The sequence below is a fragment of the Scyliorhinus torazame genome, chromosome 4 (assembly GCF_047496885.1).
Source record: "Scyliorhinus torazame isolate Kashiwa2021f chromosome 4, sScyTor2.1, whole genome shotgun sequence".
NCBI lineage: Eukaryota > Metazoa > Chordata > Chondrichthyes > Carcharhiniformes > Scyliorhinidae > Scyliorhinus > Scyliorhinus torazame.
The window spans coordinates 118,587,649-118,731,827 of NC_092710.1; the positions used below are offsets into that span (position 1 = coordinate 118,587,649).

General features: G+C 47.5%; 1 protein-coding gene across 2 annotated transcripts; it reads left to right on the top strand.

Annotated features, from left to right (window-relative positions):
- The first annotated feature begins 8,571 nt into the window (after positions 1–8,571).
- Positions 8,572–75,908, top strand: slc17a5 (solute carrier family 17 member 5). 2 transcript variants are annotated; one of them, XM_072498552.1, is made up of 11 exons: positions 8,572–8,724; positions 32,210–32,419; positions 37,330–37,563; positions 39,966–40,053; positions 40,786–40,872; positions 43,497–43,615; positions 47,396–47,554; positions 62,721–62,853; positions 69,043–69,190; positions 74,160–74,250; positions 74,847–75,908. In XM_072498552.1, the coding sequence occupies exons 1-11, from the start codon at positions 8,668–8,670 to the stop codon at positions 74,964–74,966; spliced, it is 1,446 nt and encodes a 481-aa protein (XP_072354653.1). In that variant the 5' UTR covers positions 8,572–8,667; the 3' UTR covers positions 74,967–75,908. The 2 variants fall into 2 exon arrangements, with proteins under 2 accessions (XP_072354653.1, XP_072354654.1); XM_072498553.1 differs by having other exon boundaries at positions 8,614–8,725; positions 32,223–32,419.
- Positions 75,909–144,179: the final 68,271 nt, after the last annotated feature.

The following is a 144,179-nucleotide window of genomic DNA, read 5'->3' on the forward strand; positions in this document are numbered from 1 at the left end:
CTCAGCGACAAGGCTACAATTTCAATCACATTACTTCCAGTCCATGTTATCGTCAGTCTAATGGAAAAGCAGAAAAAGGAGTAGGGATAATAAAGAATATTGCCGCAAAGCGATTGATGATGGTCAAGATATATCATTGGTGCTGTTAGCGTACAGAGCAACTGCACTGTCAACTGGACTATTATCTGCTCAGATGTTAATGGGTAGACGACTACGCACCACATTACTTGAGATCACCATTCCTGAAATAGACGGGAGAGAGATACGTGAACTTATCACAGCAGCGAAAAAGAAGGAAAAAGAGGACTATGATAAACGAACCAAACCTCTGTTGTTGTTGAACTTCGAGAAGGTGACTTTGTACGAATTCATAATCCAGGAGGATGGCAACACGTTGCAAAAGTTCTGAAACAAGTAGCACCAAGGTCATACTTAGTCAAAACTGAACAGGGATCGCTATTCAGGAGAACAGATGAGCATTGCTACGTATACAGCATAAAGTTCAACCTTAGCTTCAACATGTTATAGCACCTGATAACATTTTCAAGGACGTTGCCTTTCCAAATCCTTACTTAGCACAGACACAGCAAGAAGATGTGGCAGAGCAATCGAATACCTTGAACATTCCGTTAAGAAGATCTACGAGAATAAGAAGACCGCCTGAGAGACCTAATTTGTGATGACTTTATGATGAAATATTTGCTCATCTAAGTGATGTAACAGTTATTTACGAATTAATGTACAGCATTATAGCGAGTTTATGATAATTAATGGTTAGTAGTGAAGGTCACACGTTCGATGTAATGGTTAAAGAAAATATCACAACCAATGGTGTAATAATTTTCTTTAACAAAGAAAGGGTTAATGAAGTGTTGAGATTAGCCACTAGGGGAGCTACAGTTACAACTATATAAGGCAGCGATGCTAAGCCTTATGGGAGAGTATGTGCCGGAGTTAGCTAGTGAGAGTCAGAAGTACAGATAGTGTAAGTGAGTACAGATCATAGTTTAAACTATTAGTGAGATTAGCTCTAGATGAGTGTAGTTTCGATGTTATTAATCAACTTTTAGGAGGACGCGACAAATCCAAGTTAATAAATTTATAGCTTTGTTTAAGTTAAAGCTATTTTGTGGTCTTTGTGAACACTGCGCCAACCATCCTGAAATAAGCAACATAAAGAACACCACATCACCAAGAGACGAATAGTAGGATTAGGGTGGATGGCTTCATGTTGCCCAGTACTGACACGGTGGGCCGAATGGGCTCCTTCCATGCTTTAAATTTCTGTGATTCTATGGAATGAAATACACTCAAGTTCTTTCTCTGAAGGTGCAGTTTGCAACTAAGGTGCAATCAATTAAATTTAAACTGGGCAGGTTCGATAGTGGATGGGATATTCACTCCCCTAGATTGCTGACTAGGTCGTGAAGATGCAATTTTAAAATCTAAATCCTTTAAAATTAAGCTTGGGGTCAGGCTACATTTCTAAAAGTAGGAACCTTTGTTGGCAAAAGTAGGAGGAGAATTGGTAAAGGACAAAATTAAAGATGGAGGAACATTGTGCAAAAAAAGAGAGGGGTGTGACAAATAGTGTGTAGAAGGTAGAGGTACAAGGACAGGAGAGCATAGAAGAAAAGGGATAGAGTGATAAGGTTGTGGGATTTAGGAAGAAGATGAGGGGAAATAGGGATTAAAAAGGAGTGAAGGGTGAAGGCCATTTTCAGAAAGAGGTGGTGCCCATAAAATGTATTCTGATTCCCGGTTGTCAGTCCTCTGGGAAACCAGGAATATCTGGAGTGCTGCTTCATCAGAGGCCAAGGCTTTACAGTTAAAGAAAGGTGAACCCATTAATAGTATATTTCCTGTTGTTATTTTCCTAACATTGATCAGTTGCTCTTGAGATCAATTTGGGAATGGCATTACAGCCCCACTGTAGTTATCCAACAGTATATGTGGCACAGTAAGAAGTCTTACAACACCAGGTTAAAGTCCAACAAATTTGTTTCAAATCACTAGCTTTCAGAGCGCAGCTCCTTCATCAGGTCAATGGAGGTGCGCTCCGAAAGCTAGTGATTCGAAACAAACCTGTTGGACTTTAAGCTGGTGTTCTAAGACTTCTTATTGTGCCCACCCCAGTCCAACGTCGGCATCTCCACATCATGATTACCATCGAGACAGCATATATGGCAGCATCATGTAGATGTACTTTACATTAGTGACAGGAAAAGCAGATCTGGAAGGATTCCTGAAGGATGTCTTGCTGACATCCCAGCAACATTGAACCAAATATTTTTTTAAAGTATTTTTTATTGGCATTTTCTAATTTTTACAGTGTAACAGCGTAACATAGAGCGCACCTCATATTTACACAGTATGACATTTCTTATTTACAAATTTTACATACATTCCTTCTGTCTGCCCTCCCCCATCCCTGCTCCCCCCCACCCTACCCCCTCCATCCCTGTTGAAAGTCTGGCTCCTTACCACCCTTTGCCTGGGTGTTGTATTGTTGTATTGCCCCCTTTTTTTGAGGTTCTTGTTGTTGTCTTTGTGGGTTTGCTGGATGGGGCTATCTGCCCCCTCCCCTCCTCCCTTTTTACCCATGTCACTCCCTGGGGTTGTCACCTTGCCTTCCCTCCCCTCCCCTCCCCTCCCTGTTCCTCTCCATTATGTGTGTTCTTGTCTGCTCTCCTCAGTCCCCCCTCCCCCTTTCTTCCTGGTTACTATTGGTTTTGAACAGGTCTTTAAACAGGCTGATGAATAGCCCCCACGCTTTGTGGAAGCCCTCGTCCGACCCTCGGATGGTGAACTTGATCTTCTCCAGGTGGAGAAATATCGACAGGTCTGCCAGCCAGTCTGCAGCTGATCGGCAGCCGAGCAGGATTCTCCGGTGTGCAATTAGGGAAGCAAAAGCAAGGGCGTCGGCCCTCTTCCCCATTTGAAGATCTGGCTGGTCCAAAACCCTGAAGACTGCCACTCTCGGGTGTGGCTCCACCCTCACCACCACAACCTAGGACATCGGTGTTCGGGGCCTTCTCGGGCTACAAACTCAAACTGGGCAAGAGCGAGGCATTCACATTGAACCCGAGCGGGGAAGGGACAGAGCTGGGGGTCTACCATTCAAACTAGCCCAAGGCAAATTCCGCTACCTGGGGATCCAGATAGCCCAAAACTGGACACGGATCTATAAGTGGAATCTGACCAGACTGGCGGAGGAAGTTAAAAAGGACCTACAGAGATAGGATGCAGTCCTGCTTTCCCTGGCGGGGAGGGTGCAGACGCTCAAGATGAACATGCTGCCGAGGATGCTCTTCCTGTTCAGACCCATACCGATATTCATCCCCAAGGCCTTTTTTCAAGGGATAGACAAAATGATCATGACGTTTGTGTGGGTTAAAAGAACCTAAAGATCCCCAAATCTCCACTGTAAAGGAGGAAAATCTGAACCTACGGAACCTACAAGACTACCACTGGGCAGCCACAGCCAAGAGGGTGGTGGGATGGATATGAGAACTAAACATGGAATGGGTGAAGCTGGAGGAGTCCTCCTGCAATGGAATGACCCTTGCAGCCCTTGCCATGGCAGCGGTCCCATTCCCTCCCCGGAAAAATACACATCCTGCCCAGTGGTGGTTGTTATGTTCTGTGTTGTGGCCGTGATAAAAATGCACACAGTTCTTTGACTAGTAAGATAGTTTATTAACAAAAATGAACACGTGGAAAAATAACTAACAAACTACAATACAAATGGTAACGAATAATTGAATTCTCCTGGAGCTACTTCTAATGCGACTGACCTCTAGTACGACTTACTAACTCCCGGTTCTGTGCAGTCACATGGTGGATCTCTGTCCCCATCTGCTGGTCGGAGGTCGTATATCTAACTACATGCATTACTCTGCATATAATAATAATAATCCTTATTGTCACAAGTAGGCTCATATTAATACTGCAATGAAGGTACTGTGAAAAGCCCCTAGTAGTCACATTCTGGCGCCTGTTCGGGTACTCAGAGGGAGAATTCAGAATGTCCAAATTACCTAACAGCACATCTTTCGGGACTTGGGGGAGGAAACCGGAGCATCCATAGGAAACCCACGCAGACACGGGGAGAACATGCAGACTCCAGTGGTAGCCACACTAAGGACATGGAACTAAATGAGGCAGCACTGTGGTTTAACCGGGATGTCCTCCATGGCCCCCATCTGCAGTAAGCACAAATTCCCACCAGCCATGCTGACGCCACCTGTAAAAAATGGAGACAGAACGGAGGGACGCTGGCAGTTAATGATATTTACATAAGGGACAGACTCACGACCCTGGACAAACTAACGGAAGAACTGGAGCTACCAACAGGGCAGGAACTCCAGCACCTTCATATCAAACACTTTCTCCGCAAGGAGACGACGAGGTACTGCCTTCAGTTGTTCCCCCGCCTTGGATTTTGGCCTGAGCGACGTGTGCGCTCTGCTGATCTCCAGGGGATTGGCGAAGCTCTCTCCCAACTAAGTGCCCAGCATTTGGGCGATGTAGCCAGTCAGGTCCTTCAACTCCATCCCCTCAGGCAGGCCCACAAATCGAATGTTCTGCATCAGGATCTGATCTCTTGGTCCTCGACTTTCCCTTTTAAGCTCCCTTAGGCCACCACCAACCTTTGAACCTCTGACTCCAGGGCGATGATCCTGTCACTCTGGTCTGTCGATGTTTTCTTCAATTCATGGATTGTTGTTTCTTGCGCTTCCACCTTCTTACCAAATCCATCAATCTCTTTTTGCATGGAGACCATCGCCTCTGTCACCACCACATTGACCGCCACCTGGATTTCGACCTTTATCGCCTCTTTCATTGCGGTCAGTTCCTTCATAAGGAATGCCTTCCATCTGTCTCCAGGTGGCTGGGGGGGGAGGGGAGGTGGGGGAGGCTGATGCTCGGGTCGCCGCCCTCCCTCTCTCTGGGGTGGTTGGGGCCCCCTCATATCATGGGTGCACCGGCTTGTCCGCTTGTTGCTTGTGACCTTTTTCACTACTTCTGCTGTCCCTGCGACCCTTCGAGCTCCCGTTCGCTGGCATTCTGGTTCTGTTCCTTTCTTTTCTCGGTTAAGGTTGAGTTGCTTTCGAATTTTGGGGCAAAATTGGGCTAAAAGTGCTTATTTGGTTATGGTCTGGAGGAGAGCCACCTGATGTGCATCGACTCAGCCCATTGAACCAAATATGATCAGCGATGCCCACATCCCGTAAATGAATAAAAAAGAGTCCCTACCAACTCTGTAATATTGCCTGTCTCGGCCCTGCCTCAGCTCACTTACTGTTGAAACCCTCATTCGTACTTTTAATACTTATGGTCTCAACTATTCTAATGGTCTTCTATTCGGCCACCCACCTTCCACCCTCTGTACATTTTTTCAAAATAAATAAATTTAGAGTACCCAATTATTTTTTCCAATAAAGAGGCAATTTAAAGTGGCCAATCCACCTACCCTGAACATCTTTGTGGGTTGTGGGGGTGAGACCCATGCAGACACTGGAAAATGTGCAAACTCCACATGGACAAGTGACCTAGGGCCGGGTTCGAACCTCGGCGCCATGAGGCAGTAGTGCTAACCACCTTGCCGCCCTCACCCTCTGTACACTTGAGCTCATTCAAACTTCCTCCATATTCTGACTTCCACCAAGTCTTCTACATCAATCACCCTTCCCCTCGCTGAACTGCCTTGGCACATGGTCCACCAAAAATCTCAAAATTCAAATTTCTGCATGATGCTTTCCCTCCTTATTGTTTCCTGTAACCCTGCCAGCCTGAGAATTCTACATTCCTCCAACTCTTGCATTTTGTGCATCCCTGACTTCCTTTACCACAGTTTTGGCAGCTGTGCTTTTGGCTGTCTCGGGCCTGAACACTGGAATTTCCCCCAATAAACCTTAAACCTAAACGTATGCATGTATTGGAGGCGGTATCGCACATGTTTGCGAGCTTAACACCTGGGCCGAGAGGGTTGTCCTGTGACAAGAGGCTGAGTAAATTGCGCCTAAATTTTCTGGAGTTTAGATGAACGATCTCAGTCAAACATAGGAGGCTGTGAGGGCCTTGACAGTGTAGACAGATAGTTTCCCCCGATTCGGAAATCCAGAACATGGGGGCACAGCCTCAGGATAAAGGGGCTGATCATTTGGACTGAGATGAGGAGAAGTTTCTTCAAAGGGTTGCAGATCTTAGGAAATCTCTACCCCAAAGGGTTTTGGATGCTTTATTATTGAATGTACTTACGGCTCAGATTGACAGGCTTTTGCTCTCTCAGGGAATAAAGTGATTTGGGGAACAGGCAGAAAAGAGGAATTTAGGCTAAAGGTCAGCCAATGATTGTGTTAAATATTGCACCATGTCTACTCCTGCTCCTATTTCTGATGAACGGGCATTGTGCGACAATCACCAGGCAGGAATGTCCCTTCTAGTCGGGGAACACTTCAGCAGTCAAGGGCATTCAGCCACTGATATTCATGTAAGCGTTCTCTAAGGCGGCCTTCAGGACGTGCGACAAAGGAGAATTGCCGAGCAGAAACTGATAGCCAAGTTCCACACGCATGAGTACAGCCTCAATCGGGACCTCGGATTCATGTCGCATTACATTCACCCCCCCACCATCTGGCCTGGGCTTGCAAAATCCTACCAACTGTCCTGGTTTGAGACAATTCACACATCTTTAACCTGTGATTATCCCTCTCTCCAGTCGCACCGTCTGGACCTGTAAAGACTTAATTATCTGCAAAGACTCGCATTCAAAGAATCATCTTGCATAATTGACTTTGTCTATATATGTGTTTGTGGGACACACCTCTTCACTCGCTTAATAAAGGAGGTGCGCTCCGAAAGCTAGTGATTCAAAACAAACCTGTTGGACTTTAACCTGGTGTTGTACGACTTCTTACAGTGCCCACCCCAGTCCAATGTAGGCAGCTCCACATCATGCCTATTTCTGATGTTCTTAACTTAAACCTCTGATTCTCCATCCAGCTTTCTCTCCTCCTTTAAGATCCTCCTTGAAACGATTGCGATTGATGCAGGTAGGGCAGTAGATGTTGTCTATATGATTGATGCAGGTAGGGCAGTAGATGTTGTCGAGATGGACTTCAGTAAGGCCTTTGACAAGGTCCCTCATGGTAGACTAGTACAAAAGGTGAAGTCACACGGGATCAGGGGTGAACTGGCAAGGTGGATACAGAACTGGCTAGGCCATAGAAGGCAGAGGGTAGCAATGGAGGGATGCTTTTCTAATTGGAGGGCTGTGACCAGTGGTGTTCCACAGGGATCAGTGCCGGGACCTTTGCTCTTTGTAGTATATATAAATGATTTGGAGGAAAATGTAACTGGTCTGATTAGTAAGTTTGCAGACGACACAAAGGTTGGTGGAATTGCGGATAGCGATGAGGACTGTCTGAGGATACAGAAGGATTTAGATTGTCTGGAGACTTGGGCGGAGAGATGGCAGATGGAGTTTAATCCGGACAAATGTGAGGTAATGCATTTTGGAAGGTCTAATGCAGGTAGGGAATATACAGTGAATGGTAGAACCCTCAAGAGTATTGAAAGTCAAAGAGATCTAGGAGTACAGGTCCACAGGTCAATGAAAGGGGCAACACAGGTGGAGAAGGTGGTCAAGATGGCATACGGCATGCTTGCCTTCATTGGCCGGGGCATTGAGTATAAGAATTGGCAAGTCATGTTGCAGCTGTATAGAACCTTAGTTAGGCCACACTTGGAGTATAGTGTTCAATTCTGGTCGCCACACTACCAGAAGGATGTGGAGGCTTTAGAGAGGGTGCAGAAGAGATTTACCAGAATGTTGCCTGGTATGGAGGGCATAAGCTATGAGGAGCGATTGAATAAACTCGGTTTGTTCTCACTGGAACGAAGGAGGTTGAGGGGAGACCTGATAGAGGTCTACAAAATTATGAGGGGCATAGACAGATTGGATAGTCAGAGGCTTTTCCCCAGGGTAGAGGGGTCAATTACTAGGGGGCATAGGTTTAAGGTGAGAGGGGCAAGGTTTAGAGTAGATGTACGAGGCAAGTTTTTTACGCAGAGGGTAGTGGGTACCTGGAACTCGCTACCGGAGGAGGTAGTGGAAGCAGGGACGATAGGGACATTTAAGGGGCATCTTGACAAATATATGAATAGGATGGGAATAGAAGGATACGGACCCAGGAAGTGTAGAAGATTGTAGTTTTAGTCGGGCAGTATGGTCCGCGCGGGCCTGGAGGCCGAAGGGCCTGTTCCTGTGCTGTACATTTCTTTGTTCTTTGAAACTTACTTCTTTGCCCAAGTTTTCAAATGAATGAATACCCTCCCTCCTGGGAACATTTTACTGCGTCAAAGGTGCAATATAATTAAGGGAAGTTCACAGGTAAACAGTGATAATGGAAAATAATTGCCGTTTCTACTATCTGTACACAGTCAGCACAATTTCAGCCACTGCCCAGCGGCTCACTCAGGCTGTCTCGCGCAAGCTGCTCCGGGGCGGGGCGCGCGACTGACCGCTTCACGTCTCCGGCGCGTGCGCGCTACGTGGCGTCGGCGGCCGGGTGCCATGGAGACGGAAGCAGGATGTGCGCGTGACGGGGGAGGTACAGCCGGACCGAGCCCGAGTCCAGCTGAGTCGGCGAGGGCTGCAAGATGGAGGGATCGGGCGACGAGGATATCCAGCCGCTGCTGAGCAGGGAGCGGAAGACAGGTGCGTGAGTCCGGCTCACCCCACCCCAGGGGCTATTTGAAACTCCTCGGTGCAGGGACGAAGCTGAGGACGCCAAGAGTCTGTAATTTTATCACCCCTGAGGCGGGGTTGTCGCCTACCCCCTTCCCCACCCCACCCTGGAGGGCACGACATGCCCTCATCTTCCTAAATCAGGGTTTTCAAAGGTGCGGGTCCTGACCCTTGGGGTGGTCCTGGGTGGCATACCCAGGGAGGGTCGCGGAACGATTGTCGCAGCATTTCTGCGGTGGTCCTGCTCGCGGGACGAGTGCCAACAGCGGCTTACCGACATTGTTATTGTGAATGGTGGCAGTTGCCACCTTTCAAATGGGAGGGAAATGAGGCCGTGAAGAGTCTTCTGGCCAGAAGGAACAGCAGTGACCTGGCCAAGTGCCCTGCAGGTACACTTGATGTCAAGTGCTCTGTATGTACTTTTAGCACCAAATCACGGAGGAGAGCTTCCATTTTCTAGCTGCTGGCAAGCCAGTCAAGAGGAGTATGAAGATAATAATTGTCTTATAGGTGAGAGACGGCCAGAGACACAAATGGGCAGTGTACCTACAGAACATGTTCTTACAACTGAATCTACTGGAGAGAGCTGCTAAGGAGAGTCCAGGGCAGGACAGAGCAGTGCTAGTGTTAGCTCTGTACAGAGCTCCAAGGCATCCGGTGAACAGCCGATATGGGATAAACTCAGCTCGGGAACAAATCAGTATAACAATGGTTTTGTCAATTATGCCAATGCAAATAAGGATGCAAAGCCCGTGTGTGTTATATGCAGGGACGTACTGGCAAATGAGAGGAGAAGTTTCAGATGTTGAAAGAGAATTGGTGGGGGAAAAAATCCTTTTGAGATTGAGACCCCAGTCAGTTATTAATTTACAGCTGACTCCAAATGAAAACATGACACTGCTATACCTGACCTGTGATACCACATTAAAAACATGCCAAAAACCCACGAGGCTATCCGCATCCTGGAGCAGCATCTCCCAGGAGTATCCAGTGCTGAGTAAAGTAAGCATTTTGTTCTTGGTGCCCTTAATGGTGACTTACAAGGTTGGATTTTCCATTTTCAAAAGATGGAGACGGCACAAAGGAACTGGCTGAAGTCTGCACCTGATATGTACATTGCCCTCTTCTCCTGTGAACCTGATTGGAGTGAGATTGTGAAGACCAAGAAGGCTCCCCTTTCATACTTCTGGTTGGCAAATGAGGGCCCTGGGAAATAAAGTTTGAAAAACATGCTCTAAATCGTAATCTGATGACAAATATCTTTCTCTACCCTTAAACAGTGCAGCAGTTTTCTCATTGCGGTGTCGCCAGAGAGAAATAAAAAGGTGAATTGGCCACTTAGACCACCTTGCGCCTGCTGGCTCTTTCAAAAGAGCAATCTAATCAGCCCCACTCCCCTGCTCTGTCCCCATGATTATTCATCCTTCATGCATTTATTTGGTGCCCTTTTGAAAGTTTGTGTTGATTCTACTTGCGTTTCCCTTTCAGGCATTCCAAATCATAAGAAGTCTGCGTGGGGGAAAAATAACCCTTGAAGCAGAATGACATTGTTACGGTGCATAAGGAGGCCTTTTGGCCCACCATATCTTCACCAGTTCTCTGAATGGGCAATTCACCTAGTGCCATTCTCCTGCACTCTCCCATAACTCTATCCATCCTCCTTCAAGTAAAAGTCAAATTTCCTTTTGCATGCTTCGAATGTACCTGTCTCCACCACATTCTTAGGCAGAGCATTCCAGACCTTAACCACTCATGTGTGAAAACATTTTTTCTCACAGAGCTTTTGCCTGTTTTGCTCATTAAAATATTTTTTTTAGAGTACCCAATTATTTCCCCAATTAAGGGGCAATTTAGCGTGGCCAATCCACCTAACCTGTACATCTTTGGGTGTGGGGGTGAAATCCACACACATGGGGAGAATGTGCAAACGCCACACAGACAGTAACCCGTGGTCGCGATCGAACCCAGGACCTCCACGCTGTAGACAGCAGTGCTAACCACTGAGCCGCTCCTTTTGTTTTGCTAATTACTTTAAATCACTGCCCTCTTCTTGATCTTTCACTTCCTAATTTGAATAGGATTTTCTGGCAGCATAGGCAAATTAACACTGTAGGAAATTTGGATAGAAGTTCAAAGTGCAGAAGCTGAAGTAATTTTCAGCATAATCTTTCCAGAAGTGTGATCCAGGAAATTCCGGTCATAATAACATAGGGGTGAATTTTACGCCACCCCGCCTCACACAGCCTATTTGGAAGTGAGGGGGCTTTTAAAATAAAATGGGTGGCCTGCCCAGTCTTCCTGCCCACCTCCCCAGCTGGGGTTTGTGGAGTCTGCCAGGCCAGCCCGCCCAAAATCCCCAGGCCTACCTAAAGTCCAGTATCCATGACCTTTCTCCAGTGACTGCATGTAGTTCCAGCAGTGGCCACAGCTCAATCCAGACGCAGCTGAAACCAGAGCCTGCCACCAATCAAATTAGCCAGCAGCTCTCTGGGGCAGGGTTTCTTTCCAGATGGGGACAGAAGTCCCACTTTAAATCAGTTAAAGCTGTCCGTAACGTATTATCGGGTTGGCTGGAGCTCTTCAGTCGAGGGACTGTGGAGCGGGTGATCAACCATTCTGTAAGAGTTTCAGGCTAGAGAAGATCTTTGGTGCAACTTGTCCACCTGTCAACACACTGTATTCCCTTTCTAATAATTCAGTCCCTTCCGTTGACAAGTACGCTAAATTGAATATTCTGTGATAACCCGTCTAATTCCTTCTTGAGACATAAGACACCCTTTGTGTGTAAGTCTATACAAGACAGAAAATCTTAATTGTATCTAACTGTCGAAAGCTTTTGCAATTTGAAACACTTGTATCCTTTTTCCATCTTTTTTCATGAGAGAACAGACCCAGGATGGCCAGTCATTCCTCATATTATTCAGTTAAGTTACAGGATATGACGTGGTTCTTCTCTGGACACATTCTGATAACTGAATATCCTTTCTGATATAGGCAGAGTAAAACAGGCTAATCCAGATGTGGACCCAGCCTCTGGATCTGTATGTTATACTCCTTGGTACAATTCTGCACCTGGTTCACATGCAACCTGCAGCAGTGCCTTAAGGTTACCAGGGTTTAGCCCAGTGAAGGGGACAGAAGGAGAATGATTGTAATGGAAAGCATGGTGCCCTGTTGTGCCAATCCACATCTACCTTTCTCCCACCAAGAGACCTGGGAATGGGGAGGTAAAAGGCTTTATTCTCTGTCGGCGGGATCCTCCATTCACCAGCAGCGCACTTGCACCCATGGAGTTCCCGGCAGCGTGGGGGTGCCCACAATGGGAAACCCCATTGGCCGGCTGCCATGACGGAGGATCCCATGCCACACCAGAAAACGGGTGCGGCGGGATGGAGAATCCTGTCCAATGTACAGAAGTGTAAAGATTTATTCTGACTCTATAAATGCAGGCAATTAGGACTAGCTTAGTGGTTAAAAACTGGGCGGCATGGACAAGTTGGGCCGAAGGGCCTGTTTCCATGTTGTAAACATCTGAATCTTAAGTGGGAACAGTTTCTGCTCTATTCAGACCACTTGTGCTTTTGGATCCTGCTATCAGATCTCCTGTCAGCCTTCTATTCTCCAAGGAAAACAGTCCTAATTTCTCCAATCTATCTGCATTACTGAAGTTCCTCATCCATGGAACCACTCTCATGAATCTTTACTGAAAATTTTTTAATGACTTCAAACCTTCCCAGACAGGATGCAACTGGACTGTCCCTGGTTCTTTTGTAATTTTCCTTAAAATGTTATGTTTATTGACCTTCCTGCCAGTGGAAACAGTTTCTCCCTATCTGCATGATCGTAATTTTCATGATTTTGAAATTTCCGTTAAATCTCCTCTTAACCTTCGCTCAGAGCAGGTGCAATCCAGCTTCTCCAGCCTTTCTGCATAAACCAGGGCTGAGAAATTTGTGCCGTGTGGTGGAACTCCTGACTTTTGAATCATGAAATTCCAACCTTTAAAATTTTTATTTTGTGCTCCACCCCCGCCACCCAAAATCTCTCCTGCCTGTATTTCGCTGTTATTTACATTTGCAGCATTGAGCTGCATTCACTAAGATGGTGACGCTGGTAATGGTTACCAGGTGATGGTATTGGCGGGGCTGGCATCGCTAGCAAACGGCCCACCCATCACTTGGAATACGAGTACAGTACAGCATCAAGGAACTGCACAATAATGACTGCACCGTTCCTTCCCTTGGAGTTGCTTTGAGTGTTGGTGCTAAGCACGGAGTGAGGCTTGTGGCAATCATTACATTTCCAGTTGCCATAGAGTCACTGTCCCTTTCCCGTTGCAGCCACATGGCTCAGCCTTTATATGAACAACTCACTGGAGTTGTAACTTGGAGATGCCTATAACCACCCCAATTGGTAAGAGTTCCAAACAATATTGCAGGGAACAAAGATTTCTGCTACTGTTTACATCTGGGCTGAAATTCACTTCTGTCGGCTCTTGAGCAGTTCGAGGTTCGATCAGAGAAGACTTCCATGCAGGTGTGAGGACAGAGGTTGGAGATTGAGAGACTGATGTTGAAACTTATTTTAAAACAAAGTGTCTTTTGTGGATCACATGATGTGAGCGTGAGAGCAGCAGAGTTTTTGTGAGCTCTTTTAATCCTTTATTTTATCCAAATGCTCATTCCATAATTATCCTTTTTATTTGAGATAAATGTCTTGCGCAATGTGCCTGGGATGATCCAGTTAGGAGTTTGGTGGTGAAGAGCTGAGTTGTATCAGAGAGACTGCTTGTTTGGTTGGGGTTGGCTGGGATGGGGCCCAGCCTGCAGTGGCGGTTTTGCTGCTGGGCGGACCTCGGCGGTGCTGTGTGCATTGGGATAATGAGCGCCATTAGGAATTAAGTTCTGGATGATAATCTCGGCTCAGTGGTACAGGTTTTTGGTGCTCACTTTGATAATTGCGAAGAATCCTAGAGAGAAGGTTCGACGGAGCACAATGTGCCTGGTCTTTGAAGCCTGGAATCAGGTGGCACTATTAGTCTTGTGCTGTCCTGTCCATGATGCTCATTGTGAGGGTTGGAGGTGGCTTGCCATATCTAGTCAACCCCCTCCCCTTGCCGGCAGGGCCTGGGTTTCTCTGCGTTGGAGCGATGACATGGCAGAGGTGAAGACGCTTTGTTCAGTGGGACTCTTTGAAGAGATCCAGAGGGTTGTTCGATGATCCTGTTATGGCCTGAGCCTTTCCAAGTGACATCTACAGTGTTGTTATCCTGCAGTTCATCAATAATCCTGGACTTTATTCCCTTGTGATTATGCTGTTTTTGTCTTTTTCTCCTGACAGGTGTACTATGTTTAAGGATTCAATTAGATTTATTTATTGTCACGTGCACCGAAGTACAGATCATTAAGTACATGGGCAGAAAAGAGAATAAAATAAAATACATAATAGGGCAACACATGATATACAATGTAACTACATAAGCACAGGCATCGGATGAAGCATACAGGGTGTAGTGTTAAATGAGGTCAGTCCATAAGAGGGTCATTTAGGAGTCTGGTAACAGCGGGGAAGAAGCTGTTTTTGAGTCTGTTTGTGCGTGTTCTCAGACTTCTGTATCTCCTGCCCGATGGAAGAAGTTGGAAGAGTGAGGAAACCGGGTGGGAGAGGTCTTTTATTATGTAGCCCGCTTTCCCCAGGCAGCGGGAGGTGTAAATGGAGTCAATGGATGGGAGGCAGATTTGTGTGATGGACTGGGCGGTGTTCACAACTCTGAAGTTTCTTAACATCCTGGGCCGAGCAGTTGCCATACCAGGCTGTGATGCAGCCAGATAGGATGCTTTCTATGGTACATCTGTAAAAGTTGGTAAGGGTGGAGGGCGAGGGTCATTTGTTATCTTCTTTTAGCAAAAACCATATTGATTTGGAAAAGTGATATGTGGTTTGTGCACAGTCTCATACTTTTTTATGTGCTGGAATCCTTGCATCCATGAGAAGGGAGTACATTTTAGATGCCCCTTATCTTGTTTATACAGAAGATGAGTGGAGCCACAGCGTGGTGATGGCTGGATGGGTGGGGTGGTGGTCGGTGGTAGGGTTAAATTAGTCCTCACTTAGTTAGAGCTAATTGTATTGGGTTTTCCTTTTCTATTTTGCTTTTATAGAACATAGAACAATACAGCGCAGTACAGGCCCTTCGGCCCACGATGTTGCACCGAAACAAAAGCCATCTAACCTACACTATGCCATTATCATCCATATGTTTATCCAATAAACTTTTAAATGCCCTCAATGTTGGCGAGTTCACTACTGTAGCAGGTAGGGCATTCCACGGCCTCACTACTCTTTGCGTAAAGAACCTACCTCTGACCTCTGTCCTATATCTATTACCCCTCAGTTTAAAGTTATGTCCCCTCGTGCCAGCCATATCCATCCGCGGGAGAAGGCTCTCACTGTCCACCCTATCCAACCCCCTGATCATTTTGTATGCCTCTATTAAGTCTCCTCTTAACCTTCTTCTCTCCAATGAAAACAACCTCAAGTCCATCAGCCTTTCCTCATAAGATTTTCCCTCCATACCAGGCAACATCCTGGTAAATCTCCTCTGCACCCGCTCCAAAGCCTCCACGTCCTTCCTATAATGCGGTGACCAGAACTGTACGCAATACTCCAAATGCGGCCGTACCAGAGTTCTGTACAGCTGCAACATGACCTCCCGACTCCGGAACTCAATCCCTCTACCAATAAAGGCCAACACTCCATAGGCCTTCTTCACAACCCTATCAACCTGGGTGGCAACTTTCAGGGATCTATGTACATGGACACCTAGATCCCTCTGCTCATCCACACTTTCAAGAACTTTACCATTAGCCAAATATTCCGCATTCCTGTTATTCCTTCCAAAGTGAATCACCTCACACTTCTCTACATTAAACTCCATTTGCCACCTCTCGGCCCAGCTCTGCAGCTTATCTATGTCCCTCTGTAACCTGCTACATCCTTCCACACTATCGACAACACCACCGACTTTAGTATCGTCTGCAAATTTACTCACCCACCCTTCTGCGCCTTCCTCTAGGTCATTGATAAAAATGACAAACAGCAACGGCCCCAGAACAGATCCTTGTGGTACTCCACTTGTGACTGTACTCCATTCTGAACATTTCCCATCAACCACCACCCTCTGTCTTCTTTCAGCTAACCAATTTCTGATCCACATCTCTAAATCACCCTCAATCCCCAGCCTCCGTATTTTTTGCAATAGCCTACCGTGGGGAACCTTATCAAACATTTCTTGTTGCTTTGAATTTTGAAAATCCGCACGTGTCTCCTTCGACCTCCACCCCAGCAACACCCGCCTTTGATCAGTCAACAAGGTGAAGGCGAGGACATCTGCAACGCCCCAGTGTGCAGCTCTGGCAGGTCCTACACCCCAAATATGGCATGGCCTTAGTTCAGTTTGTAGAGTAGCCGACATGGTGCGAAATAAGGAGACCCAGAACCCCACGAGTTTAGGACACGACCAGAACATGATCTGGATCAAACTAAGCCAAACACAGGACGGCATGGAGTTGACCCTGCGAAGAGACTCGCTCCACACCTCGTTATCCAGAATAAAACCCATTTCACCTTCGCCTTGTTCAACGGAACCGACTCCAATGATAAGAGCTAGCTGTAAGTACCCAAAATTCTCTCTCTCTTTTCCCCCCAACCCCCAACCAGACCTTGCTAAAGGTGAAATCCTCTTCAACAGGGAGCTCAATGGTGTCAAAGGAAAATAAGGAAAAGGTTTCTGCAAAAAATCGCAAATCTGGAAATATCTAAACAGGTTGGTCCTAGGGAGTTGAAATTTTTCCATCAGCTCCTCAAAGCTGGCAAACCTTCCCTCAACAGGTCCCCAAACCTCTCCAAACCCTTCCTCTCCCAAGACCTAAACGTTGACTCTCAGCAGGGGCTGGTTTAGCACGGTAGGCTATACAGCTGGCTTGTAATGCAGAACAAGGCCAGCAGCGTGGTTCAATTCCCGTACCGGCCTCCCCGAACAGGTGCCGGAATATGGCGACTAGGGGCTTTTCACAGTAACTTCATTGAAGCCTTCTTGTGACAAGTGATTATTATTATTATTATTATTATTATTATTAAGCCCGCTGACACACAAATGATTACCACAGATAGGAGCCAACAGTGACATGGAGCTAAGTTTAAAATGCTGTCTGAACTGCTCCCAGATTCTCAGGGTGGTCAACACTACTGGATTCGAATAAAATCTTGCAGGAGAGAATGGAAGTGAGGCAGTTACTCAAGCACCCAAACTAGGGCCCTTACCAAGAACTCGCCTCAATTTGACCCCATATGGACCTCGAATCACTAAACTACCCCAGCACTTTCTCAATATTGGCAGCTCAATAATAAAATAACAAATTGGGTAAAGCTAAACCACTAGACTGTCTATCTGGAGGAACACCCTATAGATCCTTGGGGTCTTGTCCACCCAAATAAAAGAGGACACTAATTTGTTAACGCTGACAAAGAAGGATTTGGGGAGAAAAGTAGGGAAACATTGAAAAAGAAATAAAAATCTCCGGAGCACATTCATTTTAATAGTCTGAACCCTGCCCGCCCATGACAGTGGGAGGTTATCCCACTTCTGCAAGTCAGATTTAACCACATTAACCAGGCTAGTGTAATTTAATTAATGGAGTGAGGCCCGATCGTGGGCCACCCGAACAACCCACATAATGAAAGCTAGATCTGACGAGGCGAAAATTCAACATTCCCCAGATTGACTCCCCTCGCTGGGGCGTTAACCGAAAACTATTCGCTCTTGTCCAGATTCAACTTACACCCAGAGAAGGAGCCAAAACTCCTAAGTAGCTTCATTATCTCATCCATAGTGGAAATGAGTCCATAAAATAAAGAAGCAGATCATCTGCGTACAAGGACACCCTATGCTCCCTCCCTCTCCGATTTTATTCCTTTCTACCTATTGGAAGATCTTAACGCTGTGGCCAGTGGTTCAGTTACTAAAGCAAATTGAAGTGGAGACAATGGACATCCCTGCCTCTTGCCCCTATTCCACGGAAAGTAACCTGAGCTCAAGGCATTTGTGTAAACACTAGCAGTGGGGGCCCTATACAGTAAATGAATCCAGGATATGAACTTTTGCCCAAAACCAAACCTCCCAACAATCTCAGAGATATCCCCACTCCACCCAATCAAATTCATCCATGGAAGCAATCACCACCAGTTTGAGCCAGCGTATATTTTGTTTTTAGAAAATATTTTATTGAATCATTTCTAATTTTCACAGTTTTAACACTTTAACATTTCTTAAACAACCGAGCGGGCCGGCACAGGCAAAAAACATAAAAGTAACATCCCCTACCACCCCTGCCCTATTTCCTAATTGCCTGTATACAAAGCTCCCTGTCCTTGTCTTATACTACCATGCCTCCCATTTTCCCGCCCCCGCTTCCCCCCCACCCCCTTGCTGCTGACGTTAAAATTTCCGATGAACGGCTGCCACCTCCGGCTGAGCGCCTGAATTGAGCGTCTCAAGGCGAACTTAATCTTTTCCAGCCTGCGAAACCCTGCCACGTCACTGACCCACACTCCTGACTTTGGAGACTCCGAGTCCCTTCATCCCAGCAAAATCCATCTCCGGGCCACCAGGGAGGAGAAGGCCAGAACATCGGCCTCACTCCCCACCCCCCTGGATCTTCTGATACCCCAAATATTGCCAATTCTGGACTCGGAGTCACCCTCCCTTCCACGACCTCTGACATAACATCCACAAACCCCTGCCAGAATCCCCATAACTTCGGACACGCCCAGTACATGATTCGCCGGGCTTCCCCCAAAGCGTCCGCACCTATCCTCCACTTCCTCAAAAAACCTACTCATCTGGGCCACAGTCACATGAGCCCTATGATACACATTGAACTGGATCAGACAAGGATGAATTGACTCTCCTCAAGGCCTTTTTCCATAGTCTGGCATCCAACTCCCTTCCCAACTTCATTAACTACTTGTGACAATAAGCGATTATTATTATTAACTCTTCCTCCCACTTCCTCTTCACCTCCCTGAGTGGGACCTCTTCCCACTCCATCAATTCCCTGTATATCTCCAAGACCCTCCTCAACCCCCGTTTTTGCCATTACCTTATCCTGTAGTCCCCTCAGGAAGGCGAGGAAAGCTTGGAACCTGCCTCCGGACAAAATCAAGTACCTGTAAGTACCGAAACTTGTTCCCACCCAACAACTCAAATTCCTCTTCTAGTGCCTCCAGGCTCGGGAAACCCTCCTCAAGGAAGAGATCCCCTGTAGGTCCATCCACTGTGGGGTGTAGTCCGACGCCACGATTGCTGACACCTTGATTGCTGAGTATTCAGTGCCCTCCACCCACGCTAAGAGCGTTTTGTCAAGTACGAAAAAGTCTATCCTGGAATACACCTTGTGTACATGGGAGTAGAATGAATACTCCTTGCTCCTTGGCCTCCCGAATCTCCACAGATCCACCCCTTCCATGCGCTCCATAAACACCCGCAGTTCTTATTGCTGATAATTTTCCCAACCTGGAACTCGACTGGTCTAGTCTCGTATCCGGAACCGTATTAAAATCCCCCCCATCATCAGCCGGTGCGCATCTTCCCCAGCATCCTCCTGACAAAAGCGACATCATCCCAGTTTGGGGCGTATATATTCACCAACACCACAGCCATTCCCTCCAGCTTCCCACTGACCATAACAAATCTACCTCCCGGGTTGCCTCTATCTTTCCCACCTCGAATGCCAACTTTTTATTAACCAGAATTGCCATCCCCTTGTTTTAAAGTACAATCCTGAATGAAACACCTGCCCGACACATCCCTTCTTCAGTGTAACTTGGTCTCCTAGCTTTACGTGCATCTCTTGCAACATGGCCACGTCCGCTTTCAGCTGCCTCAAGTGTGTGAACACACGGGCTCTTTTGACCGGCCCATTCAGTACACGAACATTCCACGTGACCAGCCTGGTCGGGGGGGGGGGGGGGGGGGGGGGGGGGGCACCCTAGCCTCCTCCCTTGTCAATCAGCCACGACCTTTCTGAGGCCAGCCCTTGGCCCATGCCCCGCACCTCACCTGGCCTGCCCCCGGCAGCTGCCGTCATCCACTCTCCTCCTCCAACACCCTAAAAGTCCCCCCTCGTCAGCAGTTTACCCCCCCCATCCCATGTTAATCTTCAGCTCACCCCCCACTTTGCTTCTGTGAACTAGCCCTCCCAGCTAGCCTGGCAGCTCCTGCCACTGGTGTCACGCATCCTACCACCTGCTGGTTCCCTCCCTCCCACTCTTCGTATAAGTTCCTAGAACAATGGCAAAAAGCACAAAAAACAAACAATCCCTCCCCAGATCCAAGCACAGAGGCCCACCCCTTAACAAAATGTTATCTATTCTAACACCTTCAAACAGAGCCCGATGGAACAGACCGAGGAAAATAAAAGAGAAAAAGGAATAATACATGCAGAATCTCAAACAACTTTTCGAACATTGCAAATTAAGTTACAAAATTAAAAGACTAAGGTTTTTACAATGTTAAACTCAGTCACTTCTAACTCAGTTCTCCACAATCAAGGTTCAAGGTCCTTGTTTTCCCATCAGGTTATTGTCCTTCATAAAGTCCGCCACGTCCTCCGGCGAGTCAAAGTACAGCTCCCGACCCTCAAAGGTCACCCATAGACGGGCCGGGTAAAGCAGACCAAACTTCATTTGCTTCTCGTACAGGGCTGCCTTGTCTTTATTAAAACACGCCCTCCCCTTTGTGAGTTCTGCTCCCAAGTCCTGGTACACCCGGATCTCAGCATCTTCCCACATTCACCGATTCGTCTGCCTGGCCCACCTCATGATGCGTTTCTTGTCTAGGAACCGATGCAGTCGTACCACCACGTCCCTGGGGCTTGTGCATAAGTGCCCTGTGGGCCTGGTCCACCTTCCAACAGCTTGGGGAGCGCACCCTCCCCTATCAGCTTTTCCAGTATCTTCCCCACATACACACTGGCATCCGATCCTGCCTTCCCCTCTGGCAGACAAATGATCCGGATATTCTGACTCCAAGAACGGTTCTCCAGGTCCTCCACTTTCTCCAGCAGTCGTTTCTGTTGGTCCTGTAACATCCTGATCTCCGCTGCGATCGCGGTGGACTCCCTCTCTCGTTCCGCCGCCAGGTCCTCCAGTTTCTCAATCGCCTGTCCCTGGGTTGTCAATCTCTCCTTCACACGGTCGACCACCGCCCTGATCGAGCCCACTGCCCGGGCCAGGTCTTCTGCACACTCCTTGCGATGTTGAGTGAACTTCTCAGTCAAGAAGTTCACCAACTGGTCCGTCGACCATTGAGCTGGCTAGGTCAAACCCTGCTTCCCTGCCATTGCCTCCCTTGAACTCTGGTCCTCACTTCTAACCTTTTCATTTCTCTTTTTTTGATTTTTCCCTGGACGCAGCTTTATAAACTCGGGGTTACCTCCTTCTCTTCTCGCTTTTAAACCTTTATTTTTGAAAAATTCCTGTGGAAATCCAGCTTAAAAGCCACAAAAAGACCACCAAAAGCGGGAGCATAATGTGCAACCTTTCACTCCATGGCCGCCACCAGAAGTCCGAGCCAGCGTATATTGGCCAACAATTGCCGACCTCGATGAAGACTGTATTGTCTTCCGAGATCACCTCTGGGAGGCAGGGCTTCAACTGCAATGACAGCACTTTGCAAGTAATTTTGTGTCTGGATTCAAAAGTGAAATGGGTCGAACAACCCACAATCCGTAATGCCCTTGTCCGTCTTCAGGATCAAGGAAATAGAGGCCTGCGCAAGTGTAATGGGCAACAAACCCTGGGACAATGAGCCATTGAACATATCTAATATTAGGGATTAACTGTCCTGCAAACTTCTTATAAAACTCAGTGGGGAAGCCATCAGGGAGCTTTACCCGTATGCATTAACCCAATGCATTTCATAATTTCCTCGGGGCTCAAAGGGGATTCCAACTCTTGGATTTGATTTATTGTCATGTGTACCAAGGTACAGTGATAAATATTGTCCTGCGTACAGTCCAGACAGATCGTTCCATACATGAAAAATCATAGGACATACTATGTAAATGCAGGCACGGATGAAGCATACGGAGTGTCGCACTTCTCAATAGAGAAGATGTGTGAAGAGATCAGTGCAGCCCACATGAGCGTCATTCAGGAGTCTGGTAACAGCAAGGAAGAAGCCTCTTCCTGCCTCTCCACCCATGGGAAAAATAGCCCATCCAAAAATTCTATCCTGGCCGAATTCTCCTCCAGGGGCTCCAATCTATAGAGATCTCGATAGAATGTTTCAAAAGCCGCGTTGATCTTGGGTGGGGTGGAAACCAAACTGCCACCTAAGTCACTTATCTGCACAATCTCCTGGGATGCAGCCTGCCTCCTCAGCTGATGAGCTAAAGGGTGGCAGGCCTTCTCCCCATGCTAATAAAATGTCCCCCTCGAGCATCTCAGCTGGCTCGCTGCCTTACCTGTTGATAGTAATTCAAATTATGTTTGTAGCTTTTTCTTACTCCGGGGTAGGGGCAAGCAAGCACTGATGGCCTACCTCAAGGATGGGGTCCACCAGCCTCTGTCGCTCCTCCCTCGCGATCCTCTCCATGTGTGCTTTGTAGGAAATGATCTCCCCCTGATGACCACCTTAAGGGCTAGCCACAACACGGAAGGTGAGATAGACTCTCTTTTATTAAATTTTATATATTCCCCTTTAACTCATCTCACTTTCTCCAAATCAAAGGTGTAGCAATGGGTACCCTCATGGGCCCTAGATACACTTGCCTTTTTATGGGGTATGTGGAACATTCCTTGTTCCAGGCCCCTCCCACAACTCCTTTACCGATACATTGATGACTATTTTGGTGCCGTGTCATGCTCTCGTCCGGACCTGGAAAAATTCATCAACTTCGCTTCTAGTTTCCACCCCTCCATCACTTTCACCTGGTCCATCTCAGACACTACCCTTCCCTTCCTTGATCATTCTGTCTCCATTTCCGGCAATAGACTATCCACTAATATCCACTTCAAGCCCACTGACTACCACAGCTATCTGGACTACAGCTCTACACCCTGTAAGGACTCCATCCCTTTCTCTCAACTCCTTCGCCTCCGTCGCATTTGTTCCGATGATGTCACTTTCCGAAATGGTGCTTCGAAAATATGTTCCTTCTTCCTCAACCGTGATTTCCCATCTACAGTTGTGGACAGGGCCTTCAACAGTGTGCTGTCCATTTCCCGCGCCACTACTCTCGCCCGCTCCATTCCCTCCCAGAACAAGGATAGAGTCCCCCTCGTTCTCACATTTCATCCCACCAGCCTCCATATGCAAAGCATAATCCTCCGCCATTTTCGCCAACTCCAGCGTGATGCCGCCACCAAACACATCTTTGCTTCATTGCCTCTGTCAGCATTCCGCAGAGACCGTTCCCTCCGAGACAATCTAGTCCACTCCACCATACCCAACACCTCTCCCATCACCCATGCTCACAGAAGGTGTAACACCTGCCACTTTACCTCTTCCATGCTTAACATCCCAGGCCGAAAGCACTCATTCCAGGTTGAGCAGCGTTTCACTTGCATCTCTTCCAATTTGGTCTACTGCATTCGCTGCTCCCAATGTGGTGGTCTCTATATCGGAGAGACCAAATGCAGACTGGGTGATCGTTTTGCTGAGCATCTTCGGTCAGTGTGCATTCAGGACCCTGACCTTCCTGTTGCTTGCCATTTTAACAAAAGACCCTGCTCCCATGCCCACATGTCTGTTCTTGGCCTGCTGCAATGTTCCAGTGAAGCTCAACGCAAACTGGAGGAACAACATCTCATCTTCCGGTTCGGCATGCTACGGTCTTCCGGCCTGAACATCGAATTTAACAACTTCAGATGATCAGCTCTACCCCACTTCGGCCCATTTGTTTTCATCCCATTTCATTTTAACTGTCTTTAACCATTTCTTTCTTTCTTAATATATATTTAATTTCTCCCCCCCCCCCCCCCCCCCCACACTTTCCTTCACCTTTCTCCTCTTTGCTTTCCCCACATCTACAGTTCATCCTTTGATGTTAGTTTCCCTGCTGTTTGACCTTTTACATCTTTTGTTCTCTCTGGGGACTGCCATTAGCACTCTTTCACCTTAGTTTCTGTGACCATTAGCACCCGGTTTCCCTGGGTTTCTGTGGCTATGACTCATCTTTCATTCTCACGGCACAGTATAAATATTTCCCACTTTCTCTGTCTGTTAGCTTTGACAAAGAGTCATCGGACTCGAAACGTTAGCTCTTTTCTCTCCCTACAGATGCTGCCAGGCCTGCTGAGATTTTCCAGCATTTTCTCTTTCGTAATATATTCCCCAATAGCAGGGGGCATGTGTTCACAAAATCTTTTGTCTGCCAACAATGCTGTATTTAATCTTCTTGGCGGGCGTTGGGAGGGGCTTGACTCTCACGCCAAATCCACAAAATGTGGGGCATGGTCTGAAATCATAAACTCTGAATACCCCACCCTCTTCACCCAAGGGAGGAGCGATTTACCCACCACAAAAAAGTCAATACATGAGTAAACCTGATGGAAATGGGAGAAAAATGCAAAAAACGCACCCCCCCCCCCCCACCCGGCCCTCCTGCATAAAAGCCAACAATTCCTTTGGCACACCTGATGATCCTCGGATCTATAACACAGTTTGTCATCTCCCCCATCAGGAATGTAGGCTAGCAACCTGTTAATAAAGCCCGTATCATCGTAATTTGGTGCAGAGACGTTAACCAGGACCACTGAGGTGCCCGCCAAGGACCCACTAACAATCACATGTCTACCATTAGGATCTGCCAAGATCTTAGCGGCTGAAAATTTAACCCTTTTATTGACCAAAATTGCTGCCCTAGCCTTCCCATTATAGCCTGAACGAACCCCTTCTGCAACCTTGCTTGGTCCCTGACCCACAAATGAATTTGCTGCAGAAACACCACATCGGCGTTCAAACTTTTTCGGTAAGCAAATACTCTCGACCTTTTCACTGGGCCATTCAACCCCCTTAGATTCCAGGTGAATAACCAAATTGGGACCCGCCCCTCCCCCAATCGCTAGTGATATCCAACAGCTACATAGAGAGTAAAGGCACCCGCCCAGCCCACCAGTAAGACAAAACAATGAAAAGTCTGTAGAAACCATCAGCAAATTATCCCTGCCCCCACCCCCATTCCTCCACCTCCCCACCCCCAAAAAGTACCACACACAAATGTACACACAAAAAAACAAGAAGACGAACAAAAATCACTGAGCCCTACTTCTAACCCTAACCCCAAACAGAACGAATGCACGAAGCTCATTATCGAAAACCAAACTAATATAATGAGCTTCACATACTCCTACTTCAGCAGGGCGTAGAGTGAAGAAAATACTAACAGAAAGAAGACACCAAGTATAAAAAAAACCTTAAAACATTGCACTCCAACAGGGAGCTATATATTTCCCATAACAGTAATAGCACGTAGAACAAGCCCTCCATGTAACATTAAGCCCCCTCACCAAAATCCAACTTCCGAAACACTCACTCCACACAAGAACAAAGAGATGCGAACATGTCCAAGGAACCCAAGGAACTTTCCATATCTATATTCCCACCCCCAACATCCAAAAACCTCTCCGAAACTCAATCAACTTGCACCCAGCCCATGCGTTTTTACAAAAGAACCCACTGCTTCCGGCATGTCAAGAAATAGTCTTTTGCATCAAAATTCACTGAACCGCGCTGGGTACATCACCCCAAATTGAACTTGACTCTTTTATGCAGGGTGGCTTTAGCCTTGTTAAACGCTGCCCACTTCCTTCCCAGCTCCGCACCAACATCTTGATAGAGCCTGATGTTGTGGCCTTCCCATATATAGTCACAATAGCCCATGTTCCTTTTCCTGGAAGCTGTGGAACCTCACAATAGTTGCTCATTTGATTTCTTGGGATGGGGCTTCTGTCGGAGAGTCTGGAGGCACAATGCAGCTCAGGAGGGGACATAAATCCACTCTCCCCCAAACCTCTTCGAAACGTATTCTGTGGGGGTTGGGCCTTCCATTCCCTCTGGCAACCCCACAACTTGAATATTCTGCCTGCTGGAACAATTCTCCAAATCATCTACTTTGGCCTTCACACTGGCCATCGGAGACATCTCCGCTTCCAGAGACGCAACTGGGCACTTTGCCTTGAGAGAGAGTTACCTCCATGCCCTATATCGCAAAGCCATGTGCTTTTACCGTCTCGTTGCTCTTCTCCAACACCAACCCAATGGGAGCCAGGGCATCTTCCATCGACTTACGGAGATTTTCCAATACAACCCGCCATTGCTTCTTGAATTCCCCCACCAAGATGCTGGTAAGCATCGCAGCCGTTAGTCGATTGGCCGGAGTCCCAAAGCTGCCTGCACCACTTTCTCCACCGAAGAGCCGTGAAAAGCCTCCAATTCAGTCATAGATTATCATAGAATTTACAGTGCAGAAGGAGGCCATTCGGTCCATCGAGTCTGCACCGGCTCTTGGAAAGAGCACGCTACCCAAGGTCAACACCTCCACCCTATCCCCATAACCCAGTAACCCCACCCAACACTAAGGGCAATTTTGGACACTAAGCACAATTTATCATAGCCAATCCACCTAACCTGCACATCTTTGGACTGTGGGAGGAAACCGGAGCACCCGGAGGAAACCCCCCCACACACACGGGGAGGATGTGCAGACTCCGCACAGACAGTGACCCAAGCCGGAATCGAACCTGGGACCCTGGAGCTGTGAAGCAATTGTGCTATCCACAATACACCGTGCTGCCCAGTCAATGAACCTCCACCTTCAAGTTTCTTTGTCCTGGTCCTTCTGGGCATTTTTCTTACGCGGGAGCCTTATACCATCATTCAGGTGGGATTTTAAGAAAAAAATACCCCCAGAAACTGGACGAAAAGGGCTCAAAGTACTGTACCCCAGCGGGAGCCACCTCATGGACATCTTCCCCTAATAAAGACACCGTGACTGGATGTTGTCCATATATCCCTGTTCAATTTGTTAAACTGAGAGTCTGTATGCTCTGTCTCTGCATTGTCCGACGGAGCTCTTCGGTTTTGGGGTAGGCTTGATGGGGGAGCTAAACACCTGCCTCTGGGTGGTCTTCTAAGGTCTCCTGAATATCTCCTTGTTGTGCAACTTTAATGGGGAGGCAGCACTGGTCTGACCCCTAATATCCTCCTTGCAAGGGCATAAGAGTGTTAGGGACTCAAGAGTCAGAGCGGAGATTTAAAAAGAGTGGGAGCGGAGAGTCCGAGTGTGAGATTTACAAAGAATGGGAACTGAGACTGCGCTGAGATTTAAAAAAAGAGCCAGAACTTGGAGTCAGAGCGGAAGATTTAAAAAGAGGGAGAGCTGAGACTAAGCAGAGATTTAAAAAGAGGGGGAGTTGAGAATGCTGAGATTTAAATCGAGCGGGAGCTGAGCGACAGCGCTGAGATTTAAAAGAGCAGGAGCCGAGAGTCAGAGGTGTAAAATTAGCGGGAACGGAGAGTCATCTCAGATTTAATAAGAGCAGGAGCTGAGTCAATTCTAAATTGCTTTCAGATTAAAGGTATGAAGAGAAATATTTTACAGATTAGAAAGACTAAAAACTAGCTGGAAATACATTTTTTTTAATGTAAAACTATTTAAATGAAATGGATGCAGGGTCAGGCGATGTGTTGAACCTGCATGATGTGGGAACTGGTGGACCCCTTGGTGGTCCCTCGTTAACACTTCTGTAGCAAGTGTTGGTTGCTTGAGGAACTTCGACTCAGAGTGGATGGGCTGCAGTCTGAGCTTTGGGCGCTGTGACATATCAGGGAGGGGGGAGAGTTACCTGGATGTGGTGTTTCAGGAGGCTGTCACATCCCTGAGATCGACTGCCTTGAATTCTGCCAGTGGTCAGAGAGAGGAGGGTGTGACTGAGTGAGGTTGGTCGAGGGATGCAGGAGGTGGGGTTGCAGGGGACTCGGCCTTTGTCCTTGTCCAACAGGTTTGAGATCCTTGCTCCCTGCGTGGATGAGAGCGGGTACTGTGGGGGGGGGGATGACAACAGCAGCGTGGTACATAGAGCCATTCAAGTGGGGTGGGGGGTGGCGTTTGGAGAGAAAAGAAATGTAGTCGTAATCGGCGATTGCATAGTTAGGGCACAGACACTGTTCTCTGTGACCAGGATTGAGAGTCCCGAAGGTTGCCTATCTGGTGCTCTGGTTCAGAATATCTCATCTGGGCTGCAAAGGAAGAAGAGAGAGGGTACAGGTCCAGTTGTCCTGGTCCACGTAGGTACCAATGACATAGGTAGAACAATGATAGGGGTTCTACTGAAGGAATAAGAGCAGCTGGAGGCTACATTAAAAAGCACAATCAAAAAGGAAATAATTAACCTATAAATTAACCCAAAATATATATATATACACACTAGAAATGCCCATGATTCGGTTATACTACCTGCAAAGATGGCTTGATTGAATGGTGGATCCGATTCCTGAGACCATTTGGTCCATCGTCACGAAGATAGGTCTCGATGGCAACCTCTTCCTTCCTTCTTGGTCAGTTCTTCGGATGGTCAAGAACACCTCCCACGTTGGGTCTTCGCCGATGTGGCCCAGATGTCTATTTTTATCCCCCCTTACCTCTCACCCTTTTGCCACTTCCTCTGGTGTCCCACCAATGAGGTCTCGGGTGGGTGTCCCAGCACCCAATGGTCTGGTTGATGATCTGTTGACAGGACGCCTCCGCTCGCCCCAGCTGTCCGTCTCCGGTAATGTGGTCTGCACATACCCCCTTACAAAATAAGGTAACAGTGGGAACTCCGGGAGCCCAGGAATCTGCCTCAATCTGGGCTGTGGACAATGGACCGGTGCATATCCATAGGGTGCGATGATCTGTTGATGGGTGATTGACAGGGCAGATCCACACGTGCCCAGGCAGCCTGTCTTGAGTTCGGATATTTGAACTTGGCCAAGTCCGAATTCCCAGCAAGCCATTTTCTGGGGCTGACTAGTTTAATTTAAAGGGTCCAATTCTTTAATTTCAGATATCCACTTTTAATTGGGCTCAAAACTAGGCCCCATAGATTACCACAGGGTATAAGGAGGAGTTCGGAATTTTTGGCCAAAGGTTGACTTTTACACAAGATCAATAATTACTCTATATTTGGTAGTTTTGTAACATTCTATGTTCTATTGTTGTGTCCGAAAAATCGTTCTTGGCTTTGAATTTGGCTTGCAAACCCTGCTCTGAAACTAGCAAGCATCTCCATGGTCATAAGGATTTGTATGGTAGAACTGCAGCACTTATTAAAATATTCATTCAAATATTTAAAACATCAGATTCTCATTGTGTGTCAGTGGCAAGATTAGCTTCACTGTCAAGAGTTGCGGAAGATAAAACATAGGATTCTGCAGCCATAACAGGATGTTCTACTTTTATGCAGCCTCCGCACACCAGACCTTTGCCAGGATTTGCTGATTCCAGTTCTTAAGTGCTGTTATTGAGATGGGTTTTGCGTTCGCTGCCCCCCCCCCCCCGGGGAGGAGGTGCGAAGGTGTTGGCTGCATTTATGAGAGAGAAGGGAGGGGCGGACCTGTGGGATGGGGTATTCGTTCTTTTTGTCAGTACACTGTGTATTCTAGGATTGACTATTTTGTCATGGGGGAGGCGTTGTTGGCCGGGGTGAGGAAGGCAGAGTGTCTGATAATTGTTATCTCGGATCATGCTCCACATTGGGTGGATGTGGTCCTGGAGAAGGGGCCAGCACAGAGGCCTGCGTGGGGGTTGGACCCAAATATTTGTACCAAAATGGGAAAGGTGGTTGAGGACTACGTACGGTTTCATAGGAACAGGGAGATTTCGACGTTGGTGATGTGGGAAGCGTTGAAGGCAGTAATGAGGGCCAAGGTCATTAAGGCTCAGGTGGACAGTCAAGAGAGGAGTGGCAGCGGTTAGGAGAGGAATTTTTGGCGGTGGGTGGTAGGTATGCAGAGGATCCGACCCCAGATCATCTGGTGAGGAGGAAGGAGTTGCAGATGAGGTTTGATCTTCTGTGCACGAGAAAGGTGGTTCCGCAGTTGAGGCAGGCGAGGGAGACCGTGTACAAGTATGGGGAGATGGTCAGTCACCAGTCAGGCCAGCTCTGCCGTCGGGCAGCCATGCGAGAGATTGTTTGGGTCCGGGACGGGACAGGGGAGTTGATGGTAAGACTGGAGAAAATGAACAAGGCATTTGAAGTGTTCACTAAGAATTTGTATAAGACAGATCCTCTGGAGGATGAGTCAGATATGAGGGAGTTTTTGGGGAGGTTGGAGTGTTCCGAAGGAGGTGATAGCAGGGTTTGAGGAGCCAGTGGGGGGTGGAAGAAGTGCGGAAAGCGATAGGGAAGATGCAGGCGGGTACGGCATCGGGGCAGGATGGTTTTCCAATTAGAGTTTATAAAAGGTTTCCGGATAAGCTGGCGCCACTTGGTGGAGATGTTTGAGGACGCGGTGGCTAAGGGGACTCTGCCAGAGACAATGGGACAGGCATCTATTCGATTATTGCTTCAAAAGGACAAGGACCTGGTGGAATGTGGGTCATATAGGCCTATATCTCTGTTGAAGGTGGAGCCATGATTTTGACAAAGGTGCTGGTGCTCAGGTTGGAAGAGTGCCTCCCGAAGGTGATTGGAGAGGATGAGACATGGTTCATAAAGGGCAGACAGTTGTCAAATGTGCGGTGTCTGTTAATGTGGTGCTTTCTCGGGCAGAGGGGTTGGAATTGGAGGTGGTGGTGGTGCTGGATGCAGAGTTATTTGTTTGCGGTGTTGGAGAGTTTTGGGATTGGGCCCAGGTTTGTGACATGAATAAAACTATTGTATAAGATGCCGTGTATGCGCGCAAATGAGATGAATTTGGGGTACTTTCCAAATTCCGTTGCATAGGGGAACTCGGTCCATGTCCCCCATTCTTTTTGTGCTGGCTATAGAACCCTTGGCCTGAGGTGCTCAGATAAATGGAGGGGGGGAGGGGGGGTCAGGGCGGCGTGGAGCATCGGGTGTCCCTGTATGCGGATGACCAGGGGGTGGGGGGCGGGAAAGATGTGAGAGCCCACCGACAAGGTTAGTCACCTGGAACATGCATGGCCTGGGGTGACCACTAAAGAGGGTGCGGGTTCGAATTAATAGCGTTGGGTTCCATGTGGAGAGGGTTGCAGTGGATCTGGGTAGACAATATGTGATGATAGTAGGGGTATTAGAGGTGAAGCAGGTGGTTCTCGTGAACGTGTATGCCCCGAATTGGGACAATGTATCGTTTATGAAACGGTTGCTGGCTATGGCACCGAATTTGGACACTCACCAATTACCAATACTGGAGGAGGATGTGTGGAGTGAGGCACTGTGGAGGGTGAATGTTGTGTGCGGGACTGAGCCTTATTCAGTTTAAGGTTGTGTTTTGAGTGTGCCTCACTAAGGCGAGGATGAGCCTTTTTTTTGAGGGGGTGGAGGATCGGTGCAAGCCCTGCACGAAAGGACCCGCACACCACACACACACAGTCTGGTCCTGTACTAAGCTGGTTGGTTTCTGAAGGTCCTTATTTGACACCATATAGACTAACCTAAATATTGAGCTAGGACCCTGCCTTCTGGCAGCTGTTCTGGGTGTTTTGGATGTGCCGGAGTTGCGGCCGGGTACGGGGGCTAATGTCCTGGTTCGCCTCGGTGGTGCGGAGGTGGATTCTGTTTGGTTGGAGGTTGGCAACACCGCCGAGTCCTTCGGCATGGCTAGGGGGTTTGATGGAGTTCTTGCACCTTGAGAAGGTCACATATAGTGTAAGGGGGTCAATTGAAAGGTTTTATCAGAGATGGCGGCTGTTTATATTGTATTCCGGAGAATTAGTCCCTCAACTGTTGGGGGGGGGGGGGGGGGGGTTGAGAAGACATAGAACGTACAGTGCAGTTGTTCTTATCTTTATCTTTTTCTGTTTTCTTTTTGTTTTTGGTAGGTTTTGGGGGGATTTGTACAGGGTTGCTGTTTTGTTCAAGGTATTTGTTTGTATGTTTTGTAATTTTGTAGAACTTGTTAAAAAATTAATGAAAACGCTTATGGGTTTTTTACTTGTCTGTTTATTATCCTTCAGGAAGATGGGCTGAGATCAATGGAGGCAGTGTGGCCTTAACATGGGTACTGAAGGGGCTAGAAAATAATAATAAAAAAGTAGAATTTGAAAGACTAATGGGTGAAGTATAAAAGATGGAAAGTCCATGATTCATTTGTACAAAACCATGGTTGGTTTTATCGTAAGATGCCCCCATTTAAAATCACTGCCTACGTTTCTAGCATGTTTGTTGCATTTGAGATGGTATTTCATGTAAAGTGTACATATATTATTCAAACAACTGTTCTCCGTATTCCCTCCAGTATCGGCATGCTGCTCTTCTCGATACAACCTGGCTATTTTGGCCTTTTGGGGATTTTTTGTTGTGTATGCACTACGTGTCAACCTCAGCGTGGCAATGGTCGCGATGCTTGATGATAATGTAACTTCTCCCAAGAATGGGAGTGTTGAGGCATGTCCACCGCATTCCAATTCTACTCAACGCAATCATGTGAAAAAGGTAAGATAACATTTAGTATCTCTAGCTTGTACATCCAAAGGAAATGTAATCTTTACTGAATCTTTTAGCACAGAAATTGTAAACAATGTGTGTTTAGATAATCTATTTTCATACACCTAATGTTCCACGATTCATATCATATAATGTTATACAATGGGCTGCAACGCTTCTCAAACCTGTTTCCACAATGTAGGTGCCAAAGCCCATAGAACTAACTTGGTATTATTGGAAACACCTGCATTCTTTTTGAGTTGCTGGTGCATTGTTGGACAGGACAGGATGCAGAACATTAGCATGACTGCATGTGTACAGTTCTTTCCACTTTGAAGGAAATATACCCGTGTGAGTGCTGGGCTGGGCAGTTATTAATCATTTCCACTGTTGGTGCTTTGTATCTGGACATATAAGTGTAAAGTCAGTAGTACAGGAGAACTAGTGCTTCATAAGTCAGCACTCGTGATTCAGATGGTGACAGCGACACCGAAACATAAATACAGTTTAGCAAAGCTGAATTAACAGACAGGCCCATAAGGTCCATGCCCTGGTCAAAAAGACAGCAGGCCACAATCTTAAGAGCTGCCAGCTGGTTGCAATGCTGAACAGTGACTGGAATTTGTGAGTTTGATTAATGGTTATGCAGCTTTGGCTGTTTGGCACGAACACCCTGATGATCATCATTCTTGCACTGTATGGCTCTAGAGGTACGGAGATGCGATTGGAGAAGCCACTGATCGGAGTTGGAAAACTCGGAAATTGCTGTTGGAAGTTGATACCAGGGTTGGAATATACAGTGTAAGGGCTTCTATAATCTATTGCTGTTCTTCTTAAAGTTGGATATTGAATCTTCAGGTATTATATTGCATGGACGAGAGGCATTTTTGCAAGGCAAGGTCCAAAAAAATTGTGAAAAGCGTAGTGCACAAGAAAATCCTGCAAGGGAAAGACAAATCAGCAGGACACATTTTAAAAGCTTGTACTTGAATGCACACAGTATTCGGAATAAGGTAAATGTGCAGATGGCACAAAAAGAGACTATTGGGTATGATTTGGTGGGGATCACTGAAACATAGATGCAGGAGGATTGGGACTGGGAGTTGAATGTCCACGGTTACATAGTATTCAGAAAGGATAGACAGGATGGAACAGGAGGTGGAGTTGCTTTATTGGTTAAAAATGGTGCCAAGGTATTAAGAAATTATATTGGCACTAAGGGCCAAAATGTTGAATCGATCTTGGTAAATAAAAAAACAAGGGAAAAATTCCTTGCTAAGAGTAATTTACAGGCTCCCCGAGCAATACTTCCAAAGTGGGCATAGTATAAACCAAGGAATAATGAGGGCTTCAAGACAAAATGGTAATCATGGGTAATTTTAACATGTATATTGACTGGATTAATCAAATTGGCAAGGGTAGCCTCGAGGGAGATTTTATAGTGTATGAGGGATTGTTTCTTAGAGTGATATGTTGTGGACCCAACCAGAGAGCAGGATATTTTAGATTTAGAATTATGAAACAGAGGGGTTGATAAATAGTCTTGTCGTAAGGACTCTTAGAAGGAATGATCACAGCATGCTAGAATTTCAAATTCAGATTGAGCGAGAGAAGACAGTGTGCCATACTAGAGTTTCAGCATTGGGCAGAGGCAATTATACAGGAAAGAGTTGGCCCAAGTAGACTGGGCACAAATAATTGAGGGTAGAACAGTTGAGGAAAAATGGCAGATGTTCAAGGAGATATTAAATACCACTCAATTAAAGTACATTCCTGAGAGGAGGAAGAATTGTAAAAGAGAGAAAAACATTCCATGGCCAAAACAGGTAGTCAAAGAGGACATAAGGCAAAAACTAGAGCATACCACACTGCAAAAGTGAGTGGTAAGCTTGAGGGTTAGGAGAAGTTTAAAGTTAAACTTTAAGGGCTGCACAGTGATTAGCACAATTGCTTCACAGCTCCAAGGTCCCAGGTTCGATTCCCTGCATGGGTCACTGTCTGTGCGGAGTCTGCACATTCTCCCTGTGTCTGCATGGGTTTCCTCCGGGTGCTCCGGTTTCCTCCCACAGTCCAAAGATGTGCAGGTTAGATGGATTGGCCATGATAAATTGCCCTCAAAAAGGTTATGTGGGGTTACTGGGTTACAGGGATAGGGTGGAGGTGTGGGCTTAAGTAGGGTGCTCTTTCCAAGAGCGTTGCGGACTCGATGGGCCGAAGGCCTCCTTCTGCCCTGTAAATTCTATGATTCTACTAAAAATAAAATCAAAAGAGCTAAAATAAACTTTAGCAGAAAACAAACCCTGACACCAAAAGCATCTATAAGTATATAAAGAGGACGAGAATAGCCCTTTAGAGGACAATACTGGTGAGGCAATAATGGGGAACACAGATGGCAGAGGTACTGAACCAATATTTTACCTGTCTTCACGGTGGAGGTACCTCTGCACCTTATAAAAAAAATATCCAAAAACTGCAGTCAATGCAAAGGAACTTGGTGCAATAACCATAACTAGGGAGAAGGCATTGAATAAACTATTGGGGTTAGAGGCAGCGCAGTCTCTGGGACCTGATGACCTGCACACAAGGGTATTAAGGGAGGTGGCAGCAGAGATAGTGGATGCATTGGTTATGATTCCTTGGATTCTGGAAAGGTCCCAGTGGATTGGATATGACACCCCTATTCAAAAAAGGATAGAGGCAAAAAGTAGGAAACTAATCGGTTAGCTTGACCTCTGTGGTGGGGAAGTTGCTGGAATCAATCATTAAGGAGAAGGTGACTGAACATTTGGAAAGACAAAGCGCAATCCACCATTGTCAGCATGGTTTTATGAAGGGTAAGTCATGCTTGACAAATTTGCTTGAGTTCTTTGAGGATGTAACCATAATGGAGAACCTGTTGGTATGGTATCTCTAGACTTCCAGAAGGCGTTTGACAAGGTGCTCCATAAAAGACTGATCCAGAAAGTGAGATCGCAGAGGATTGGGTTAGACCACTAGATTTGATTGAGGATTGGCTGACTGACAGGAAGCAGAGGGTTGGAATAAATGGGTCTTCTCTGGCTGGCGAACTGTAACTAGTGGGGTGCCACAGGGGCTAGAATGTGAGGTCTCCGATATAGGTTGAGAGGTGGTAACTGAGATGAGGAGGAATGACTCACAGAGGGTGGTGAATTTGTGGAACTTGCTGCTGCATAGTGCAGTGGAGTCTGAATCATTAAATGGTTTCAAGAAGGCGATAGATAGACTTCTGATAAAACAGGTTAACGGGATAGGGGGAACGGGCAGGGAGGTGTCTTTTGAGATCAGGAAGAGATCAGCTATGATCTGATTGAATGGCAGAGCAGGCCGAAGGGCAGAACTGCTCCTAATTCCTATGTTCCTATGGTGTATATGGCAATCCACTACTGCAAAAAAACGGAAATTGCAGTTCAAAACTCAAGTGGCGACTGCTGCTCCAGCTCAGCACATCAGCAAACTTTCAAAGCAGACATATTTCCAATTTTAGTTCTTAATTATTTTTATTTAACCTTTGTAGATAACAGACCCACAACAATGTAGTTGACTCTCAACTGGCTTTTGAAACGCCTAGCAGGTCATTCAACTTTCACCACCACCTCCTCAAAGGCAATTGGCGAAGGTCAACAAATACTGGGCTTGCCAGTGACGTCCACACCCCATGAGAATTAAAAAACTTAATATTTAGTTCATTCACCTTGAGAGAGTGAGAGGGTGAGGAGTGGCATTTTGAGGAAATTCAAAAGATTCCATAGGAATTTTGAGACGAATAGTGTCTTAGTTAGTCTATCAATAGGAGCACTAAAAGGATCCAATCTTAAATTATTTTGGCACTGACACCCCTACAGGGTGTTTTCTTGCTATTTAAATTCCTATTTCGGAGCATGTAATAAGATTTATGTCATGCTGGCAGTATGGCTTTGCTTGCTGCAGCTCGATTAGGAAGTATAATGTACTCTAATGTTAATTTGAATAATGTAAAGATTTCAATAAGGGTGTCAGTGTCAAAATTACTTTGATTGCAATAATGATACAAGTTAGAACGGCACTCTTATTGTTTTCTGTTGGGAGAAATCAAAGGCACAGTATTCCAAGTCTGGAATTTCCCAGTCAGAGTAGATTGAAAAAGCATCTTTCAAGATGAATTTTATATCATCTTGTCAAATCTCAATAGTAATCATGCTACCTTGAGGCTATTATAATGGTTTGAAGCATTTCACATTAATCATGTGTGCAATACTTCTAATACAAGACAAAGCAAGCATCCTGAGGAACCCATTTTAAAGCTTATAGTGCTCTATTCCAGTGCATTGACTTCCTTCAGTTACTATGGCAATATGGTTTAGAGACTCTGTACGTTACTGGCTTCAGTCCCACTAGAAACAGCAAATCAAAAATAGCTTTCAAAGCGTGTCTCTCCCCCGTGACCTTGACCACCAAGAAGAACAAAACCAGCAATGTTACAGGAAGACACAGTTCCTCAAGTTGCACAGTATCCCGAAAGGGGAGCTTAATGCTTTTGCTTTATTATCGCTGAGTCCTGTAATTCCCTAGATAACCACATGGTGGCACCATCAGCACAAGGACTGCAGTGATTCAAGAAGGCTCACCTACTCAAGGCAATTGGGTTTGATAATATATGTGCCCTTGCCAGTGCAACCCTCATCCTGAGAACAAAACGTTGCTCAGAAACAGAACACGTTTCATGCAAAATGAATGGTTGAAATTTTCTTCTGAATGATGTGCTACTGTATTAATAAAATTTTGAACTTCATTTGTGGAGATTCAAATATTTTGCAAATTCTACATTTATCCTGAGGTCAATTATTTTATCTGTGCATTAAACATGAACAAGCTCAGTTTTGAGAGGATAATTTTACAAATTTTTATCAATTTGTCTCCAGGGCAAGGTATATGACTGGGATTCGGATTCACAGGGATGGATACTTAGTGCTTTCTTCTTTGGTTACATCGTTACTCAGATTCCTGGTGGATATCTGGCAGGCCGATATGGAGGGAAGCTGTTACTTGGCTTTGGTATATTGGGCACTTCATGTTTAACACTGTTGACTCCACTTGCGGCATCATTGAGTGCCTACTGTGTAATTGTACTGAGGGTCACCGAAGGTCTGGGAGAGGTATGTTCTAACATTTTTGTTTCATATGCTTAAGCATTTCACATAATTGAAACATTCAAATGTGTGCAGCATTTGTTAAGTATAAATAACTGCTCATTGATTTTTGATTGATTTGGCTCCTGTGATTCTTAGAAATTATAGCATCTTTATTGGGAAGGAAGATACTAAGTCAAATTGGCATTAATTATAATTGTTTTTAAATGTGGTGAGTTGTTTTGAATAGTTACTAAATTGAGACCAGTTCACTTCTGAAATTCTAGCTCCTATTGCACCTACTGTCAATAATGAACCATTGTGGTGCAGATTAAATATGACACAGGTGAAACGGTCATATTGACCTGTGGAGCAGGAGCCAAAGTTCATATATGTAGCATCACAAAGGAAAATGTATCCGTCTGAATGATAATTATTTGAATACTGATTGCTATATTCATGATCTTTATTAGTGTCACAAATAGGCTTACATTAACACTGCAATGAAGTTACTGTAAAAATCCCCTAGTCGCCTGTTCGGGTGCATGGGAGGGAGAATGTCACCTAACAAGCACGTCTTTCGGGACTTGTGGAAGGAAACCGGAGCGCCCGGAGGAAACCCACGCAGACACTGGGAGAACGTGCAGACTTCGCACAACGTGCAGAATGTGACCCAAGCCGGGAATCAAACCCAGGTCTCTGGCACTGTGAAGCAACATGACCTTTGGGTTTACCTGATTGCTGTCTCACTACTTACCACCTCCAAAAGCAAAATACTGCGGATGCTGAAAATCTGAAATAAATGCTGAAAGAACTCAGCAGGTCAGGCAGCACCTGTGGTTAGCGAAAGAGAATTAACATGTCAGGTTGATTACTTTTGACAGTTGTGTAGGTTTTTTAAGCAGTAAACATTTTTTATTCATTTGCTGTTTAGTTATTTTTTCATACAAGCGGAGCACTATAAAAATTGACAAATATATTAGAGCTTTGAACAGTCATAATTTCAAAACAATTTCTCTAATATTAATGTTTTGGGGTATTCTAAACCTTGGCTACGATAAATGTTGCCAGAATGTGTAATTCATTTCCAGATTAGAGCAGTATTTTGGAGTCACTTCCTTCGGCCTTCCTAAGAAATCATCATTGATCAGCATATATGTGTAAATATGTATTGTTTTTTTAAAATGTTTTTGATTTCTGAAATTAAAACATAAAATGCTACAAACATACAGCAGATCTAGCTCCACCTGTGGACAGAGAAACTGAGTTGAGGTTTTCATGATCTTTCATTATGGCAACATAAGTAGCAAAACATTCCAAATATGTTTCACAGGACCGTAAACAAAGAAAATTTGACACCAAGCCAAAGAAAGAGACCGGTGACAGAGCTTGTTCAAAGAGGTAGATCTTGAGGAGGGTGTAGGAGAGAGATTTAGAGAGGACATTAGAGATTTAGGGATCAGACAGCTGAAGGTACCACTACTAATGGCAGAGTGGCAGATGCAAGGCCAGAGTTGAAGCAAATCGGAGTTGAACATAGAACATACAGTGCAGAAGGAGGCCATTCGGCCCATCGAGTCTGCACTGACCCACTTAAGCCCTCACTTCCATCCTATCCCCGTAACCCAATAACCTCTCCTAACCTTTTTGGTCACTAAGGGCAATTTATCATGGCCAATCCCACCTAATCTGCACATCTTTGGACTGTGGGAGGAAACCGGAGCACCCAGGGGAAACCCACGCAGACACGGGGAGAACATGCAGACTTTGCACCGATAGTGGCCCAGCAGGGAATCGATCCTGTGATCCTGGCGCTGTAAAGCCACAGTGCTATTTAATTGTGCTGCCCAATTTCTCTAATATTAGAGTTATATTATAATATTATAGTTCTTGGGCTGTAGACGGTTACAGTGATAGGTGGGGCAGACTCCACACTGACAGTGGCCCAGCAGGGTATTGAACCTGGGACCCTGGCCCTGTGAAGCCATACTGCTATCCACTTGTGCTACCGTGCTGCCCAATTTCTCTAATATTAGGGTTACATTATAATATTATAGTTCTTGGACTATAGACGGTTATAGTGATAGGGTTGGGCAGGAGAGAGCATTGGTATAGTTGAACCTGGAGGTAACAAATGCATCACTACGCAGATAGGCCAAGGCAGGACTGAAAATGAGCAATATTATGGACAAGGAAGTGTGCTGTCTTGGTGATGGGGATGAAATGGGCTCAGTAGTTCAACTTGGTCCAATAGAATGGCAAAGTTCTGAACAGTCGAGCAAAGTCTGGATTGGCCAAGGATATGGATGGAATTAGTGGCAAGCAAGTAGCGTTTAAATCAATGGACTTATTCTGCCCAATTTGGCTGCCAGTGGTTGTTAATTTAAAAGGTTGAACTTTTCCTTGTGTCTACTGTGATTATGTAATAGGGTGTGACTTTCCCTGCCATGCATGCAATGTGGGCTCAATGGGCTCCACCTCTAGAACGGAGCACACTCGTCAGTTTATCATACGCAGGTGAGCTAATTCTATTTAAATGATTTTGCGGTACACTGTTCTGAACGTGCAGAAGGTAACACTGAGGGAGCAGAATTTACAATAGTAATAATGAAATAATTGACCAAAAATTGTGCATGTATCGATTGCATTTTCAGCTCATGTACCTGGTTTATTACTTTTATCTTTAAACCAATATCTTTATAATGTAGACATTTAGTGTTTAAACACTAAAACAATCGCAAAGTACAAAATCATTGTTCATATTGTTTTGTAAGGGCTTGTATTTGAAAAGGGATCCTGATGATGAAACCCTCTTAGTTGTTTCAGATGTTCCTATTTAGTTTCTGCCCAGGCAGCTCTGAGGTCAAGCAGCATTCATTACTTGAATCACAGCATTAGATTCACTCCCACATGTTGCATGTGTTTCTAAATGAAAATGTAATTATCTATTTCTGGTGTGGCCTCTTTGTGCTGGTATTTGTTCTCGGTGTATGATAGTATTCACAAAGAGTTTAAAATATTTTGTAGTGTCATTATTTGCGGTATAATTTAATCTGTAGCTGATTAGAAGGAAATGTTTTGTCCGGTTTATATAAAGTGAAGATAAGACCTGTAGGATTGATGTTCACTTGCATTGTATAAACCCTGATAGGCTGTACAAACTATTGAAATTGAATGCTAATTTGAATGTGCCATCCTGAATACTTATCGTGGAGTGTTCTCTAAATCTGGAATTTCATTACTTTCTAGGTGCTCAATTCGGAACAGTTGTTTCTCTCCCATTGTCTGGAATCATTTGCTATTTCTTGGATTGGTCTTATGTATTCTACATATTTGGTAAGATTTTACAATGGTTTAATTACAAACCATCTATCATCTCATTCTCACACTAATAATTTTATTTCCTTCCTTCCTTTATTCTTTCTTTCCTTTCCCCACAGCACTTAATCCAAGTAGCTACTGATGCTTGCTATTCAATTGCTTAGGAATGTACATTATTAAAGCAGAAAGGAACATTCCCTCGAGCATTTTATTTTCCTTTTACATCTGTCCAAAATCATCATAGGGGAAGTAAATTATGTTCAGTTATCAGTAAACAGGCCACTCGGATTAAATATTCTCAATCTAAATACAGTACATCCGCCAGTTCCCCTTTATCCACAGCATGTGTTACTTCTTGAAAGAACCCCAATAAATTTGTTGAACATTATTTCCCTTTCACAAAAAAGTGTTTTTTTTTTTTTTAAATACCCAATTATTTTTTTTTCCAATTAATTTTCTAATTTAGCGTGGCCAATCCACCTAACCTGCACATCTTTGGGTTGTGGGGGTGAAACCCACACCGACATGGGGAGAATGTGCAAACTCACCCGGACAGTGACCTAAGGCCGGGATTCGAACCCGGGCCCTCAGTGCTACAGTCCCAGTGCTAACCACTGCACCGCATGCTGCCCCACACAAAACCATGTTGACTCTGCCTGATTGCTGTAAATATTTCTAGGTGCCTTGCTATAATATCTTTAACAATAGCTTCTAACATTTTCCCTCTGGCAATGTTGAACCTGGAGTTTCCTGCTTTCTGTTCTCCTTTTTGAACAAAGGAGTTATATTCATTATTTTTTGATCTAATGTGACCTTTCTGAATCTGGAGAATTTTGGAAAATTAAAATCAATGCATCAACTATTTAACTAGCCGCCACTTCCTTTTTTAGAACATATTTTATTTCAAATGTATATGAAAAATTACAACATATAAACAATTCAGGAAACAAACTTCCGAACACAACTATACAGTTTGTACAGATTTTCCCCCTTTTTCTCCCCCCGCCCCCCCCCCCCCCCCCCTCCCTACACACACATACACACACACACCCGCGATAAAAAAACTTCTCAAACACGGTCCCGAACATCCCCCACCTTGCCTCGAAACCCTGCGCTGAACCCGTTAACTCTTATTTGATCTTCAGCCGAAGAAAGTCATATAAAGCACCCAGCCAGGCTGCCACCCTCGGTGGTTTTGCTGACCGCCACTCCAATAACAATTCATCGCTGGGCAATCAGAGCGGCAAAGGCCACGACATCGGCCTTCCTTTCTTCCATCAGCTCTGGCTTCTCAGATATCCCAAATATCGCACCAAAGGGTCCAGCTCAGCCTCCTCCCCCACTATCCTTGCTAGCACCGCAAACACTCCTGCCCAGAATCTCTCCTTTTCTCGGCCCCTGAACATAATGCATGATTTGCTGGTCCCCGCCCACACTTCTCACACTCGTCTGTCACTCCCTGAAAGAACCCATTTATTCTTGCCTGCGCCATATGCACCCTCTGTACGACCTTCAACTGTATCACGCTCATCCTTGCGCACGAGGAGGTCGCGTTTACTCTTTGTGACCCTCACTCCATACTCCCCAGTTTATCTCCCCTACCAGCTTCCCTTCCCACTTCTCCTTAATCTTCACCATCCGCTCAACTCCCTGTTCTCTAAGCCTCCTGTATGTGTCTTCGATCCTACCCGCCCTTCCACATCCGGAAGCAACAGTCGCGTGTACCTCGGCAACCTGAGGAACTCTTTCCAAACCTTCCTTGTGAAGTCTCTTACCTGGAGGTACCTAAACTCACTTCCTCTCGGGAGCTCTATCCTCTCCTTCATCTATACTGGCAAACCCTTCTTCCAGGTGCAAATCCCTCGCCTTAACCAGCCCCACTTTTCTCCACTTTAGTAATCCAAAGTGTAAGGACAGAATTATACCCTGCAAACCCACCAGCTTTATATTTATATTTCCATTATAAATTTAAGCAAACTGAAGTTTATTTAAAAAAATTCACTTTTTAAATGAAACTTTCAGATAGCGAAAGTAATGATTGATTGGATTAAGGTTGAAGCTAAAATAAAGCAAACGTTTTTTTAAATGTTTATTTTTAGTTGAAATATATCCTTAGAATGGAGAAAGTTGACATTCACTGATATTGAATTCGCTTTTCAGGATCAGAGAGGGTGATAAGGCGTAGTAATAAACTTAGAACGTTGTTTAAAAACCTAGTTACACCTCATTTAACAAGGTGCCATTGCCCCCCCCCCCCCCCCCCCCCCCAAAAGATTTTCACAGTAAAGCGAACAGTATAAGAGTTGAAATTCTCATCTACTCTCAAGATTTTCTATTGATTGCGGTCTGGGGATGTCTCAACAGTTACCCTCTGAAGAAACGTAGAAGAACTGACTCTAGATTTCCACATTATTCTGAATTTTTATGGACCCCTGGACAGCTTCAGTGGAATAATGACAACAAATGCAAATAATTTCCCTGCCAATACTACTATAAAATCTAGGCCATTAGAAATTTCTGTTAGAAATGTGAATATGGTGGAAAAAATGACGTGTGTGTGTGTAACATATTAACAAATTGTTTTGGTCTATAAGTCTCCTACTGTTATACATTTTAATGGCTTGTTTTTTGTTCATCAGGTGTATTTGGTGTGGCCTGGTGCCTATTATGGTTCTTGTTGGCGAGTAACACACCAGAAACCCACCCAACTATATCTAATGCTGAACGAGCATATATAATTTCTTCACTTCATGGCCAGGTAGGACATTTCCTGCCATTTGGCATAATTGACACAAGCTGAGCATATGGTTCAAAACTTTACCTTAAATCATAGAATTTACAGTACAGAAGGAGGCCATTCGGCCCATCGAGTATACACCAGCCCTTGAAAGAGAACCCTACTTAAGCCCATGCCTCCATTCTGTCCCCGTAACCCAGTACCCCATCTAACTTAAAGGGCAATTTAGCGTAGCCAATCCACCTAATCAGTACATCTTTGTACTGTGGGAGGAAACCCACGCAGACAGTCACTCGAGGCTGGAATTGAACCCTGGTCCCCGGAGCTGTGAGACAGCAGTGCTAATCACTGTGCCATCGTGCCGCCCTAAAGCTATCAAATCATTTAATTCTTTGTCAGCAGCTTAGAGCTTTGTGCACCTATCCCGAAATAGGAAAATTATTCAGTTCTATTTTAAAAATGTATAAAGACAGTACAGTCCAAACTTTCAACTATATAGAACACAGCAGCAGGAGTAGACAACCTGGTCCTTGATGCCTATTGCACCATTCAGTTAGATCATAGGTAACCTTTACATGAACTCTGTTGACCTGCCTTTGTTCTATATCCCTTGATACCTTTACTGAACAAAAATCTATTGTTTTCCGTCTTAAGTTTCAATTGATGCAATTTTCAGAGAGTTTTGCGAGGGAAATTGCCACTATCTTTTGTAAAATGTATTTCCTGACAATCGCATCTCGATAGTCTAGCTCCAATTTTAATATTATGTCCTATTGTTTTGGATTCTCCCACCAGAAGAAACAGTTTCTGTATCTACCCTATCAAATCATTTAATATCTCCGTTTGCAGCGTCTAAAGCCTATCATAGTGCTGCAGGTGTAATTTTAGCAAGGTTCTGTACAACTGAAACATTACTTCCTTATCTCTGAATTCCAGTATCCTTCAGCATTCCATTATTCTGTTTGATTACATATTCTATGTTTGTAATTTATCGATACATATGCAAACGTGCATGCGCGCACACGCACACACACAATTATTAATCATTCCTAGTTTCCCTTGAACTGCTTTCTAGAACTGCTGCCTGATAAATGAAGTCCCATAGTGTATTAGGGAGTTCCAGGATTTTGACCCAGCAACAATGATGGGTATATGCTCTTTAGTTGCCTGTGGCATGGAGAGGAGGTTGATGGTGGTGATGCTGCCATGCACCTGTTACCCTTCTCAGGTGATGGAACGTCACAGGTTTAGGATGTCTTAGCAAGGATTTGTTGGTGGGTTGCTTAAGAGCAACATTGGTAGTGTGCTTTGCTGCCTCAGGATGTCGTTTAAGATGGTAAATGGGCCATTTTGTCCTGGATGTTGAGCTGAATTGAGTGTTGTGCTCCTGTGCTCATCAAGTGGAAAGTACTCCCATCACACTCTTCACTTGTAGATCCTGAAGAGGCTTTTGGGAATTAGGAGATGAGTCATTTGTTGTAGATTTCTGACTTACTCTAGTAGTCACAGCATTTACATGGCACATCCAGTTATGTTTCTGGTCAATGGCAACTCCAGGATGTTGATAGGAAAATTTGACAATAGTAACAATAATAACTTATATTCATAATAAAACATCACAAGGCATGTAAAACAAAACGTGCACTACTGCCTCACGGCGCCGGGTCACTGTCCGCGTGGAGTTTGCACATTCTCCCCGTGTCTGCATTGGTCTCACCCCAAAAGATGTTCAGGGTAGGTGAATTGGCCAGGCTAAATTGCCCCTTATTTGGGGCAAAAAAAGAATTGGGTACTCTAAATTAAAAAAAACGATCACAGAGCCCCATAAGTAGATGTTAGGTCAGATGACCAAAACCTTATTCAAAGAGGTGGGACTGGAGGAGATTACTAGGTAAAGTTTTGACCACACTGCTAAAGATCGTTAGGATGATGATTCTGCCCTGAGAAGCTCCTATAGTGATGTCCTGGGACTCTGTTTATTGGAAAAGGTGCTGCATAAAAGACTGATCCAGAAAGTGAGATCGCAGGGAATGGGGGGTAGAGTACTAGATTAGATTGAGGATTGATTGACTGACAGAAAGCTGAGGGTTGGGATAAATGGGTCCTTTTCTCGCTGGCGAACTGTAACTAGCGAGGTGCTGCTTAATTGTTTACAATCTATAGAAATGATCTACAAGCAGGGACAGTGTAACATAGCAAAATTTGCAGATCATACTAATATAGGTCGGAAAGCAGGCAGTGAAGAGGAGATCAAAATTGTATAGATGGATATAGATAGGCCAGGAGATTGGGCCAAAATTTGGCAGATGGAGTTTAATGTGGATAAGTGTGAGGTTATCCATTTTGGCCAAAAAAAATAGAAAAGCAAATTATTATCTAAATGGAAAGCAGATTAAAAATGCGTCTGGGCAGAGGGATCTGGGTGTCTTTGTTCATGAATCACAAAGTCGGTGTGCAGGTACAGCATGTAATTAAAAAGGCAAATGGAATGTTTGCGTTTATTGCAAAAGGGCTGGATATAAAAGTAGAGAAGTGTTGCTGCAATTGTAAAGGGTGTTGGTGAGACCACATCTGGAGTATTGTGTCCAATTGTGGTCTCTTTATTTGAGGAACGATATGGTGGCATTGGAGATAGTTCATCAGATGGATTCTGGGGATGAAAGAATTAATCAATGAGGCGAAATTGAGCAGTTTGGGCTTATACTCGCTGGAATTTAGAAGAATGAGAGGATCTGATTGAGATGTATAAAATACTAAAAGGGATTGTTCAAGTAAATGCAGGCCAAATGTTCCCCCTTGTGGGGAAACCTAGACAGGGAGGTCACAGATATAGGTTGAGAGGCGGTAGATTTAGAACTGAAATGAAGAGGAACTACTTCTCGCAGAGTGTGGATCATGCTGCCCATTGTGCGATGGAATCGGAGTCATTAAATGGTTTCAGGAAGGTGATAGATATATTTCGGATTTTTTTTAAAAATGGGTTCAAGGGATATGGGGAGGTGGATTTGAGACCAGGAAGAGATTAGCCATGATCTGATTGAATAGCGGAGCAGGCTCTCTGGGCTGAATTGCCTACGTCTACTAATTCCTATGACTCCATAATCTTGCTTTGTGTTTGGCTTAATGTCAGTGGTTGCTGTGGAATTCGGCTCTTTTGTTTGTAACAGTGTCTGGATGACTGGTCTTAAACTTGGCATCAGTGAGCAGATTATTGGTGAATGAGTGCTGCCTGATAGCACTGTCGATAATTCCTTCCATTATTGGAATAGGCTGATATGGTGGTGATTGGCCAAGTTGGACTGGATTGGCTTTTTGTTTTCAGGACACACCTGGACAATTTTTCAAGATACTTGATATATATTTCCGATGAAGCTGCCTCTACATTATGGCTGATGGTGTGTTCCTTCCTTTGAAAGCATTTGCCAGATATTGATCCCAAAACTAAAAGACACAGGCCAAAGAATATTTTGTCATTAATTAGTAATTAGACAATCTTGCTAAGACTGAACTTAGTCTCATGTTCCTTTCATGAAGTGGGGGAAATTGTTTCTATTCAGCTGTTCTCTCCGAGCTGTTTTTTATTCCTGTGTTGAAACACAAAGCAATATTTTTTTTAAATAATAACCAGCATTGTATAAATCTAGCACAAAGGATCAGGAAATAGTCAAGAATAACATTCAGTTCTAGATCGTTGTAGCACTTCTAGTTGCAATGTTACCGTGTGCATGTAAATAGCATTTAGGTGATTTACTCCTTCAATTTTAATACCTCTTTCAATTTTGTTTTGTTTTACTTCTGTAGCATTCTGTTAAGAATTATGTGCCCTGGAGATCTCTATGGAAATCTTTGCCGCTCTGGGCTATAATCGTTCCTCATTTTTGCTACAATTGGACATTTTATACGTTATTAACACTCCTGCCAACATACATGCAAGAAGTTCTACAATTTGACATTAAAGAGGTAAATCTGAACAGATTATTACGGCTTAAATGCAGTGTGCCTAGTTTTTTTTGCTAAATTTGGTGCAAACAATGAAAGCATGTCCTATCCCTGGCTAAGTTATGCTGTACTTTGAAAAATCTTGCAACATGTATCAAATATTGGTTTTGTTAAATGATTTTTACACCATGCTGTCACTAAAATCCATCAGTACTCATTTCACTGCCAGTAATTAACCTCACGTTTGACTAAATCATTCCAATGCCAATTTAGCCTAAAATCATAAGCTTTCAGTATTTGCAGTTCTCCATCGTAGGTTTTCAGGTTTTGCGCCAGATGAGTTCTTTGGTGTGTACAATCACTTGTAAGTGGACCTCATGTACCCGAAGGTCACTTTTACTGCCCAGTATCCAGTTGACAGAGAAGAGAAGAGAGAGGCCAGTGAATCCTGTACCTTTGCAGTTCACGGTCTTCACCTGCAGTGAATGGGCAGGAAGGCAGGGGCTGTCATGTCAGAATGGGATCTCTTTTAAAAAAAATTTTTTTTTTATTAAAGGTTTTCATAAAATATCAGTAACAAAATGAAAAAGAAACCCAACAGGGTTAAGTACAAAACACAGTCCCGAAAAACAACCCTCCATACCCCGCCCCCCTCCCCTGTACATAAATAATAAATTAACATTTACACCCCGACTTAATACAACAAGTATATACACCCCCTCAGACCCTCCAGTGGAAATGACAAACAAAAAAAGATATAAAGTGACCCCCCCCGCCCGAGTTGCTGCTGCCATTGACCAGTGTCTACCGCTCTGCCAGGAAGTCTAAGAACGGTTGCCACCGCCTAAAGAACCCTTGTACCGACCCTCTCAAGGCGAATTTCTCACACTCCAACTTAATAAACCCCGTCATATCATTGATCCAGGATTCCACGCCTGGGGGCCTCGCATCCTTCCACTGAAGAAGAATCCTTCGCCGGGCTACCAGGGACGCAAAGGCCAGAATACCAGCCTCTTTCTCCTCCTGCACCACCGGCTCCTCTGCCACCCCAAATATTGCGAGCCCCCAGCCCGGTTTGGCCCTGGATCCTACCACCCTCGACACCGTCCTCGCTACGCCCTTCCAAAATTCCTCCAGCGCTGGGCAAGCCCAGAACATATGGGTGTGGTTTGCTGGGCTCCCTGAGCATCTAACACACCTGTCCTCACCCCCAAAAAACCAACTCATCCTTGTCCCGGTCATGTGTGCCCTGTGCAGCACCTTAAACTGTATGAGGCTGAGCCTCGCGCACGATGAGGAAGAGTTCACCCTCCCCATGGCATCTGCCCACGTTCCTTCCTCAATTTCCTCTCCCAACTCCTCCTCCCACTTACCTTTTACCTCCACCACTGAGGCCTCCTCTTCCTGCATCACCTGGTAAATTTCCGAGATCTTCCCCACTCCCACCCACCCCCCGAGAGCACCCTGTCCTGTACTGTGTGTGGTCGTAGCCGCGGGAATTCCACCACCTGCCGTCTGGCAAACGCCCTTACCTGCAAGTACCTGAAGGTGTTCCCCGGGGGGGAGCCCGTACTTCTCCTCCAGCTCACCCAGGCTCGCGAACTTCCCGTCCACAAACAGGTCCCCCAACTTTCGTATACCTGCCCTGTGCCACCCCGCAAACCCTCCACCTGTTCTTCCCGGGGCGAACCGGTGGTTCCCCTGTAATGTAGTCCCTGCTGAGGCCCCCCCCCCCCCCCCCCTGCTGCCCCGAAATTGTGACAGCCACCACCACCACTGGGCTCGTGGTATACCTCCTTGGAGGGAGCGGCAGCGGCGCCGCTGCCAGCGCCCCCAGACCCGTACCCACACAAGACGCCGTCTCGAGCCTCTTCCATGCAGCCCCCTCCCCCTCCATCACCCACTTGCGCACCATCGTCGCATTGACGGCCCAGTAGTATCCACAGAGGTTGGGCAGCGCCAGTCGCCCCCCCTATCTCTACTCCGCTCCAGAAACACCCTTCTCACCCTCGGAGTCCCTCGCGCCCACACAAACCCCATTACACTCCTGTTAACCCGCCTAAAAAAAGCCTTTGGGATAAACACGGGAGGCACTGGAACAGGAACAAAAACCTTGGGAGCACCGTCATTTTGATTGACTGCACCCTACCCGCCAGGGACAGCAGCAATGCGTCCCACCTCTTGAACTCCTCCTCCAACTGCTCCACCAGCCTTGTAAAATTAAGCCTATGCAGGGCCCCCCCCCCAGCTCCTGGCCACCTGGACTCCCAAATACCTAAAGCTCCTCTCTGCCTTTTTTAGTGGGAGCTCGCCAATCCCCCTCTCCTGGTCACCTGGATGAACTACAAACAGCTCGCTCTTCCCCATGTTGAGCTTGTACCCCGAAAAGTCCCCAAATTCCCTAATAATCCTCATTACCACAGGCATTCCTCCCACCGGGTCCGCCACATACAGCAGCAGGTCGTCCGCATAAAGTGACACCCTATGCTCCTCCACACCCCGCACCAACCCCCTCCAGTTCCTCGATTCTCTTAGTGCCATAGCCAGGTTCAATCGCCAGTGCAAAGAGCAGGGGGGACAGTGGACACCCCTGTCTCGTCCCTTGGTGCAACCGAAAGTACTCTGACCTCCTCCTGTTTGTGGCCACACTCGCCATCGGGAACTCCTACAACAGCCTAACCCACCAGCCAAACCCCTCCCCAAACCCGAACCTCTTCAGCACCTCCCACAGGTACCCCCACTCTACCCTATCGAAGGCTTTCTCAGCGTCCATCGCCACCACTATCTCCGCCTCCCCCTCCCTCGCCGGCATCATGATAACGTTCAAAAGCCTCTGCACATTCGCGTTCAACTGCCTCCCCTTCACAAACCCTGTCTGGTCTTCATGAATGATCTGCGGCAGACAATCCTCAATCCTCATGGCTAAGACCTTTGCCAGCACCTTGGCATCTACATTTAGCAAGGAGATCGGTCTGTAAGACCCACACTGCAGGGGATCCTTGTCTCGCTTCAGGATCAAGGAGGTCAGTGCCCGGGACATCGTCGGGGGCAACCCCCCCCCCCCCTTGCCTCATTGAAGGTCCTAACTAACAACGGGCCCAACAAGTCCATATATTTTTTATAAAATTCAACCGGGAAACCGTCCGGCCCCGGTGCCTTCCCCGCCTGCATGCTTCCTATCCCTTTGATCAGCTCCTCCAGCCCAATCGGGGCCCCCAACCCCGCCGCCAGTCCCTGTAGCACCATTGATCACACACGAGGCGAGACGTAAAGAACTTCAATCGAGGCTTTATTGACCAGACTTGTTCAGAATCGTTCCCCCAGCACCTCAGTCACAGAATGCAGCTGCGGGGATTAAACCCAGGTTCTTATACCCCGCCTATCTTAGTGGAGCCCAGTAGGCGGCGGATCCAATCGGGATCCAGCATCTGTCCTCCAATAGCTCCTCTGCATTCATGGTGTACCGTATTACCCCTAATACATACCACCACAATCCCTCTTCCACCTTTGGAAACCTGAATTGGTCTAGGAAGCGGCCCATCCCTCCCTCCTCCCGTGGGGGCTCAGATTGGTACAATTCCTCGTAGAAGTCCCTGAAGACCCCATTGATGCCAACTCCACTCTGCACCACACTCCCTCCCCTGTCCTTAACTCCCCCGATCTCCCTCGCTGCGTCCCGCTTCCGAAGCTGATGCGCCAGCATCCGGCATGCCTTTTCCCCATACTCGTAAATCGCCCCCTGGGCCTTCCTCCACTGCACCTCCGCCTTCCTGGTGGGCAACAGGTCGAATTCGGCCTGGAGGTTACGCCTCTTCCTCAACCATCCTTCCTCGGGCTCCTCCGCATACCTCCTGTCTACCCTCACCATCTCCCCCACCAGCCTCTCCCTCTCCCCCCGCTCCCTCCGCTCCTTGTGGGCCCTAATGGAGATCAGCTCTCCCCTGACCACCGCCTTCAGTGCCTCCCGTACCGTCCCCACTCGGACCTCCCCGTTGTCGTTGGTCTCCAAGTACCTCTCTATACTTCCTCGGACCTGCTCGTTCACCTCCTCGTCCGCCAACAGCCCCACCTCCAAGCGCCACAGCGGGCGCTGGTCCCTCTCCTCCCCCATCTCCAAGTCCACCCAATGCGGGGTGTGGTCCGAAATGGCTAATGCCGAATACTCAGTATCTTCTTCTCTCGCTATCAGCGCCCTACTCAAGATGAAAAAGTCGATTCTGGAATAAGCCTTATGGACATATGAGAAGAATGAAAATTCCCTAGCCCCCGGCCTTGCAAATCTCCAAGGGTCCACCCCTCCCATCTGGTCCATAAACCCCCTCAGCACTCTAGCAGCCGTCGGCTTCCTACCCGTCCTAGACCTGGAGCGATCCAGTGCCGGATCCAGCACCGTGTTAAAATCTCCCCCCCCCCCCCCCCCCCCATTATCAGGCCCCCCACTTCCCAAGTCTGGGATCCGACCCAACATACGCCGCATAAAACCTGCATCGTCCCAGTTCGGGGCATACACATTGACCAGTACCACCCTCTCTCCCTGCAACTTACCACTTACCATTATGTACCTACCGCCTTTATCTGCCATAATGCTCGACGCCTCAAACCACACTTTCTTTCCCACCAAGATTACAGCCCCTCGATTTTTGGCATCCAGTCCCGAGTGAAACACCTGACCTACCCACCCTTTCCTCAATCTTACCTGGTCTGCCACCTTCAGGTGTGTCTCCTGAAGCATAACCACATCCACCTTGAGCCCCTTCAGGTGCGCGAACACGCGGACCCGCTTAACCGGCCCATTCAGTCCCCTTACATTCCAGGTTATCAGCCTGATCAGGGGGCTACTCTTCCCCCTCCCCCGCCGACTAGCCATGACCCCCTCCTCGGCCAGCCACGTGTCCGCACCCCACACCCGGCCCGTTCCCACAGCCGCATACCCCCGTCTCGAACCCCCCCCCCCCACTCGCTCCAGCTCCTCCTTGACCATAGCAGCCAGCAACTCGATCCCCACCCCCCCGGCTAGGACCCATCCTAGCTGATTCCTCCCCCCCCCCCCCCCATTGCACTTCTGCAACTCAGCTGACTCCTGCTGACCCCGGCCACTCCCGCCTCTCCATCGACTCCTCCCATTGTGTGGCACACCCTCCTCTCCCGTCCCCATCCATAAGCTCTCCCCCTCCCCCTTCTGTTCTAAGCGTGGGAAACAACCCTCGCTGCCCCACCCCCTCCAGTCTTAAGCGTGGGAAGAAGCCCGCGTTTTCCATTCACCAGGCCACGCCGCCACTGACGTAGCTCCTTTACAGGCCCGGTCCCCTCATCCCTGACTCCGGCCTCCCCCTCCCCTGCGGGGCCCCATCTCACCTCCAAGAGCCCCCCCAACCAACCCAACCAAGACAGTGCCCAACCCGCCCGAGCCACCCTCACTGACCCAAAAGAGAAAAAACACAAAGAAAAGAAACCCGGAGCAATACAAAGGCCCCCCACTCGAAGCAAAAATAAACATTGCATATCCACCGCAGTCCCCAATCGCCCGTCCCGACCCTCAATCTGTGTCCAACTTCTCGGCCTGAACAAAGGCCCATGCCTCCTCCGGAGACTCAAAATAATGGCGCCGGTCCTTGTAGGTAACCCACAGTCGCGCCGGCTGCAGCATGCCAAACTTCACCCCTTCCTGTGCAGCACCGCCTTCGCTCGATTGTACCCGGCCCTCCTCTTCGCCACCTCCGCACTCCAGTCCTGATGTATCCGAACCTCCGCGTTCTCCCACCTGCTGCTCCTCTCCTTCTTGGCCCACCTGAGCACACACTCCCGATCAGTGAACCGATGGAACCTCACCAGCACCGCCCGCGGAGGCTCGTTGGCCTTGGGCCTCCTTGCCAGCACTCTATGGGCCTCTTCCAGCTCCAGGTGCCTCTGCAAGGACCCCGCTCCCATCAGCGAGTTCAACATGGTGACCACATAGGCCCCCACGTCCGGCCCCTCCAGCCCCTCCGGGAAGCCCAGAATCCGCAGATTCTTCCGCCTCGACCAATTCTCCATCTCCTCAAACCGCTCCTGCCATTTCTTGTGGAGCGTCTCGTGTGCCTCCACCTTTACTGCCAGGCCTAAGATCGCGTCCTCATTGTCAGAGATCTTTTGTCGAGCCTTGCGGATCGCCACTCCCTGGGCCGTCTGTGTCTCCAGCAGCTTATCAATAGACGCCGTCATCGGCTCTAGCAGGTCCGTTTTAATCTCTCTGAAGCAGCGCTGGATGCCCTCCTGCTGCTCCTCCGCCCACTGCCTCCACGCTGCCTGGTCTCCGCCCGCCGCCATTTTGTCCTCCTTCCCTCGCACCTTCTTCGGGTCCACCACCACCTTTTTTGTCGCCCCGCTCCTAGTTGAAGCCATATACTGACTGGGAACTGCTGTAGACTCCTTTCCACACTGGGAAACGTCGAAAAAGTGCCTTTGGGGGCCCTGAAAAAAGCCCAAAAGTCCGTTTTTGCAGGAGCCGCCGAATGTGCGACTTAGCTCCGCATAGCCGCAACCGGAAGTCCCAGAATGGGATCTCTGAGCCACACCAGTCTTGTTTAATAGAGTTGACACTAAGATGTAAATTATTGTCTCGTGGACGGAATGCTGCCAAATAATTTTTTTTTTTTATAAAGTATTTTTATTCCAAATTTTAAACATTTTTACAATTTACAAAAGTAACAAAACCCACCCAATACATTAAAACCCCCACTCATCCACCCATAACTCTCCCCTCCCTCCCCCCATCCCTATCTCAGCAATCAATGGCAACCAACTGTCCAAAATGCAAAATGAACAGACCCCAACTATTGTAGAACCCATCACTCTCTCTCCTTAGAGCAAATGACTCTTTATCCAGGGCTTAACTCCAGCAGATCCCCCCTGCACTCCCAGGCACAGGGTGGAACATAGAACGTAGAAAATACAGCACAGAACAGGCCCTTCGGCCCATGATGTTGTGCCGAAGCTGGCATCCACCCCAATCAGACCCACCTGTGAGCAATCAGCGAGGCGTAGGCTAAAACATCAACCCCTGGCCCGTCTGTAACTCCGGTCAGTCCAGCACCCGAATAGCTCCACTTCAACATGCAGAACCCCTGAAATGGTGCTGAAAACCCCTCCAAAACCTTTCTAACTTCGGACAGAACAAAAACATATGTACATGGTTCGCAGGGCCCCTTCCACATTGCTCGCAGACATCCTCCACCCCCTCGAAAAGCCAGCTCATCCTTGACTTTGTCAAGTGCTCCCCGAACACCACCTTCAGCTGTATCAGCGCGCACAAAGTTGAGGCATTCACCCTCCAGAGCACATCGCACCACAATCCCTCCTCCAGCGTCGCCACAGCACTTCCTCCCAATTAGCCTTAAAATCCACCACAGGCAACTTATCCTCCTCCAAAATGCTCCCGTAAATCGTTGAGAAGATCCCCCCCACCGCTGGCATCAACCCCTTCAACAACGAAGAGGCAGGTGCTATTGGGTAGGTCGGGATGACCAACCTCTCAAAGTCCCGCGCCTGAATGTACCGGAAACCACGCCTCCGCACCAATCCAAACTTCTCATTCAGCTCCTCCAAGCTCGCAAACCACTCTCCGCGCAACAGATCCTTCATTTCCCTAATCCTCTTTTCCTCCCATCCCCGGAACCTTGCAATCACCCCACCCCCACCTCCTCCGTCTCCTTCACCCTGACTCAAACCCGTGATTTCCCTAATTGTCCAAAAAGTCCTCCCTTTTCCCCAAATTCAGCATATATCCAGAGAACGTCTCAAATCTTTGAAACAAGCCCATTATGTCCCCCACCGAGGAGCCCGGCTCCAAAATATCCTCAGCGCAATGGTCAAGGGCTTTATAGCCAATGCAAACAGAAGGGGGGACATGGAGCACCCCTACCTTGTTCCCCGGTGCAATGCAAAATGCCCTGAATTCATATCTTTCCTGCGCATGCTCGCCATCAGTTCCTTAAGCAACTGCACCTCTGCCACAAACTTTGGCCCAATCCCAAATTTCTCCAACAATTCCATCAAATACCTCCATTCCACCAAACCAAACGCCTTCTCTGCATCTAATGCCACCACCACCTCCAACTACCTTCCCTCTGCCAGAGAAAGCACCACATTCAGCAGCCACCTCATATTTGATGACAACTGCTTGGCCTTAAGCGAACCCGACTGATCCTCCCCAATCACCCTCGGAAGGCACCCCTCTAGCCTTAACGGCAATATCCTGGCGTCCACATTCAGCAGAGATATGGGCCTGTACGACCCACACTTTACCGGGTCCTTATCCTTCTTAGGCAGCAATGAAATGGAAGCCAGTCCCATCGTTTTCAGCAAGACCTCCTTGACCATCGCGTCTAGGGGATTTTCACAGTAACTTCATTGCAGTGTTAATGAAAGCCTACTTGTGGCAATAAAGATTATTTTTTTATTTAGAACATTTCCACCAACAACGGTACCAGCTTCTCCTTAAATCTTTTGTAAAATTCAACCGGAAACTCATCCGGTCCCGCCGCCTTCCCCGGTCTGCATCTTCCTGATAGCCACCTTCACTTCCTCCTGCCCCGCCTTCTCCACTTCACCCAACCTCGGGCACTCTAACCTGCCCAGGAGCTCCCTCATCTCCTGCTCATCCTCTGGTGACTCCAACTTATATAAGTCGCTATAAAACTCCTCAAATATCTTGTTAATCTGCTCCGGAGCCACCACCAACTCCCCCGTCCTATCCCAAACCCGAACTATCTTCCTCGCTGCAGCCTGCCTGCGAGCTGACCTGCCAACATACGACCCGATTCCTCCCCATACTCCTAAACAGCACCCCCTTGTCCTTCTCAACTGACAAACTGCCTTCCCCATGGATAGCAGGTTGAACCTTCTCCTTGGCCAGGAGCCCCGGATCCAGGTCCCCTGTATACCTCCCATCCACTTCCAAAATCTCTATCAACCGTTGGCGTTCCACCCTCTTTTCCCTATCCACCTTAGCCTTAAACAAAGTCACCTCCCCCCTCACCACTGCCTTCAGAGCCTCTCAAACCACCGATGGCAAAACCTCACCCGTGCAATTGAACCCCACAATCACATTCCCTATCTTGACACAGAAGCTCCCATTCACCAACAACCCTACATCCTCCTCCACCCTGGCATCTGGACTGCCCCCTTCAGTACCACATCCATCCAGTGCGAGTGTGATCCGAGATCACAAATGCTGAGTACTGTACTCTCTTAACTCCAACAGCAACTCCACTACTAAAAAATCAGTCCTTGAGAACACCTTGTGCACCGGGAAAACCTCCCCCTCCCAAAATCAACTCATGGGTTTCCAGATTCGAATGGCAGCCAACATTCTCTTCGCGAACCCTTGCTCATCCCAATTGGGGGCATATATGCTTACCAATTCCACGTACCTTCCCTCCAGCGCACATGTTACGATCATGTACTGCACCCCCCCCCCCCCCCCCCCCAGTTCACCACTACTTCTCATCTGGAACCTCACCTGCTTCCCTACCAAAATCCCCCACTCCCCACCAAGCTCCACTATCGCACCCCGAATGAAACATCTGACTCGTCAAACCCTTCCTAAGCCTCATCTGTCTTTCACCCTCAGATGGGTTTCTTGCAGCATCACATCAGCTTCAAACCCCTCCGATGCGCAAGAACTCTCACACTCTTCACCAGTCCTCCTAACCCCCTCACGTTCCATGTCACCATTCTGACATTCAGCCGGTCCCGCCCCATCATTTTGTTACTGTCGACCCATTCCCTCCCAGAATGCCCCCATCCACTTCCTCTTGCAAACACCTCACCCAGTATCGATCCCCTCCCCCCACCACACTCCTGATCACTAACTAAACTTCGTTTGCTAGCGCAGTGACCCCTGCCAGAGCCCACCGCCTCCCCACCCCATCCTCAATAACCCGGCCCCTCATGCCCAACAACTCTCATCTCCCAAACCAAGAGAAAAAGAACGCACCCATAAGGAGAAACAAGAACAATTGTAAACCCCCCCCCTTTAAGAGACACAAGCAATACCCCAATCCAAGGAAAATAACTAAGAAAGACATTCCCAACAAAGTCCAAATCCCAATTCTCATCACAGTCCCAGTCCTTCAGTCTTAACGATCACCTCCGCCATCTCAAAGTAAAAGTCCTTTGAATTGTGAGTCACTCTCAGTTTCGCTGGGGAGACCATTCTGAACCTCACTCCACTGCCATACAAACCCGCCTTCACCCATCCAAAGGCGTCCTCGCCAACTGCTGTCAGATTTTGGTATATGCATATACCAATGCCTTCCCACTTCACATCCCGCCTCTGCTTCGCCCAGCTCAAAACCTTCTCCTTCACGTGGTAGCTGTGGAAGCAGACTATGACTGCCCTTGGTGGCTCATTTGTTTTAAGCTTCAACTGGAGCCACTGATGCGGCCTGTCCAGCTCATAGAGGGAAGGCTCTTCCCCCTCTCCCATCAACTCGGAGAAAATCTTCGCAAATTACTCTGGTCTCACGCCCTCCACCCCCTTGGGCCGACCCATGATCCTCAAATTTTGTCTCCCTCAACCTGTTACACCCCCTTCATTTTCTCCCCTTCTCCCGCACCTCGACCAACGTCTTTGTCAATGCCACCTTTATTGGGCCAAGTGCCTCCTGCGCCCACTCTTCAAGCGAAGACGTCATCTCCCTCCGAAGCACCTTTAAACATTTGGCAAACAGCATTTCAAATATGGCTGACCTGCACAACACACGCCATATTGGCTTCACTTTAATGCAATAGGGGAGCCTACTTGGTCCTCACAATCTCATCAGATTCACTGGAGGTGAGGGCAATGAGCATGTCAGGTGCAGATTTCAGCCAGTTCCTTTGGGCCATCTTCATCTTTGTGAAAACGGAAAATCCAACCTTGTTGCACCATGATGTGCAATAGCAACAAAATGCTTGTTTTACTCAATACTGGATACTCCTGAGCGATGCTACTCCAGAATGCTGACAGCCTCATGGGCTGAAATGCTGTGACCAATCATTCGCACCCACCCGGGGGTCGCGACCCACACTTTGAAAAACCCTGGTCTAATCACAGCTTTATGTAGTTGTAGTACAACTTCTACTCTTGTAGTCTGACCTTTTGGATATATATATCTCAGCTTTGCATTAGTCATTTTTAAATTTGTCTGTGTCTGTCCATGGCATTTTAATCTATGCATAATAATCCGTCTACGTGGACCCTTAAGTATCTTTGGATCGCCACTGTTTTTAGCTTTTCATGTTTAAAAATCCGTTCTAGGTTCTGCCAATGAACTACAACGGAGCATGGATAAACTAGCAGAATGGGGTACAAGTAGAAGGTTGAATCTATCCTTAATTAAGAGTATTGTAAGGTGATATATTTTGGCAGAAGGATTAGGAGGAGGCAATGTGTTCTTTGTGGCCCAATTCTAAAGAATATGCAGGGCATATTGAGAGATTGGTTAGCCAAGCATGTTAGCCTCTAGCTGCTGTTGAGTAAAGAGTCAAGTGATCTCCTTTTCCCAAACACCTTTATTTTTCTTAGAACACACTGAGCACCACACGCTATCTCACATCACATGCCTCAAAGCTTCTTTACATATCAGTGCCAACTATTGGATCAATGAAACATCTAATTGGAATGTTTCTTAACCCATTCCTTAACAGTCTCCCCTTCCTTGGAGAAAAAAATAATTTGGTGAAAACAAAATTTCAAGTAACTCAAAAAACACCCGCAATTTCCCCTCCTCTTTTATTTGAAAGGAAAACAAAAACAGTCACAGAAACAGGCGCCCTTCATTAACAATATCCAAAAGTTTCTGTGAACTAACCCTTTTCGTTAAACAGTCGGACAATTGATTGATACTGTCGACCCATTTAATTTTTGCTATCTCCTCTCTGTCTATCCTTAGCCTTTTCTCATTGACACTTTTTGTAGAGTGCACATTTTCCCACAGGGTTTATTGTCAATGTGACACTCCGAGTGCTTTTGACCACTCTCCTTATTTTCTTTGTTTCCCACACAAGAGGACAACATTTACCGTTGTTCCCCAAAAGAAAAATTATAAAACCTCCTCCGGTTGAAACCCCATCACATAAATTTGCATAGGACGCATCACTATAAACTATGAGTTTCAAGTGCCTAAGATCACCTAAAACCGGGAACCTCAAAATACAATCCTGCATTTTTAGTTTGACCAACGCTTTATTTGCCCTCATTATTCTTACACTTTAGGATCATTCATTTATGTACTCAACTCTAAGACATCAAAACTAACGTCCGGTCTAGTCTGTCTACCTAACCAATTCAGTTGCTCAATTAAACTTCGCAGTTGCTCTTTTTCCATCTTTGAAACCACTTTTTGTAAAACCCGACTACGACTAATTGCTATTGGGCTGATGCTCTCCAAATAAGATTGCTGACGTAAAGTTGCCCCTAACTTAGTCTGTCCGATTTCCAGTCCAATATATTTAAGTACACCGGAAGCCTGACTTCCAACCCTGAATTCTTTCCTCAACCCAGAGATTACAATAGCTTTGAAATCACTAGTCCCACCCCACAAAAAATCATCGACATGCATCATAAAGATGTCAGAAAGATTTCCCTTATGGTGCCAGTAAAACATTGCTGGATCTGCTTTCAACTGGCAACAGCCTAACTTAACAAAACTGACCTTACCGAAAAATACCAGACGCTAGATGCATCATTTAATCCATATACACATTTGTTCAACTTCCAGAGTACCCCTTCTGTGCTGGCTGCCTCTTTAGGAGGACGGAGAAAAATGTCTCTGACGCTGATGTCCCTGCAAAAAGGCAGCTTTTATATCTGTAGATTTGCATTCCCATGCCTTTGTGGCTAATAGAGCCAAGAAGATCTTTAAAATAACCTTTCCTGCCTTGGGTGAATCTACCCTTAAATCCTGATCTTCTAAGTTTTCTTCAAATCCCCTTGCCACAAGCCCCATCCGGAAGAACCTTTTCCGTGCAAATCCATCTGTGGGATAGAGCTCTTTGTCCCCTATCCGGTACTTCCATGTATACCCCAAATTTACTCCAACTATGCAGTTCTTGCTGTTTGGCATCTTTGATAACTTTTTCATCTAATTTATTGTAGGCCACCAAAATCTCTCGTGCATGTGGGCTTTTACTCCTAGTAGCATTCATAGTCTTACCCATGTTCCGAGACCTTGACAAACTACGTCCCCTATCCCGCCTGGTATCTCGTTCTGTTCTGCTACTGCTTGATCTTTCCCTTCTGCTATGGGATGTACTTTCAATAGTTCTTGACCTTTTCCTGTGAACCTGTTCACTATCCGATGTACTATCTGAACTGGCACTGCATTTCTGTGCCCTCCATTTTTGAACTTTGTGTTCCCAATCCATTGTCTTATCGCCCTCCCCTGTATGCTGTACATTCAACCAGTGTTTATACTTTCTAGTGGTCTTCCCTGCTCTACTAATAACAGTTGCAATCTTCCATTGACTAGACCCTTCAGGCAAGTACGTCACTTTTGTCCCAACTTTTGGCAGTTGCCCTTTCGGACAAATGGCCTGTTCTAATTCATCAGAAGTATTGTGTTCCTCTACAGAAACCCTGTCTATATCAGTTAACTGGTCCTCATAGTTCAGACCCTGGTTCCTCATCATGTCTGTCTGCTCTGTCTAAACTTTAAAATATGTAATTTGTACCCATTATCCTTGATGAATGTACCCTAACAGTCTGATTGCCATGTTGCAAAATAATTGTTTTGCCATCTATGCCTATGATCTTCCCTGGGCCTTTCCATTCATTAAAATTGTCTCTCTTGTGTCTCCTTGCTGAAAAACGGTATTTGATGGCTGTACATTATGCCTTAAAGCTCTGCGAATTCTTTCAGAGACTTCTGCTTCCAAAAAAGCTTTTCTACTGCTATGTAATGCATTTAAATGCTCAGCAAAGGCAGAGCTATTTGTAGTCCCTTCCCAAGCTGGAGGCTGGTTATCCAAAATGGACGGAATTTTAGGATTTCTACCAAACACTAATTGATGGGGACTATAGCCCCCAATCAATTGCAACAAATTCTTTGCTTGTGCCGCCCATGCTAAGGCTGAATTTAACTTGCAATTTGGTCTATCTGCCAAAATTTTCTGGAGCAAGTCATCTATTACTGCATGATTTCTTTCACTCACACCATTACTAAATGGGCTTTCCGCAGCCGTATTCATAACTGGTATTCACGTTTTCACACATATCCCTAAACTCATCATTAGCAAATTCTCCCCCGTTGTCTGTAAGGAATTTTACCGGTGGGCCCATTCCTGTCCCTAACCATTTTCCCACAATTTGATCCAGGATTACTCTCTTCTTTACTTCGTACAATGGTTGATTGACTAAATCTGGTTACAAAATGCGAAATAAATATATTGTTAGCTTTTTCCCAGATCTTAAGGTCCATGGCCACAATGTCGTTAAAATCCCTGGCTAAAGGTAGGATTACTATCGGTCGTGATGGTGTCCTTCTGTACTTCCTACAAACCTCACAGCGATCACTAACCTGTTCTCTCAGCTTAGTATAGTCTTCATCCCTTACCCCTGCATCCTTTAATAAATTTTTCAGCCTCCGAGGAGACAGATTTGCAAATTGCCTATGCAGTTTTAGTACAACACACTTTTTATCAGCTAAAGTCCCATTTCCAGCTGCCAATAACACATCCTTAACAACTGCACCTGAAATATTATTTGCCAGTAATGGAACACAATAGTGTCCCGACTGTAAATTGTAAGTCCATTGTCTTTCCAAAAACTGTTGCCTTATCCTGTTCCATATCCAGTTTCATGTATGCTTTCTTCATCGACGGTCTGCTCAGAAGCAAAGATATCTCACTTGATTCAACATCCGTGGCTCAATGACAAATTTTGATTCTTGCTCTTGAAGTGCCTTGGATATTATTTACATCAACAATTTATGTAGCACCTTCATCTCGTTATGGTTAAGTAGTGCAATTTGAGTTATGATTGTAAATTTTTACTTGATAGAAATTTGACCTTTGCTTGGAAGATTGTTTGTGGGGAAAGTCCATCAATGGGCAAATTCTGCAATATCTGTGGATAAAGAATATTTTTTGTTAGATTCTCGTACTCGTGTTCAATGTGCTGCAGAATTTTGTACTACTATGTAGCTAATTGCTGTGTTTTATGTAGAATGGCTTTTTATCTGCCCTACCATATCTCTTCTGTTGGATGGTGATGATCAGTGCTGGGTTGATTGCTGATTGCCTGATTAAAAAATATAATTTTACTACATCTGCTGTTCGTAAAATGTGCACCATAATAGGTAAGGTGATTTGAATTTTTACTTTTTATGGCTGAAAATAATTCTAAGAAAGATATTTTTAAAAGCCGATCTGGAAGTTTCTTACAGTGCAAATCTAACAATTGTTGGAACTTCTAAAAACCTAGATGGCATTAAGCAAAAAAGTTTAACATTTGATTTATTATACCGCTGGAAGTTTTTGATTAAAAAGGACTTCACTGACCTTGTAGACAGTAGAAATGAAGTTGAGAGGTAGATGGGTTTGTAGAAAGATTGTAGAAAATTAGTTTAAAATAGGACAGAACAGGCAATGCTTCAAAATTTGTACACTATATAAATAGGAGGCAGTGTAAATGAACAAGAGAGCGCATTTTGATGGATCTTTGACATGATTAGCCACTAGGTGGAGGTGCAATTCAATGTTTAGCTTTAATTCTGGAAGGAAGGAATCAAATAAAGAAGCTTTTGCTAAATTGAACAGTAATCCACAAAGTGCTCTCGGGGTTATTGTGTGTAAATTAAATCATTGACTAGAGTTAGGCTGTGGTTTTCTTTTTAGACAAAATAAACAGTGAATAAGCATTAGCAGAGTTTGAGTATAAATCGAAAAAGCCTATATCGTTGCTGCACAAGTCACTGTTGAAGCCCTATCTTATCAGGTTTGTGGCCAGAATTGACTAGGAATAGGAAGGGAAGTCAGCTGAAACTTCAGAGTTTATACAGCTGTGGAATAAACTACAAAGGAAGACTTTTGAAATGGACAATATAAATTAGTTTGCAGCAATTGAGTTTATTTTGGGGACAGAGGAATCAAGAGATGTTCATAGGTGGGAATGATGCATTGAAAATACATGGTCACCGGGTGCGGCGATGACCAGCTAAGTCGCACGTTTCGGCACCTCCCGTTTTAATGGACTTTTGGGCTCTTATCTGGAGCCCCAACGGCAATTTTCGAAGGCTAAACCCACTGTGAGGCGACATAGAAGGGAGTCCCCCCGGATGTGAATGGACAGAAGAGATAATAGTGGCTAGATTGCGGAGGATCCTCTGGAGCAGCGGCAAAGAAGGGAAGTGAGAAGCAAGATGGCGGTGGAGGGAGGCCAGTTGGTATGGGGCCTGGAACAGCAGGAGTTCCTCTGGCGATGTGTGGAGGAGCTCAAGAAGGAGCTGCTGGCGCCGATGCTGCAGGCGATTGAGGGGTTAAAGGAGACGCAGAAGACCCAAGAGATGGAGCTCCATGGAGTGAAGGCAAAAGCTGCCGAAAATGAGGACGAGATACAGGGCTTGGTGGTGAAGACTGAGATGCAGCGAGGCACTGCACAAGAGGTGTATGGAGAGACTGGAAGCCCTGGAAAATAGCTCGAGGAGGAAGAACTTAAGAATCTTGGGTCTTCCCGAAGGGGCAGAGGGAGCCGACATTGGGGCGTATGTGAGCACGATGCTTCATACCTTAATGGGAGCTGAGGCCCAGACGGGCCCCCTGGAAGTGGAGGGAGCGTATCGAGTCCTCGTGAGAAGACCAAAGGCAGGTGAAATACCTCGAGCAATAGTGGTGAGGTTCCACCGCTACAAGGACAGGGAGATGGTCCTGAGATGGGCGAAAAAGACACGGAGCAGCAGGTGGGAGAACGCGGTGATCCGCGTGTATCAGGATTGGAGTGCCGAGGTGGCGAGAAGGAGGGCGAGTTTCAATCGGGCCAAGGCGGTGCTCCACAAGAGGAAAGTGAAGTTCGGAATGTTGCAGCCGGCAAGACTGTGGGTTACATACCAGGGTAAACACCACTACTTCGAGACGGCAGAAGAGGCGTGGACATTTATTGAAGAGGAGAAGTTGGACTAGATTGGAGAAAGAGTGTTTGAAATGAAGTAGTGAGGTGATGGTAAGGGACTGTGAATCAGATGGGGGAAAATTTTCTTTCCCCTCGAAGGGGGGGTCACGAAGAAATGTGGGCGCCGGTGGGGAAGGGGAGGGGGAAGGAGCGAGGGAGCTGCGCCATCAGGGGCGGGGCCGAGAGGGAAGCGCGGGCTTTGTTCCCGCGCTATGGAAATTGTGGCGGGAAAAGGGGGCGCAGGAATGAAGGGGCCTCACCTAAGGATAAACGGGGGAAGCCGAGGTCAGCCAGAGTTTGCTGACTTCCGGAAGCAATATGGGGGGAGCAACTAAGCTAGGGATCTAGCGGGGGGGGGGGGGGGGGGGGTGCGGTTAACTGGGTTGCTGCTGCTAAGGGGAAGGGGGAGCTGTTACGGGATGGGATGGTCGGGACGGGAGGGCGCCGTTGGGGGGATAAGCGGGTGCGTGGGAACCGGGTGAGGAGATGGTCTAAAAAAGGGGATGGGTAGTCGACAGGGGGGGGGGGGGGGGGGGGTAAAGAGCCCCCCCAACCCGGTTGATCACGTGGAACGTGAGAGGGTTGAATGGGCCGGTTAAGAGGGCAAGGGTACTTGCGCACCTAAAGAAGCTAAAGGCAGACGTGGCCATGCTTCAGGAGACGCACCTGAAACTGGCAGATCAGGTCAGATTAAGAAAAGGATGGGTGGGACAGGTATTCCACTCGGGCTTGGATGCGAAAAATAGAGGGGTGGCAATACTGGTGGGGAAACGGGTATTGTTTGAGGCGAAGACCATAGTGGCGGACAGTGGGGGTAGATACGTGATGGTGAGTGTCAGATTGCAAGGTGAGGCGGTGGTGCTGGTGAATGTATATGCCCCGAACTGGGATGACGTGAACTTTATGAAGCGTATGTTGGGGCGCATCCCGGACCTGGAGATGGGAAAGTTGGTAATAGGGGGGGGACTTCAACACGGTGCTGGAGGGAAAGGGGGACACTACCCCCGACGATGTCGGAGGCGACGATATCGCTGATCCTGAAAAGAGACAAAGACCCGCTGCAGTGCGGGTCATACAGGCGTATTTCCCTCTTGAACGTAGATGCAAAGCTTTTGGCCAAGGTGATGGCGACGAGGATAGAGGACTGTGTCCCTGGGGTGGTGCATGATGATCAAACGGGGTTTGTTACAGGGAGGCAATTGAATGCTAATATACGGAGGCTGCTGGGGGTGATGATGATGCCTCCACCGGAGGGGGAGGCGGAGATAGTGGTGGCGATGGATGCAGAGAAAGCATTTGATAGTGGAGTGGGACTACCTGTGGGAAGTACTGAGGAGATTTGGATTTGGAGAGGGGTTCATTCGATGGGTTCAGTTCCTGTACAGGGCCCCGGTGGTAAGTGTGATTACAAATAGGCAACGATCTGACCACTTCCGACTATATAGGGGTACAAGACAGGGATGTCCCCTGTCCCCGTTACTGTTTGCGTTGGCAATTGAGCCACTGGCCATAGCGCTGAGGGGCTCTAGGAAGTGGAGGGGGGTACTTGGAGGAGGAGAAGAGCATCGGGTGTCATTATACGCGGATGATTTGTTGTTGTATGTCGCGGACCCAGTGGAGGGGATGCCTGAGATAATGCAGACACTCGGAGTTTGGAGAATTTTCAGGATATAAATTGAATATGGGGAAGAGAACTGTTTGTGATGCACCCCGGGGAACAGGGCATGGGAATAGACGATTTACCGTTGAGGAGGGTAACAAGGGATTTCCGGTATTTAGGGATCCAGGTGGCCAGGAACGGGGGAACCTTGCATAAGCTTAACTTGGCACGACTGGTAGAGCAGATGGAAGAGGACTTTAGGAGGTGGGACATGGCGCCCCTGTCATTGGCGGGCAGGGTGCAGGCGGTTAAAATGGTGGTCCTTCCGAGGTTTCTTTTTGTGTTCCAGTGCCTCCCTGTACTGATTACAAAGGCCTTTTTTAAGAAGGTGGACAAGAGTATTATGAGCTTTGTGTGGGCTGGAAAGACCCCAAGAGTAAAGAGGGGGTTCCTGCAGCGCAGTAGGGACAGAGGGGGACTGGCAATGCCGAGTCTAAGTGATTATTATTTGGCCGCCAACGTGTCAATGATATGTAAGTGGATGAGGGAAGGGGAAGGAGCGGCGTGGAAGAGACTGGAGATGGTGTCAGTGGAGACGACATAAGGGAGTGACGGGTGCCTCAGTGTGGTCCCCGATAAGGAACAATCATAGGTTCGTCCCGGGAAGGATAGATGGGGGATTTAAATCTTGGCAGCGAGCAGGAATTGCGAAATTGAAGGACTTGTTCTTAGACGGGACGTTCGCGAGTCTGGGAGCACTGACAGAAAAATATGGGTTGCCATCTGGGAATGCATTTCGCTATATGCAAGTGAGGGCATTTGTGAGGCAACCGGTGAGGGAATTTCCGCAGCTCCCGGCGCAAGAGATCCAGGACAGAGTGATTTCGGGGGCATGGGTGGGTGATGGTAGGGTGTCAGATATATATAGGGAAATGAGAGATGAGGGGGAGACGATGGTAGAGGACCTGAAGGGCAAATGGGAGGAGGAGCTGGGGGAAGAGATTGAGGAGGGGCTGTGGGCAGATTCCCTAAGTAGGGTAAACATTTCGTCCTCGTGTGCCAGGCTCAGCCTGATACAATTCAAGGTTCTACACGGCGCATATGACTGGAGCAAGGCTGAGTAGATTTTTTGGAGTGGAGGATAGGTGCGGGAGACGTGCGGGAAGCCCGGCGAACCACACCCACATGTTTTGGTCCTGTCCGGTATTGCATGGGTTCTGGGTGGGTGTGGCAAAAGTGATTTCAAAGGTGGTGGGGGTCCAGGTCGAACCAGGCTGGGGGTTGGCTATATTTGGGGTTGCAGATGAGCCGGGTGTGCAGGAGGCGAGAGAGGCTGATGTTTTTGCCTTTGCGTCCCTAGTAGCCCGGCGAAGGATTCTACTTATGTGGAAAGAAGCTAAGCCCCCGGGTGTGGAGGCCTGGATCAATGACATGGCAGGGTTCATAAAATTGGAGCGGATAAAGTACGCACTAAGAGGTTCGGCTCAAGGGTTCACCAGGCGGTGGCAACCGTTCCTCGACTATCTCGTAGAGCGATAAGGGAAAATAGGAAAGGTAGCAGCAGCAACCTGGGGGGGGGGCTCATTTGGGTCCTCAGGGGTTTTATGTGTGTGTTTATATATTAGTTATTTATATTAGATGTTACGAAGTTACTATTTTAGTTACTATTTCTGTTGTTTCTTATTTTGTTGTTGGCAGTTGCCGTTAGTTAGCATATTATTTATTTAAAAAACGATCAATGTATATATTATTACAAAGTTGTAAAATGGGAAATTTTTGTTTGATCGAGAAACTTTAATAAAATATATTTTTAAAAAAAAAGAAAATACATGGTCATTTAGGTCTTGTGGCATTTACAGTTTGTACTTCTGTGCATGATTAATTTCACATATGGTTGCAAATAAATGTGTAAGATATGAGGTAATGTGTTAAATTATAGGATGGGTTTCATAATCTTGTCTTATATTCCCTTGAATTTAGAAGGTGAAGGGGTGATCTATACAGCGATTCCCAAATGTTTTTGTTTGATGGACCATTTTTCGAATCGATTGGTAATAAGACCAAAAGATATAGGAACAGAGTACGGTAGCACAGTGGTTAGCACTGTTGCTTCACAGCTCTAAGAGTCGGAGGTTCGAAGTCTGCACGTTCTCCCCATGTCTGCGTGGGTTTCCTCCGGGTGCTCCGGTTTCCTCCCACAGGTTCCGAAAGATGTGCTGTTAGGTAATTTTGACATTCTGAATTCTCCCTCTGTGTACCCAAACAGGTGCTGGACTGAAAAATGTCCACCTAAGAAGTCTTTTGGGACTTGGAGGAAACTGGGGCACCCGGAGGAAACACAGGGAGAACATGCAGACTTTGCACAGACTGACCCAAGCCGGGAATCGAACCCGGGTATCTGGCACCGTGAAGCCACAGTGCTAACCACTATGCTACCATGTACGTTATATGCCTTAAGGCAAAGAACAGAATGATCTTGTCACTCAACATCTGTTTTAAAGGACCATGTTGAAAATTGGAATCTGCTAGATACTGATATTAATCAACAATTGTATAATTTAGCTTTGTGCCTCCACTGATTGCCTTCAAGCTCACCTCCAGATATATATAGAGCTATAAACTAATATTAAAGGCACCCTACCATGCCCCATTGGTTAATTCCTGAATACAAAAGTAACCTAGAATCTCAAGTGAGTCTGCCAACAGCCCTAGCATGTGCAAAAAGCGTGTTGCGATTCCTTGTTTTCAATAATTACAGTAACAGTCTTTGATTTCATTTAGGTATGATTGGACCTGCAATTTTCCTTGTTGCTGCTGGATATGTAGGCTGTAACTACAAAGTGGCTGTGCTATTTCTAACAATATCTTCTGCGTTGGGTGGCTTCAGCGTATGTGGATTCAATATTAATCATTTGGACATTGCCCCATCGTAAGTGAATTAATCAAAATTATTGCCCGTGGTTTCTTAATTCTGCTGCTGGAAAGTAAAATCATCTTCCATGTGTTTTCCTTTAAATACTCCTTTACAATGAAGAAATATGTGGAAAATAAATTCATAAATTGCTTCCTCTCTCCATTAAGGGTTGATGAGAATAACCCGAGTGACAGCCTCCACCTTATTTCTTTTACTGTTGATCATTCCTTAGCAGATCTTCCTTAACTGCAATGATCAATATTGCAATGAATTTCATACAGCAATTGGCATGTTTTCAATCATATTATAATATTTATTCTGCTTCATTTAATACAGAAGGAATGTCAGATTTGTCGGTATTTACATTAAATCAGATTAATTTTAAATTACCTCTGAAAACAGGAAGTTCAAATTTGTTGAGTAACAAAATAAGGTTGCTGCTCCTACAGTTGAAACTACCTCCTCTTAATTTCTTGTTATGGGATTAGTACTATTTTGGTGGTGAGGGCAGGGATTTGTCCACTCTTTATAGGTCATGGTACTTTACCTTGTATAGACTGAGAGATCATTAGGCTGGCTTTTGATTATTGGGCAAGAAGGTTCATAACCTGCACACAAGGATCTGAGAATCTGACTGGTGATCACCCTAATATAGAAGATGCACCTTTTACAATACAAAACATAGACTCCAGGTTTACATTAATGCCCTTGATATTCACAAAATGTCTCAAATGTGCAAGTTTTTCTTCCAATACAGCACCTGGATATCTACCATGTATTTCGACTACTAGCAACTGAAACGTTTCACCTCAGTTTTCAGTATAAGTGCTAACTTTACAGTTCTGAAATTTCTAGGGTGATTGATGGACAACACAGCTGCCTCTGATATCTGCCTTACCGTTATGTATCAGATAGGAAATGTGGCATTGTTACAAGAATAATTCACAAACATTGATGCTGTCCATCGCAGGTAGACACGGGCTAATCCAACTTCAAATTCACGGCCATTGCAGAGATAATTTCCCAATCTCTTGGTTTGAGGCCAACCAAAAATAGATCACATAGTAACATTTCAACATAGTTGTCTTAAAATTCAACTTGATGACCTTTCCATTTTCAAGCCTCTTTACGCATTCTCCCTGTTTCCTTGTTACAGTGTCAGCCGTGGCTCAATTGGTAGTGGTTCCTGGGATGAGAAGGTTGTCTTATGAGGAGAAGTTGAGCAAAACGTTGAACCTAAATTCGCTGGTATTTAGGAGAATGAGAGATGATCTTACTGAAACAAATAGGACTCTGAGGGGGGGGCTTGACAAAGTTGATGTGAGAGGATGTGTCTCCTTGTTGGGAAACCTCGAACTAGGGGACACAGTTTTTTTTTTTTTTAAAAGGTCTTCCATTTAAGATGAAGATGAGGAGGAATTTCTTCTTGGAATGTAGTTAGTCTGTGAAATTCTCTATCCCAGAGAATAACGTAGGCTCGGTCATTGGATATATCCAAGACTGAGTTAGACAGACTTTTGATCCACAAGAGTTGAGTGTTATGGGGGCAGGCAAGAAATGGAACTAAGGCCAAAATCAGATCACCAATGATTTTATTGAATGACCGAGCAGGCTCCAGGGCCGAAGCGGTTTACTCCTGGTAGTTCTTGTGTCCTTTTCATACCCATTTATGGATTTCAGCTGGATTTAAGGCACTGTGGCTTTCTACCAGGATAGCAAAAACAGATTTAATGAGCTTTACTTCGAACTGTGAATAATGTTAATTGATTAAGATAAGATCACAAGAGATTTGATGGAGCTTTTTAAAATTATGAAAGATTTAGATCTTTCTGGCTGAAGGATCAATAACCAGAATACTCAGATTTAAAATAATTGGCAAAAAAAGACTTGATGAGGAAAATCATTTTCATGCGGACAGGGATTAAGATTGGGAATGTGTTGCCTGATAGGGTGGCGGAAAGAGAATCGATATTAGCCTTCAAAAAGGAATTGGATTAAAAACATGAAGGGAAAGAAAATGCAGGCATGTGGGAATTAGGGCTAACTGAATTACTGTTCAAAATTGCCTGTGCACACTCAATAGGCTGAATGGCCGCCTTTCTATCATTCTATTCTATAATTCCATGATTTTCTCTAGTCACTGAGCAAAGAGAAAGATGAGGGGAAAATTATTTAGATGATTGTTGGAGCATGGAATGCTTTGCCAGAGGAAGTGATTGTATTTTAATCATTTATTGTTTTTTGAGTTTATCTTATCTTGCTATGCGATGATAAAATAATCTTCACCTATCTGTTCACTGTTCAACATGGTTTAAATTGGAAACTGACTGAAGTGTGAGATTTACACAATGTCCGCTCCTCCCATATGAGGCAGGTTGCAATTTTTTTTAAAAATGTATTCCTTTCTTAGGATTACAAAGCTGACGTGCAGAGTAGACAGGACAACCCCTTAATCCATCTCCTTGCTTGCTCCAAAAAAACAATTCAAATTGACTCCAATTCATCGTTCCCACAAGAGAGATATATACAAGATCCAAGCTGTCAAGAAAAGGCATTGCACCTGACCTTGGGCTTGATCTAAGCCAAATGGCCAAGAAGAGATCTGACACATTACAATTATTAATTGACACTGTATCATCCAATCTGCAGACTGCAGCAGGTTAAGCTAGTTACGACCAGCCCCAGGTGGGGTTCCCTAAAGGTTATTGATCTGGGTGAGATCCCTTGACTGTCTGGCTGGGATACCCTCTAGGTGTCGCAGACCTGGGTGAGGAGGGATGACTGGCTCCATGTTCAACTCAGTTGCAGCTCTTTTATTATGATGGAGAAACCCTGGAATTATACAAGGAAATATTGAACTTTGAGTTGTATATTTTTAAAACTGGACATTTAAAACAATAGACACCAAAGGTGGGTGAGATGTACAACTCTCCACTGGCACTGGGTTTCTCTAAGGAATAATGGAACTCCTCCCTGTGCTTCCAGAGAAGGGGTTAGCAACAAAGGTTTAATCTTACAAGGTTCCCTTTCCCTTGGATACATTTTTCAGACCCATAGTTATGTTTAAAAAGAAGCCAGTTCATCCAGATTTTCTTTGAGTTAAGATAAAGTAAGTTTATTATTGAAAGGAGTAACACGACAAGGGAGTACTCAATGAATGGCAGGACAGTAGGAAGCTCAGATGAACAGAGGGGATCTTGGGGTGCTTGTCCACAGATCCCTGATGCAGCAGGACAGGTTAATAGGGTAGTTAAGGCATATGGACACTTGCCTTTATCAGTCATTGCATAGATTATAAGAGCAGGGAGGTTATGTTGGAGCTGTACAAGACTTTAATTAGACCACAGCTGGAGAACGGTGTTCAATTGTGGTCACCGCACTATAGGAAAGATGTGTTTACAAGAGAAAGGATGCAGATGCGATTCACCAGGATGTTGCCTGGGATGGAGCATTTTAGCTATACAGGGGCTGGATAAGCTCTGGTTGTTTTCTTTAGAGCAGAGAAGGCATCTGATTGAGGTATATAAGATTATGAGAGGAATGGACAGGGTGGATGGAAAGCAGCTTGTTCCCCTTAGTTGAAGGGTCAATTACAAGGAGGCATACTTTTGAGGTGAAAGGCAGAAGTTTTTTTCACCCAGAGTGGTCGGTATCTGGAATGCACTAGTTAGGAGTGTAGTTACAGCAGGAAATCTGACTATCTTTAAAAAGTACTTGGATGAGCACTTGAAACGTTATAATATTCAAGGCTAGGTGACCGGTTTAGCTGGGCAGCTGGTTCATGATGCAGAGTGAGGCCAACAGCACGGGTTTAATTCTTTTACTGGCTGAGGATATTCGTGAAGGCTCACCTTCTCAACCTTGTCCTTCGCCTGAGGTGTGGTGATCCTCCGGTTAAATCACCACCAGTCAGCTCTCCCCCCTCAAAGGAGAAAGAAGTCCATGGTCATCTGGGGCTATGATGACTTTACTATGGACGTCGAGCTAGGAAGTGGGATTAGTGTAGATTGAGTAGTTTTTTGTCGGTGCAGGCTTGATGGGCTGAAGAGCCTCTTTAATGTATATTTCTACTAAAACATAAGGATAAATGGTAAAACACATGCATCTGCAGTCATAAGGATTAGGTATAAAAATTCCAGTCCAATAGTAAGTAAATATTTTAATTAATTTATATGGAACAGTCCTTGAGTTGAGAGAAGTAGATGATGCATTGAAGCCGTTAAAATTGTTTTATCAGTATAGTTGGCTTCTGCTGGAGAACAGTTGCATCGGTCAGATGTCCTTGGTTTGATTGAGATTTCCGTTATTTTCCAGCTGAGATCCCTCTGCTGGCTTGTTGACTTTCACAGAGCAAGAGCTTTAGATGTTCCTGCAAAAACGGACTATATTTGCAAGGTCCCTGCTCGGTTACTGACTTTTCATTGTGGCAAACACTCAGCTGCTTTTCTCACAGCACACACAGACCGGAATAACAGCACAGGCTGGTAGCAAGCAGGCTTTTAACTCGCAGATATGTATATTCTAAGAGGACTGGAATGTACGGGCCTGTCAAGACCACTATACCTAGGGTCTTGGAGATGAAAGGGCCATTATGTCCCTTTGTCCTTACCAGAGATGGTAATCAGTCTTAGGATGGTTTTACAAGTACCTTGTCTGGAAGCACAGGGAGGGGTTCCATTGTTCCTGAGAGAAACCCCCTGCAGTAATACCTGTCAGTGGCTAGTTGTACATTCTCAGCCATCTTTAGTGTCTATGTCCATTAAAAAAAAAAAAATACGGCTCAGGTATTTTTTTAAAAACAATATAAATTTCAGGGTTTCTTCTCCATCGTCATAGGCTGCAGAACCGTACTGGAGTCTGTAACCCTCATTCAGCAATTACACTATTGGACAATGTTCTGAGGGTCGAGGCAGAAATCTTTCACTTTCTGTAGTTACATGTAAGTTTATTACATAAGTTAAATTGGATGCTTAATCATTACCAGGTATGCAGGAATTTTACTTGGAATCACAAATACATTCGCTACTATCCCTGGAATGGTAGGGCCAATTGTTGCCAAAGCCTTGACATTCAATGTAAGTATAAGTCTCTATATATCCTTACCAAGTGAAAAACTTTGTATGTTAACTTTCTCATCTTTGGCCTACATCTGCTTGTTTGGAAACCGTGTTTGGCTGTTCCTGGGCCAATAAAATATTATATCCTGACCTGTACATCATAGTGGTAGGCAAATATACTTATTATTTCGGATAACAATTGGGTAGTTTTGAAATTTGATACTAGTTATTGAAAAGGTCTTGAAAATATCCCCAAAATAATTAACCAGTTTGAAATATCAACTGTGATGCACAAAATCACACTTGTGCATCAAGTGGAACTGTGTCCTGAATAAAACATGATTTATCATAAAGAAATATGTTTCTAACTTGTCTCTGCAAGACTATCCACTGAAAGATTTCCTCTGTGCATAATTTACAATGAAATCATAAACAGTTCAAAGTATTAATTAATAGATATATTTAACATATGAGAGAAATTATGCTCTCTTCTCTGATACTAGCATTGCTAATGACTGGTTGGTTTGGCTGTACATTTTACATTAATATACAGTCTGTGTATGTTTCTCTAAATCAGAATTCGTTCATTTTTATTTTTCCTCTTTACTCCACAGCATACAATTGCACAATGGCGAACTGTATTCTACATTGCTGCTGCTATTGATGTATTTGGTGCTGTGTTTTTCACCATTTTTGGGAAAGGTGCAGTCCAGTCCTGGGCAATTAATCACTGACCATTTCTCATGTGATCTTTTGTACTTTTTAACTTCGATTATGTGACCTGAAAGTGCCTCCATTGTTTTGTAGCCATATGACCTGTACCTGTACTCATCGTTTCAAATTGCTGTTGTTTCACTTGCTGAGTTTTCCTTTTATTACTACTAACAATAGTTACCAGATAATCTAATTCTATCCCTTTATCCTGTTTAATCCAAGGATTCTGTGACTATTCAAAAAGAAGTTACCAAAGCATTTTCAGCCCATGGTTGTGTGTAAATTTTAAATGCTGTAACCGAATAACATCCACAACATTCAAACATGTCGCTAAATTAGTTTAATGAAAGATCATTTGTGATAAATCATCTAGTTAGCCAATATCATTCGATACCAATTTTTATTCTTGGTGTAAAATGTGATGTCCTGGTGTCAAGAATCATTGCGAATAAACAGTGCCTTTAATCTGCAGAATTTCTCAATCTCCGACCAGCATCTTGAATCCCACAATTGTATATAACGAAGTGCAATTTAATGTGTGTATGTATAAACAAATAATGGGTCCAGCAGTATGCCGGCATGATGGATATGGATCATTAAACTGAAGAGAAAGACAACATCAAGCTAAAAGTAATGATTTGTACAAACGTATTGTAAAGTGGAAATCCAGTAGACTGGGAGAATTATATAAAAAAAGCAATGAATATTCGGAAAGTAGAAGTGCAAGGAAGGAGAATGACCATAAACAATGGCCGAAAGCATACTTGTTAAATTTATACTTTGTATATGTCTTCACAATAGAATAAGATGATAAAATAGCAAGGGTACAAGGGAATCTTAAAAATAAATTATTGTGGAAAATTGTTGTATAAACTTTAAATGAATAAACTGAACAGCATCCATGATTTTCAAACTTCCTGTAAATTTGTTTAATAAAGAAATTAAAGGCTATCGGCAGTAAATGATCCATCAACTCATTTATTTTTAGGTATCCACTTTTATTTGTGCATAATAATCTTTATTATTATGACAAGTAGGTTTACATTAACACTACAATGAAGTTACTGTGAAATGCCCATAGTTGCCACATTCAGGCGCCTGTTTGGGTACACTGAGGGAGAATTCAGAATGTCCAAATTACCTAACAGCACATCTTTCGGGACTTGTGGGAGGAAACAGGAGCACCTGGAGGAAGCCCACGCAGACACAGGGAGAATGTGCAGACACCACACAGACAGTGACCCAAGCCGGGAATTGAACCTGGGACCCTTGCACTGTGAAGCAACAGTGTATGGAATATGGTGTCAACATTATCTTTATTTCTAAAATTGTCCAGGTGCGGGACAGGGCAGAGAAGTTGGTGGTAGCTTTAGATCAGATTAACAAGGTTTTTAAGAAATTCTGAGAGGTTGTACAGGTCACAGCCACCGGGAGATGCAGGCATTTCACTCTAGATGGGCTGGGGTATCTGAGGACAGGGCTACATTAGAAGGAGCGATAGTGAAGCAGGAGATAAAAGATACGATTGGGAGGATGCAGTCGGGGAAGGTAGCAGGGCCAGATGGGTTTCCAGTGGAATATTATTAAAAAATTCAAGGATAGGCTGGCACCCCTGATGGTGGGGATGTTTGAGGAAGTGATAAAGAAGGGGGTGTTACCACAAACTGGGACAAGCAAACTTTTGTTGCTTATGGGTCGTATAGGCCCATATCACTTTTAAACTGGATGCAAAAGTATTGGCAAAGGTACTGGTAGGCTAGAGGAGTGCCTCCCGAAGGTGATAGGTGAAGATCAGACGGGGTTCGTGAGAGGGAGGCAGCTCTTTTCAAACGTTAGAAGGGTATTGAACGTGGTTATGGCACCGGCAGAGGGGTGGTGGTTGTGACATTGGATGCTGAGAAAGCGTTTGACCGGGTAGAAGGGGGGTACTTGATGGCAGTTCTGGAGTGGTTTGGGATTGGGCCAAGATTTGTGGACTGGGTAAAGCTACGATACAAGGAGCCGAGGGCGAGTGTCCGCACAAATAACATCAGCTCGAGATACATTTCTCTCCACTGTGGTATTAGGCAGGGATGTCCTATGTTCCCCCTGCAGTTTGCACTCGCGATTAAGCCTTTGGCCATCATATTAAGAAGTTCGGGGGTATGGAAAGGAATAGTGTTGGGGGGGGGGGGGGGGAATAGAGCATAGGGTGTCCTTGTATGCCAATGACTTGTTATATGTGTCGGAACCGAGTGTGTCCCTGGGGGGAATGTTGGAGCTACTTTGGGTCTTTCCCGGGGTACAAATTAAATCTAGACAAGAGTGAGTATTTTGTGGTGTCTCGGCCGGGGGTGGGGGCAGGGGTTGGGGGGCTGCCATTCCGTAAGGCAGGGACTCGCTTTAGATACCTGGGGGTACAGGTTGCTGGGGAGTGAGTGGGGGGGGGGGGGGCGCTCCATAGGTACAACATTTCTAGTTTGGTGGGGAGAGTGAAAGCTGATCTGGCAAGGTGGGATGGTCTCCCTCTGTCACTAGCAGGTCGGGTACAGACGGTTAACCTGAATGTGTTGCCGCGATTTCTGTTCATTTTCCAATGCTGATTTTCCTGCCAAAGGCATTTTTTAGAAAGATTGAAGGAATGATTACCTGGTTCATATGGGAGGGAAGGTGGCCAGAATTAGAAAGGTGCTGTTACAGAGGGGAAGGCAGGCAGGGGGTTTGGGTCTTCCAAACCTGATGCATTACTGGGCGGCGCATGTGGAGAAGCTGCGGAGCTGGGTCAGAGAGGTTGATTCCCAGTGGGTCAGAATGGAGGAGAGTTTGTGCAGGGGGTCGGGATTGAAGGCGCAAGCAACAGCGCCGCTCCCGATGGCCCCGGGGAAATACTCAGGGGGTCTGGTAATAATCGCTTCATTGAGAATTTGGAGACAGTTTTGCCAACACTTTGGGTTGGGGGTGATGCGACCATCAATTCACTCGAGACATGAGTAGAAATAAACTGTGGCTTAAATCAACTAGGACAGTGCCTGCCTGCGACTGATCTAACACTGAGAACCGTCTACAGGTCGACTGCTCTTTATACCTCCCTTCAAGGGGAGGAGCCATGGGCGGAGCCCATACAGGCCCCAACACGTTCCCTTATGGATAATGCCATACAATGGCCCTTAGGTGGAGCCCACAAGGGCAACAGCATAGCATAGATACAAATACAATGGTGGATTATTGATATAATATATTCACCACGGGGCAGGGTCAAGGGAAATGCCGATTCGGGGGAACCATAGATTGGAGCCAGGGAAGTGGGACTGAATTTTTTGGAAATGGGAGGAGAAGGGGATTAAGACACTGTTGCTCTTTTATCTTTATTAATAAGAACCACAAGACGCGAGTATGTTCCGTGTATTGGACAAATGACCACACAACCAGTATATTAGTTCAATTATTGTTTATTATTAAACACAGGCTATGCTTAATAATCTACACGCTGCTACACATTAAACTATACCTAACAGCTTAAATGACCTTTACTTAACTTTCAAGTGACTGGCTCTGTTCAGGTTAGATAAGGCCTTTATCTGAATCCCCAAGTGTGGAGGCTGGAAGTTGTCAGGTATGTCCAGGCTGTGGCTCGTCCTTCAGGTAGCGATCGCGGGCCCTTAAACTTGGCTGGTCGATGTGCTGCAGTTGGTGGGGCAGAGGCCGGTTCCAAAAGAGAAAGAATGTTGGTCGCGTAGTTCCTCTTATCCTCCGATCCTTCGCTCTCTTTTGGGCAGTCCCAACTCAAGATCTAATGGATTGATAGGGTTTTGATCACCCTAATCGATTCTGACCAATTAGGGGCGGATACCTCGATAGCTGGGCGGGTCCTAGTTATTTTCCAAGTCATGTATGTACTCCCAATAAGGTGAACAGGCGACCCCGAATCTGTTCCTACTGCTATGTTTCAATCTGAGTCCCATTGTCCTGGGGAAATCGGTGATTGACCTTTAGCAGGTGCAGGTTTCTGTGTATGTCTGGTTTCCTCTGCACAATGCACAGGGGCTGTGTATCCTCTGTGTCCCAACCTGACCACAGTTCCCATTATCCTTTGCGGGTGGCCATTTTAGATGGCCACAACACTAAAAGATTTGTTTCTTGGGGGTCAGTTTGCAAGATTGAAGAACCTGGGAGCGAAGTATGGACTGGAGCAGGGGGAAATATTTAGATACATGCAGGTTTGAGATTTTACCAGGAAAGAGATACAGAGCTTCCTGGTGGAGCCAGCCTTCACATTGCTGAAGGAGGTGCTGACGACAAGGGGACTGGAGAAGGGGCTATTTCGGAAGAGGAGAAGGCACCACTGGAAGGGATCAAAGCAAAGTGGGAGGAAGAGTTGGGATAGGGTATGGAGGAGGGGTTCTGGTGTGAGATGCTCTGGAGAGTGAACAATTCCACCTCATGCACAAGGTTGGGCCTGATATAGCTGAAGGTGGTATGTAGAGCACACCTCACAAGGGCGAGGATGAGCCAACTCTGAGAGGGTAGGAGATGTCATGATATTCAGCTGAACATGACAGCACATACATACACACATAATGATGGACAGATCAATGGACCAATCAACACACAAAACACAACAGCCAATCACGGACAAGAGCATACACAGTACAAAGCAGGGAACACAACACTTCCTGAGCACTCGAGCAGGAGAGAGCTCAGGGCACAGACCTCATTGCCAGCCACTCAGAGGTTCACCATGTGCTGAATACCAGAGTTTACTATGTTTATGGTTCAATGAAATAAAACTGCGTTGTACCATATGCAACCGTGTTGGTTCGTCTGTGTATCAGAGTACCCAACACTTCATGATACCAGGAGTGAATTAACACCTACCCACAAATCTGCCATCTTGCGCCATGGACACCGTCAACACACCGCAGCCGCTGCAGGTCGCTTGGAACCTCAGCGTAAATTGGAAGCTATTCAAGCAGTGCTTCCAGCTCTTTCTGGAAGCCAACGAAAGAGGGAGCGCTTCGGACACCAGAAAGATCGCCATCCTCCTCCCCACTGCAGGGCAGCACGCCATCCATATCTACAACTTCCTGGTGTTCGCGGAAGGCGAGGACAAATCCAAATACGAGACGGTCCTTCTCAAGCTCGACCAACACGTCAACGTCGAGGTCAACAAGAGCTTCGAGAGATATGTCTTCCAGCAGCGCATGCAAGGTAAGGTTGAGCTCTTTCAGTCATTCCTTACCCATCTCCGCATCCTCGCACAGTCCTGCGGTTACGACACCACCTCAGACTCCATGATTCGGGACCAGATCGTTTTTGGGGTCACCTCGGGCACCCTACGCCAGCAGCTTTTAAAAATAAAAGGCCTCACCCTAACCTCCGCAATCGAAGCCTGTGTCCTGCATGAAAACGCGACTAGCCGCTATGCACAATTTCAGGCGACCGAAACAGCGCGGCGGGGGTCCTACGTGGCCGGATCGGCGAGCCAGGTGCCCTACGAGGCCGAACTGGTCCAGGCGATCGAGTTCCTCCCGGCCCGCGGCCCGGATGACGTCGGCCATGAGCGAGGCCTCCCGCGCTTGTGCGCGCCAAAACCTACGGCAACACTGAGGGACGGGATGCGCAGGCGCACCCAACGCAAGACCGAACTGCGCATGCGCAGTGGCGCAATGAACGTCACGATGTGCGGCAACTGTGGAGCTGCACATTTAAAGCGGCAATGTCCTGCAAGAACCCGCCAATGCCTACGCTGTGGCAAGGTGGGCCACTACGCTGCTTACTGTCGACAGCTCAACCTGTCAATCTGCCACAACTCCGACAACCTCGCAGGGACGTGCGGACCATTCAGCCTCCCCATTACGAACCTTGCCCAGACGACATCCAGACCGGTGACACAGATGACCGAGACGCCTTCCATGTTGTGGTCATTGATGGGAACCGAGTTAACACGATCAATCCAGGTGATGAATGGTGTGCCACCCTGACGGTCAACCGATCGCCGATAACTTTCCGCCTGGACACTGGCGCCTCCGCCAACCTTATAGCATGGTCAGCCTTCTACGCCATGAAGGTCAGGCCACCAATTCGGCCGTCCCGGTGCAGGATGGTCGACTACAACGGGAACGTTATCCCGGCTATGGGGTCCTGCCTGCTCCAGGTGACACACAACACACACACGGCCACACTCTTATTCGAGATAGTCGGCTCATCGAAGGACTCCCTGCTGGGCGCACAGGCATGCAAGGCTCTCCACCTCGTGCAACGAGTTCACTCTCTCTCCAGACGGAACGTCTGACTTCCCGGATGCAGAGTTTAATGCACAGCTCCAATCGCTCCTCATCCACAACCAGGAGGCATTCGAGGGCATGGGAACACTGCCATACACCTACCAAATTCGCCTCAAACCAGACGCCATCCCGGTCATTCACGCACCTCGCAGGGTCCCAGCGCCACTCAAAGACCACCTCAAGCAGCAGCTGCAGGATCTCCAGGACCAAGGGGTCCTCTCCAGGGTTACGGAGCCCACGCCGTGGGTCAGCTCCATGGTGTGTGTCAAGAAGCCCTCCGGCGAACTCCAGATCTGTATTGACCCAAAAGACCTCAAAACAATATTATGAGGGAACATTATCCCATACCCAAACGGGAAGAGATCACGAGTGAAATGGCCCAGGCGAAAATATTTACAAAACTGGATGCCTCTAAGGGCTTTTGGCAGATCCAACTGGATCCGTCCAGCCGAAAGCTGTGCACTTTCAACATCCCTTTCGGCAGGCTCTGCTACAACCGAATGCCATTTGGCATCATCTCGGCATCCAAGATCTTTCATAGATCTTTGGGCAGCACGGTAGCATTGTGGATAGCACAATTGCTTCACAGCTCCAGGGTCCCAGGTTCGATTCTGGCTTGGGTCACTGTCTGTGCGGAGTCTGCACATCCTCCCCGTGTGTGCGTGGGTTTCCTCCGGGTGCTCCGGTTTCCTCCCACAGTCCAAAGATGTGCGGGTTAGATGGATTGGCCATGATAAATTGCCCTTAGTGTCCAAAATTGCCCTTAGTGTTGTGTGGGGTTACTGGGTTGTGGGGATAGGGTGGCGGTGTTGACCTTGGGTAGGGTGCTCTTTCCAAGAGCCGGTGCAGACTCGATGGGCTGATGGCCTCCTTCTGCACTGTAAATACTATGATGATCTATGATAGTTTCATGGAGCAGATGATGGAAGGCATCGAAGGGGTGCGCGCCTACGTGGACAACGTCATCACCTGGTCCACCACACCACAGGAGCACATCTATCATCTCCAACGCGTCTTTGCACGCATACGTGAAAACGGCCTGCGCCTCAACCGAGCCAAGTGTTCTTTTGGCCAAACCGAGCTGAAGTTCCTGGGGGACCACATTTCCCGGTCAGGGGTCCGTCCGGATACAGACAAGGTGAGCGCCATCACAGCCATGCCGCAGCCGGCAGACAAGAAAGCAGTACTACGCTTCCTAGGCATGGTCAACTTCCTGGGGAAGTTCATTCCCAACCTTGCCTCCCACACGACAGCTCTGTGTCACCTCGTCAAAAAGTCCACGGAGTTCCAGTGGCAGCACACACACCAGCAGGAATGGGAGGAGCTCAAACTCAAGCTCACCACTGCACCAGTACTGGCGTTTTTTGACACGTCTCGTGCCACTAAAATCTCGACTGATGCCAGCCAGTCCGGCATTGGGGCAGTGTTCCTGCAATGGGATGACACTGCGTCATGGGTCCCGGTCGCCTATGCCTCGCAGGCCATAACCCCCACAGAGCAGCGCTATGCCCAGATGGAAAAGGAGTGCCTGGGCTTGCTAACCGATTTAGACAAGTTCCATGATTATGTGTATGGTCTTCCCCGGTTCACTGTTGAAACTGACCACCGCCCCCTGGTCAGCATCATAAACAAGGACCTGAACGAGATGACCCCTCGCCTCCAGGGCATCCTACTTAAACACAGGAGGTATGACTTCCAACTGGTCTACACCCCAGGGAAGGACCTTATCATTGCGGACGCCCTATCGAGAGCAGTGAGCACGCCGCCAGATTCGGAGGGGTTCGTATGGCGGGTTGAGACGCAGGTGGCCTTCACATCGGCAAATCTGCCAGCTGACGACTCCAGTCTGGCCCGTATTCGCAGAGAGACTGCGGCCGACCCCCTTCTACAACGTGTGATGCGCCACATGACAGGAGGGTGGCTCAAAGGGCAGTTCCCGCAGTTCTACAATGTCCGAGACGACTTGGCCGTCATTGATGGTGTCCTTTTGAAGCTGGACCGGATTGTGATTCCGCACAGCATGCACAAGCTGGTCCTCGACCAACTACACGAAGGCCATCTGGGGGTCGAGAAGTGCAGACGGAGGGCCCGAGAGGCGGTGTACTGGCCGGGCATCAGTGACGATATTGCCAATATGGTGCTCAACCGCCCCACCTGCCAAAGGTTTCAGCCGGCGTAACCTCCTGAAACGCTTCTGCCCCATGAGCTGGTGACGTCCCCATGGGCGAAGGTGGGTGTGGACTTCTTTCACGCGGTCGGCAGGGACTATGTCATCGTCGTTGACTACTTCTCCAACTACCCAGAGGTCATACGCCTGCACGATTTGACGTCGTCCGATGTCATAAGGGCTTGCAAAGATACCTTCGCTCGCCACAGCATTCCGATGACGGTCATGTCGGACAATGGGCCCTGTTTCGCCAGCCAGGAATGGTCATCGTTTGCTGCCTCGTATGGCTTCACACACGTGACGTCTAGCCCTCTGCACCCCCAGTCCAACGGAAAGGCGGAGAAGGGCGTTCACATTGTCAAGCGGCTCCTCTGTAAGGCTGCTGCTGCCGGATCGGATTTCTGTCGCGTCCTGCTGGCCTATCGCTCGGCCCCAGTAGCCACTGGTATCTCACCAGCCCAGCTGTTGATGGGTCGTGCCCTCAGGACTACTGTGCCTTCCATTCTGGCGCCCACAATCGACCATGCTCCGGAACTGCACAGGATGCAACTGCAGCGCGGTCGCCAGAAGAGGGCATATGACACACGGGCAACTGATCTTCCCGCCCTGGCCCCTGGAGACGAAGTCCGCATCCACCTACCAGAAGGTGGCTGGTCAGCACCTGCCGAAGTTCTCCGACGCATGGCTCCCCGCTCGTTCCTGGTTCGCATGCCTGATGGATCCGTTCGTAGGCGCAATCGCCGGGCTCTTCGCCTGCTTCCACGCTCGTTACGAGACCTTACACCGACACCGTGCCCTCCTGTTGTTCCTGATTTCAACTTCGTGGAGCTTCCTGCCACCATGCCCCTTCCGTCGTCGCCCGTGGCCAGGCCCGTTCCTCAGCCGGTGGTTCCAGACCCACCCTTGAGGTGGTCAACCCGAATCCGTCGCCCACCTGAGAGACTTGACTTATGAGACTGTTTATACATTGAACTCATGCAACCACTTTGTTAATATGTTTATGTTCTTATCGTTACAGGAATTTGTTTTATCGTTCAACATTTCCCCGTTCTTTGTTTATGGTACAACCTCGTTGTTACGTCACACCCGACATCGCCCCTTATATATAGTTAAGCCCCATGTACATATTACACACACACACATTTAGCTACACTCAGTACACAAATCTATTTATAAACACGTAGGCACATAATCCTGTAAAAAAGGAGGGATGTCATGATATTCAGATGAACATCACAGCACATACATACACACATAATGATGGCCAGATCAATGGGCCAATCAACGCACAAAACACGACAGCCAATCACGGACAAGAGCATACACAGTACAAAGCAGGGAACACTGAGCACTCGAGCAGGAGAGAGCTCAGGGCACAGACCTCATTGCCAGCCACTCAGAGGTTCACCATGTGCTGAATACCAGAGTTTACTATGTTTATAGTTCAATGAAATAAAACTGCGTTGTACCATACGCAACCGTGTTGGTTCGTCTGTGTGTCAGAGTACCCAACACTTCAGGAGAGATGTGTGTGAATGTTGCGGGGGGGAGGCACAAACCACGTTCATACAGGAATAGTGCCAGCGGACTGGAGGATAGCAAATGTGGTCCCTTTGTTCAAGAAGGGGAGTAGAGACAACCCCGGCAACTATAGACCGGTGAGCCTCACGTCTGTTGTGGGTAAAGTCTTGGAGGGGATTATAAGAGACAAGATTTATAATCATCTAGATAGGAATAATATGATTAGGGATAGTCAGCATGGCTTTGTGAAGGGTAGGTCATGCCTCACAAACCTTATTGAGTTCTTTGAGAAGGTGACTGAACAGGTAGATGAGAGTAGAGCAGTTGATGTGGTGTATATGGATTTCAGTAAAGCGTTTGATAAGGTTCCCCACGGTAGGCTATTGCAGAAAATACGGAGGGTGGGGATTGAGGGTGATTTAGAGATGTGGATCAGAAATTGGCTAGCTGAAAGAAGACAGAGGGTGGTGGTTGATGGGAAATGTTCAGAATGGAGTACAGTCACAAGTGGAGTACCACAAGGATCTGTTCTGGGGCCGTTGCTGTTTGTCATTTTTATCAATGACCTAGAGGAAGGCGCAGAAGGGTGGGTGAGTAAATTTGCAGACGATACTAAAGTCGGTGGTGTTGTCGACAGTGCAGAAGGATGTAGCAGGTTACAGAGGGACCTAGATAAGCTGCAGAGCTGGGCTGAGAGGTGGCAAATGGAGTTTAATGTAGAGAAGTGTGAGGTGATTCACTTTGGAAGGAATAACAGGAATGCGGTTCTTGGAAGTGTGGATGAGCAGAGGGATCTAGGTGTCCATGTACATAGATCTCTGAAAGTTGCCACCCAGGTTGATAGGGTTGTGAAGAAGGCCTATGGAGTGTTGGCCTTTATTGGTAGAGGGATTGAGTTCCGGAGTCAGGAGGTCATGTTGCAGCTGTACAAAACTCTGGTACGGCCGCATTTGGAGTATTGCGTACAGTTCTGGTCACCGCATTATAGGAAGGACGTGGAAGCTTTGGAGCGGGTGCAGAGGAGATTTACCAGGATGTTGCCTGGTATGGAGGGAAAATCTTATGAGGAAAGGCTGATGGACTTGAGGTTGTTTTCGTTAGAGAGAAGAAGGTTAAGAGGAGACTTAATAGAGGCATACAAAATGATCAGGGGGTTAGATAGGGTGGACAGTGAGAGCCTTCTCCCGTGGATGAAAATGGCTAGCACGAGGGGACATAGCCTTAAACTGAGGGGTAATAGATATAGGACAGAGGTCAGAGGTAGGTTCTTTACGCAAAGAGTGGTGAGGCCGTGGAATGCCCTACCTGCAACAGTAGTGAACTCGCCAACATTGAGGGCATTTAAAAGTTTATTGGATAAGCATATGGATGATAATGGCATAGTGTAGGTTAGATGGCTTTTGTTTCTTGACTTCCCATGTCGGTGCAACATCGTGGGCCGAAGGGCCTGTACTGCGCTGTATCGTTCTATGTTATATGTTCTATATGTTTTGGTCCTGTCCAAAGCTGGAGGATTACTGGAAGGAGGTTTTTAAGGTAATCTCTAAAGTGGTGCACGTGAAACCGGGCCCTCGGGAAGCCATATTCGGGGTGTCAGTTGGAAACTGGTGCAGAGGCAGATGTTGTAGCCGTCGCCTCGTTGATCGCCCGAAGGCGGATCCTGATGGGATGGAGATCAACCTCTCCACTCTGTGCCCTGGCGTGGCGGGGGGACCTGTTCGAATTCTTGATTCTTGAGAAGGTTAAGTTTGAACTGAGGGGAATGATGGAGGGGTTTTAAAATTCACGGGCGTTATTCATTATGCACTTTCAAGAATTGGATAGCATCGAATATTAGTGGGCAGAGGGGGGGGGGGGGGGGGTGTTGGGAGAGTTGGGGGATGGGGGACTGTATGTGTTAATGGTAACTATGGGTGATTCCTGATTCCTTTTTGTTATTTGTTTATGTTAACATGCGGGCAGTTGTTTGGGGTTTGGTGGGAGAATGGGATTGTTGTTGTTGATATGGGGATTGACATTATATTTGTTACTGCTTATTGTTTATTGTTGGTGGGTGCAAATTTGGGAGAAAATGTAAAAGGAGGAGAATAAAAATATATACATTTTAAATTCTCTTATTTATATCTAGAATATATATGTATATTATTTTTATAGTATACACACCAGTTAAAAATTATAATGCAGAATGGCACTTAAGATTGATAAATCTCCAGAAACTGATGGCTTCCACCTTTGGAATACTGACTAAATCATATGTAATTTCCCCTCCTGATTTCTAGTATGTGCCTTTGGGTGGGAAATGTTGCTGCGTTATTTGAGAAGGAGGAAGAATCAAAAAAACTACAGATACTGTAATGCCGGATCTGAGGAACTTACTGGAATCTATATTTAGGACAGAGTAACTGGACAAGTATGAGCTGTTCAGAGAGATCATGATCCCTGACTAATCGAGCGAAATATTTTAAGGAGGCCATTAACATGATGGATAGAAAAATGTCTATAGATGCTGTCTTTGGATGTTGCATGTATGGAATATCAAGACCTTTTGAAAAGATTCTGCACAAGAGATGAGTAGCCAAATTAAAAGTACACCACTGAAGGTAAATTTTTAACATGGTTTGCGAGGTGGATGAAAGTAGAAATGAAGGGTTAATTCTACGATTAATGGGATGTTCCACAGGGGTCTACACTGGGGCCTCACCCTTTCACCATATGCATCAAGGAATACAGACTTGTATGTGTATTCAAATTTACGGATGACAAAGTAAGGAGGCACAATACGTTGTGTAGATGGATCAGGAAGTTACATAATGACAGAAATCAGATGAATGGGTAAAACGGTGGCAGATGGAATTCAGGGCAAGGTCAACCACTTTGGAGCAAAGAATGTCAAATCGGAATATTCTCATTTTTGGCCCTCGTCACCTGATTTACAGATGTAATTTTTTTTTAAAAAGGGAAGCAAATTTGTACTGAACCAATCTCACCTCCGATGTGGGATGCCTGCAGGGTATAAAAACCAGGTAGAAGACTCGGTAAAAAAAAGTCACACCTGAGTCGGCAGTACCTCGTGATGAGGGGAAAATAAACATGGTGGAGCCCTCCAGGTCATCGTGTCTTCCCTGGACCCAACAGAGAAATTGAAGCAATTCCTTGTGGGAGAGTTCCATGAGCAAAGGCAGTTGATAACGGAAGATCTTTCTAGGGCAATCGAGGAAGCAGTGCTCCCCCCCCCCCCCTTTGGTTAACCTTGGAGAGGGTAGAGCAGCGGATGGAAGCACATGGCACGTAGATCCGTGAGATGGAAGAGGCAGTCTTGGATCATAATGACCGGATTGCCTCTTTGGAGGTTGAGGTTTTGTTGATGGCAGAGACTCAAAATGGTTCAAGAAGCAAAGTTGAAGACCAGGAGAACAGGTTCAGGCGCCAAAATCTGGATTGTCGGGAGGACATTGAAAGGCACGCATGCTGCAGAATTTGTGGTGACTATGCTGGGGAAGCTGGTGGGGAAGGGGAGTCCTTTGCTAACCCTCCCGAAGTGGACCGGTCACTACGACAGAAACCAAAATTTCTCGATGAAGAGCAGATCTTTAAATGGGCGAAGGCCATGAAGGAAAGTTATTGGGAAGGCACTGTATTCGAGTTTGCCACTGACGAGCTGGGTTCAACAAGGCGAAGGCGGCGCTTTGCAAAAACGAGGTGGGATTCTGGATGGTGTACCCAGCTCGACTGTGCATCACATTTACTTTAATGCGCCGGTGGAGGCGAATGACCTTGGGAGGAGGAGCCGACTTGGAGAGAGTTTATTGTGGTTATGAGATTTTGTTTTTTGTTTTTCAAATTTTGCAGTCATGTTCCTGTCACTGTTTGTGTTTTAGCTATTTGGGGTTCCGTGTTCTTCGTGCACATGATAGTGTGGAGTAGTTGGGTCAATGAAGGATGCGGACTCTATTTATTTGCCTAATATATTTTTGTTTTGGTTTGGTTGAGAGACTGGGATAAGTGGGTGCCTTTCTCTTTCTGACTTGCTGCACGGGGGCCGCTTGACGAGCGGTTATGCTCGTTAACGGAAACAAAGTGGGGGTGGGGGCTACGGCTAGATGTTTGGGGTGGGAGTGATTTCTGTTTTGTTTATTGGGTGATGTAATGGGTTTAGGTTGATTGTTTTTTTGTGCTGGGGGGCGGGTGCCTATTTGAGCTGAGAGGGATGGTTTGCTGATGTTTGGATAGGTTGGGGGGGGAAGGGCTGTTGGGCAGACAGCAGGAGGGGCAGGTGGTTAGAAGGGGGAGGTAGATAAAATGCTGGCGGTGAGGATCCCCAGAATGCCCCAGGTTCAGGAGGCGATTGATGGCATGCATTGTGTCGCCCCGCAAATACCACGGCATTGGGGAGTACCCTCTAACAGGAAGGGGTTCCACTCCCTGAATGTTCAGATCTTGTGTGACCAACACCTCCGAATCATGCACATATGTTCCCTCTACCCTGAGTGCATGCATGACAGATTTATCCTGGTGCACTTGGAGATCCCTGGTGTCTTCGAGGACCACACCAGGATGACGCTTTGGCTGATGGAGGACAAGGGACACTGGCTGAGGTCGTGGCTGATAACGCTGGTGCGGAAGCCTGAGACCGAGACCGAGCCCCAATATAATGAGGTCCGCATTGCCACCCCTGAGCGGTGCACCAGTCTGCTGAAAATGTGGTTCCAATGGCTTGACTGCTCTGGGGGTGCCCTGCAGTACACCCCCAGAGGGTCTCCTGCTTTGTGGTGGTCTGCTGTGCCATCCACAATCTGGCACAGCAGCAGGGTGACATGCTGAAGGAGGAGGGACAGGAGAAGTCTTTGCCTGAGGAAGAGCCGGAGGATGGAGTATAGGAGGCGGCAAGGGTCCAACATACCAGGAGGCACAGCGAGGCCCTCATTGTCTCCAGATTCTCCTAGGACGAGTCTTTGTCTATCAGCCCAATCCCCATCCTATATCTCTCACCTCATTTCCGTCGCTCCTCCATCCCCTCATTTTCCTCCCTCCCCCCATTCCCTCCCCCTCAATCCCCCTCCTTCAGTCCCCCCTCCTTCCCCCATTCCTCTCCCTCCCCCAATCTCCCAGCCTCTTCCCATTTCCAAGTCTTTCGCCCCCCCCATTCCCCTTCCTCCCAATCAAACTCCCCCAACACCCAGCAAGTCAATTGGTGGGGGGGTGGAGAGGAGGGTTTTCTGGGGAATTTGAGGGATGGCAGGCGGAACGGATGCCAGGAGAGAGGTCACTGGTCTTCTTCCAACATTGGAGGATGGTCCTCCCAGGCGGTATTGCTGACCTTGCTGCTGGTCCTCCGACCCCTTCTGTGTAACAGGGGTGACCCGCCTCTCATCCACAATGTGACATTATATATAATGTCCAGCACATTAAAGGTTAATGACTTCTGGGAGAGTATAGAGAAGGCGAGAGAAGGCTAGAGAGAATAGGAGCAGAGTGGAGAACAATTTAAGATAGTATGCATGAGACAGGTGTTAGTATAGATTGTAGTCTAGTTATAATATTGCTTCTTTTAGGAATAGTGATCGAACTATATAATAAGTAATGTAATAAATTTTAGCTTTGTTTATTTGACTTAGCTTTTTGTGGTCTTTGTGTACACTATGAATCCATCCTGAGTATTAGCAACACAAAGAACTCTGCACACAGTATCGAGAAGCCTTGTGAGATCTCCATCGCCAAAGCAAGGAGCAGGTCTGCCCGCTGCCATGCGTGTGTGCTGACTGGGAGTGAGCTGTGAGGGAGTGTTTAAAAGCAGCTCCCCCTTGTTAGCAGTGAGCAGCTGAGGCTTGAGTGGCGCGAATCAGATGGTGAGAGAGCCAGTAATGTCGAGAATCTCGTCGGGGCTCATTTCTGGCAGTAAGTGCCTTTGAATAAAGGCCGTCGCAAAACTCTCTGCCAAACACGCCCAAAACTGGATTTTTAATTTGGTCCGCTGAATCATGTCCATTACATTGCAATGAGATCTAAGATGGAGAGCAGGAAAAGCTTTTTGTTACACAGAGGGAGGCTGTAGGATGCAGCATTCGACAAAGATGGAATTGGAGATCATGCCAAAATTTAGATGGGACAAGGAGAGAAGAATTGAAACCATTGCTGCCCTGGAAGGTAAAACACTGTTCCCTCCCCAGGAGCAAACTGGTCCAGGAAAATAAGCTTCTCGCCACATCTCTAAGATATCCTCCTCATGCCCAAACTGCAACGTTTGCAAGTTGGAAGCAATACCCGACCCACTATCACAAACTTATATGGCACCCTTAACATAGTAAAACATCCCAAGGTGCTTCACAGAAATATTATCGAATACAATTTGATGTTGAGCTACATAAGATATTCGGGCAGATGATCAAAGGTTTGGTCAAAGAGGTGGGTTTTAAGGAGCATCTTAAAGGAGGAAAGAGAGGAAATTCCAGATGCCAGGACCTGGCAGCTGAAGGCTTAGCCACCACAAGTGGAGCGATTAAAATTGTTCAAGAAGCCAGAATTAGAGGAATCATAGGCATATCAATAAAAAAAAGGAAGGCTGTAATGGGAATTGAATCATTAAGGATAAGCAGGATAATACCTGAGAGGCAGCAGAAATATTAATTATTTTACTTTGGTACTTACCAAGGCATAGAACAGGTAGACATGATATTGAACGATAAAATTAATAATCAGATAAATGCATTTTTTTAAAAAGAGCAAATATATCAAATAAGCTAAACAAGCTCAATAAGGATAAAGCCCCTCACAGATGGATTGCATCCACAGATTTTAAGCAGATAGCAGAGGCATTACTATACATATTTAATAGTTTGTTAGAAAGAGGTGTAGCGCCAGAGGACATGGTAGAAAGCTAATGAAATTCCTATATTTAAGAAGGGGGACAGAACATGTCAAGGGCATTATAGACCAGTCAATTTAACACTGGCTGTATGAAAATTAATGGAATCCTTACCAGCGAGAATAGAAGAACATCGAGAAATGAGAAATATAATAATGAATAGTCAGTGAGGATTACAAAAGGGAAAATCTTGCTCGACCATTGTGCATTTTTTTTGAGGAGGTAGCAGAGAGAGCAATGGTAATGTAGTAGATGTAAATCATCTGGATTTTCAAAAAGCCTTCAATAAGGTGCCCCCAAAGGAATACGGGCAGAAAATATAGAGGGCTGGATTCTCCGCCCCACTGCCCCACATTTCTGCCCCGACCCGCTGGCTGGATTCTCCGTTACCTCGGTCAATGGGATTTCCCATTGTGGGGCAGCCCCATGCCATCGGGAAACCCCTGGGCACTGGCAAAACAGAGAACCCCGCCGGTGGAGAATCCCGCCCAGAGTCTGGGCACAAATGGCAGAATGGCTTGCTTAACTGAAAGTAGAGCCTGGGAATAAAGGGTAGAGTGTCGGAGGGTGGAAAGTGGTGTTCCACAAGGACCACTGTTGTTCATGATTTCCATTAAAGATTTGGACTGTATGGGCAGCATGGATAGCACTGCTGCCTCGTGGTGCCGAGGACCCAGGTTCAATCTTGTCCCAGGGTCACTGTCCGTGTAAAATTTGCACATTTTCCCCGTGTCTGCATGGGTTTCACCCCCACAACCCAAAAAGATGTGCAATGTAGGTGGATTGGCCATGCTAAATTGCCCCATAATTGGGAAAAAAAGAATTGAGTACTCTAAATTTAAAAAAAAACAAAATAGAAGGTTTGGGCTTTGGAATCAAAAACACAGTATATTTGCAGATAACACTAAATTTGGGGTCGGGTGCGTGATGGGTGGGGGAATAGCTAATACTAAGGAGGACTGCAACAAATTAGAGGAGGAAATTAATAAACTAGCCGAGAATGGGCACAACATTGGCAAAGTTCAGCGCAGATCAATGTGAAGTAGTGCATTTTGGTAGGAAGACTAAGGAGGCCACTTATTTCTTGGATGATACAAGTCTAGGTGTGTAGAGGTGCAAAGAAATCTTGAAGTACATCAATCACTAAAAGTTGTGCCACAGGTTATCAAGGTCATAATAAACATACCAAACACAGGTTTTATTTCTGTGCAGTAGAATCGAAAGGTAGAGAGGTTATGCTAAACTGGGGCATAATAGTAGGGGGCAGAAAGGAGGCAGTGGACGCTGGTGATGCTGGAGCAGATGTTGGGCAGAGTTTCTTTATATCTTATACCTCTTTGTCCCTTCTGATTTCACCCTCACTTCATTCCCTCTGCATGATCAGCTGCTTTCACTACTCACTTGTCTCTCTCCCACACCCCAGGCCAAACTTGTCATATTTTTCATTTAAGAAACTGAGAATGCAGATTTTACTCAGCTCGTGGAGGAGGAGGAGCCCTGTATCCTTGAAGATCCACCACTCCTTCAATTGACTGTCACAGACACCAGCTCAGATACAAATACCATACAGGCTTTAGAGGGTAGATTTGATGCGTGATTTGCAGGTAGTGGCTCACAGATTCACAGGAGCTAGAGCAGAGGAAATAAGATCCGTTGGTATCAGCATCCCAAGGGCAAGGATGCAAGGCTCGGACTCCAATACAGAACTGAAAAGTCTGGGCTGCTGCAGAGGGTTCATGGGTATACACTAGATGCTTGGCACATTGGGCAGCCAGAAAGGGAGCATGCATCACATACGGAAGAATCAACGTCCAGGATGTCTCAAGGCTTTTTCAGAATTTGAAGACCTTTCTGTCTAGCGCAGACCAAGTGGTCAAATCCATGAACATCGTGATGGAGCATCTTATGACAATACCCCCATGACCTTTTCTCAGTAACCTAGGCCCTTGAGGTCTATATCGGATTCCTGTGTAGCAGAACTATTATGCATCCTCGCCCTCCAGTGGGTATACCTGTAGTAGTTTTTTTTAAATAAATTATTTTTTTCCAATTAAGGGGCAATTTAGCATGGCCAATCCGCCTATCCTGCACATGTTTGGGTTGTGGGGGCAAAACCCAGGCAAACATGGGGAGAATGTGCAAACTCCATCCTGTAGTAGTTTTATTACTGGGCTGGTAATCTACAGTCTTACACTAATAATCTGCGGATGTGAGATGAAACAGCAATATGGCAGTTTTTGAATTGTAATTCAGTAAATTAAATGTGGAAATAAAAGCTAGTATGAGTATTGGTGACTGTGAAGCCATTGGATTGTTGTAAAAAGCCAACTTCTATGTAGTACTACACTCCGTATGCTTCACCCGATGTCTGCGTCTATGTATTTACATTGTGTAATTACCATATGTCCCATGTTTATTTTCCATGTATGGAACAATCTGTCTGCATGCAGAACACTTTCCATTGCACCTCGGTACATGTGACAATAGGGTCTAGGTAAGGTGCTCTTTCAAACAGTTAGTGCAGATTCAATGGGCCGAAAGGCCTCCTTCTGAACTTTAGGGATTCTATTGGTAGAAGTGACCGCAGTCCTTTATGAGACAATGCTCCATCTTCTTTTTTTTTAAATATGTTTTTATTAAGAATTTTTCAACAATATTTTCCACCATACAAACAACCCCCCCCCCCCCCCCCCCCCCCCCCCCCAAGGTTGCTGCTGCTGCTGTTCGACCATCATCTAATGCTCCGCGAGATGGTCTAGGAACGGTTGCCACCGCCTGTAGAAGCCCTGCGCAGACCCTCTCAAGGCAAACTTTATCCTCTCCAACTTGATAAATCCTGCCATATCGTTTATCCAGGCCTCCACGCTGGGGGGCTTCGCCTCCTTCCGCATTAGCAAGATCCTTCGCCGGGCTACTCGGGACGCAAAGGCCAGTATGCCGGCCTCTTTCGCCTCCTGCACTCCCGGCTCGTCCACTACTCCAAATAGTGCTAGCCCCCAGCTTGGCTTGACCCGGACTTTCACCACCTTAGATATAGTTCCCGCAACTCCCCTCCAGAACCCCTCCAGTGCCGGGCATGACCAAAACATATGGACATGGTTCGCTGGACTTCCTGAGCACCTCCCACATCTGTCCTCCATCCCAAAGAACCTACTCAGCCTCGCCTTCGTCATATGCGCTCTGTGAACCACCTTAAATTGTATCAGGCTAATCCTGGCACACGAGGAAGAGGAATTAACCCTACTTAGGGCCTCAGCCCATAGCCCCTCCTCAATCTCCTCCCCCAACTCCTCCTCCCATTTACCCTTCAGCTCCTCTACCAAAGCCTCCCCCTCTTCTTTCATCTCCTGGTATATCGCCGACACCTTGCCCTCTCCGGCCCATACGCCTGAAATCACCCTATCTTGAATCCCCTGTGCCGGGAGTAGCGGAAATTCCCTCACCTGCCGCCTCACAAACGCCCTCACTTGCATGTACCTGAAAGCGTTTCCCGGGGGTGCCCAAACTTCTCCTCCAGCGCCCCTAAGCTCGCAAACTTCCCGTCAATGAACAGGTTCCCCCATTCTTCTAATCCCTGCCCGATGCCAGCTCTGAAACCCCCCGTCCATCCTTCCTGGGACAAACCGATGGTTGTCTCTAATCGGGGACCATACTGAGGCTCCCGTCGCACCCCTGTGCCGTCTCCACTGCCCCCAGACCTTTAGCGTTGCCGCCACCCCCAGGCTCGTTCCTTTGCAGGACACCATCTCCAACCCCTTCCACGCTGCCTCCTCTCCCTCCATCACCCACTTACGGATCATTGCCACGTTGGCTGCCCAATAGTAACCACCCAAATTTGGCAACGCCAACCCTCCTCTATCTCTGCTACGCTCCAGGAACCCCCTCCTTACCCTCGGGGTCTTGCTCGCCCACACAAATCCCATAATGCTCCTGCTTACCCTTTTAAAGAAGGCCTAAGTAATCACAATTGGGAGGCATTGGAATACAAAAAGAAACCTCGGGAGGACCTCCATTTTAACCAACTGTACCCTACCCGCCAGCGAGAGTGGCAGCATGTCCCACCTTTTAAAATCCTCCTCCATCTGTTCCACCAGCCGCGTCAAATTAAGTTTGTGCAGTGCCCCCCAGCTCCTAGCTACCTGAATCCCCAAGTATTGAAAGCTCCTTTCCGCCCTCCTCAACGGTAGGTCCTCTATCCCTCTTCCCTGGTCCCCCGGATGGATCACAAAGAGCTTGCTCTTTCCCACATTGAGCTTACAGCCTGAAAAGTCTCCAATCTTCCGTAGGATCTGCATTACCTCAACCATCCCCTCCACTGGATCCGTCACATACAGCAACAGGTCGTCTGCGTACAGCGACACTCGATGTTCCTCTCCCCCTCGAACCACCCCCTTCCATTTCCCCGACTCCCTTAACGCCACAGCCGAAGGTTCAATTGCTAATGCAAACAACAGAGGGGACAGGGACACCCCTGCCTCGTCCCTCGATACAGCCGGAAATACTCCGACCTCCGCCGGTTCGTGACCACACTCGCCACCAGGGCTTTATACAGGAGCTTAACCCAACTAATAAACCCTCCCCCGAACCCAAACCTCCTCAACACTTCCCAGAGATACTCCCACTCTACCCGATCAAAGGCCTTCTCCACGTCCATGGCTGTCACTATCTCCACTTCTCCCTCCACCGATGGCATCATTATCACATTTAGGAGCCTTCGCACATTGGTATTTAGCTGCCTACCCTTTACGAATCCCGTCTGGTCCTCGTGAATCATCCCTGGGACACAGTCCTCAATCCTCGTGGCCAACATTTTTGCCAGCAACTTAGCATCCACGTTAAGGAGCGAGATCGGTCTATATGACCCACATTGCAGTGCGTCCTTATCCCGCTTCAAGATCAAAGAGATCGTCGCCTCCGACATTGTCGGGGGCAGGGTCCCCCCCTCCCTTGCTTCATTGAAGGTCCTTACCAGCAGCTGGGCTAACGGGTCTACATACTTCCTATAAAACTCCACCGGGAACCCATCCGGCCCCGGGGCCTTCCCTGCCTGCATGCTCCCCAGTCCTTTAACCAGCTCCTCCACTGCAATTGGCACCCCCAAACCAGCCACCTCCTGCTCCTCCACCCTTGGGAACCTCAATTGGTCCAAGAATCGCCGCATCCCCTCTTTTCCCCTGAGGGCTGGGACCTTTACAGTTCCTTGTAAAAGGCCTTAAAAGCCTCATTCACTTTCCCCGCACTCCGCATCATAGTTCCCCTGCCATCTTTGACTCCGCCTATTTCCCTCGCTGCCGTCCTCTTACGGAGCTGATGTGCCAGCATCCGACTCGCCTTCTCCCCGTATTCATATATCACTCCCGTGCCTTCCTCCACTGTGCATCTGCCTTCCCTGTGGTCAACAGGTCGAACTCCATCTGGAGACTTCGTCTCTCCCTGAGTAGTCCCTGATCAGGAGCCTCTGCATAGCTCCTGTCCACCCTTAAAATCTCCCCCACTAACCTCTCCCTTTCCCTGCCCTCTCTCTTCGCCCTATGAGCCCTGATGGAGATTAACTCTCCCCTGACCACCGCCTTCAGCGCCTCCCCAACTACTCCCACCTGCACCTCCCAGTTGTCGTTGGCCTCCAGATACCTTTCGATACAACCCGCACCCTCCCGCACACTTCCTCGCCTGCCAACAGTCCCACATCCAACCTCCACAACGGGCGTTGGTCCCTCTCCTCACCTAGCTCTAGCTCCACCCAATGCGGGGCATGGTCTGAAATGGCTATGGCCGAATACTCCGTTCCCTCCACTTTCGGGATCAGTGCCCTGCCCAGAACAAAAGAAAATCTATCTGGGAGTAGGCCTTATGTATGTGGGAGAAAAAAGAAAATTCTCTGGCCAAAGGCCTGGCAAATCTCCACGGATCTATGCCCCACTTCTGGTCCATAAACCCCCCTAAGCACCTTGGCCACAGCCGGCCTCTTCCCCGTCCTAGATCTGGAGCGATCTAATGCTGGGTCCAGCACCGTATTAAAATCCCCACCCATTATCAAGCTCCCTACCTCCAGGTCTGGAATACTCCCCAACATCCGTTTCATGAATCCAGCATTGTCCCAGTTTGGGGCATATACATTCACCAGTACCACCTCCGTCCCCTGCAACCTACCACTCACCATCACGGATCGGCCTCCCTTGTCCGCTACTATGTTCTTGGCCTCAAACGACACCCGCTTCCCCACCAGTATTGCCACCCCTCTATTCTTCACATCCAGCCTCGAATGGAACACCTGTCCTACCCATCCCTTCCTTAACCTATCCTGATCTGCCACCTTCAGATGTGTCTTCTGAAGCATGACCACGTCTGCCTTCAGTCCCTTTAGGTGCGCGAACACTCGGGCCCTCTTAACCGGCCCATTTAGGCCTCTCACATTCCACGTGATCAGCTGGATTAGGGGGTTACCCATCTTCACATGTATTGTGTGGCACTGCCACCACTCTAAATGGGATAGACCCAGAACAGGTCTAGCACCTTACAACTGAGTAACCATCAGGAGTTATGGGCCATCAGCAGTAGCAGAATTGTATTCAATCACAATTTCTAGCCTCAAGGCCTGAAATATTCCTCACTATCAGTATTATCAAACCAGGAAACCAACTCTGATTCAATGAGGAGAATGGAAGACCACAGCAGGAGCAGCAGCACCCAGTGTGCCTAAACCTTATCGGGAAATTATTAAGCAATCTGGAACTCTCCTTTAATTAAGACAAAGTGGTTCACTTGGGAAGTAGCCTGACGCTTTGGGAAATCTATTCCTATGTCTATGAATCCAACAAAACCATAGTCACAAAGAGTTACTAGAGGCCAGTTAAAAATCGTCTCTTAAAGAGACTAGCTTTAGGGCGGCACACTAGCACAGTGGTTAGCACTGCTGCCTCACGGAGCTGAAGACCTGGGTTCGATCCCGGCCCTGGGTCACTGTCGATGTGGAGTTTGCACATTGTCTCTGTGTCTGCGTGGGTCTCACCCCCACAAGCCAAAGATGTGTAGGTAGATTGGCTATGCTCAACTGCCCCTTAATTAGAAAAAAAGAATTGGGTACTCTAAGTTTGGAAAAATAAAGAGACTAGCTTTGTTACAGGCCCTTAAAGCAGACAAGGATACAATTAAAACCGGCAAAATTAATTTTCATCTTGGTAATGAGCACCTAATTTCAAGAATGGCTCCCCAAAATAACTAAATCTCAATGAATCTCAATACTAAAATATACTAAAATATTACCTACAGAACCAGATTTAAGCTGTATATTTCTGATTACTGTAGCTAAAGATGCAAGGTTGGAATAAAATTAGTCTTCCAGCTATATGGTCCTTTCTGACCGGTAGCAAAGTAACCTTTCCTTTGACAAAGCCTATGTAGCTAGCAGACATAAATAAGACAGCTCCACTTCACCTTAACTTCTTTTTCCGCTGTCAATCACAATTCTGCAATCCATTTCTACTTCAACCTTTATCTGCAAAACTTTAAATAGTGACTACAATGCCTTTTTTAAACTGCTAAGATCTGTTAAATTTTGGTTTAATTTAACAAAATGTCAAAACTCCAGCACAGTTTTCAATCAATTTCTGACAAGTTTGCATCTGTAAAACAGAATCATGATAATGCAGGCATATTTTTATAAATTCGATTTTTCCTTTTTTAGCTGCTCTGGTTTGCTGTTTATCGTATTATTACATTTGTAATTGGGTAAGAGATTACACATTTCTGAATTGTTTGATCCTTTGTCCCTAAATAAATAAATGATGTAGTCAATCAAATGTTTGGGTTTTAACCCCTCCCACAATGGTCAATAGGGGAAGACTGTCGCCATCGCTTGACAAGCTTCTTAGCATGCAGGATCCATAATAATAACAATCATTATTGTCACAAGTAGGCTTACATTAACACTGCAATGAAGTTACTGCGAATAGCCCCTAGTCTCCACATTCTAGCACCTGTTCAGGTACACTGAGGGAGAATTCAGAATGTCCATTTCACCTAATAGCATGTCTTTCGGGACTTGTGGGAGGAAACTGGAGCACCCGGAGGAAACCCACGCAGACAACGTGCAGACTCGGCACAAACAGTGACCCAAGCTGGGAATTGAACCCAGGACCCTGGAGCTGTGAAGCAACAGTGCTAACCACTGTGCTACAGCGCTGCCCCCAGGTTTTAGCACTCTTTTTTTTATGTTTTCTAGCTGATACATATGCTAATCGAACTCAGGACTGCACAAACAATTAACTGGCTGAAAGATGAGTTTGTGAATCACAACTGTTGGTTCTGCAGAGCTGGAGCAGGTCAGTCACTTTGGCAAACCAGTGAGCCATGAAACCAAGTAGCAGCTTCCACCTAAGATGAAAGAACATTAACTGCTTGATCTTAGGAGCTGCATTTTATCCGCAGAATACACCCACTCATATTAAAACCGCTCAAATCACAAATGGCATTTGTTATTGTCAGGCAAGAATGAAAGCAATATAAAGGTAAGTGTACTGACGGGGATGGATGAAAATCAGTCTAAAAATGAAAATAACCGGGTTATTTTCAGGATCAACTCTAGCTTTTAATTATTACTTTTTTCACTGTTAAATGAATCACCTTAACACTACCATTTCTTTCATGGTCAGTTACCATGACACAAATATTGTGGAATCCTTCACATTGCAAGTATGTCAGATGCAAACTGCATAATTGTTGACAGTTACTCTTGATATGTTACCTGCCGTTTCTTTCAGTTGAAACTCAAAAGTATTTGAAAGATTCTCATCTCCGGCGGCACAGTGGCTCAGTGGTTAGCAAGGCTGGTTCACCACCCTCAGGACCCCGGTTCGATCCTGGCCCTGGGTCACTGTCCGTGTTGAGTTTGCACATTCTCCCTGTTTCTGCGTGGGTCTCACCCCCACAACCCAAAGATGTGCAGGGTAAGTGGATTGGCCACACTAAATTGCCCCTTATTTGGTTAAAAAAAAGAATGGGGTACTCTAAATTTTTTTAAAAATGAAAGATTCCCATGTGCTGTATTGTTCTTTGTTCTTTAGGGTTTTGGCCAAGGGTGGTATCATGACCAGTTCAGGTTTGGAGGGCCGAAGGGCCTGTTCCTGTGCTGTATTTTTCTTTGTTCATTGATGCCAGATTACCAAATGTTAAATACAGCGAGCACTTTATCTTTTTCTGGGATAACCCTGAAATCAGAAATAATAAATGCATTCTTCATTCCAACCATTTGTGAAGATTGTGATTTCATTACTCACTTGAAAGAAATAGCTCAGTTTACTCAAGATTTTTAATTTTTCATCTGAATCTTCAACCGTAATTCAAGAACCGTTGTGTATTGTATTTGTAGGATAAAATAATGGAAATGCTGGAACACGTGGATTGAACGTAATAATCAACTGAGGTTTATTAGATGGTTGCGAACTGTACAAAGGCTCAGTCTAGACTGCCCACAAAGTATCTGATAATGTCATAGACTGTCATGTGACTAAACTCTTAAAGTGACCACGTAACCACATGACAATAACAATCCACATATATAACATCTCTCCTCTTTTACTTCTAAGGTCTAACACAACAAATAACTGTAGTATTTTTACACAGTCATTAAAACATATATACAAGAGCAGGCACTAAATTATTACACGGTGACACTAGATTCAATAGGAAAGACAGTCTGGGGGGGTCTATTCCGCACTGGTTGCCTGCGCACTTCAGGGATTTGGTTGTTCTTGACCTTAGATGTACTCTCAGGTTCTTCTGTGGATGTCTCTACCCTGGAAGATGCTAGTCTCTTTTGCAAAAAGAAGACAAGCAGCAACAGAAAATGAAAAGAAAATCGCTTGTTGTCACAAGTAGTCTTCAAATTAAGTTACTGTGAAAAGCCCCTAGTCACCACATTCCAGCACCTGTCCGGGGAGGCTGGTACAGGAATTGAATCCGTGCTGCTGGCCTGCCTTAGTCTACTTTAAAAGCCAGCTATTTAGCCCAGTATGCTAAACCAGCCCCTTCGAGGGGTGTCTTCGGCAATCACTTCTTCAGTGGCTTGACCAGAAGTCGCAGTCACACGATCTGGTTATATGGATGGTATTTCACAGTACAGGCACATGGATATGTGTAAATAACAACTGGTCTGTGTGTCGTCCCCAGACTACCTCATCTTCAGTTTGCACTGTATTGGAGATAGGGCCAGTTTGAGCCAATACAGTTGCAGGAACCCACTTCTCACTGGTTGTATAGCTGTGCGCCAACATTTGCTCTCCTTGTTGAATCAAGCGTCTTCTCGAATTACCTTCTCTTCTCATGATCTGAGACTGCTGATTACGTTCTACTATTTCACATGTCTCCTACAGTAAAAGTAGATCAAATGCAGTTCTAAGCTCCTCGTCATTAATAGTAAAGCTGGGGAACTCTGCGTTGTCGTATGTAGGGGCTGGTTTAGCACAGTGAGCTAAACAGCTGGTTTGTAATGCAGGATAATGTCAGCAGCGCGGGTTCAATTCCCGTACCAGCTTCCCCAAACAGGTGCTGGAATGTGGCGACTATGGGACACAGTAACTTCATTGAAGCCTACTTGTGACAATAAGCTATTATTATGTGTGGTGTTGCGATACGTCTCCAAGAAATTGTTTAAGGGGTGATGAAACGATCCCTGGTCCTTGGAGGCTTTTGAGTGCATGCTTCAAGGACTGAACAAACCTTTCGGCTGAACAATTTGTGGATGGTTGGTGAGGTGCTGATTTTATGTGTTGGATACCACTCATCTTTAAATAGTCCTCCCCGTGTCTGCGTGGGTCTCATCCCCACAGCCCAAAGATGTGCAGGGTAGGTAGACTGGCCACGCTAAATTGCCCCTTAATTGGGAAAAAAACAATTGGGTACTCCAAATTTTTTTTTAAAACTTTAATAAGTTCTTGAACATCTGAGCCTGAACTGTGGATTGTTGTCATGTACAATTTATTCTGGTTTCCCAAATCTGGCAAAAATTTCATTGAGCTTTTTGATGATTTGTTCCAGGGTTGTTGACTTCATCACGACCACCTATGGCCATTTGGAGTTTGCTTCTACTATGACCACATGTGCCCCTCATATGGACCCGCAAAGTCAATATGTAGATGTTGCCAAGGCATTTTAGGTCACTCCCATGGATGCAATGGTGACAATGATGGTGTTTTCCTTACCTGCGCACATTAACCCTTTCAAATTCAGTCTGCCAACCCGCTGGTTACTTAAATTCTGAAACATTTGCCTGTGTGACTCTGGAACTAATTCATGTGCACCTAGAATAGCCTTTTTTACCTCGTCGTAATCCTTAGTCACCATCTCTGACAGGGAAGCATAAACATCCTGTGCTCGCCCTGCCAATTTACTTTGGATGGGTAATATCCACTTTTATTTTGGTCACTCCATTTGGGGTGCTATTTTCTCAAATGCCCTATAAAATGTCTCTACTTCCATTTTTTCAAATTTTGGTAGGGCCTGTACAAACTTTAGCATATCCACACTGGGTTCTGTTCTAGGATTAAGCTCCCTCTCGATCCTGGCAGCTCCCTTTTGATTTTTTGCTGGATCTCCCTCTCCCTTTTGCTTTTGCCTCTCTCTAATTCCAACTTCTATAATGTTCTTCGATTGGGCTGATGTTGAACCTTGATATTGGAGTGAGAACACAGAATTTTAGACTTTGTTTTATAAACAAAGTTATTTATTACTAACACTACACTAACAAATTACTAAAATGCCTGAGATTAATACAGTTGGAAATAACGGTCTAACACTAACTTACTCTAAGATACTACAGAGCTACTCTAATATGCGGCTGCTATAAACTCCTTACTAACACCTTCTCCTGGAACACATGGTGTGTCCGGGTCACATATCTGCATACTCACACTACCTGGTGGTCGGATGCTGGAACTACAACAGTTATACATATATTATTATTTTCATACAGGTGACAATCTACTTATCATCACAAGTTCCTCGTTTCAATTTCTATTTGAAAAGCCTTTCCTTTTGCTGCATCTTCAATTCTCTTTCTTTTTGCTGTATTTCTAATTGTTTCATTTGGAACTGGATCTTAGCTAATTTCAATGATTTGTAGCCATGATCCAGGCTGCGTTACTGGCACCTCTTTCAAATTTAAATGCAGAGAGAGCACTTCAATTACCTCTACCTTCCAAGCTTCAGGCGACACCTTTATTTTTAATTCACTTGTCAATTCGATTAACTTGTCTTTTTGAAGCCCTTTTAAATAAGCCAAAGGCCGGCCTTTCACCTGAAGAAAAGCTTTAGCAACTTTCAGAGCCATTCTGTTATACTAATACAAACCTGGTCTCTCTTTTTAGTAACTACTGTACCCCAAATCATCATTACCTACCATTCCAAACATCCCAGATGAGCTCCCAATCTATGTTACGACACCCTCGGCCAGTACGTTGTCAATTCCAGCCCCACTTGACCAGGAATCTAAACACGGTTGAAATTAACTTTTATTTTAAAATATTCTTCGGTTGCCCATTAAACCTAGTCACCAGGTTTGTAAATTTAAACACAACTAACATTTTATTTTTAACAGTAGCTATAATTAAATAGGCAACAAATATAATTGATTAACTCCTATCTAATGTCTAACCCCCTTTTAACTCCCCCCATCCTCAGCACAGAGTCTTTGTTTCTGATGGACATCTTCCAGTTAGTTCCTTTTTCAGCCTAGGCTTTCAGATGGAGAGAGAGCTGCTTTCACCTTGAGGGTCCGTGGATTCTCCCGGGTTCTCAAGAAAATCCACCTGACAGAAACCAATTAGAACATAGAACATTACAGCACAGTACAGGCCCTTCAGCCCTCGATGTTGCGCCGGCCTGTGAAACCACTCTAAAGCCCATCTACACTATTCCCTTCTCGTCCATGTCTATTCAATGACCATTTGAATGCCCTTAGTGTTGGCGAGTCCACTACTGTTGTAGGCAGGGCATTCCACGCCTTTACTACTCTCTGAGTAAAGAACCTACCTCTGACATCTGTCCGATATTTATCTCCCCTCAATTTAAAGCTATGTCTCCTCGTGCTAGACATCACCATCCAAGGAAAAAGGCTCTCACTGTCCACCCTATCCAATCCTCTGATCATCTTGTATGCCTCAATTAAGTCACCTCTTAACCTTCTTCTCTCTAACGAAAACAGCCTCAAGTCCCTCAGCCTTTCCTCATAAGATCTTCCCTCCATACCAGGCAACATTCTGGTAAATCTCCTCTGCAGCCTTTCCAATGCTTCCACATCCTTCCTATAATGCGGCTACCAGAATTGCACGCAATACTCCAAATGCGGCCGCACCAGAGTTTTGTACAGCTGCAACATGACCTCATGGCTCCGAAACTCAATCCCTCCACCAATAAAAACTAACACACCGTACGCCTTCTTAACAACCCTCGCAACCTGGGTGGCAACTTTCAGGGATCTATGTACATGGAAACCGAGATCTCTCTGCTCATCCATACTGCCAAGAATCTTACCATTAGCCCAGTACTCTGTCTTCCTGTTATTCCTTCCAAAATGAATCACCTCACACTTTTCTGCATTAAACTCCATTTGCCACCTCTCAGCCCAGCTCTGCAGCTTATCTATGTCCTCTGTAACTTGTAACATCCTTCCGCACTGTCCACAACTCCACCGACTTTAGTGTCATCTGCAAATTTACTCACCCATCTTCCTATGCCCTCCTCCAGGTCATTTCTAAAAATGACAAACAGCAGTGGCCCCAAAACAGATCCTTGTGGTACACCATTAGTAACTGGACTCCAGTCTGAACGTTTCCCATCAACCACCACCCTTTGTCTTCTTCCAGCTAGCCAATTTCTGATCCAAACTGCTAAATGACCCTGAATCCCATGCCTCTGTATTTTCTGCAGTAGCCTACCGTGGGGAACCTTATCAAACGCTTTACTGAAATCCATATACACCACATCAACTGCTTTACCCTCATCCACCTGTTTGGTCACCTTCTCAAAGAACACTGTTGGTTGCCAGGCAGAACACTGTCCCTGGCCAATCCACTGGCCACCAGCCAACCAATCAAAACCAATCCCTCCAATCTCTTGGGTGCCATAAAGTTGGGGTTCTTCTGCCCAAAATTTAAAACTTCCTAACAAAGTGTACTATTTTGACACTTTGAGTTCCTTGCTTCTTTTGCTCGACTTGACGGTATGTCTCCATGAACGATCCATGGACCAAAAACGATAAAGACAAAATAAATGAAATAGGAACTAAGGGAATCAACACCCTTATACACAAAGCCTTCAACTTCTTAGGTGCCTTGAGTAAACCCTGTCGATTATAGGGTCTATATATTGGACTGATGTTAGGAAGAAATCACATAACTTCCCTCACACAAAAACCACACATCTGAAGGCATTTCATTACAGCTTCTAAGTTATGTAGGTGTTTCTGTTTATTGGTACCTGTAATTAGTATATCATCAAGGTAACATTGTGCCCCCTGTAAACCATTGAAGACCTGGTCCATGGACCGTTGAAATAAAGCTGGTGCTGACGTTGTTCCAATAGTGGAAAATGCCTTTATGAGTGCTAATGGTGAGCAGGTATTGAAATTCAGCTGCAACATTCATTTGCAGGTAGGCTTGCGGTAGGTTGATCTTGAATCAACTGAGCTGATCACAGCACTCCAGTCAATTTTGTTTTTTCCAACCAAGAGCAGCCAAAGAGAGCTGGAAAACCTACTCGGTCAACATGGAGTGGCAGCTTTACAGTTTGCCCACTTAACTCTACTTTGACTATAATGCATCCTCTGAAAGGCACAGAGGGAGATTCTCTGTCAGCGGGATCCTCCACCCCGTTGGCAGCGCACCCACGCCCGCGCATTTCCCAACGGCGTGGGGTGGCCCACAATGGGAAACCCCATTTGTCGGCTGCGGGAATGGACAATCCCGCTGCCGGCGGGGGCATGCCACGCCAGAAAACGAGGCAGGCGGGTCGGAGAATCCCGCCCACTATTCCTAGGTGTAGATGACATCTGCTGGCTTCAGTGAATTAAATTTTTGCTCATAGATGGTCTCGGGTGTTAAGGAGATGGCAGCCCCCACATTGACCTTCACGTTTGCAGGTTGTCCATTATTCTTTATTTCTTCTACATGATAGATTTTCTTGGTTGAATTCATTTTGTTTTTTCTTTTAGGAGTGTTCTGTGTTTTTCCTTGAACGTTCTTCTCTGGCTGTGTGGCCAATTCTGCCACAATTTTTGCATTGGCTATGCTTTCTCCAGCTAGTGAATGGCCCATTTTCCCCCACAGTGATGACACACCTGTGACTGGGTTGACTCTTTTTGAATAGCAGCCAATTTATGGATACTCGTGCCTGCTCCAAGCTGAGGGGCCTCCTTAGCAGCAAGCTCCATTGAGACGGCTATATCTAATGCTGTTTTGGGGCTTAGATTTCTTACCTGAATGGCCTCATTTCTCAACCTACAAACCAAGCGATCTTTAATTGTATCATCTAGAGAGTCACCAAATTCATAATACTCCGCAAGACGCTTCAGGGTTGCAACAAACTGAGCTATATTTTTCTCTTCTAGCTGACTCTTTTGGTGAAATCAAAACCTCCCCGCGACAACTAATGGCTTTGGGCACAATAGTCTTCTGATATTCTAACCAATTCTTGATTAGTTTTGTCACCGGGTTTCTCGGGTTGAACCAGACTTCGGAGTAAATTAAACGTTTTACTGTCAATCATACTAAGAAAAGCAGGGACTATAATAACTTCTGAAATTTTATTGGCTAAGATAGAATAGTGGAATTTCTCTGCATATGAGTTCCAGTTTTCTGAGTCTTCCTTAAATGAGTCTATCAAACCAAATCTTCCCGCAATTTATCAGCGATAGCGGAATGCTCTCACAACTTCCCTTATATTACTGGTCTAGCTAACAATGGTGAATAAGCTGATTGTAGCAGCATGCAATGCCAGAATATTTTTCTTATTGTCCCCTCTGCCTCCATGTCTTATTCTACTACACGTGGCGAGCTGTGCAGCCTTCGCTCCTCAAGTTGCCGGTTTAACTTTAAGGCATGCACTTTTCCTTTTTAAAGTTTATGCCCAACAACCTTACCAGTCCAATGTCAGTGATCGCTGACCTATTGTTGATCTGCCTCAACGTTGACCGTCAAAAAATTCAATTTTATTTTTCCCTTCGAAAAATACGTTTTCTTCTGATCCGTTCCTCGTCACCAGGTTTCTTTTCATCCTGTTGTGTATTGTACTTGCGGGATTAAAGAATATAAATTCTGAAGCCTGTGGGATGAATGGCAATAATCAACAGAGGTTTATTAGATGGTTGTGAACTGTACAAAGACTTTGTGAAGACTGACCCAAAGCCGATGATGTCACAGACTACCGTATGTCTTAAAGTGGCCATGCAACAACACAACAATAACAACCATCATATATAATAAAAACATCAAGTTGGTTATAATTGGCTAAAAATGTCCATGATTTTGCCATTGGCAGCATTTCAATTGATAAGCAATGGTATGATTACTCCTGGCCAGTTCTACAACGACCCAGAATGAGCATTCTGTAGATGGTAACGTTCAAGAATTGATTAACTCGCCCCAAGCATTTACAAAGAACAAATCTTCATCCACTAAAGTTTGCATTGATAAATTTGTAAAAACTGCTGCATCATGTATATAAATGCATTCTTATTAATGACCTGAGAACCTTATGACCAAATTAACCAGGAATAACCTCTGACATTGTTGTCCAAAGAGGTTTCCAGTCCTCTTGTGTGGACTTAACTTTCTTTATCAGAAAGTAAACCCAAGAAGAAAACAGTTTTATAAGTGAACAACTTAGAAGAAGCATACTTCTTTAATATTTGAATTGTTGCTTGGTGTCTTTTTGGTATAGATATCGATATGAATGACACCAGTGCTGAAGATAATAAGAATTGTCTTGAATCCAAAGTTCTGTGGAACTATTCAATGAAACCAGTTGGTTGCTAGGGTTTAGTACTGGTTGCAAATTAGAGTTTGTGCCTTGAAAATCTATGCTTAAAGTTGGGCCGTTCTTATTGTTTCTGTCATTATTTTGTCCTTTGTTTCCAATATTTTCTACTCCAGAAGCACCAAACCATTTATAGGAACATAGCACTTAGGATCAGGAGTGGGTCATTCAGCCCTTCGTGCCTGTTCTGCCATTCAATAAGATCATGGCTGATCTGATTGTGGTTTCAACTTCCCTTTGCTTCCTGTCCCCCATAACCCTTGACTCTCTTGCCTATCAAAAATCTGTCTAACTCTGCCTCGAAAAATTTCAGTGACCCAGCCTGAACTGCTTTCTTGGGAAGGGATTTCCACAGACTAATGACCCTCTATGAAAAAGTAATATCGACATCTCCATCTTATTTTGTAAAATAAATTTAGAGTGCCCAATTCTTTTTTTTTCCAATAAAGAAACAATTTAGCGTGGCCAATTCACCTACCCTGCACGTGTTTTTGGGTTGTGGGGGTGAGACCCACGCAGACACAGGGAGAATGTGCAAACTTCACATGGACAATGACCCGGGGCCGGGATTGAATCCAGGTTCTCGGCGCTGTGAGGCAGCAGTGCTAACCACTGTGCCACCGTGCTGCCCCTGCATCTCCATCTTAAAGAGTCGGCCTGTCATTCATGAACTCTGTCCCCTGGTTCTAGTCTCACCCACAAGTGGAAACATCCTCCCAGTATCTACCCTTTTAAATCCTCTCAGGATCTTATATATGTTCAATAAGATCACCTCTCATTCTTCTAATCTCCAATGAGTATCGGCCAAACCTGTTCAAGCTTTCTTCATAAGATAAGCCCCAAATCCCAGGAATGAGTTGAGTGAACCTTCTCTGAACTGCTTCTAATGCAATTATATATTTCTTCAAATAAGAAGACCAAGACTTTACACCGCATTCCCGGTGTGGGCTCACCAAGGCCCTGCTGTACAGCTGCCGTAAAACATCCCTACTTTTATAGTCCATTACCCATACAATAAATGCTAACATTCTATTAGCCGTCCTAATTACTGCTGTACCTCCTTATTAACATTTTGCGATTCATTTACCAGGATACCCAAATCCCTCTGGTTCACAGAGTTACTGCAGTCTCTCTCTATTTAAGTAATGCACTGCTTTCCCATTCTTCCTGCCAAAGTGGACCAGTTCACAGTTCCCACATTATACTCCATCTGCCAAATGTTTGCACACTCATTTAACCTGTACATACAGATGCAGACTTCCTACTCCTCTTGACAATTTATTTTCCTACTTATCTTTCTGCTGTCGGCAAATTTATCCACCGTACATTCAGTCCCTTCCAAATCATTGATGTAGATTGTAAATTGTTGAACCCCCAGCACTGATCCCCGCGGCACTCCATTTGTTACAGCTTACCAACATAATACATTTACAGCACCAGATGTCAATTTGGAAGCAGAAAGGAATCATGCTAATTTTTCCTTCATAATCTACTGTGCCATCTGCCTATGATCAGTTAACCCAGCATAGATCCAGGAATCAAAAATAGTCTGTCCGAGCCCACTTCCCAACTTTTTACTGGAGAAGCCTGCAGAGGTGTGGGGGCAGTGCTGGGGGAGCTGGCCTATCCACGTTTCAGAGAATAATTCACAGTGAATTGTGCCTTCATTTTTAATATAAAAGACAATAACAATGCTTTTTAACCATTGTGCTGCTGTTAGATGTAGGTGCTATCATTCACCAGCGGCATTGCTTCAAGTGTTTTGTCTGCTTGGACCAAAAACAGCTAAGCCCGTTCAATAAAGGAAAATGCATCTAATGTTGTTGCATAAAATCTGGAAGATTTGTTTTATGTATGTCCATTGATCCTTCTTATTTTTAATCTGCTCATATACATGTTGGATTAGGAATAGGATGTTATTTCTGTTCAGTATGCATCCATGCAGAGTTCCTTTTTTTAAACTCAGCCTCTAACAGTAAGAGTTTATCACCCTTCAAGAGATTGTCTTGACAAATTATGCATTCCCCAGCACAGGTCTTGGGCGTGATTCTCCCAAAAAATGACTGAGGGCTTGACTCAACAAAATGGGACCAAAATCCCACATAGCCCCATCTTGTATACTGGGGAGGTCCGCTCGCCGGAATGCCCCAGTGTAGCCGGATCTCCAACGCACCCGTAGCAGCCCAAACAGATTATGGGAGGGTGGGAGGGTCTACATCTCTCTCCCCCCCCCCCCACCCCCATTCGCCCCCCCCCAACACCACTCACCTCCAACACCCATGCAGGACGACCCCGGCCCGATTGTGCAAAAAATGCCAGGTTCGCACCCTAGCAGTGCCAACCTGGCAGTGCCCATGACAGCTGACAATGCCACCTGGGCATTGTCAGGCTGACACCCAGGTGGCACTACCAGGGTGCCCCGGTTGCACCAACAGTGCCAGGGCACCACCCTGTCCAAAGGGCATGCAGCTGGGGTCCTCCCATCCCATGGGAGACCCTCCACAAGTGCCAGTCCATCTGGTCCCCATTTGTGGGGACTCGTGCTGAATGGCGCTCGCCCGCGTCTCCGAGGCGAAGAGGATGAATCCCAAAGCCTCCGGTACCTCAGAATCTGCACATTAAAGTAAGACTAACTGTTTTGCTCTAATATACAGATTTGAGAAAAAGTGAAGTGAACGGATCTCGCAAGGCATAGCAAGCCAGGTAGATCCCAGTAGTGGGGTCTCTTGGCTTCTGTCAGCCACGCTGTGCCACGGTGAGCTGCTTTTTGGGTGCAGCATGGCCGTTGGATCACGCCCAAAGTATCATTTTGGGCGAGTTTGTCGGGGTGTTTCTCGCTGACCTGGATTCACCACATTTTGTCATCATTTTGGGTCTTGTGGAGTTTCTCCCCTGTCTGGCCCACAGTTGAAATTTGCTTCAGCAGTGGGGAGCTGAATTCACCGGCTGACCGGCTCATCAAAGATTAGTGTGCTTTTTTGAAAGGGTACCTGATCTCTAAGTGAGCTTCAGGGTCCCACGCATCTCCCACCCATGGACAATGCCACCCCCGCATACATGGGCATTATCACCCTCCCCACGCAAGTGAGCAAACCCTGCTATGGAGTCGGTGAGGGACCCCCCACCCTTTCAGGTCCCCCCAACCTCCCTTTCAGAACCCCCCTTTCAGGAACTCCCCTTCACTCCCCCAGTCTTTATGAAGCCTCTTCAGACTCCCTTTCACACACCCCCCCCCCACACTTCATAACCCCTCCATTTCATGGGCATGGCCCCCTTCAGGCCCCAACCCTTGGCAGTGACAACCAGACATCTGGGCACCCTGGCATTGCCAGCCAGGCACCCGGGCAGTTCCCCTGGCACCCTGGCAGTGCCAACCAATTAGGGCAGTGCCTGGGTGTCAGGCTGGCATTTCCAGGGTAACTAGATACCATGGGGAGTTCCAAGGTTCTGTCCTGCCCTGTTCCCAATCACCCAGGGGGCTCTAATGGCCTCCAAGAACCCCAGAGTGGCCATCCACTTGTGGAGACCAGTGCTAATCGGCACCCGGGTGAGGTCTCACCGGTGCGGTGGGTGCCTCCCGGGCTCCGGGAGAATGCGGCCTCAACGAGGCTGCACATACTTAAATGAACCTAATGGATTATCTCAATATAATTACCTGGATCATGCCCAGCGAGGGTGTGATGCAGATTGTGTCAGGCGCCGTGGATCAGGTGACTTAAGCGAGGTTTTGCCAGGCGCAAAGCCCGATTTGGGCCTCTCCTGTAATGCTCCCGGCACACCTTGATCAGTGCCAGGCGCAACGCGGGAGTAAAATCGTGCCCCTATCTGGCAACCTCAATGCCTAGTATTGACTGAGCCAAATACGAGGCCCAATCCCGAGTTGGTGCTGTAGCAGTAGCATTGGTCTCAGCCCCCAGCCCGGGCTAGGAAGAAGAAAAATTACCAGGATGCCTACCTCAACTTTACAATGGCCTCTGTGGATATTGGGTGTGTACCAGATCAATATTGTGCTGTAATGCCTTCCAAAGTGGAATAGTCTGTCACATTGTCTGGAGACAGAACTTGGGTAATATACCAGCTGTCAGCTTCTTCAGAGTTTTACAACATGGACTGATATCACCAGAGGAGGATGGGCAAAAAAGGTGGCGGGGGAAATCTTGGGAGAAAGAAAAATGCCTCTTTTTTTTGAAAGAGTTCAATTATTTTTATTCCTCTTAACTGTATTTTTTTTACATCCAAGATCTTGATTGAGGTATTCTTCTAGCTCCTCGTCAAGCAAAGCAGGAAGCACATTTATAAGCTTCCACATGTCTTCTGAGGAATCTTGGGATATCTTCTGGGGAAGGTGGGACCTGTACATGAAGGGCGGTTTGCACCTAAACTGGAGGGGCACCAATATCCTGGATGGGAGGTTTGCTAGAGCTCTTTGGGAGAGTTTAAACTAGTTTGACAGGGGAATGGGAACCAGAACTATGGATCAGAGAATGTGTTCAACAGGCAGAAATAGTATGCACCAAGTCTGTGAGGAAGGATAGACAGTTGATAGGGCAAAGTTGCACTCAGTGGAATGGGTTAAAGTGTGCCTGTTTCAATGCAAGGAGTGTCAAGAATAAGGGAGATGAACTTAGAGCATGGATCAGTACTTGGAACTACAATGTTGTGGCCATTACGGAGACATGGATTTCAGAGGGGCCGGAATCGTCGTTAGATGTTCCAGGGTTTAGATGTTTTCAGAAGAATAGGGAGGGAGGTAAAAGAGGAGGGAGAGTGGCACTGTTAATTAGGGAGTGCACCACATCTGCAAAAGAGGAGGTAGTTGAGGAGGGTTTAGCTACTGAGTCAGTATGGGTGGAAGTCAGAAACAAGAAAGGAGCAGTCACTTTATTGGGAGTTTTCTATAGACCGCCCCCCCCCCCCACCCCCCAATAGCAGCAGAGAGATAGAGGAACAGATTGGGCGGCAGATCTTAGAAAAGTGCAGAAGTAACAGAGTTGTTGTCATGGGTGACTTCAACTTCCCTAATATTGACTGGAACCTCTTTAGTGCAAATGGTTTGGATGGAGCAGATTTTGTCAGGTGTGTACAGGAAGGATTCCTGACTCAATATGTAGATAGGCCGACGAGGGGCGAGCCCATATTGGACTTGGTGCTCGGCAACGAACCAGGCTAGGTGCCAGATGTCTCGGTGGGAGAACATTTCGATGACAGTGCCATAACTCCTTGACCTTTACCATAGTCATGGAGAGGGACAGGAACAGACAGTATGGGAAGGTATTTAATTGGGGGAGGGGAAATTATACTGCCATTTAGACAGGAGCTGAGGAGCATAAAGTGGGAACAATTGTTCTTGGGGAAATGCACAACAGTAATGTGGGGGTTGTGTAAGGAGCACTTACTGCGAGTGCTGGATAGTTTTGTCCCACTGAGACGAGGAAGGATTGGGAAGGTGAAGGAGCCTTGGATGACAAGAGAAGTGGAGCTTCTAGTCGAGAGGAAGAAGGAAGCTTACGTAAGGTTGAGGAAGCAAGGATCTGGCACAGCTCTAGAGGGTTACAACGTAGCCAGGAAGGAACTCAAAAATGGACATAGGAGAGCTAGAAGGGGGCATGAAGAAGCCCTGGCGGGAAGGATTAGGGAAAACCCAGGGCGTTCTACACTTATGTGAGAAATAAGAGGATGATCAGAGTGAGAGTAGGGCCGATCAGGGATAGTGGAAGGGAACTTGTGCCGAGAGTCTGAGGAAGTAGGGCAGGCCCTAAATGAATATTCTGCTTCAGTATTCACTAGCGAGAGGGACCTTGTTGCTCATGAGAACAGTGTGAACCAGGTTAATAGACTCAAACAAATTGATATTAAGAAGGAGGATGTGCTGGAAATTTTGAAAAGCATCCGGATGGATAAGTCCCCTGGGCCTGACGGGATATACCCAAGGTTACTATGGGAAGCAAGGGAGGAGATTGCTGCGCCGGTGGCGATGATCTTTGCGTCCGCACTCTGGAGTAGTATCGGATGATGGAGGGAGGGGAATGTTGTTCCTATGTTCAAGAAAGGGAATAGGGAAATACCTGGGAATTAAAGACCCAGCAGTCTTACATCTGTGGTGAGCAAAATATTGGAAAAGATTCTGAGAGATAGCATTTATGATTATTTAGAAAATCATAGTTTGATTAAAGATAGTGAGCATGGCTTTGTGAGGGGCGGGGCATGCCTCACAAACCTCATTGAATTCTTTGAGGATGTGACGAGACACATTGATATTTAAAAAAAAATTTATTAAAGTTTTCACAAAATATCAACAACAAAATGTAAAAGGAACCCAATAGAATTAAATACAAAACAAAACAACCCAGTGCCCCCCTCCCCCTATACATAAATACTAAATTAACACCCGCCGAAACACATAGCAAACATAGCAAATATATACACCCCCTCAGATCCCCCAGTATAGACAAACGCAAATAAAATAGAACCCCCCCCCTCTCCCCCCCTCCCCGGGTTGCTGCTGCTGACCATTGTCTACCGTTCTGCCAGGAAGTCCAAGAACGGTTGCCACCGCCTAAAAAACCGTTGCACTGATCCCCTTAAGGCAAATTTCACCCTCTCCAATTTAATAAACCCTGCCATATCGTTGATCCAGGATTCCACGCATGGGGGCCTCGCATCTTTCCACTGAAGAAGAATCCTTCGCCAGGGACGCAAAGGCCAGAATACCGATCTCTTTCGCCTCCTGCACTCCCGGCTCCTCTGCAACCCCAAATATTGCGAGCCCCCAGCCCGGTTTGACCCTGGATCCTACCACCCTCGACACCGTCCTCGCTACGCCCTTCCAAAATTCCTCCAGCACTGGGCATGCGCAGAACATATGGGTGTGGTTTTCTGGGCTCCCTCACAAGACTCCCCCTCCAGCCTCTTCCATGCCGCCCCCTCCATCACCCACTTGCGCACCATCACCGCATTGGCGGCCCAGTAGTACCCACAGAGGTTGGGCAGCGCCAGCCCCCCCACCCCATCCCTACTCCGCTCCAGGAACACCCTTCTCACCCTCAGAGTCCCTCGCGCCCACACGAACCCCGTTATGCTCCTGTTGACCCGCCTAAAGAAGGCCTTTGGGATAAGAATGGGGAGGCACTGGAACAGGAACAAAAACCTTGGGAGCGCCGTCATCTTGACTGACTGCACCCTACCCGCCAGGGGCAGCGGCAACGCGTCCCAACTCTTAAACTCCTCCTCCATTTGCTCCACCAGCCTCATGAAATTAAGTCTATGCAGGGCCCCCCAGCTCCTGGCCACCTGAACCCCCAAATACCTGAAGCTCCTCTCCGCCCTTTTTAGTGGGAGCTCGCCAATCCCCCTCTCCTGGTCCCCTGGGTGAACCACAAACAACTTGCTCTTCCCCATGTTGAGCTTGTACCCTGAGAAATCCCCGAACTCCCTCAGAATCCTCATTACCTCCGGCATTCCCTCCACCGGGTCCGCCACAGATAGCAGCAAGTCGTCCGCATAGAGCGACACCCTATGCTCCTCCCCGCCCCGCCCCAACCCCCTCCAGTTCCTCGACTCCCTCAGTGCCATAGCCAGGGGTTCAATCGCCAGTGCAAAGAGCAGGGGGGACAGGGGACGCCCCTGCCTCGTCCCTCGATGCAACCAAAAGTGCTCAGACCTCCTCTTGTTCGTGGCCACACTCGACATCGGGACCTCGTACAACAACCTAACCCACCGAACAAACCCCTCCCCAAACCCGAACCTCTTCAGCACCTCCCACAAGTACCCCCACTCTACCCTATCGAAGGCCTTCTCAGCGTCCATCACCACCACTATCTCCGCCTCCCCCTCCCTCGCCAGCATCATAATCGCGTTTAGGAGCCTCTGCACATTCGCGTTCAACTGCCTCCCCTTCACGAATCCCGTCTGGTCTTCGTGGATCGCCTGCGGCACATAATCCTCAATTCTCGTGGCTAAGACCTTCGCCAGCACCTTGGCATCTACATTTAACAGCGAAATCAGCCTGTAAGATCCACACTGCAGGGGATCCTTGTCCTGCTTTAGGATCAAGGAGATCAGTGCCTGGGACATTGTCGGGGGCAAAGCCCCCCCCTCCCTTGCCTCATTGAAGATCCTAACTAGCAACAGGCCCAACAGGTCCACATATTTCTTGTAAGAATTCGACGGGAAAACCGTCCGGCCCCAGTGCCTTCCCCGCCTGCATGCTCCCTATCTCTTTGGCCAGCTCCTCCAGCCCAATCGGGGCCCCCAATCCCGGTACCAGTCCCTCCTCCACCTTCGGAAACCTCACTTGGTCCAGAAAGCGGCCCATCCCTCCCTCCTCCCATGGGGGCTCGGACCAATACAATTCCTCATAAAAGTCCCTGAAGACCCCATTGATGTCAACCCCACTCCATACCACACTCTCTCCACTGTCCTTAACCCCCCCCGATCTCCCTAGCTGCGTCCCGCTTCCAAAGCTGATGCGCCAGCATCCGGCTTGCCTTTTCCTCATACTCATAAATCGCCTCCTGGGCCTTCCTCCACTGCACCTCCGCCTTCCTGGTGGTCAACAGGTCGAATTCGGCCTGGAGGCTACGCCTCTTCCTCAGCAGTCCCTCCTCCGGCACCTCTGCATTCCTCCTGTCTACCCTCACCATCTCCCCCACCAGCCTCTCCCTCTCCCTCTGCTCTCTCCTCTCCTTGTGGGCCCTAATGGAGATCTGCTCTCCCCTAACCACCGCCTTCAGCGCCTTCCAGACCATCCCCACTCTGACCTCCCCGTTATCGTTGGCCTCCAGGTATCTCTCTATTCTTCCTCGGACCCGCTCGCTCACCTCCTCGTCCGCCAACAGCCCCACCTCCAAGCGCCACAACGGGCGCTGGTCCCTCTCCTCCCCCAGCTCTAGGTCTACCCAATGCGGGGCGTGATCCGAAATGGCTATCGCCGAGTACTCGGTATCCTCTACTCTCGCAGTCAGCGCCCTGCTCATAACAAAAAAGTCGATCCAGGAATAGGCCTTATGAACGTGCGAGAAGAATTAAAATTCTCTAGCCCCCGGCCTTGCAAATCTCCAAGGGTCCACCCCTCCCTCCTAGTCCATAAACCCCTCATCACTTCAGCAGCCGCCGGCCTCCTACCCGTCCTAGACCTGCAGCGATCCAGTGCCAGATCCAACACCGTGTTAAAGTCCCCCACCATTATCAGGCCCGTCCGGGATCCAACCCAACATGCGCAGCATAAAACCCGCATCGTCCCAGTTCGGGGCGTACACGTTGACCAGCACAACCCTCTCCCCTTGCAGCTTACTAGTAACCATTACGTACCTGCCGCCATTGTCTGTCACAATGCTCGACGCCTCGAACGACACCCTCTTTCCCACCAAGATCGCCACCCCCCGATTTTTGGCATCCAGCCCCGAATGAAACACCTGGCCTACCCACCCCTTCCTCAATCTTACCTGGTCTGCCACCTTCAGGTGTGTCTCCTGGAGCATGACCACATCCGCCTTCAGCCCCTTCAGGTGTGCCAACACCCGGGACTGCTTAACCGACACGTTCAGTCCCCTTACGTTCCAGGTTATCAGCCGGATCAGGGGGCTACCCGCCCCCCTCCCCCGCCGACTAGCCATAACCCCTCCTCGGCCAGCCACGCGCCCGCGCCCCACGCCCGCCCCATTCCCCACGGCGGCAGACCCCCATCCCAACCCCCTCTACTCGCTCCAGCTCCCCCTTGACCATACCAGCAGCAACCCGCCCCCCCCCCTCCCCCAGCTAGGACCCCTCCTAGCTGCATTGCTACCCCCATTGCACTCCCGCAAGTCAGCTGACTCCTGCTGACCCCGGCCCTCCCGCCTCTCCTTCGACTCCTCCCTTTGTGGGACTTCCCCTATCCCTCCATTACCCACCCGCAGGCTCTCCGCCTCCCTCTTCCATCCCAAGCGCGGGAAGAAACCCGCGCTTCCCTGCCCCGGCCCGCCTCCTCCAGCCTTCAGCGCGGGAAAAAGCCCGCGCTTTCCACCTGCCCGGCCCCACCTCCTCTGGCGCAGCTCCTTTTACAGGCCCAGTCCCCTCACCCCCGACTCTGGCCTCACCCTCCTCCGCGGGGCCCCATCTACACTACCGGCCATCCAGCCCCCACTCCGTTTGCTTGTACCCCTCCAAGAGCCCACCCGACAGACCCAACCAAATCAGTGCCCAACCCACCCTAACCACCCACACCGAATCAAAAAGAAACAAGAGCCAAGAACCCCCCCCCTCAAAATATAACACACCAACAGCAATCCCCAACCACCCCCACACCCGACCCCCCTTCCCAACCCTCAGTTTCTGTCTAGCTTCTCGGCCTGAACAAAGGCCCACGCCTCCTCCGGGGACTCAAAATAATGGTGCCGGTCCTTGTAGGTGACCCACAGTCGCGCCGACTGCAGCATGCCAAACTTTACCCCCTTCCTGTGCAGCACCGCCTTCGCCCTGTTGTACCTGGCCCTCTTCTTCGCCACCTCCGCACTCCAGTCCTGATATATTCGAACATCCGCGTTCTCCCACTTGCTGCTCCTCTCTTTCTTGGCCCACCTGAGTACGCACTCCCGATCAGCGAACCAATGAAACCGCACCAGCACTGCCCGCGGGGGCTCGTTAGCCTTGGGCCTCCTCGCCAGCACTCTATGGGCCCCTTCCAGCTCCAGGGGCCCCTGGTAGGAACCGCTCCCATCAGCGAGTTTAACATGGTGACCACATAGGCCCCCATGTCCGACCCCTCCAGCCCCTCCGGGAGGCCCAGGACCCGCAGATTCTTCCACCTCGACCGATTCTCCATCTCCTCGAACCGTTCCTGCCATTTCTTGTGGAGCGCCTCGTGCGCCTCCACCTTTACCGCTAGGCCCAAGGTTTTGTCCTCGTTATCTGAGATCTTTTGTCGGACCTCGCGGATCGCCACCCCCTGGGCCGTTTGGCTGTCCAGCAGCTTATTAATAGAAGCCTTCTTCGGCTCCAGCAGGTCCGCCTTGAGCTCCTGAAACAGTGCTGGATAACCTCCTGCTGCTCCTGCGCCCACTGCATCCACGCTGCCTGGTCCCCACCCGCCACCATCTTGCTCTTCTTCCCTCACACTTTCTTTGGTTTCACCGCCAATTTTTTAGTCGCCCTGCTCCTGGTCCAAGCCATACACTGTTGGGGGAATGTAGCAGTCTTTGTCCCACACCGGGAAAATTCCGTTGGGGGCCCTGAAAGAGCCCAAAAGTCCGTTCCAAGCGGGAGCTGCCGAACGTGCGGCTTAGCTCCGCATACCCGCAATCAGAAGAGCAACGAGACACATTGATGAAGGTCGGGCAGTGGATGTGGTGCATATGGATTTCAGTAAGGCATTTGATAAGGTTCCTCCTGGTAGGCTCATTCAGAAAGTTAGGGGGCATGGGAGACAGGGAAATTTGGCTGTCTGGATAAAGAATTGCTGGCTGAAAGGAGACAGCGAGTGGTATTGGAAGGAAAGTATTCCACCTGGAGATCGGTGACCAGTGGTGTCCCTCAAGGATCTGTTCTGGGACCTCTGCCCTTTGTGGTTTCTATAAATGACTTGGATGAGGAAGTGGAAGGGTGGGTTAGTAAGTTTGCAGATGACACGAAGGTTGGGGGAGTTGTAGATAGTGTTGCAGGTTACAACAGAACATTGACAGGATGCAGAACTGGGCTGAGAAGTGGTAGATGGAGTTCAACCTTGATAAATGTGAAGTGATTCATTTTGGAAGGTCGAATTTGAATGCTGAATAGAGGGTTAAAGGCAGGATTCTTGGAAGTGTGGAGGAACAGAGGGATCTTGGGGTCCACGTACATAGATCCCTCAAAGTTGCCACCCAGGTTTATAGGGTTGTTAAGAAGGCATATGGTGTGTCGGCTTTCATTAACAGGGGGACTGAGTTTAAGAGCTGCGAGGTTTTGCTGCAGCTTTATAAAACCCTGGTTCGACTACACTTGGAATATTATGTCCAGTTGTGGTCGCCTCATTATAGGAAGCATGTGGAGGCTTTGGAAAGTGTACAGAGGAGATTTACCAGGATGCTGCCTGGACTAGAGGGCATGTCTTATGAAGAAAGGTTGAGGGAACTAGGGCTTTTCTCACTGGAGCGAAGAAGGCAGAGAGGTGACTTGATAGAGATGTACAAGGTGATGAGAGGCAAGGATAGAGTGGATAGCCAGAGACCTTTCCCCAGGGTGGAAATGGCTGTCACGAGGGGACATAATTTTAAGGTGATTGGAGGAAGGTATAGGGGAGATGTCAGAGGTAGGTTCTTTACACAGAGAGTGGTGGGTGTGTGGAACGCACTGCCAGCAGAGGTGGTGGAGTCAGAGTCATTAGGGACATTTAAGTGACTCTTAGACAAGCACATGGACAGCAGTAAATTGAAGGGGTGTAGGTTATGTTGATCTTAGATTAGGATAAATGGTCGGCACAACATCGTGGGCTGAAGGGCCTGTACTGTGCTGTACTGTTCTATGTTCTATGTCGCACTACTCCATCAATGCCTGGTAACAAAGGGTAGTAAGACTGGTGGCCAGTGGGGAAAATAGGAAAATGTCACATTAGTGCAGGAGGAGATGCTCGTTTGCTATTGGTTTCAGTCACACAGTTGTGGAATAGTAGAAGAAGACTGGTGCTCCATTCCCTGGTATTAACAATCCTCACTTTTGATTAGAACAGCCAATTAAAAAAAATCAAATGAAAGCACTAAAAATAAATAATGCGGAAATTTGAAATGAGAACAGCAAGTGCTGGAAACATTCAACATGTCAGACCAGCATCTTCGGAAAGAGAAATGGAATTAATGCTTCAAGCTGAATATGAAGAAGATTCCACTCTCTGTTTTTATTTAAAACAAACCAATGTCAATGGTTTCAATTGCCAACACTGTCGTTTGAATAAGAATAAGGTAGGACAAATTGTGGACTGGTTACAGCCATCCTCGACACTGAGGGACTGCCAAAGAAGGACTATGGCATGAAGACATGCATTCTTCTTCTCAAAATAATCAGCCTAGTCTCCAGTGGATTGATTTTAATAATTTTCATTAGTGTCACAAGTAGGCTTACATAAACAGTGCAATGAAGTTACTGTGAAAATTCCCTAGTCTCCACATTCCGGAGCCTGTTCGGGTACACAGAGGGAGAATTCAGAATGTCCAAATTACCTAAGAGCACATCTTTCAGGACTTGTGGGAGGAAACCGGAGCTCCCGGAGGAACCCCACGCAGACACAGGGAGAATGTGCAGACTCCACACAGACAGTGACCCAGTGGGAATCGAACCTGGGACCCTGGAGCTGTGAAGCAAGTGGTATCCACAATGCTACCGTGCTGCCCATATATATAATGTGAACAGTTGGGGTCCTAGCACAGATTCCTGCAGTACCCCACTAGTCACTGCCTGCCAATCAGAAAAAGACCCATTTATTCCTACTTTTTTGCGTGTCTGCTAACCAGCTTTCTATCCATCTCAAGACAGTACCCATAACTCCTTGCGCTTTAACTTTACAGAGTAATCTGCTAAGTGAGACCTTGTCGAAAGCCTTCTGAAAGTCTAAATAAACCACATCCACTAGTTCTCCCATGTCAACTCTACTAGTTACACCTGCAAAGAATTCTAGTAGATGTATCAAGCATGATTTTCTTTTCATAAATCTATGTGACTTTGTCTGATTATACCACTGCTTTCCAAATGCTGTGCTATGAAATCCTTGATAATGGACTCCAGCAACCTCCCAAGTACCAACGATAGGCGCACTGGTCTATAGTTCTCTGTTTTCTCTCCATCTCCCTTTTCGTTTACCCGCCAATCTGTAGGAACCATTCCAGAGTCCAAAGAATTTTGTAAAATGACCACCAATGGATCAATGGGTATGAAGAATATGGAAAAGCAATATTGAATCAAGGAAAGAATTCTAAAGGGGGTGCAGGAGCAAAGGGGTCTGGGATATATGTGCCCAAATTGTTGAAGGTAGCAGGGCAGATTGAGAAAGGGATATAGGATCCTGGGCTTTATAAATTGAGGAACATAGTTCAAAATCAAGGAGCATGGTGAACCTTTATAAAACTTTGGTTGGCCTTAACTGGAATATTCAGGGCATGACACTTTATGGAGGATGTGAAGGCATTCAAGAGGGTTCAGAAAGGATTTACAACAATGGTTTTGGGGATGAGAGATTTCAGCTATGTTGATGGATTGGTGAAGTTGAGGCTGTTTTCCTCAGAGAAAGGAATGTTGAGACATGAAAGAGGTGTTCAAGATCAGTCAAGGTCTGGGTTGCGTATACAGGAAGCAGAATCAAGAACCAGAAAACATCCATTTAATATTATCATAACTATCAGTACTACAAGGGTTAATGTAGTACCATGTATAGCCACTAGAGGGAGCTGCAGATACTACTAAAAAAGCAGTGATGCTGTACCTTAGAGGAGGAGTGTATGCAGGAGATAACTAGTGAAGGTCAGAAGAGCAGTTAGTGTGAGAAGGTTAGATTATAGTTTATACCAGTTAGTGAGATTAGCAGTAGGTGAGCGTGGTTAGATGTTATTGATCAATTCTGTATTCTAAAAGTACTAAGTGTCGAAATCTAGTTTAGTAGTGTAAATCAAATCATAGCTTTGTTTAAGTAAAAGCTATACTATGGTCTTTGTGGAACACGACGCCAACCATCCAAAATAAGCAACACAAAGAACACCACATGGTAACAGGCGTCTATTCCTTGAAATAAACAGTAATTAGATCAGTGTAGAATAGCATTGGAGATTGAAGAAAGCAATCCAGAAACTGCATCTCAGAAAAAATCTACAGTAAAGACTAATCAGGAGTTGGAAGGTCTCAAGAAGCCTGACCACTTCAAGACACACGGTAAACTATGCCAGAATTGGGCTTTCTTTAAGCAACAGTTCAAAGTCTTTATTTCAACCTCTGTTCCAGAAAATGCATCACACCAACGTAAGATAGCTCTCCTACTAAATTTGGCTGGACCGCAAGCATTGGAGTTACTCAATTTGTTTGAATTCAGATGAGGACAAAAATAAATACAATATGGTGCTACAGAGATGTCCAATTGTGAGAAAATTCTATGAGCACTACAAGTTAAACAAACGGCTGCAGTTCAGAGGAGAGTCTGTAGATTCAGAGGTCACAGATCTTAAGCTCTGAGCGCAGTCCGGTAATTTTGCCTCAGGCTCCGGGGGCGGCGCGTGGCACAGTAGTTAGCACTGCAGCCTACGGCGCTGAGAACCTGGGTTCGAATCCAGGCCCTGGGTCACTGTCATGTGGAGTTTACACATTCTCCCCGTGTCTGCGTGGGTTTCACCCCCACAACTCAAAGATGTGCAGGTTAGGAGGATTGGCCACGCTAAATTGCCCCTTAATTGGACATTCTAAATTTGAAAAAAAAAAATTGCCTCGGGCAATTGGAGATAAAGTTGTTTTCTTTAAATTTTAGAGTACCCAATTCATTTTTTCCAATTAAGGGGCAATTTAGCATGGCCAACCCACCTACCCTGCGCATCTTTGGGTTGTGGGGGCGAAACCCACTCAAACACGGTGGGAATATGCAAACTCCATACGCACAGTGACCCAGAGCCGGGATCGAACCTGGGACCTCGGTGCCGTGAGGTAACAGTGCTAACCACTGCACCACGTGCTGCCCTCGCTGCGAGATAAAGTTGAGTTCAGAATAAACAGAGAATAGGTGTGCGTCAAAAAAATTCAGAAAACCGGTGTGGTCAATTGAAGAAGCTATAAATATGTGTTAGGCCAGCGAGCAGGCATCAAGCAAAAAATGACGAATTTGTGGTGAAGGAAAAGAGCGCAATATCGATAAACATGGCTATCGCCATTAATGCTGTGTCGCAGCAAAGAAAGCTGTGTACAATGGCCGTCAGCCATTTTGATTGTGATGTCACGAGTGTGATGAAGTGAACACGCCTGTCATGATATTCAGGTAAACATCATGGTGCAAACATACATACATACTGATGGACAGATCAACGGACCAATCAATACACACACAACACCACAGCCAATCACAGGCAAGAGCATACACACTATAAAATGGGGAACACGACACTTCCCGCTCATTCCAGCAGGAGACAGCTCAGGGCACAGAGCTCACAGCAAGCCACTCAGACATCCACCATGTGCTGAGTGCCACTCCAAGATAGTGTTAGGAATAGGTCCACATATTCAAGGGTTATGATCGAACCTCAGTCACCAGTTTACCACTGTAAATATATGTTAGTAATAAAACTGAGTTGTATCATCCGCAACCGTGTTGGTTCGTCTGTGTAGCAGAGCACCCAACACATCAATGCCCACAGTAAAAAAATTGTCCGGCGAGAGGGAAACATTGTTCCAAGTGTGGTACACTGAATCACTTAGCAGCACAGTGTCGTTTGGAACAAACTGTTCCTGTAACCAAATTTAAACAGCATTACAGGGATGGCAGAAGGATCCAAAGTGTGCAAAGTTTTGTGAAAAAATCCAAACTCACAGAGTATTACTCACTAAATGCACTGTCAGATACCTTCATGGTACAAGCTATTAATAGGTTTGCTTTATTGGGTCGAACAGAAAGACCAATAAACACACCCTCAAAGATAATGGCCTGATTCTCCACTCCATCGCCCCACATTTCTGTTTCAGCACACCAGCAGGATGCTCCGTTACGACGGCTGGTCAATGGGATTTCCCAGTGTGGGGCAGACCCACGCTGTTGGGAAACCCCCGGACTGCCGGCAAAACGGAACATCCCGCCAGCGGTGAATCCAGCCCTATAAAGGAGGTGGACAGTCTCACTTGAAATAAATGGTGAATTGATCCCATTCAAGATTGACACAGGAGCGCATGCAAATATTATCACAACCCGACCTTTAAATCAAGCAATCAGAAAGCCTCTGATAAAGCAGTCCACCTATGAGCTCAAAGATGGCAATGATAACACGATAGCTACAAAGGGGTCATGCTGTCTCGTCGTGAAGAATGGGAAAATAGGGATACCCATCAACTTTGAGGTTGTGGATGGTCAGAAATCTTCATTGATTGGTGTTGCTGCTTGTGAAAGATTGCACCTAGTGGAAAGGATTCACTCAACCGGTACTTCAGGTGACACAGATGAAGAGTCCAGGGAAGACTGAGGTGATGTGAACGACTTCTCCAAAGTTGATACTGATGATGGACCATCAGACAACAAAGCTTCAACTAATGCTGAAAGATCAGAAAGCATAGCTACTACTGATGCTGAAACATCAGAGCCCGAGTTAGTCCGAATAGTGGAATCGCAAGCTCGTTTAATTTCTGAGATACTACCAGTATCTGATCGCAAACTACAGACCATAAAAGCCGAAACCGAAAAGGACTTGATTCTCCAGAAGGTAAAACAATACCTCGCAGAAGGATGGCCGGCTGGATGCAAATCACGCTTTCAAGATTTGGGGATGATCTGACTACGATTGATGATGTCCTGCTAAAAGGAGACAGGATAGTCTAGGGATTCTGCAGCAGATTCACAAGGGTGTCATAGGTGAGCCAGACAGTCGGTGTATTGGCCGGAATAAACAGAGAGATCAATCAGTATGTTCAAGCATGTCTGATTTGTCAGATGCATCAACCTGCACAGAGCAAAGAAACCATGCAACAGATGGAGAACGTGACCAGTCCATGGAACAAAGTGGGCATGGATTTATTCTATTCCCAGGGTCATGACTACTTGATATTCATAGACTATTACTCCAACTTTCCAGAGGTGAGATGCTGAACGATTCAACTGCCAGATCAGTGATAAAGGCAACAAAATCGATTTTTGCACGCCTTGGTATTCCGCTAACGTTGTCTCTGACAATGGTCCGTGATTCTCGAGTTGGGAGTGGACACAGTTTGCAGAGCAATATAATTTTAACCATGTGACGTCAAGCCCACATTACCCATAGTCTAATGGGAAAGCAGAGTGAGGAATAGGGATAATTAAGAGATTATTCCGCAAGGTGAGTGAAGATGGTCAAGACATGTAATTTTTTTTTAATATATTTTTTTATTCTCCTCCTTTTTCACATTTTCGCCCAAATTTACACCCAACAATAAACAATAATCAGTAACGAATGTAATGTCAATCCTCATATCAATAACAACGATCCCATCCGCCCACCAAACCCCAGACAATGGCCCGCATGTTAACATAAACAAATGGCAAAAAGGAATCAGGAATCACCCATAGTCACCATTAACACATACAGTCCCCCTCCCCCAACCCTCCCAGCCCCCAACCCCCCTCATGTTTGATGTGATCCAATTCTCGAAAGTGCATAATGAATAACGCCCATGAATTGTAGAACCTCTCCATCCTTCCCCTCAGTTCAAATTTGACCTTTTCAAGCGTTAAGAATCCCAGCAGGTCCCCCCGCCACGCCAGGGCACAGGGCCGAGAGGTTGATCTCCACCCTAACAGGATCCGGGCGATCAACGAGGCGAAGGCTACAACATCTGCCTCCGCACCCGTTGTCATGATATCCACATCAGCATATCATGGTGCAATCACACACACACTGATGGACAGGCAGTTGGACCAACCAGCACACACACAGCATCGCAGCCAATCACCAGTGAGAGCACACGTACTATAAAACAGGGAACACCACAGTTCCCGCTCATTCTACCAGGAGATAGCTCAGAGCACAGAGCTCACAGCGTGCCACTCAGACATAGACCATGTGCTGAGTGCCTCACTAAGATAGTGATAGGGTTGGGTCCACAGGTTAGCTGGTGAAGCACGTACACAAGCCAGTAGTTAGTTGTTACTGTTGTTTAGACAATAAAACAGAGATGTACCATCTACAGCCGTGTTGGATCATTTGTGCATCAGAACACCCAACACGACATGATACCAGTAGTGGACGCTAACCAGCGACTGTGAGACCTACCTGCACCTTTTCAGAAATCCGCCATCCTGCTCCATGGAAAACATCAGCCCGCCGCAGCAGCTCCGAATCGCTGGCAATCTCGGCGTAAACTGTAAGCTGTTTAAACAGCGCTTCCAGCTCTTCCTCGAAGCCACAGACAGGGAGAATGCATTGGACACCAGGAAGATCGCCCTCCTCCTCTCCACGGCGGGGCAACACGCCATCCACATCTACAACTCCCTGGCATTCGCGGAAGGCGAGGACAAAACAAAATATAAGACGGTGCTTCTGAAGTTCGAGGAACACTTCAGCGTGGAAGTCAATGAGGGCTTCGAGAGGTACCTCTTCCAGTAGCGCCTGCAGGGTAAGGATGAGCCTTTCCAATCTTATTTGACACATCTCCGTATCCTCGCGCAGTCCTGTGGGTATGAGGCCACCTCCGACTCCATGATACGGGATCAGATAGTTTTTGGGGTCATCTCGGACACCCTACACCAACAGCTCCTTAAAATAAAGTGCCTCACCCTAGCGACTGCCATCGAGACCTGCGTCCTCCATGAGAATGCGACCAGCCGGTACTCCCAAATCCAGGCGGCCGAAATTGCACGGCATGGGTCCTACGAGGCGGAGCGGGTCCAGTCGATCGAGTTCCTCCCGGCCCGCGGCCCGGACGAGGGCGACCATTTCGTGCGATTTCCGAGGCCTCCCGCGCTTGTACGTGCCATAAGAGGGGACGTGCTGCCTGCTGTCGAGCAGCTCAACCTGCCAACTCCCAACAATTCCGCCAGCCTCGCAAGGACGTGCGGGCGATTCAGCCCCCCTACACTGAGTCATATCCAGATAGTATGCAGACCAGCGACACCGAAGACAGGGAGCCCTTCCGCGTTGCGGTAATCCACAAGAACCGGATGTCCCAGGTCGGAGCCACCAGCCGCTGCCAGTGCACAGCATTGATCCGGGCGATGAGTGGTGTGCCACCCTAACGGTCAACCGATCACAGATCACATTTCACCTGGATACTGGTGCCTCCGCCCATCTCCTCGCATGGTCAGCCTTCCAGACCTTGAAGGTTAAACCACCGATTCAGCCATCCCACTGTCAGCTGGTTGACTACAATGGAAATGTCATCCCGGCCACGGGGTCCTGCCAGCTCGATGTTACACACAACTCACACAAAGCCACATTATCATTTGAAATCATAGGATCCTCGAAGGATTCTCTGTTAGCCACACAGGCATGCAATATCCTCCACCTCGTTCAGCGGGTACACACTCTGTCTCCAGAAGGCACGTCCGATTTCCCAGATGCAGACTTTAGGGAGCAGCTCCATTCACTCCTCGCGCACAACCAGGAGGTTTTCGAGGGCATGGGCACACTGCCCTACACGTACAGAATACGGCTCAAACCGGATGCCACCCCGGTCATTCAGCACCACTCAAGGACCGCCTCAAGCAGCAGCTGCAGGACCTGCAGGACCAAGGAGTGCTTTCCCTGGTCACGGAGCCAACGCCATGGATCAGCTCCATGGTGTGCGTCAAGAAGCCTTCCGGCGAGCTCCGGATCTGTATCGACCCAAAAGATTTGAATCACAACATTACGAGGGAACACTACCCCATACCAAAACGAGAAGAAATCACGAGCGAAATGGCTCGGGGAAAAATATTCACCAAGCTTGATGCCTCAAAGGGCTTTTGGCAGATTCAATTGGACAGTCCAGCAGGAAGCTGTGCACTTTCAACACTCCATTTGGCAGATACTGCTACAATAGGATGCCGTTCGGCATCATTTCGGCCTCCGAAGTGTTCCATCGCATCATGGAACAGATGATGGAGGGCATCGAAGGGGTATGCGTCTACGTAGACGATGTTATCATCTGGTCCACCACACCACAGGAGCACATCAGTCGTCTCCAGCGTGTCTTTGCATGGATACGGGACCAGGGCCTGCTCCTTAACCAGCCAAGTGCTCTTTTGGCCAGACTGAGCTAAAGTTTTTGGGGACCACATCTCCCGATCGGGTGTGCGGCCGGATGCCGACAAAGTGGCAGCCATCGCAGCCATGCAGCAGCCGTCAGACAAGAAGGCAGTGCTGCGCTTCCTCGGGATGGTCAACTTCCTGGGGAAGTTCATTCCTAACCTTGCTTCACACACGACTGCTCATCGCCACCTGGTCAAAAAGACAACGGAATTCCAGTGGCTGCCCGCACACCAGAGTGAACGGGAGGAGCTCAAGGTCAAGCTCACCACCGCCCAGGTACTGGCGTTTTTCGATACCACACGGGAAACAAAGATCTCAACTGACGCCAGCCAGTCCGGCATTGGGACGGTACTCCTGCAACGGGGCGACACCGCATCATGGGCTCCGGTCGCCTATGCGTCACGGGCCATGACCCCCACAGAACAGCGCTATGCGCAGATTGAGAAGGAGTGCCTAGGCCTGTTGACTGGCATCGACAAGTTCCACGACTATGGAAATGGTCTTCCGCAGTTCACTGTGGAGATCGACCATCGCCCCCTGGTCGGCATCATTCAGAAGGACCTCAACTACATGACCCCTTGCCTCCAGCGCATTCTGCTCAAGCTCCGGAGGTACGACTTCCAACTTGTCCACACCCCGGGGAAGGACCTCATCATCACAGATGCTCTGTCCAGGGCGGTCAACACACCGCCCGATTCGGAGGGGTTCGTTTGTTAGGTCGACGCACAGGTAGCCTTCACATCGGCTAATCTGCCGGCCACTGATACACGTCTGGCCCACATTCACCGTGAGACTGCGGCTGACCCCCCTTCTACAACGTGTGACGCGCCACATGATGGAAGGGTGGCTCAAGGGGCAGTGCCCACAATTTTACAACGTCCGGGACGACTTGGCCGTCATTGATGGTGTCCTCTTGAAGTTGGACCGGATTGTGATCCCACACAACATGCTTGTCCTCGAACAGCTGCACGAAGGCCATCTTGGAGTTGAAAAGTGCAGGCGGAGGGCCCGAGAGGCTGTGTACTGGCCGGGCATCAGCGACGACATCGCCAACATGGTGCTCAACTGCCCCACCTGCCAGAGGTTTCAGCCGGCGCAACCCCCTGAGACCCTTCAGCCCCATGAGTTGGTCACGTCCCCCTGGGCGAAGGTGGGCGTGGACCTCTTTCTTTTTAAAAAAAATATATTTATTAAAGTTTTTTAACACAATTTTGCACCCTTACAAACAATAACCCCCCCCCCGTAACAAAATAACAAGAAATCACACAGAGCAAGATATATACATGGTAAAATGATATGTTACATAGCTTTGTACACTGGCTCACTCCCGCACGTGCCAGTTTCCTCAATCCTTCATGTTATCTCTTACTCATCTACCCTCCCAGGCAATCCCCCCCGCCAGGACGCCCCCCCCCACCCACCCCCCCCCCCCCCCCCCCCCACCCCCCCCCCCCCCCCCCCCCCACCCCCCGGGCCTAGGTTGCTGCTGCTGCTGACCGACCTTCCTCTAACGCTCCGCGAGATAGTCTAGGAACGGTTGCCACCGCCTGTAGAACCCCTGCGCAGACCCTCTCAAGGCAAACTTAATCCTCTCCAGCTTTATGAACCCAGCCATATCATTTATCCAGGCCTCCAGGCTGGGGGGCTTCGCCTCCTTCCACATTAGCAAGATCCTTCGCCGGGCTACTAGGGACGCAAAGGCCAGAATGCCGGCCTCTTTCGCCTCCTGCACTCCCAGCTCGTCCACTACTCCAAATATTGCTAGCCCCCAGCTTGGCTTGACCCGGACTTTCACCACCTGAGATATTGCTCCCGCCACTCCTCTACAGAACCCCTCCAGTGCCGGGCATGACCAAAACATATGGACATGCTTCGCCGGGCTCCCTGAGCACCTTCCACATCTGTCCTCCACCCCAAAGAACCTACTCAACCTCGCCCCTGTCAAGTGAGCTCTGTGAACCACCTTAAATTGTATCAGGCTGAGCCCGGCACACGAGGAGGAGGAATTAACCCTACCCAGGGCATCAGCCCACAGACCTTCCTCGATTTCCTCCCCAGCCCCTCCTCCCATTTACCCTTCAACTCTTCTACCAGCGCTTCCCCCTCTTCTTTCATCTCCTGGTGTATTGCCGAAACCTTGCCCTACCCGACCCATACACCTGAGATCACCCTGTCTTGAATTTCTTGTGCCGGGAGCAACGGGAATTCCCTCACCTGTCGCCTCACAAACGCCCTCACCTGCATATATCTAAATGCATTTCCCGGGGGTAACTCAAACTTCTCCTCCAGTGCCCCTAGGCTCACAAACGTCCCGTCAATGAACAGGTCCCCCATTCTTCTAATCCCCGCCCGATGCCAGCTCTGAAACCCCCCATCCATCTTCCCCGGAACAAACCGGTGGTTACCCCTGATCGGGGACCACACCGAGGCTCCCATTGCACCCCTGTGCCGTCTCCACTGGCCCCAGATCCTTAGCCACCACCACCGGGCTCGTGATGTATCTTGTTGGCGAGAGCGGCAGCGGTGCCGTCACCAACTCCCCCAGGCTCGTTCCTTTACAGGACGCCATCTCCATCCTCTTCCATCCTCTTCTGGTTCGTCACTACACTCGCCACCGGGGCTCTGTAAAGGAGCTTAACCCAACTGATAAAACCTCCCCCAAACCCAAACCTACGCAGCACCACCCAGAGGTACTCCCACTCTACTCGGTCAAAGGCCTTCTCCGCGTCCATAGCTGCCACTATCTCCGCCTCTCCCTCCTCCGATGGCATCATTATCACGTTTAAGAGCCGCCGCACATTAGTGTTTGATTACCTGCCCTTTACGAATCCCGTCTTGTCCTCGTGGATCACCCCCGGGACACAGTCCTCGATCCTCGTGGCCAGCACTTTTGCCAGCAACTTAGCATCCACATTGAGGAGCGAGATCGGCCTGTACGATCCACATTGCAGTGGGTCCTTGTCCCGCTTTAGGATCAAAGAAATTGTCGCTTCCGACATTGTCGGGGGCAGGGTCCCCTCCTCTCTTGCCTCATTAAAGGTCCTCACTAGTAGCGGGGCCAACAGGTCTACGTACTTCCTGTAGAACTCCACCGGGAACCCGTCCGGTCCCGGGGCCTTCCCCGCCTGCATGCTCCCCAAACCCTTGCTCAGCTCCTCCAACCCAATTGGTGCCCCCAAACCAGCCACCTCTTGCTCCTCCACCCTCGGGAATCTCAGTTGGTCTAGGAATCGTCTCATCCCCTCTTCCCCCGCTGGGGGCTCGGATCTGTACAGCTCTTCATAGAAGGCTTTGAATACCTCGTTTATTTTCGTCGCACTCCAAACCGTGGCTCCCCTTCCATCTTTGACTCCCCCTATTTCCCTCGCTGCCATCCTCTTACGGAGCTGGTGTGCCAGCATCCGACTAGCCTTTTCCCCATACTCGTAGGTCGCCCCCTGCGCCTTCCTCCACTGTGCCTCTGCCTTCCCTGTGGTCAACAGGTCAAACTCCGTCTGGAACCGTCGTCTTTCCCCAAGTAACCTCTCCTCCGGGGCCTCTGCATATCTCCTGTCCACTCTTAAAATCTCCCCCACTAACCTCTCCCTTTCCATGCCCTCTGTATTCTCCCTATGAGCCCTGATGGAGATTAGCTCTCCCCTGATCACCGCCTTCAATGCCTCCCATACCACCCCCACCCACACCTCCCCGTTGTCGTTGGCCTCCAAGTACCTTTCGATACACCCCCTCACCTTCCCACACACCACCTCATCTGCCAGCAGTCCCACATCCAGCCGCCACAGCGGGCATTGGTCCCTCTCCTCTCCCAGCTCCAGTTCCACCCAGTGCGGGGCATGATCCGAAATGGCTATGGCCAAATACTCCGTCCCCTCCACCCTCGGGATGAGCGCCCTGCCCAGAACAAAAAGATCTCTCCGGGAGTAGGCTTTGTGCACATGGGAGAAAAAAGAAAATTCCCTGGCCTGCGGCCTTGCAAACCTCCATGGGTCCACTCCCCCCATCTGATCCATAAACCCCCTAAGCACCTTGGCCGCCGCCGGCCTCTTTCCAGTCCTTGATCTGGAGCGGTCCAGTGCTGGGTCCAACACTGTATTGAAGTCCCCTCCCATTATCAGGCCTCCTACTCCAGGTCCGGAATGCGCCCCAACATGCGCTTCATGACTCCAGCATCATCCCAGTTCGGGGCGTATAAATTTACCAACACCACCCATGTCCCCTGCAACCTACCGCTCACCATCACATATCGCCCTCCGTTATCCACTATGATAGCCTTGGCCTCAAATGACACCCGCTTCCCCACCAACATTGCCACCCCTCTATTCTTCGCGTCCAGTCCCAAATGGAATACCTGTCCTACCCATCCCTTTCTTAACCTGACCTGGTCCGCCACCTTCAGTTGTGTCTCTTGGAGCATGGCCACGTCTGCCTTCAGTCCCTTTAAGTGCGCGAACACGGGGACTTCCGGTGACGGCGGGCGGGAGGCGGCCGCACAATGGAGGGCTCCCATTCGGGAACGGCATTTTCGGGGCTTTAAGCCCGGTCCCAGGGTCCACGGAGGCGGCAGAAGCAGGAAGAAGGCACGGAGGAGGCACAGTGAAGACACAGGAGGAAAAAAAAACAAAGAAAAATGTCGAGGGTGAGCAAGAAAACGGCCGAAAAAAAACAGCTGAAGGTCCGTCGGGGAGTGGAAAGGTCACCGCGGGGTCACCAAGGAAAATGGAGGCTGGAGCACCAGGGAAGGCCGCACTGCTTACTGCTGAAGAAATAACTTAGGTGATAGCTGCGGAATTTGAAAAGCAGTTGGCGCAGGTTGCGAAATGCATGGAGACGGTGAGGAAGGAGATGAGGGAGTTATTGAGTGTGCTGGTGGAGGAGGCGGTTTCCCCGGTGAGGACGGAGGTGGCGAGCGCAGTGGCGGAGGTGCGAGAGCAAGGGGAGGCGCTGAAGGAAGTGGAGGAGACGTTATTGCAGCACGGTGATCAACTTGCCTCGATGGGGAAAGAGATGCGGAAGGTGATGGACACTAACAAGGATCGGCGAGGAAAAATGGAAGACCTGGAAAACAGATCCAGGCGACAGAATTTGAGGACTGTGGGGCTGCCCGAAGGAGTTGAAGACCGAAGCCGACTGAGTATTTTGCCGCGATGCTGGGACAGTGTGAAGGAGAAGGTCTTGAGCTGGGCCAAGCAGAAGTGGGTGGTGCAGTGGGCTGGAGCTGGTATATGTGTATACCAGAACTTTACGGTGGAGCTGGCAAGGAGGCGGGCTGCCTTCAACCGGGTGAAGAGGGCACTGTACATTAGCAAGGTGCGGTGCGGCATTGTATATCCAGCGAAGCTGAGGGTGACTTACAAGCTCAGGGACTTTTATTTTGGAACGGCGGAAGCAGCGGAGGAGTTTGCGAAAGCAGAAGAACTGTGGCAGAACTGACAAATTGAGGAATGGCCATGTGCCGATGTAACCTCATGACTGTATTTTCTTCTTTTTTGTATCACTGCGCGTGGGTGTAGAGACTAAAGGAGCCAATGTGGTATATATTTGGACAATATATTTGCCCCGACCACCTCTTCTGTGTCCCATTCCCTTTCGGCCAGTGCAGCAGCAACCCTTTTCTCCCCCACCCCCACCCCCCTGCCGACTAGCCATCTCCTTCTCTGGGCCAGTCCCGTGTCCACGCCTCCCTCACCCTCCGGTCCCCCAGACGGGGGACCCCTGTCCCGACCACCTCTTCTGTGTCCCATTCCCTTTCGGCCAGTGCAGCAGCAACCCTTTCCCCCCCCCCCCTTACCCTCCCCTCTCCCCCCGCTAGACCCCTGTCTAGCTTTTTTGCTCCCCCCATGTCACTCGCGTAAGTCAGCTGACACCTGCTGACCCCGGCTTCCCCCGCCGTCCCATTGACCTCCCCGTGTGGAAGTGTCCCAATCAGTATGCGTTCCTCCATTCCCCTTCCCGCCTTTCTTCCCTGGCGCGGGAAAAACCCCGCGCTTTCCAAAGCCTACACCGCCCCATCTGGCGCAGCTCCTGTCGCGGCCTTGTCTCTCTCCCCCAGCCCATGTAACATTTCCTGCGCGTGATTGACCCCCTATATACAACAACCATCACACATCAAACCCCAAAACATCCCCCCCACCCGCACAAACCCTCAGTTTGAGTCCAACTTTTCGGTTTGTATGAAGGTCCACGCCTCTTCGGGCGTTTCGAAGTAGTGGTGTTGGCCATTATGCGTAACCCACAGTCGCGCCGGCTGCAGCATTCCGAATCTCACTCCTTTCCGGTGCAACACCGCTTTGGCTCGGTTGAAACCCGCTCTCCGCTTTGCAACCTCCGTGCTCCAGTCCAGGTATATTCGGATCTCTGCATTGTCCCACTTACTGCTCCGCTCCTTCTTGGCCCATTTCAGGACCCTTTCTCTGTCCGTGAACCGGTGAAATCTCACCACCATCGCCCTTGGCGGCTCATTTGCCTTGGGCCTTCTCACCAGCACCCGGTGTGCCCCGTCCAACTCCAGAGGCCTCGAAGGGGCCTCCGTGCCCATCATCGCCCCGGGCATCGTGCTCGCGTATGCCCCGGCATCGGTCCCCTCCACTCCTTCAGGGAGACCCAGGATCCGCATGTTCTTTCTCCTCGACCTATTCTCCAGGTCTTCGGGTCTTCCTGCCCACCTCTTGTGTAGCGCCTCGTTCTGCTCCACTCTCACCGCTGTCCCAAGATCTCGTCCTCATTCTCACTGACTCTTTTCTGTACCTCCTGGATCTTTACCTCGTGGGCCTTCTGGGTTATCCCTAATCCTTCAATCGCCGACAGCATAGGCGCCAGCATCTGTGGACCTCTTTCATGCGCTCGGCAGGGACTACATTATCCTGATTGACTACTTCTCAGGTTATCCGGAGGTCATACGCCTGCACGACACAACGTCAACAGCTGTCATCCGGGCATGCAAAGAAACCTTTGCTCGCCATGGAACTCCGCTCACCGTCATGTCTGACAACGGGCCTTGCTTTGCGAGTCAAGAATGGTCTTCCTTTGCCACTTCATACAACTTCACACACGTGACAACCAGTCCCTTGCAACCTCAGTCGAATGGCAAGGCGGAAAAGGGCGCCCACATTGTGAAGCGGCTCCTCTGCAAGGCTGCTGATGCCGGATCTGACTTCTGTTTAGCCCTGCTGGCCTATCGCTCGGCCCCACTGTCCACGGGCCTCTCACCAGCCCAGCTGTTGATGGGTCGCACCCTCAGGACCACTGTGCTGTCCATTCATGTTCCTGACCTCGACCATGCTCCAGTATTGCGAAGGATGCAACAACAGCGTGCTCAGCAGAAGGTGGCACATGACGCTCGGGCGACTGATCTTCCTGCCCTGGCGCCTGGAGACAACGTCCGTATACACCTACCGGAGGGTGACTGGTCGGCAACCGCCGAGGTTCTCCGCCACGTGGCACCCCGCTCATTCCTGGTTTGTATGCCTGATGGCTCTATTCGCCGCCGTAATTGGCGAGCCCTTCGTCTGGTTCTGCGCTCGCTACGAGATCATGCACCAGTGCTACACCCTCCTGTTGTCCCTGATGTCGACTTTGTTGAGCTTCCTGCCACTCTGCCTCTTCCTCTCTCGCCCGTGGCCAGGCCCATTCCTCAGCCGGTGGATCCTGACCCACACTTGAGGCGGTCAACCCGAATTCGTCGCCCACCTGAGAGACTTGACTTATGAGCCTGTGAGCACATTGGACTCACTGAATTGTTTTACAGTACTGTTAACGTGTTTCTTTTCTTGTCGTTCATTGATCCAGAAGTTTTTTCTTGTCGTTTGTTGATTGCATTTGTTCTGTTATTTGTACAACCTCGTTGTTCTTTTGCACCTGACACCTTCCTCTGTATATAGTTTAGCCTCATGTACATGTTGTAAATATTGCACTCACATATTCAGACGCACTCAGTACACATTTCTATGTATTAGCATGTAGGCACGTATCCTTTGTGAAAGGGAAGGATGTCATGATATCATTTGTACATCAGAACACCCAACACGACACCCGTTTCCAACCCCGGCTGGTCCGACACCCCGAATATGGCCTCCCGAGGGCCCGGGTCCAGTTTCATGTGCACCACTTTAGAGATTACCCTGAACACCTCCTTCCAGTAATCCTTCAGCTTTGGACAGGACCAAAACGTATGAACGTGGTTTGCGGGGCCTACCCCGAAACGTTTGCAGACACCTTCTACCCCCTCAAAGAGCCGGCTCATCCTCGCCCTTGTAAGGTGCGCTCTATACACCACCTTCAGCTGTATCAGTCCCAACCTCGCACATGAGGTGGAGATGTTCACCCTCCCGAGCACCTCACATCAGAACCCCTCCTCCATACCCTCTCCCAACTCTTCCTCCCACTTTGCCTTGATCCCTTCTAGTGGCGAATTCTCCTCCTCCAAAATAGCCCCGTAAACCGCCATTACTACCGCCTTCTCCAGTCCCCCTGACGTCAGCACCTCCTCCAGCAATGTGGAAGCTGGCTCTACTGGGAAGCGCTGTGTCTCCTTTCTGGCAAAGTCTCGAACCTGCATGTATCTAAATATTTCCCCCTACTCCAGCCCATACTCCGCTCCCAGCTCTTTCAATCGCGCAAAACGACCTCCAAGAAATAAATCTTTTAGTGTTCTAATTCCTTTCTCCTCCCATCTCCGAAAATTTCCATCCCACTTCCCTGGCTCAAATCTATGGTTCCCCCAAATCGGCATTTCCCTGGACCCTGCCCCCAACCCGAAGTGCTGTCGAAACTGCCTCCAAATTCTCAATGAAGCTATTACTACCAGACTCCCTGAGTTTCTTCCTGGGGCCGTCGGGAGCAGCGCTGTCACTAGCGCCTTCAATCCCAACCCCCTACGTAACCTCTCCGCCATTCAGACCCACTGAGAGTCAACCCCTCTGACCCAGCTCCGTACATTCTCCACATTTGCCGCCCAGTAATAATATATATCAGGTTCGGAAGACCCAAACCCCCTGCCTGCCTTTCCCTCTGTCGTCGCACCCTTTTAATTCTGGCCACCATCCCTCCCCATATGAATGAGGTAATCATCCCTCCAATCTCTCTAAAAAATGCCTTTGGCAGGAAAATCGGCAGGCATTGAAAAATAAACAGGAATTGCGGCAGTACATTCATTTTAACCGCCTGTACCCGACCCGCCAATGACAGTGGGAGACCATCCCACCTTGCCAGATCAGCTTTCACTCTCCCCACCAACTAGAAATGTTGTACCTATGGAGCCCTCCCCGCCAATCTCGGGCAACCTGCACCCTCAGGTATCTAAAGTGAGTCCCTGCCTTACGGAATGGCAGCCCCCCAAACCGTGCCCTCAACCCTGGCCGAGACACCACAAAATACGCACTCTTGTCTAGAATGTCTCGGACTGGGGGCGTGGTCTAAAAGTCTCGGACTGGGGGCGTGGTCTAAAAGTCTCGGACTGGGGGGCATGGTCTAATTGTCTCGGACTGGGGGGGCAGGGTCTAATTGTCTCGGACTGGGGGGCATGGTCTAATTATCTCGGACTGGGGGCATGGGCTAATTGTCTCGGACTGGGGGGCATGGTCTAATTGTCTCGGACTGGGGGGGCATGGTCTATATTGTCTCTGACTAGGGGGAATGGTCTAATTGTCACGGACTGGGGGCATGGTCTAATTGTCTCGGACTGGGGGGCATGGTCTATATTGTCTCTGACTAGGGGGAATGGTCTAATTGTCTCTGACTAGGGGGAATGATGTAAAAGTTAGAACCAGACCTTTCAGGAGTGAAATTAAGAAACACTTCTTCACACAGAGAGTAGTAGTCTGGATTCCTACACCGCAAACGCCTATTGATGCTGGGTCAGTTGTTAATTTTAAAACTCAGATTGATAGATTTTTGTTATCCTAAGGTGTTAAGGAATATCGACCAAAGTGGTTAAGTCTCAGATCAGCAATAATCTCACTGAATGGTGTGATAGGCGTGAGAAGCCAAATGCACTACTCCTGTTCCGTTGATCCTACTGCCAAGCACATTAATATAAAAGCACTATAGTCACTTAGTTGTTTGGTAGTACAGAACTTGAGATTTGCTGCAAAAAGAGACATGCTGTCGAAGCTTTTTGCCTTGTACCCAACAGAACAGATTGCAAGATTACCAACAATAAAGGGAATCGGTGCCTGAGGAAGAGTGTTGATTTGTGGCGTGAACTCTGATTGGTAGGGTTATTTCTAGGGAGAATGTATCTGTGAAACAATTAACTGCCAAGCTATTGTTAAAATTCAAACCCTGCAGGTTGACTTTAATCGGTGAAGGCATTTCCTGGGGAATGAACCAGGGAATGGCTGTCCTGCAAGCTTTTGTTTAATTCTGCCTGCAAAGGACAGGGCCCCGTGGCAATACCTTGACCAATCAGACTCAACCTGCCTGAGTCTGAACAATAGCTTGACAGTTAACTGGTCCCTGCTGCATTCTCCACATCGACACCTCTATCAGAGTCCACCTGCAAACCAACCGGCACTCTTTTCTCATTAAATATAAATTGCTATTCACTTTACTGTTGATATCCTTACGATCTGTCCCGGTGAGTGCAAGGTGAAAAGCTGGACAATAGACCTCTTTTTGCAGAATTGCACAGTAGTCACTGCTGTATCAGTTATTGTACTTGTTCCCATGGCAACACAAAAGCTGGCAAACCTTTCTGGTTTATGAACACAGTGCCATATCAATTATATAAATGTTTTTTTAAATCATCGCTTGACCACAAGAATGCCACTGACATGTTTCAGAACTGGATACTCTATCAAGTGTGTGTCTGTAATAACAGATACCTAGCCTGTATTTTAGTAACCTTAAGACCTGCTGCCTTGTCCTCATGGCTTTCTCACCGTCCTGAAAGCAAGCCAATGAATATACTATAGCGAGACAGTCCATCTCCCAGTGCTTTCCCTGGAACCATGCTGTACTTGTCAACCTTACAGTCACCCCAATTCAGAAGAACATCTGAGATTGCCAGGGTACCCTAGTCTAACAAACAATTAAAACTACCCATCAATGTTTAAATGCCTATTATTTTGCTAACACAATACAATAGTTTTAAAAGCAACTGCAACCAACCTTTGTCAGTTTCCCTATTTATGGTGTAAGATAGCTTACAGTAGTATTAATATTTATCTGTGTTAACCATTCTCCTCTGATGGGTTAGAGGCCATTTGTGCTGCCAGAGTTGGAAGAGAAGGATTTCCTTCTTTTTAATGCATTTACAGAACCAAGAAAAACAGCCAATTCCCAGGTCCACCTGGGCAAGGGTTCTTCACAATGGTGTGGAAGAGCGATAGTTACATTTTGAAGTGTACCCAACTGAGACTTTCCTGGACTCTCACGCCAATTGGTGAGAGTTTCCTGACAGGTAAAGCAGTGCAAATTGTCCTTGCACTTTCACCCCCACCATTACAAACTTAGCTGCTCTATTCTGTTGGTTCTAGACGAATATGTTTGACAGACTGGGCAAATGATTGGGCAAATAAAATGTGTTGCACACCCCCCAGGCTGTAAACATTTTTTTAAACCTTCTGGCTGCCTGTGCTGTTTATCTGTGGTGGGGTTATTCTTCATGTTGTACCCACTTTATCGCACCTTCCATGGGGGAAAATGGGGGCAAGGGGTAGTATGGTACATATTCCACGACTAATTATATGTAAATTAAACAAGTTTGATTAAAAGGAACAATGTCTGGTTGAAATGTGGCATGTATGCCGAACCTCATGAATTTAATATTCTCCTTTTTCTTAAGAAAGGGCTAATTATCTGAAAGTTATGACAAATGGCAGCTTTAAATATAGTTTGCTGGCTTCCTTGTGTTGTGGTTTAGCAGCAGCATATATGACATAACCATGGAATGAATTTAATAGCAGCAATAAGCAGTAGTTTTGGTCTGACGGTTGGAACTAACCTTTTTTTGGTCTCAGAGAAGGTTAAATGAGTCTGTGAATGTGAGAGGGAAGTGGGATTGTGGGGGCACTGGAACCTTTATTTTTGAGAAAATATTTTATTAAGGCGTTTATAATTTAACAATTTTAACTACCAGGTATCAAAAGGAACAAAGCAAGATAAACAGCACACCCACCCAATATCAAACCCCAGACAACATGGCTGACACGAACAAGACCTCCTTCCCCCGCCCTCCTTTCCACTGGTCTTCCTAACCTGACTCAACCCTCGTGCCTCCTTCCCACCACCCACAGCCCCCACTTACTCACTGTATCCTTCCGCGCCCCCCCCCCCCCCTTCCCCGCTGACAGCTTAACTTTTCTCAAAGAAGTGGACGAACGGCTGTCGCCTCCGAGCAGACCTCTGCAGCGATCCCCTCAAGCAAATTTGAGTCTGAGAAACCCCGCCATGTCGCTAACCCATACCTTGGACTTCAGGGGCACCGTGTCCCTCCATCCTAGTAGGATCCGTCTCCGGGCCACCAGAGAGGCAAAGGCTAGGACATCAGCCTCTCCCACTCCCTGGGCTACCGGATCTTCCGACACGCCAAAAACTGTCACCTCTGGACTCGGTGACACCTTCACCGTTAATCCTTCTGACATGACATCAGCAAACTCTCGCCAAAAGCCCCTCAGCCTCGGACATGCCCTAAACATATGGACATGTTACGCAGTTTCCCCAGCACAGCGCCCACACCTATCCTCACCCCTTCAAAGAACCTGCTCATCCGGGCCACAGTCATGTGTGCTTTGTGGACCACCTTGAATTGTATCAGGCTGAGCACACAACGAAGATGCATTGACCTCCTCCCACAATCCGGCCTCCAACTCCCCACCCAGCTCTTCTTCCCACTTTCGCTTCGCCTCCCCTATCGGGGTTCCCTCCCACTCCATCAGTTCCTTGTAGATCTCTGAAACATTTCCCTTCCCTACTCCTACTCTTGACACCACTTTATCCTGTTGCCCCGGGGCGGCAGTTGCGGGAAGATCAAAACCTGCCTCCACACAAAGTCCCTCAGCTGAAGATACCGGAATCCATTCCCACCTGGATCGTCGTGCAGGGTCCAGAGTCGGTCCACTTGTGCGCTGGCACATGTACCTAGAGACAGGGCATCGGGGGGCTCGTTGAGCTTACCGGGGCGATACAAAATCTCATAATTGTAGGTGGAGAGCTCGATCCTCCACCTCAAGATTTTATCATTTTTGATCTTACCCCACTGTGTGTTGTTAAACATGCAGGCAACCTACCGTTGGTCAGTGAGGAGAGTGAATCTCCTGCCGGCCAGGTAATGCCTCCAATGTCGCACAGCTTCAACGATCGTTTGGGCCTCCTTTTCGACGGAGGAGTGCCGAATTTCGGAGGCATGGAGGGTGCAGGAAAAGAATGCCACGGGCACGTCTGCCTGGTTGAGGATGGAGGCCAGAGCGACGTCTGATTCTTCGCTCTCGACTTGGAAGGAGAGCGTCTCATCGACTGCGTGCATCGCGGCCTTGGCGATGAAGGCCTTGATACGGTTGAAGGCCTGGTGAGTCTCGGCCGTCAGTGGGAAAGCAGTGGATTGAATGAATGGATGGGCCTTGTCCGCATAGATTGGGACCCACAGGGTGTAATACGAAAAGAACCCCAGGCATCGTTTGAGGACCTTGGGGCAGTAGGGGAGGGGGAGTTCCATGAGGGGGTGCATGCGATCAGGGTTGGGCCCTAGAACTCCATTTTGAACCACAAAGCCGAGGATGGCTAATCGGTTCGTGCTGAACACACACTTCTTCTTGTTGTAAGTTAGGTTGAGGAGTGTGGCGATGTGGAGAAATTTGGAAAGGTTCGCGTCGTGGTCCTGCTGATCGTGGCCGCAGATGGTGACATTGTCCAGGTACGGGAAAGTGGCCCGCAGTCCATACCGGTCAACCATTCGGTCCATCTCCCATTGATGACGCCGAAGGGAACCCTAAGGAAATGGTAAAGGCGGCCGTCTGCTCCAAACGCAGTATATTGGCGGTCCACCTTACGGATGGGGAGCTGGCAGTAGGCAGATTTCTGGTCCACTGTCGAGAAGACCCGGTACTGCGCAATCTGATTGACCATATAAGATATGCGTGGGAGGGGGTCCGCGTCGAGCTGCGTGTACCGATTGATGGTCTGACTGCAGTCAACGACCATCCTGTTTTTCTCCCCGGTTTTCACCACTACCACTTGGGCTCTCCAGGGGCTGTTGCCGGCCTCGGTGATACCTTCCTGCAGCAGCCGCTGGATCTCAGACCTCATAAAGATCCGGTCCTGGGCGCTGTACCGTCTGCTCCTGGTGGCGACGGGTTTGCAATCCGGGGTGAGGTTTGCAAACAGGGAAGGCGGGTCGACCTTAAGGGTCACAAGGCTGCAAACAGTAAGAGGTGGTAGGGGCCCGCCAAATTTCAGGGTTCGGCTCTGGAGGTTGCACTGGAAGTCCAGGCCGAGTAGCAAGGCATCGCAGAGGTTGGGGAGGACGTAGAGCCGGAAGCCGCTGAACTCTATGCCCTGGCCGGTGAGGGTGGCGATGC

What these genes read in the sequence shown, in the direction of transcription:
- slc17a5 (XM_072498552.1), top strand. Translation starts at nt 8,668, where the DNA reads ATGGAGGGATCGGGCGACGAGGATATCCAGCCGCTGCTGAGCAGGGAG. An exon ending in TCACCGAAGGTCTGGGAGAG is followed by an intron (nt 37,564 to 39,965) that starts GTATGTTCTAAC and finishes ATTATGTAATAG; the next exon opens with GGTGTGACTTTCCCTGCCAT. An exon ending in TTATGTATTCTACATATTTG is followed by an intron (nt 40,873 to 43,496) that starts GTAAGATTTTAC and finishes TTTGTTCATCAG; the next exon opens with GTGTATTTGGTGTGGCCTGG.